This window comes from Salmo salar, chromosome ssa23 (genome assembly GCF_905237065.1).
Source record: "Salmo salar chromosome ssa23, Ssal_v3.1, whole genome shotgun sequence".
In the NCBI taxonomy this organism is placed as follows: domain Eukaryota; kingdom Metazoa; phylum Chordata; class Actinopteri; order Salmoniformes; family Salmonidae; genus Salmo; species Salmo salar.
Genome location: NC_059464.1, coordinates 563,428 through 707,606, shown reverse-complemented (window position 1 = coordinate 707,606; position 144,179 = coordinate 563,428). Strand labels below are relative to the sequence as shown.

At 42.0% G+C, this 144,179-nt stretch overlaps 4 protein-coding genes, 2 long non-coding RNA genes and 1 pseudogene across 12 annotated transcripts; 4 read left to right on the top strand and 3 right to left on the bottom strand.

Annotated features, from left to right (window-relative positions):
• Positions 1–114: 114 nt before the first annotated feature.
• On the bottom strand, positions 115–6,166 carry LOC106583869 (dual specificity protein phosphatase 3). Its single transcript, XM_014168486.2, has 3 exons — positions 6,029–6,166; positions 849–1,081; positions 115–323 (listed from the first exon to the last, which is right to left on the bottom strand). The coding sequence occupies exons 1-3, from the start codon at positions 6,148–6,150 to the stop codon at positions 115–117; spliced, it is 564 nt and encodes a 187-aa protein (XP_014023961.1). The 5' UTR covers positions 6,151–6,166.
• Positions 6,167–7,062: 896 nt separating this feature from the next.
• On the bottom strand, positions 7,063–9,630 carry LOC106583868 (prolactin-2-like; annotated as a pseudogene).
• Positions 9,631–26,319: 16,689 nt separating this feature from the next.
• LOC106583878 (uncharacterized) lies at positions 26,320–33,436 on the top strand. The gene is made up of 3 exons (XR_001323639.2): positions 26,320–26,522; positions 32,753–32,854; positions 33,135–33,436. It is a non-coding gene; the product is annotated as an uncharacterized lncRNA (long non-coding RNA).
• Positions 33,437–40,178: 6,742 nt separating this feature from the next.
• On the top strand, positions 40,179–66,311 carry LOC106583876 (serine/threonine-protein kinase BRSK2). Of its 3 annotated transcripts, none has more exons than XM_014168498.2 (19): positions 40,179–41,609; positions 42,930–43,024; positions 43,601–43,686; positions 46,728–46,868; positions 48,560–48,676; positions 48,785–48,818; positions 48,956–49,024; positions 49,106–49,252; positions 49,539–49,570; positions 50,036–50,200; positions 50,869–50,966; positions 51,292–51,442; positions 55,516–55,576; positions 56,563–56,845; positions 59,245–59,293; positions 59,534–59,657; positions 59,922–60,132; positions 61,723–61,812; positions 61,898–66,311. In XM_014168498.2, the coding sequence occupies exons 1-19, from the start codon at positions 41,522–41,524 to the stop codon at positions 62,104–62,106; spliced, it is 2,250 nt and encodes a 749-aa protein (XP_014023973.1). In that variant the 5' UTR covers positions 40,179–41,521; the 3' UTR covers positions 62,107–66,311. The 3 variants fall into 3 exon arrangements, with proteins under 3 accessions (XP_014023973.1, XP_014023972.1, XP_014023971.1); XM_014168497.2 differs by having other exon boundaries at positions 51,289–51,442; XM_014168496.2 differs by having other exon boundaries at positions 51,280–51,442.
• A 313-nt stretch (positions 66,312–66,624) lies between these two features.
• LOC123729819 (uncharacterized) lies at positions 66,625–88,628 on the top strand. The gene is made up of 3 exons (XR_006761478.1): positions 66,625–66,788; positions 71,231–71,417; positions 88,561–88,628. It is a non-coding gene; the product is annotated as an uncharacterized lncRNA (long non-coding RNA).
• A 687-nt stretch (positions 88,629–89,315) lies between these two features.
• LOC106583873 (uncharacterized) lies at positions 89,316–119,303 on the bottom strand. 5 transcript variants are annotated; one of them, XM_045706079.1, is made up of 8 exons: positions 119,122–119,138; positions 118,771–118,824; positions 118,254–118,353; positions 117,220–117,282; positions 94,108–94,253; positions 93,786–93,915; positions 93,456–93,668; positions 89,316–93,356 (listed from the first exon to the last, which is right to left on the bottom strand). In XM_045706079.1, the coding sequence occupies exon 8, from the start codon at positions 91,218–91,220 to the stop codon at positions 89,490–89,492; it is 1,731 nt and encodes a 576-aa protein (XP_045562035.1). In that variant the 5' UTR covers positions 91,221–93,356; positions 93,456–93,668; positions 93,786–93,915; positions 94,108–94,253; positions 117,220–117,282; positions 118,254–118,353; positions 118,771–118,824; positions 119,122–119,138; the 3' UTR covers positions 89,316–89,489. The 5 variants fall into 5 exon arrangements, with proteins under 5 accessions (XP_045562035.1, XP_014023965.1, XP_014023966.1 ...); XM_014168490.2 differs by lacking the exon at positions 117,220–117,282 and having other exon boundaries at positions 119,122–119,303; XM_014168491.2 differs by lacking the exon at positions 117,220–117,282 and having other exon boundaries at positions 93,786–93,895; positions 119,122–119,196.
• Positions 95,023–108,544, top strand: LOC106583874 (carnitine O-palmitoyltransferase 1, liver isoform-like; the record flags this gene model as incomplete). Its single annotated transcript, XM_045705886.1, has 5 exons — positions 95,023–95,121; positions 96,703–96,861; positions 105,628–105,741; positions 106,583–106,675; positions 107,019–108,544. Coding segments are annotated over 5 exons (576 nt in total), but the record flags the coding sequence as incomplete, so codon positions are not given.
• Positions 119,304–144,179: the final 24,876 nt, after the last annotated feature.

The following is a 144,179-nucleotide window of genomic DNA, read 5'->3' as shown; positions in this document are numbered from 1 at the left end:
TTTGTGTACATTTACAGGTACATACTTTCCAGGTGTCCTGAATACCTACACACGTTCACGTGTGTGTTTATCTGTACATACTTGTAAGGTACGAGTACAGGGGAAAGAAAACCGTCATTGGTTCCAGAACTTTCCTTCGACCGCCAGCGTTTCGTTGAGGCGACACAGCTGGCGCAGGAAGCCGTCGTTAGGGCCGATCTCTCTCTTCTGTCGTACCATGGACAGGGCGGACCGAATGTCCATCCTGTGGCGCAGCATCAGGTAGGCGATGACCAGTGTTGGGGAGCGACTGTAGCCCTCTCTGCAGTGAACGTACACTTTACCTGAGGGACATGGAGAAGGGTTTTAGGTCAGAGAAAACGGGACACAATATTGCAACAAATAAGGATAAAATATTACATAAAATAATGGGAAAAATGTTGCGTCAAAATGTATTTCATTTAATATTTCTAAATTGAGACAATTCTGTATTTGAATTCAACTCAATTTCCAGTTTCTACATGCACGATGGCAAAAATCTATTAAAATAGTATTGATTCTTCTGAAGTCGACTCTGCATCCATCCCTGGTGTGACTGTGTTGAAACTGAGTCATCCCATTAGACCACAAAAGCCCATTTTCATAATCTTAGCGCGATGAGGTCATGTACTGTAATGTATTATATTCCACTGATCTCATGCAGAGGCTCACACCAAAACAATTAACTGTTACCTTACTCTTCCCATCTTTGTTTTACCTTAAAAGAAAAAGGGGTGGCTAACTATCGCTCTAAGTGTTTTGCTCCGTCGGCCTGCACCTCTCTAACTCAGGTGTGCATTTTCCCTTGTCTCAGAAAGGTTTTATCTTACCCTTCCCATCTTTGTGTGCCAAGGCCTTCTCGATGAAGTTCGCCCCCTCCTCAAAGTAGATGCTGAGGTCAAAGTGGTCTGTGTCACTGGCGCCCATGCCGTGGTATGTGATGCCTGTGCCAGCGTAGAACTCCGCGTTGGTGTTGACGTGCATGAAGGAGTTGCCTTCCGCTGCATTCAGAATGTGGGTGATGCCTAGCTTCTTCAGACGCATCGTGTTCATGGCCACAATACTAAAAAATAAAGTGCTGTAGATGTCATAACCATTACAAACCTAGAGTGGTACTATATACAGGCATATACAATGCCTTCAGAAAGTATTCATACCCCTTGACTTATTTCACATTTTTACATCCTGAATTCAAAATGGCTTAAATAAAAAAAATCACCCATCTACACAGAATATCCCATAATGACAAAGTGAAAACATGTTTCTAAATGTTTGGTAATTTATTTGAAATGAAATACAGAAATATCTCATTTACATAAGTATGCACTCCCCTGAGTCAACACTTTGTAGATCACCCTTGGCAACCATTACAGCTGTGAGTCTTTCTGGATAAGTCTCTAAGAACTTTCCACACCTGGATTGTGTAACATTTACATTACATTTACATTTAAGTCATTTAGCAGACGCTCTTATCCAGAGCGACTTACAAATTGGTGCATTCACCTTATGATATCCAGTGGAACAACCACTTTACAATAGTGCATCTAAATCTTTTAAGGGGGGGGGTTAGAAGGATTACTTTATCCTATCCTAGGTATTCCTTAAACAACAACATTTGCCCTTTTTTTTAATGCTTCAAGCTCTGTCAAATTGGTTGTTGATCATTGCTAGACAACCATTTTCAGGTCTTACTATAGATTTTCAAGTAAATTTGCCCACTCAGGAACATCCACTGTCTTCTTGGTAAGCAAGTCCAGTGAAGATTTGGCCTTGTGAAAGGTGAATTAATCTCCCAGTGTCTGGTGGAAAGCAAACTGAACCAGCTTTTCTTCTAGGATTTTGCCTGTACTTAGCTCCATTCCGTTTCTTGTTATCCTGAAAAACTCCTTAATGATTACAAGCATACCCATAACATGATGCGGCCACCACTATGCTTCAAAATATGGAGAGTGGTACTCAGTAATGTGCTCTATTAGATTTGCCCCAAACATAACACTTTGTATTCAAGTTAATTGCTTTGTCACATTTTTTGCAGTATTACTTTAGTGCCTTTTGCAAACAGGATGCATGTTTTAGAATATTTCTATTCTGTACAGGCTTCCTTATTTTCACTCTGTCAATTAGGTTAGTATTGTGGACTGACTAAAATGTTGTTGATGCATCTTCAGTTTTCTACTATCACAGACATTGAACTCTGTAACTGTTTTATCATTGGCCTCATGGTGAAATCCCTGAGCAGTTTCCTTCCTCCCCGGCAACTGAGTTAGGAAGGACGCCTGTATTTTTCTAGTGACTGGGTGTATTAATACACCATCCAAAGTGTAATTAATAACTTCACCATGCTCAAGGGGATATTTTTTTTTTACCCATCTACCATCAACGTTCTTTGCAAGGTATTGGAAAGTCTCCCTGGTCTTTTTGGTTGAATCTGTGTTTGAAATTCACTGCCCCAACTGAGAAACATTACAGATAATTGTGTGTGGGTTACAGAGATGAAGTACTCCTTCAAAAATCATGCTAAACACTATATTATTGCACACAGAGTGAGTCTATACAACGTATTATGTGATTACTTATTTCAGCTTTTCATTTTTTATTAAATTGTATACTTTTTTTCAAAAAACATAATTCCTCTTTGATATTATGGGTTATTGTGTGAATGATAGTGACCAAAAATCTAAATTGAATCTATTTTTAAAAAATCAGGCTGTAACACAAAATATGGAAATGTCAGTGGTGTGAATACTTTCTTAAGGCACTGTACATGTGTAGTGGTATAACGTTGTACAGGGGTGTGTTATTAGCTGTGCCATTACCAGTGTCCATTTTAGCATGTAAATCTTGGTTGGGCATGCATCTTGGTTTTGGTGAATGCCAGCAAAGCCAATACACAACACAACACTAAACAATACATTAATTGCACTATAACGGTGACAAACGGTACCCTCAAACCCTCAAAGGCCTACATAAAGCTGACCCAAGAGAAAATATTTATTTTCAGCAACATGGAGTGAATCCTTACCACCGCTACACCTGGCTATCAGCGGAGCCTTGTCTGGCAGCGTAACAGTTAATTCAGCCTCATTTACTGCCTTTAAAAAAACATAGCTGATATGGCTAACTTGCTTAGACAAATGTGGTGTCTACTGACAATTGAGATGTACAATCTATGGCATAAGAGGACGGCGAGCAGATAAGAGGCAGTCCGTAATTTCGATTAAGACATTAATGAGCGAGCTAGGACGGATGTTGTTAATAACTATTTGTTCAGCACTTTTGAAATGTACAGCGACAGAATTCAGAACATGGGCCGTTCTTACAGTATTCTCCCTGTACACCAAGTCAGAACCGTAGGACAAATAAAGGGGGTATATAAGCAGACATTGAAAGCTCTTACAATATTTGATGATTACATTTCTCTAGAACAGGCTATAGGCTTCATGTGCACCACCAACAGCTAACAGCTTACTACACAACATACACTTCGTATTACTTTCTTAACTACAGTATACATATCTCCCTGGCATATTACATAATTTATGCAGCAGCATACAATACCATTTTGGATCACGTTGTTGTGCTGGGCTCACTTGAACAGGAAGTGGGCGCAACGGTCTTTCATGGGAACATTTTGTCATCAAATTTTGTTATCAAAATCTGGCATTCTCTGGATTTATGGTGCTTTCAAGACAACTAGGTACTCTGGGGGGGGGGGACGACAAGGTCAGATCATGATGTAATTGACCTTCAGGTCAGAGCTCTAAAATGAGGCCAGAGTTCCCGACATGGAATTCCGAGTTGGATGACTGTTCAAAACGTATTTTCCCAGTCTGAGTTTTCTTTTTTTTTTCCAGAGTTCCCAGTTGTCTTGAACTCACTGAAGTCTGAGATTTCCAAGTTCCGAGTTTCCAGTTGTTTTGAACGCGGCAGAAGTCATGCTGGATTGATAGCATGGCCAATGTTGAATGTTTATCCTTTTAAGCTTGGAAAAGAGACCCTTATATACCCCCAACCCAAGTCTGGGTTGACTTGGACCGCACACCCACTCCACTGAAAAGCAGGCTTGTGATTGCTCAGCAGGCTAGTTTGCAGTTAGCCACTGATTTCTTCCAAACCACTCATTGTTGAATTTGCCATTTCTAAACTCAGCAATAAAAGAAACGTTCTCTCACTGTCAACTGCATTTATTTTCAGCAAACTTAACATGTTTAAATATTTGTATGAACATAAGATTCAACAACTGAGACAAACTGAACAAGTTCTACAGACATGTGACTAACAGAAATGGAATAATGTGTCCCTGAACAAAGGGGGGTCAAAATAAAAAAAAACAGTCAATACTGGTGTGGCCACCAGCTGCATTAAGTACTGCAGTGCATCTCCTCCTCGTGGACTGCACCAGATTTGCCAGTTCTTGCTGTGAGATGTTACCCACTCTTCCACCAAGGCACCTGCAAGTTCCCGGACATTTCTGGGGGGCATGGCCCTAGCCCTCACCCTTCGATCCAACAGGTCCAAGAGGTGCTCAATAGAATTGAGATCCGGGCTCTTCGCTGGCCATGGCAAACACTGGCAAACACTGACATTCCTGAAATCACGCACAGAACAAGTCTTATGGCTGGTGGCATTGTCATGCTGGAGGGTCATGTCAGGGTGAGCCTGCAGGAAGGGTACCACATGAGGGAGGAGGATGTCTTCCATGTAATGCACAGCGTTGAGATTGCCTGCAATGACAACAAGCTCAGTTCGATGATGCTGTGACACACCACCCCAGACCATGATGGGCCCTCCACCTCCAAATCGATCCTGCTCCAGAGTACAGGCCTCGGTGTAATGCTCATTCCTTCAACGATAAACGCGAATCCGACCATCACCCCTGGTGAGACAAAACTGCGACTCGTCAGTGAAGAGCACTTTTTTCCAGTACTGTCTGGTCCAGTGACGGTGGGTTTGCGCCCATAGGCGACATTGTTGCCGGTAATAACGTTTCAATCGGGGACATCACTCGCTTTGAGACCTTGAAGTAGTTGTTCCCCTTGCTCTGCAAGGGCCGCGGCTTTTGTGGAGCGATGGGTATCGATGCTTCGAGGGTGGCTGTTGTCTGTGTGCAGAGGGTCCCTGGTTCGAGCCCAGGTAGGGGCGAGGAGAGGGACGGAAGCTATACTGTTACATAATCAGTTTTGTTTCAGTATGGCTTTTGTCAATAAATGTTTAATTTAAAAATCAGGATGATAAAAGCAAACAAATAAAATGAAAACAAGTTATTTTCACAACATAGGCTGCTGTAGTCCTATTGGCTATCAGATGTAACTACACTGAGTGTACAAAACATTAGGAACACCTTTCTAATATTGAGTTGCTCCACCTTTTGCCCTCAGAACAGCCTCAATTCGTTGGGGCAAAGGTGTCGAAAGTGTTCCACAGGGATGCTGACCCATGTTTACTCCAATGCTTCCCACTGTGGTGTCAAGTTGGCTATTCAGTATGTCATTTGGGTGTGTCATTTGGGTGGTGGACCATTCTTGATACACACGGTAAACTGTCAAGCGTGAAAAACCCAGCAGCATTGCAGTTCTTGACACACAAACCGGTGCGCCTGGCACCTACTACCATAACCCGTTCAAAGGTACTTCAATCCTTTGTCTTGCCCATTCACCCTCTGAATGGCACACATACACAATCAATGTCTCAATTGTCTCAAGGCTTAAAAATCATTATTTGGGGATTTAACAAGTGACATCAATAAGGGATCATAGACTGACCAGGTTAATCCAGGTGAAGGCTATGTCATGGAAAGAGCAGGTGTTCCTAATGTTTTGTACAATCAGTGTATATGACTCAGTGGATGCACTTAGGCTATACTCCGTTTTAATATCATAATACTGCTACCTCATATTTAGCTTCAGATAAGTGTTGCCAAGACCAAAGTTGATCGAATAGCCTTATACCTGTCTATAAAGTTTAGAATGAACATTTCATTGACACATTAACTCAAGCAAATGAAACTCACGCATTTCCAACATATATCCTGGGGAACACTTCGTCGACATGGTGTGTTGGCATGCTGTAGTAACCGTCACCGTTGGCACACAGATCATTGAGCTGCTGCACTGACACTTCATAGTCTGACATGTCAACTCACGCTGACACGGTAGGCTGCTTGGTTGCGCTCTGATTTTGCTTCATCCCCTTCTTGACTAGAGCAGAGCTGTTAAATATGTCGAGCAGGTGTCAGTTTACAGAGCGACCAGGAGAGGAGTCAGGTTTTCACCCGGCTGTTGCATTGCTCTCTCATGGAAAGAGCCTCTGAGGGTCTATGTGTTTTGAAAGCCTGCTTGCGCACGGCCCTCTCTCTCTCTCTATATATATATATATATATATATATATATAGTACCTACAATATGTTACCATACAGTAATAACAATGTAATTGAGTACACACACAGTGCCTGCAGAAGGTTTGAACCCGGTTTCACATTTTAAAGTGATCTACAGTTCTGGTTGGACTGCAAGAATTCATGTTTTATAATGCAATAAAGATTTTATTTGGTATTTAGTGAAACAGTACATTGTGTATAGTATAAAGGAAGTTCTATAAGTGACTTGAGAAATCGTGTTCTAATGTGCAAATGTTATCATGATGGTCATTGGTCAACTATCAACATAGCCCTCTGTATCTATTAAGAATGACTTGGAGGGATGCTTTGTGTTATCTATATAAATCATTGAAGATGATTATTCAATGATTATAAGTGCCAATATTAGGTTGAATATTGTTGATGAAATACATTACAGAACATAAACCTCTTGAGTGTATATTACACTGGTAAAATGTGGGTCAGATGACAGGTGTTGAATATAATGTATAGTCTATGAATAGTCTAAAGGTAATGTAGATGACAGAGAGCATTAGTCATGATGTCACAAAATCAAACTTAACAAACCAATCCCCTGAATTCTCCTCCAAACGGCTACCCCATTTTGGCTCTGTCTGTATCAGTTTGAAAATAGAACAATCCCGAACCAAAATGGCTGATATTTTCTCCTAACATGTTTCTGGTCGCATTTTGGTAGCCCGGCATCTAAGGACCTTGAGGAAACTGTCGATTTTGCGGGAGTCCCTGCGGAAGCAGGACATAAGGAAGTGGAAGTTGATGAGGCGGGAGGTCTTGTCATTGCTGAGGTCTCCACCCTTGAAGGGGATTGAAGAAATGTACTGGGAGGAGGGGCCCATATATATATATATATATATATATATATAGATAGATAGATAGATAGATTTTTTTTTAAAGCAGAAGAGAGTGCAAAAAGGTTGTCACCTTGCACACAGTGTTCAATTGCTGAACTAAAACCACTAGTACATGTACAGTTTGGAATGATTCACATGAAAACACACATACAGATAAACAGCATCAGTCACCCACCTTGTTGACCAGCATGTCTAGTCCGTCTCCCAGGCTCTTGGAGTAGTCCTGCTGATCTTACTGCTGATGTCACCATTGGAGGGGTGTGACAGAGTGGGCGCCTCAGAGGAGAGCAGCAGCAGGTGATCATTCCAGGCCAGCAGGAGGGAGCGAGCCAGGGAGATCAGCTCATTCTCCTGAGGAACACAATGGATAACGTCATGAAGGAAAGGTTGATCGATCCTGCACACTGTAGAATGCTCCTGCAGTTTTACTGAGTGCAATGCTCCAACCCAAAGGTCCAAATCAGGCGTGACAAAAGGGGAGTAGGGATTGGGGGTTTTGTCATCGAAGGCCTTGTGCAGGTTGTTAAATGCACTGCTTTTTTTAGAACGGGGAAAATACTAACATATATATACCACAGGGAGGAGACAAACCCAGAGAGAGAGGAGAGGAAGGGTACATCTGAGTTAGGGGCTTCCTCTCCTTGTCTTCTTTCCTTCATCTCCAAGACTCCACTAATCTAAGACTGCTGGATGCATATTGCTCACAGCTCTCCAATCCTCTCAGATCTGTGCCTAAGGGCTAGAGGTTGTTGCAGGACAGGGCTGTAGATTTGATCAATGAAGTGCTCACGCAGGTAGACTGGGAAAAGAGAGAAGGGGGAGAGTTTATAACTAATAGTGAGATGAAAGAGATGAGTGAGGAGAGCACAGAGCTTTACTGACCGATACTCTGAGCGCTTGCTCTTTGTCCTTGGGTGTCTGGAGTGAGGAGGTGTGACACATAGACGGACGTGGCATCATCACTCGTCCCATTGGTGGGAAGTGAGAGTCCTGAGAGAGAGAGGTGGAACAGCACAAAAGTGGTTAAAATAAGGTTAACTCAAGTTGAACATACTCTGACACATAATACTCTGAACATATTCATTTAACAAACAATACATACATCTTGAACACAAACAGACCAGGTATACACACAGATACACATACGCACACAGACCCACGTGGTTGTCCTATGGTTATTAACCTTCCTACAACTTTCTGGGAATGGTGCAGGATAGTTGTTTGGCTTTGGAACATTCTCAGCACATTTATGGAACAGAATGTTTCCTAAAAGTTCCAACATGGTTACATTTAATAAAATGTTTTGTAATGTTCTATCATTCTTCAACCGGTTTGGCATTGAGAATATTCTCAAATAGTTCAGAGAATGTTAATTTCAGTTCTTCAGTATAACGTTTCCTACAGGTTTCCTCATGGTTCTATTTAAAATCATGTTCAGGTGGGTTGGCTGCATGCACTAATTGGCCACACCGGATCTTAATGAGTGCTTGTTTCCTTTAGAAATGGACTCCGTTTGAATAGAAAAAATGAACAGCTTTGTATGTGTAAAAAAAACAAAAAACATGGCATATTAGCTCCATCCTGGTGGCGCAGTGGACTAATTCCATGGATAGAGGACGGAAGGTTATAGGTTTGAACCGCACTGATACCATGTCAAATAAATAAATAAAAAATGTTGCATGATGAATGCCAAAGGAAATGCATTTCCATCTGTGCTTAGAGTTCAATAAAGTTTACCCAAAATAATCTGAAAGTGTTATTGAAATATTCAGTGAAAGTTAAGGAAGTTATTCAAAAACCTCCAAATAACATATCATTTCCGTTCTTAGAGCTTTAATAAAACCTCAGAGGAAAACGTTCAATAAACCAGAGTAAAATATTCTAAAGATAAACATTCCCAGAACAGGCAACATTTTCACTTCTGTTCTCAGAACGTTTAAAAAAACGCTCAGTTTTACCAGTCAGGACACACATGGCTTCGTTCCCACAAACAATGTGAAACCAAAAACATACATTCCCACAACTTCCAAGCAACCAAATGTGCTAGCTGGGATGGTTGTTACTGACCAGGTCCTTGTTGAGGGAAGTGCTGAGTGAGTGAAGCTTGTCTGATCGCTGGGAAGCTCTCTCCATTAGGTCACTAAGGCCAATGGCATGACAGGACACAACTAGACACAGAACTAGAGGTGAGAGAGAGAGAGGTTTGGCTTTAGTCAACTTGCCTCCATCAAAAACTCTCACACATGGACTAAACACACACGTTTCATCTCACCTGCTAAGTGGAGTTTGGTACCCTGGGATCGGTGAGCCATCTTTCTTTCTTTTCTCTTCTCTCCTTATCTTCTTGTCCTTCCTCTCCTGCTTTTTGGCTGTCGTTCCTTCTCGTCCCCCTTATATAGTGCCCTTGTCTTTTTCATTTGTGAATACATAAGTCTGGTGACTTGTGACTTGTTCAGAACTAGTTTTCTCCTGATCACTAATGAGAAACATTTGGGATGTCTGTCCCTTAGGTATGTACTCATCAATACCCATGGTATTTCTTAAGGTGAGATAGTGAGGTGGACAAAAGCTGTCGGAAAAAAGAGAGGGGCGCTGGGGGGTGGTTGAATGGCAATTAGATTCCATTAATATGATTTTTGAATGAAATCATTTATTCGTCCTACAAGGTGGGATCTACAGTACACTATGGAAGTTTAGTTACTAATTGTTTCTGTCAAAAATTCTGTACAGCCTCTTTAACTGTCATGTGTTATTCCCAGATTTGAGCGAACACCATGTCTTGTCTTTTTCCTGTTGTTAGATGTTTATTTGATAGTGTTGTTAGTGTGCTGTTGGCTCTTTCTTCCTTTTAGTTTGGCCACTGTGACCAATGTTCACAGCATTTGCTAAATGACCATCTTTCTTATCATACCATTATTACACTGTACCATTCTCTCTCACTTAATCCACTTTCAATGGGCTTCTCGAGTGGCGTAGTGGTCTAAAGCGCAGTGCTTGAGGCGTCACTACAGACCCGGGTTTGATCCCAAGCTGTGTCACAACCGGCCGTGACCGGGAGTCCTACTGTATAGGGTGGCGCACAATTGGCCCGGGTTAGGGGAGGGTTTACTTGGCTCATTGCGCTCTAGCGACATCTTGGGGAGGGGCGGGCTCCTGCAGGCTGACTTTGAACGGTGTTCCTCTGACACATTAGTGCAGCTGGCTTCCGGGTTAAGCGGACGGGTGTTAAGGAGCGTGGTTTAGCGGGTCATGTTTCGAAGGACACATGACTCGACCTTTGCCTCTCCCGAGCCCGTTGGGGAGTTGCAGTAATGAGACAAGATCGTAATTGGATCGCAATTGGATATAACGAAATTGGGGAGAAAAAGGGGGTAAAATACAAACCAAAAAATTATAATAAAAAAAATACAAAATTAAACACTTTCAATGAGCCTTGGGTAGGCCACACTGCCACCCAGTTGGTATTCCACACAAGTCATCTTTCCACATGGCCTGGACTGAGGAATGGAAAGAAAAACTTCCCACAACTTCCAAGGATCCAAATGTGCTAGCTGGGACTGTAACTGAAACCATACACCACCTATCACCATCTATGTGTACCAGTGCAGAATCCTAACTGGAGGACCTTGCGTGTGTCTAGAATCTTCATCCCAATCACTCATTGACATCAATACATTATCTTCATACATCATCTACATGTGGCCTGAGCTGGTCTAGCGATTCGGGCTGCTGCCTTCAACGCACACATATACTGTGTTGTGTGGGTTCGAATCCGACCTACTGGCACAAATTCTATTTCTTTTTTTCTCTTTCCCTGAAAAAAATATGTCAAAAGAAGTCAGAATGCGGCCACATGCATTGGGCTTGAGTTATTCAGGACTGTTATACCTTGTTGAGCCAACAGAGGCTGCTCTTCTCTCCAGATAGAGAGCGAACCAGGCTAGAATTTAAATGTTTGATATTAGGCCTACAATTCACCTAAGGGCTCCTGTATCCTCAAGAAATGGTCTCTTGTCTCCCTGGGTAACCATAGCACTGCCTTTATTGGGGAATAAATGAGAACTCCTAGAAAGCCGGCAAGCCAGAGTGTTGCTCCTTATGAATCTGTAGCAGTGTGTGTGCATGTGTGTGTGTGTGTTTGAATGAGTGTTTTGTGTGTGTGTGTGTGTGTGTGTGTGTGTGTGTGTGTGTGTGTGTGTGTGTGTGTGTGTGTGTGTGTGTGTGTGTGTGTGTGTGTGTGTGTGTGCGTGCGCAGGTGTCTATATGGTGTGCGTGGAGTTTAGACTATTCAGTGTATCATTTACATGTTGGTCACACACACACACACGCACACATGAAACACTCCTCCTATCCCCCCTCGTATTACCTATACATCTGACTTTAAATGTAAGTTCCTTCCCTTTAGAGGTGCCACTGGAGTCTAGCAACTCCCACTGGCTCTCTCTCCTTACCAACCCTTTCTTTACCAACCCCTACTTGAACACAGAACTACTCCCAAACGTTTCTCTCTCTGTCTTTCTCTTTCTTATCACTCTTAACAAACCTTTCCTTACCAACTGCTGTAACACAAAATACAAAACCTCCAAATCTCTCTCTCTCTCTTTCTATCTCTCTTGTCTTTTTCTCTCCAAATGTTCCACTGCTTACTGCTACAAAAACAAGAATTGTAGTGGCTATATTTGTGCTGTGCTGGCTTGATGTGATTTGCAGTAGAGGAATGGGGATGTGGCTATGGATGATAGACTCAGGTACAGTAGATGTGATCTCTGTAGGAGCCTGAGGAATAGTTGGTCTGCCTGATCTTTTGCAAACCAGTGATGAAACCTCAAATATGACAAAAACAAAAGGAGAAGAGGGAGTGAAGAGACAACAAAGAGAGAGAGTGAGGGGTAAAGAGAGAAAGAACAATGAGGCAACAAAAAATTCCGGCCCTTTTAGACAACTTCCTGGACAAAACATTTCACTGTAATAACTTGGCAGTAGAAAACCAAAATAGTATATTTGACCTCTCAGCTTCCCTATCAAATAAAAAAAATTCAAGCAGAAAACCTAAGAAAATTAACAACAATGACAAATGGTTTGATGAAGAATGTAAAAACCTAAGAAAGAAATTGAGAAACCTATCCAACCAAAGACATAGAGACCCAGAAAACCTGAGCATACGCCTTCACTATGGTCAATCACTAAAACAATACAGAAATACACTACGGACAAAGAATGAACAGGAAGTCAGAAATCAGCTCAATGTAATTAAAGAATTCATAGACTCTAACCACTTTTGGGAAAATTGGAAAACACTAAACAAACAACAACACGAAGAGTTATCTATCCAAAATGGAGATGTATGGATAAACCACTTCTCTAATCTTTTTGGCCCTATAACAAAGAACAGACAGCAAAAACATATACATGATCAAATACAAATCTTAGAATCAACTATTAAAGACTACCAGAAGCCACTGGATTCTCCAAGTACATTGAATGAACTACAGCACAAAATACAAACTCTCCAACCCAAAAAGGCCTGTGGTGTTGATGGTATCCTAAATGAAATGATACAATTATACAGACCAAAAATTCCAATAGGCTATACTTAAATTCTTTAACATCATCCTTAGCTCTGGCATCTTTCCCAATATTTGGAACCAAGGACTGATCAACCCAATCCACAAAAGTGGAGACAAATTTGACCCCAATAACTACCGTGGGATATGTGTCAACAGCAACCTTGGGAAAATCCTCTGCATTATCATTAACAACAGACACGTACATTTCCCTGTTTAGGTTTTCAGTGAAACAATGTACTGAGCCAATGTCAAATTGGCTTATTACAAAATTACCGTACAACAGACCACGTATTCATCCTGCACAACCTAATTGACAAAGAAACAGACCAAAACAAAGGCAAAGTCTTCTCATGCTTTGTTGACTTCAAAAAAGCTTTTGACTCAATTTGGCATTAGGGTCTGCTATACAAATTGATGGAAAAACATACAACATTGTCAAATCCATGTACACAAACAACAAGTGTGTGGTTAAAATTGGCAAAAAACACATATTTATTTCCACAGGGCTGTTGGGTGAGACTTGGAAACAGCTTAAGCCCCACCCTCTTCAACATATATATCAACAAATTGGCGAGAGCACTAGAACAGCACCCGGTCTCACCCTACTAGAATCTGAAGTCAAATGTCTACTGTTTGCTGATGATCTGGTGCTTCTGTCCCCAACCAAGGAGAGACTACAGCAGCATCTAGATCTTTTGCACAGATTCTGTCTCTCCCTCCTTTTCTTTCTCAAAGACTTGTCTATAGTATGCTTTTTTTCTTCTCCCTTGCTATTCACTCATTTCCCCCAACTCTCTCTTACCTAAAATGGTTGGCAGAGCCTCTATCAATTCAATTTCAATTTATGGGCTTTATTGGCAAGGAAAATGTATGTTTACATTGCCAAAGCAATGCCAAAGCAATGTAAACATCTCCCTCCTCTGCTCTCTCCCACTCTTTCTAAAAGGGGTTGGTGTAACCTCTCTCTCTCTCCAGTGAAAGGGGTTGGCTCTGCTAAGTTTGTGTAAAGGCAATTCCACTACCTCCTTTATGGCACTCTACACGTTCTGTAGTGCGCGTGCGCGTGCGCACACACACACACACACACACACACACACACACACACACACACACACACACACACACACACACACACACACACACACACACACACACACACACACACACACACACACACACACACACACACACACACACACACAAACAGAGAGAGACTCAAACGCAACACACACCCCTCTGTCCATCACATTCACTATAACTTTAGGAAACCTTTGAACGTTTTTGGAGGCCTCAGCATAGTGATTCCTCTACACACTCACTTGGATATAATACTTTATATTTGGAATAAAGCTGTTCTGGGGTCAGTTTTAGCACAATGGATACTTTTATTGTGTGCCACAATGATCTCTTTGTCTCTGGCCTATATCATGCTTTTGCTATGTTGCTCATTGTGGCATGCAGAAGGCTTTTGATGTATAGATGAAGTTCATTATAGGGAAACATGAGATAGAATAGCTATAGCCTGATGCAAAAGAAAAGATGCCCTGGGCATACACTTTAACAGCCATGTGCTAACTCTACCAAGTTTTTGTATATTGATTCAAACATAGGCTATGTACATGTAACGCTCATGTCAAGAGGGTCTGGCACGAATACTGCTGCTATGTGTAGTGTAAGCCTAATGCTTTTTGTACATTTGTGTTCCAGTTATGAATTGAACAGAAGTCCCAGTTCATTCCGGTGAAATCCAGTCCCACTGCAGGACAGCGTAATTGGGTGGCATTTAATGGTAATTTAATTAGAACTAGAGTTAAGCCTCTCGTGGTGTTTTCTCATGAATGTGAATCTATAGGAGCTATTAATGGACATCTGATGCTTCTCTAGGGGAGACAGAGGGAAGGGGGTTGGGTGAAGGGGGCATTGGCAAAGATGGTATAAGAACACTGGTGGGCTATCTCACAAAGGTTGTAAGGTTTTCTCTTCAGTATCCCACTTTTTTGCATGTATGCATCATCACTTATTGGGAGTTTGGACTTAAATGTCCATGCTTTCTTGAAAAGTACGAAACATGGTATAGTAGTAGGCCTATGGCTGTAGGCCATGTCCAAAAGACTACGTTTACCAGACTCGAGTCATAGACCCCTTGTAATACGGTTGGGAAATGTTTGGGTTTTGAGCTGCTTTACTGAAATATGCACAAGTAGGCCCTAAAGATTTATTCGGCATTCCTCTTTTTTGAGTCGCGAATGTTTCGCATTTCTGACTATATTCGGTTTAAAAAATGCTGTTAAATGGGCTGTTGCAAAAATAGTTACCTGTGCTGCACGTGGGCCTATTCATTTATCCATATTCCACATTCCTGTGATTAGTCTTTTGTTTGATGTGACCAGTCGCAATGACAGCTGGCAAAATGCCAATGCTTGACAGTAAATGTATTAAATATGCGTTTCGAATTGAGTAGTAGCCTACATGGAGCCAATGCAATTAGCCTGTGTATTGTTAAAACGATTGTGGTTTTGGCTAAGCAGAATGTGCACGCACATCCCGTGTAAAAATGGTCTTTCTAGCTGTATTTCCTCCTTAGTGTAACATTTAAGTAGCGTGTTTGAATTATTTGCCTTCGAGCCACAGTTTTATTAAACAAAGTCTACTACCGAGTTTGAACACAAATGGAATTTCCATCACCCCCCCACATATGTAGTCTACTTTGATATAGGCTACTCATCTGGATTTATTGCGCAACCTTGGCCAGGTTCGAGTAGTATTAAATAAGTGTTCGTAACCGTTTATGGTTAGGGAGATAATGGCTTGGTTACTTTACTGTACTATAAAAAAAATATTGTTACTGAACGTTTGTTATTAAACTATGGCAATGACTTCTGCCGGTAGCCTTTGAAGGTAATGACTTTTGTATGTCCACAGAGGTAAGTTGGTTTTATATTCACACATTCGGACATTCAACAGACATTCAACAGACATTCGCCAAAAGCCATTTAAAAATGTAAAAATCAATAACTAATTCACTGTTTCTCACAGAATCATCAAACTAGATATGATTTATTCTATAAATGTCTAGCATACTTTTACAACCTTTGTTTTGAGTATAAATTCCAGTTTTGACTTGATAGAAATACATACAATCAATAAAATGCCATTTAAAGCGGTATAAATCAATAACCAATTCACCGTTTGTCACAGAAACATCAAACTAGGTATGATCTATTCTATAAATGTCTAGCATACTTTTACAAGCCTGTTTTGAGGACAAATTCCAGTTTTGATTTTATAGAAATACATCAAATCTATAAAATGAGATTTAAAGCAAAACACCAGTCTCAACGTCAACAGTGAAGAGGCGACTCCGGGATGCTGGCCTTCTAGGCAGAGTTGCAAAGAAAAAGCCATATCTCAGACTGGCCAATAAAAAGAAAAGATTAAGATGGGCCAAAGAACACGGACACTGGACAGAGGAACTCTGCCTAGAAGGCCAGCATCCCGGAGTCGCCTCTTCACTGTTGACGTTGAGACTGGTGTTTGCGGTAACTATTTAATGAAGCTGCCAGTTGTGGACATGTGAGGCGTCTGTTTCTCAAACTAGACACTCTAATGTACTTGTCCTCTTGCTCAGTTGTGCACCAGGGCCGTGTCCAGCTACTATTGTCATTTACAACATTAACAATGTCTACAATGTGTTTCGGATCAAATTGATGTTATTTTAAAGGACAAAAATTTGCTTTTCTTCAAAGACAAGGACATTTCTAAGTGACCCCAAACTTTTGAACGATAGTGTACGAATATACTGCTCAAAAAAATAAAGGGAACACTTAAACAACACAATGTAACTCCAAGTCAATCACACTTCTGTGAAATCAAACTGTCCACTTAGGAAGCAACACTGATTGACAATAAACTTCACATGCTGTTGTGCAAATGGAATAGACAACAGGTGGAAATTATAGGCAATTAGCAAGACACCCCCAATAAAGGAGTGGTTCTGCAGGTGGTGACCACAGACCACTTCTCAGTTCCTATGCTTCCTGGCTGATGTTTAGGTCACTTTTGAATGCTGGCGGTGCTTTCACGCTAGTGGTTGCATGAGACGGAGTCTACAACCCACACAAGTGGCTCAGGTAGTGCAGCTCATCCAGGATGGCACATCAATGCGAGCTGTGGCAAGAAGGTTTGCTGTGTCTGTCAGCGTAGTGTCCAGAGCATGGAGGCGCTACCAGGAGACAGGCCAGTACACCAGGAGACGTGGAGGAAGCCGTAGGAGGGCAACAACCCAGCAGCAGGACCGCTACTTCCGCCTTTGTGCAAGGAGGAGCAGGAGGAGCACTGCCAGAGCCCTGCAAAATGACCTCCAGCAGGCCACAAATGTGCATGTGTCTGCTCAAATGGTCAGAAACAGACTCCATGAGGGTGGTATGAGGGCCCGACGTCCACAGGTGGGGGTTGTGCTTACAGCCCAACACCATGCAGGACGTTTGGCATTTGCCAGAGAACACCAAGATTGGCAAATTCACCACTGGCGCCCTGTGCTATGAAAGCAGGTTCACACTGAGCACATGTGACAGACGTGACAGAGTCTGGAGACGCCGTGGAGAATGTTTTGCTGCCTGCAACATCCTCCAGCATGACCGGTTTGGCGGTGGGTCAGTCATGGTGTGGGGTGGCATTTCTTTGGGGGGCCGCACAGCCCTCCATGTGCTCGCCAGAGGTAGCCTGACTGCCATTAGGTACCGAGATGAGATCCTCAGACCCCTTGTGAGACCATATGCTGGTGCGGTTGGCCCTGGGTTCCTCCTAATGCAAGACAATGCTAGACCTCATGTGGCTGGAGTGTGTCAGCAGTTCCTGCAAGAGGAAGGCATTGATGCTATGGACTGCCCCGCCCGTTCCCCAGACCTGAATCCAATTGAGCACATCTGGGACATCATGTCTCGCTCCATCCACCAACGCCACGTTGCACCACAGACTGTCCAGGAGTTGGCGGATGCTTTAGTCCAGGTCTGGGAGGAGATCCCTCAGGTGACCATCCGCCACCTCATCAGGAGCATGCCCAGGCGTTGTAGGGAGGTCATACAGGCACGTGGAGGCCACACACACTACTGAGCCTCATTTTGACTTGTTTTAAGGACATTACATCAAAGTTGGATTAGCCTGTAGTGTGGTTTTCCACTTTTATTTTGAGTGTGACTCCAAATCCAGACCTCCATGGGTTGATAAATTGGATTTGCATTGATTATTTTTGTGTGATTTTGTTGTCAGCACATTCAACTATGTAAAGAAAAAAGTATTTAATAAGATTATTTCATTCATTCAGATCTGGGATGTGTTGTTTAAGTGTTCCCTTTATTTTTTTGAGCAGTATATATATAGCATGGGTATTGAAAGATACCAGAGGGTAGATAACAAAAAAGCACTAATATAAGAAGTAGACGGTACATGTTTGGTTTTTGGGCTAAATGTATACATTATGATTTGCCTCTGAACTGTATGTGAACCCCTTTGCAATCTACTGGCACTGACCATTAAAAACTAGGACTTCAACCAGGCTGTCCCTATGCAATTTGCTCTCTTTCTTTCTTAAACTGCTAGCACAAAGCCTACGTGAAAATGTGTTTTTTCACAAAAGATAATGAAAAAAATAATATCACCTGGCTCAAATCAGCTATACATAATTTAGCAGGGAGGTGTGCAACTACCACACATTATACACACATTTTTACCACCAACTCTATATATCCAAGTGAGCCTATGAGGACCTTGGGGGATCAGATTTACCATTACACCCATTGATCAAACGTATAACAGACAGACACTGCTCAAAAGGAGTTGTTTGTAATATCTACACTCAGTTGCCACTTTATTAGGTTCACCACCCTATTCACGAAAATAAATTGCTCCTACATACACCAAGTCCAGTGGTCTTGGCTTGCTAGACACTAAAGTATGCAGAGAAGTATTCAGGTATTCTGTTACTGTTTGTTTGAACTTTAGAATGTGCAAAATGACAGCACAGTCTGTGATGGTCTTTCATAACTCAGAAAAGTTCCAAAACTGTTTTTTTACTAATTCCAACACTCAGCTGGTACTTACTGTAATAAACTCCAACTGGACTTAAACATTTGAACAGTCTATCTCCTTTCCCAGTTTCATCAACTGTTTTGAATTCACGCTGTTCCAGATGCAAAGGGGGTTGTACCTAATAAAGTGACCACTGTATCTATAGACTTTCCTGAATGTGTTCTGGGAATACCCGGTGTATTAATAAACATTTGGCTGTAAGTGTTGAACAGTTGAATCTATTACCTCAGGAAGAAAGCCTGAAAAAGGAAATACTGATACTGGAAAATACGTTTTGGGAGGTTTAATGTACTTTGATGTAAACTCATCAAAAAAAGAAAGAACCCAGGGCCAACCGCACCAGCATATGGTCTCACAAGGGGTCTGAGGATCTCATCTCGGTACCTAATGGCAGTCAGGCTACCTCTGGCGAGCACATGGAGGGCTGTGCGGCCCCCCAAAGAAATGCCACCCCACACCATGACTGACCCACCGCCAAACCGGTCAGGCTGGAGGATGTTGCAGGCAGCAGAACTTTCTCCACGGCGTCTCCAGACTCTGTCACGTCTGTCACATGTGCTCAGTGTGAACCTGCTTTCATCTGTGAAGAGCACATGTCTTTCAAAGATAATTCGTAAAAATCCAATGTGTACTTTGCATCATCCAGAGAAAACTGAAGCTCATCTGACCAACTGGGTTTGTCTTTGTGTCATATAACAGTAGGCTATGAAAACTTATGTAGCTTCATCCTTCAAGACATTTAGAAATATGAAACTTTGTCTTGAAACGTTTTTATCAGGGTTGTCCTTGTGTTATTGCTAGGGTTGAACATTTTGGGGAATATTCAGAGGTGGAAACTTTCCGTGGGAATTATTGGGAATATATGGGAATTAACAGGAATATATGGAAATTAATGGAAATAAATGCAAATTAATATTAATACCATTTAAATGTAGATGTTTTTTGCATTGGATATATTTACCATAGCATATGGAGACAGAAACATAAACCTTTTACCTTATCATAAGTAGACAAATTGCAAATTATAAAATCCTTCCAATAGAAAGAAAAACATTTTTTCTTACGAATTGAACTTTAATTCAATTAGTTGACTGTTCACATGGGATGATTTCACTGAACAACAAAAGAAAGGGAATATTGAATGATCCCCAATGATCCATCGCATCTCCCAAAAACGTTTTCAACATACATCTGTAAAATTATAGACTAGAAACTAAAGCTTTGGTTGTCTTCCTCTCAGGCTTCCATGTCTTCTCCCTGTACCTCCTCAATGTACACCTCTGGAGCATCTGATTCTGAGGCCTCATCTTCACTGTCACTTTCCAACCTTGTTGAGGATGGCTTGTTGTCAGGCTCAAAAAGCCTCAAATTGACCTGGATGGCCACCAATAATTCAACCCTTGTATTGGTCAACCTGTTGCGTGCTTTGGTGTGTGTTCCCAGACAAAGACCAGTTGCACTCTGAGGTGGCTGATGTTGGTGGGATTTGGAGGATGATGGAGGCAACAGGGGAAAGAGCCTCAGATCCACAAAGTCCCTTCCACCAGGTGGCTGATGAGATATGTTGGCACGACTGCCATATTGCATCTCCATCCCAAAGCCCTTGCTTGGAAGTGTACTTCGCCAGACTGCCAAGAACCTTGCCCTCATCCAGGCCAAGGTGGCGAGACATGGTAGTGATAACACTATAGGCCTTGTTGATCTCTGCACCAGACAGGATGCTCTTGCCAACATACTTGGTGTCCAACATGTATACTGCGGCATGTATGGGCTACAGGCAGAAGTCTTCACGCTTTTTGATGTATTTCAGAACTGCAGTTTCCTCTGATTGGAGCAACAGTGAAGTGGGCAGGGCAGTACAGATTTCTTCTCTTACATCTGTAAGCAGAGTCTGAACACCAGACAGGATGCCATTGTCTCCCTCAATCCGTGCAATGGCTACTGCTATAGGTTTCAGGAGTTTCAGGCTGCTTACCACTCTCTCCCAAAATACATCATCCAGGAGGATCCTCTTGATGGGGCTGTCCATATAAGCAGACTGATATGGCCATTTCTTGGAGAGACTCCTTCCCCTCCAGGAGACTGTCAAACATGATGACAACACCACCACCACGGGTGTTGCTGGGCGTCTTCAATGTGGTGCTCTTATTCTTCTCACTTTGCTTGGTGAGGTAGATTGCTGCTATTACTTGATTACCCTTCACATACCTAACCATTTCCTTGGCTCTCTTGTAGAGTGTTTCCATTGTTTTCAGTGTCATGATGTCCTTGAGAAACAGATTCAATGCATGAGCAGCACAGCCAATGGGTATGATTTGAGGCTAGGATTCCTCCACTTTTGACCAAGCAGCCTTCAGGTTTGCAGCATTGTCTGTCACCAGTGCAAATACCTTCTATGGTCCAAGGTCATTGATGACTACCTTCAGCTCATCTGCAATGTAGAGACCGGTGTGTCTGTCCCTGATGTCTGTGCTCTTGTAGAATACTGGTCGAGAGGTGGAGATGATGTACTTAATTATTCCTTGCCCACGAACATTCGACCACCCATCAGAGATGATTGCAATACAGTCTGCTTGGCCTTCACTTGAACTCTGTTGAACTCTGCATCCAACAAATGAGTAGATAAAGCATGTCTGGTTGGAGGGGTCTACGCTGGGCGAAAAACATTCAGAAATCTCTTCCAATACACATTGCCTGTGAGCATCAGAGGTGAACTAGTTGCATACACAGCTCGAGCAAGACATTCATCAGCATTTCTCTGACTACGTTCCTCCGTTGAGTAAAAAAAAAACTGATTCCAGGAGGACCATGAACTGTTGCTATCGATAAGGTGTCTGATTCATAATTTTCACCTTGAATAGAAGTAGATGGACTTTTGTCAGAGGTTGCTTGTTGTGAGCGCTGAGGGAACTTTATGCACTTGGCCAGATGATTCTGCATCTTTGTTGCATTCTTCACATATGATTTGGCACAGTATTTGCAAATGTACACAGCTTTTCTTTCTACATAGCTGCAGTGAAATGTCTCCACACATCAGATAGTGCCTGTGGCACTTTCCTGTAAAGATTCGAAAAAATTATTAAAAATACAAAATACAATTCAATATACAGATAAATAGTTAAGCAGATAGATTAAACAACTCGTTTGTAAGATAAATGTTTTGAAATGAAATATGTACGGAAACAGGTGAATTAACCCTTCTCAGTTAACAGGCTCAAGCAAGCTAACCCCCACATTGGAACAAAAACCAACTAGCAGAAATTGATGGCAAGTTAGAAATGATTTAAACACACTTTGGTGTAGGCTACTATTTACTAGTTAACAAAAAATCATGTATGTCATATAAAATATATTCACCCCACCCAGTATTGTAATCAAAACTCACCAGAAAGCATGTAGTCCTTAGCTCAAACAGTGTAGTTGTGTGGGCCCAATAGCATCTCATTAGTGTGCAAGATTTTGAGAATCAGCTGTAATTGTGATGGAAGAATGTACTGTGCATGCAGAGGATTGCAATTCCATTGAATTGGGGATAGTTTGGGGTGGCAGGGTAGCCTAGTGGTTAGAGCGTTGGGCTAGTAACCGAAAGGTTGCAAGTTCAAATCCCCGAGCTGACAAGGTACAAATCTGTCGTTCTGCCCTTGTTCCTAGGCCGTCATTGAAAATTAGAATTTGTTCATAACTGACTTGCCTAGTTAAATAAAGGTAAAATAAAAATAGTTTAACCAAAATATGCCCCAAGACCTCGAATTGCCTTATGTGTATCCCACAAAAAAAAGCAAACTTTTTAAAAATGAATTTAAGCTAAATTTCACAAATTCCGGGCTTAACTTCCCATGGAAATTTTCCGGAATAATTCCAGCCCTTCGCAACCCTAGTTATTGCTCTAATGTTCTAAAATCATTTGTCTATTTTATTATTCTACTATGAGATACTAGAGATACTAGAGATACTAGATACATACTATGACAGCAATTCACTGTAATAGGTACACACGTTATATCTGGCACAAGTGACAATAAAACTGATTTGGATTTCAAAGACTGCCATTATTGTAATGTTAGATATTACAACATTGATGTGTGATGCCTTTTATATCAATGCATATGTTTTTTTGCAAATGTATGCCTTTATTACAATATGATTTATATTGCCTGAATACTCAACGATGATTAACACCAGAGTTATGTGTGCTTCAATTTAGCAATTGAACAACAATCCCAATTCAATTTAAAAATGTTTCTAATTGCAAAAGCATGCAACAGAATTTGGGTTTTCCAGAACTGTAATTTACATGTAAATAAACATAACCCTGTTTTATGTTTTTAATACTGAAGATAGAATGCTCTGTGTGCCAGAGATGGTACCATTCAGCTTGTCTGGGGATGACAAAGAAGGACTTCAACAAAGCCAAAATAGAAAATGATTGTGTTACGGATACAGGTATCCTGTGTATGTATCCGGTGTGTGCTTCTTTTCTCTCCTTCTCCTCCTCACAGGTGACAATCATCACTCCCCAATCAGTCATCAATCAGTCCCCAATCAGAAGACACCTGTTCCTTTTCCCTCAACCTATCACAGCCCCTTTCCCTTGGTTTAAAAACCCAGTCAGTTGTTTTCTCCCCAGATCAATCTTTGTGTTCATTCTCTCAATCTCTCTCTCTCTCTCTCTCTCTCTCTCTCTCTCTCTCTCTCTCTCTCTCTCTCTCTCTCTCTCTCTCTCTCTCTCTCTCTCTCTCTCTCTCTCTCTCTCTCTCTCTCTCTCTCTCTCTCTCTCTCTCTCTGTGGCACCATCTCTGTATTGATCTCTTTTGTTTTTGCAACTACATGTCATATTTGTCCAGTAATCCTGTGAGTATTGTTTTGTTGTTTGATGGTTTGTTTGTTTGGTGGGAAAAGGGGGTACCAAGACAAGTCGCCAATGGGCATACATTACCCGTAGGAATACTGTGTTTAAGTACCCTAGTTAGAACTGGGCGGACCACCCTCTGTATTTTTGGTTAGTTAGTTAGCTAGCTGTTGTGGAAATAGGCTAGTCTAGCTTAGGGGTGTTTTTGGCTTATTGTTTCTTTGCTTGGGTCCAGCTCAGCCCCTTTTCTCACACCCCTTTACCGTGTGTTTTAAAATAAACCTTTTGAGTTTGATGGTAGATTTCAGTTGTCTGTGGTTTTTGGTTCTCACTGTTCTTTATCACTTATAATTTGCATGATTTATGTTACGGGTCTCGTGTCCATTTCCCCCCCCTAGACTGCTGGGCCAAAGGGATTCGTAACAGATTGGAAGGGGCCTCTTAGCTGTTAAATTAGAAACGTAGAAATAAATGACTGTGCCTTGTAACCACTTTAAAATGTGGAACTGTTGCACAAAAAATGCAAACATTGATTTGGCGTACAATTTAATATTGTAAACATTGTACAACTTCATAAAGAAGAAATTGCACTTGAAACTAACATTTCTTTAAAGTTATTGCAAATAAATGCATATTTTCTCTTTCTGAGACAATCACTGAATTAGATTTCAAATGCAATATTTGAGATTTTATATATTTCTATCAACTGGAATTTCTACTCAAAGCAAAGGTTGTAAAAGTATTCTAGACATTTATAGAATAAATCATACCCGGTTTGATGTTTCTGTGGCAAACTGTATTAGTTATAGATTTACACTGCTTTAAATGGCATTTTATAGATTTGATGTATTTCTATAAAATCGACACTGAAATTTTTCCTCAAAACAATTGTGGTAAAAGTATGCTAGGCATTTTATAGAATAAATCATACCTAGTTTGATGTTTATTTGACAAACAGCGAATTAGTTATTGATTTATACCGCTTTAAATGGCATTTTATAGATTTTATGTATTTCTATCAAGTCAAAACTGGAATTTCTAGTCAACAAAGGTTGTAAAAGTATGCTAGACATTTATAGATAAATCATATCTAGTTTGATGATTCTGTGACAAATGGTTAATTAGTTATTGATTTTGGGGAATGTCTGAATGTCCGACTGTGAATATAAAACCAACTTCGCCTTGGTTGTATGTCCATGCCCTTGAGAATCCTATATTTCTGTTCATGCAAGGGTGCTTAAGGGACCTCACTGACTCCTGCCTTTGCCGAGTAAATGGGCGTGTTCGAGAGGATCGCTTTTGTCTGGTCTGGGACCATAGTTGGTCACTGCCTTTAAGTGCGTTGCATTATGGGGTTAAAATATTTCCGATTTGCGCCTACATGTGGACTGAATAAAATACATAAATCATGTGATCAAAGGTCATGAAGATTTAAGTGCATGTTTTTGCAGTTGCTCTTGCAATCTTCATCCTGCAGCCATCGACTGCATTGTGGGATGCTCTATTTTCAACCAATCATTAGGATGTTTGTTTGACCAATGCAAATGTGACCAAAGACATGACTGAAACAGGAGCCAACTTCATGTAGGCTATACAGTTGATAGCCTATATACAAATTGTGATATTTTAGGCTTTCTGTCTGTCATTGATTGTACAAGGACCACGCATATGAGTTTAGTTTGAGTGTGTGTGATATGTGGGTTGGAGCCATGTTAATTTTGACATTATAAAGAAAAACTTATAAACAATGGCAAAACTGGCATGTTGATCTGAGCCTTGCTGTTCGAAAACCACATTGGTGTCTGACTTTCGGATGCACCTCCCCCGACTTCACTCCTCGACTTTCGTCTACGGTAGGTTGCTTTCGCCTTACCAGTCAAACACTCCCATTATGTTCCATAGACTAAACACGCTTCTGGTGTTTAACACCTGTATGGCCTACTGAATAGTAGTTAAAATATACTTGTTTTGTAATAATTGCTTTAAGTTTATCTATTGGCTAGTTGTAGGACTCGTGCTTTGCTTTCCAACTGATGCATGCGTATTCCGTCATTATTTGGGGCAATTAATAATGACGGCAATTAATAATGACAGTGGATGCGTGCGTCATTTCTTGAACAGGCCGGTAGGTGGCACTCGTCCATAGGGGTGCGGGGATCCTTTTGCTTTGCTGGCTTGACAATTGTTTTTTTTTTTTTTTTTTTCAGCGCTCAGTGCTCCATCTTCATGTGTGCGCACGGGCCCCGACACGTGCACATCTATAGCGAAGTGAGTGTAAAAATTAGTTTTGCATAGTTGCTTGTATAGACGGTTGTTGGTATGGGTTGACACATTCAGTTGGTGAATGAGTTGTAGGCCTACATGAACATTAAGGGTATCCATCTGGCTTTTCATGGTATTTGAAGTGTAATTTTTTGTCTTCTCCACTCTACTTCATCTTTCCACTTGATTTATTTTCCCACTGAACTTTGTCTGGGTCACTGAGCTGACCCTTATTTTCACATGTGTTCTGCCCTGTCACATTTTCTCCCCTCCCTCCCCTCATGTGTGTTCACTTGCCCCTCCCACTAACACGCTCCTCTGCACTCTTCTCACGCTCTTCCTCTCTCTGGCACACGCAACCCATAGGCGTACAGAGGAGAAACTGACACACACAGCAACTCTACAGACATGTCGGACTCTGAGACCGCCGTTCCTACTGAGGCCCCCGTCCCTGCCACATGTGCAAGCATCAAGGCAGACCTGGACAAATGGTGAGTGTCTGTACGGACGGATGTGGTTTTCTCTGTTTTTGTCCGCCATTGCCACCGGGACCAACGTCTCCAGGATGCCCATCCATGGCTTCCAACTCATTGGATGGACATGGCAAAGCCGCAGTGCTTCTAGTGCTTTTCACTTGGAAGTTCCCAGTGTCTCCAAGTGGATTTCAGTGTTGTGTTTTAATTGAAGCGACTACCCTCCCCCCGTCGCTTGGAGGAAGGCTATAACAGTGCATGATGAGTTGATGTTGTTTGGAATCCTTGGGTTGCGCCATGATAAAATGGTGGAGCAGTTGAGTAGGGCAGTGTATGATGATACAATAATCCAAATTCCAATTTTCTAAATGTAACTGAATATAAACTGTCTTGGCAGGTTGTGGGGGGTTACTATTGTAGTGTATTGGGGGTACGCACGTAGGGGTCTTCGGGTCAAAGCACGGCAGTCTCTCGCACACGCCTGATCGAAGGCAGGGAATTTGCCTACATCATGTTCTCTCCTACTTGCTCCTCACCCCCCCACAACCACCCACCCCTGTCCCCACTCAGCTTTTCTGGCCTTGCTGTGTCGACAGCGCTGAGTGAGCGTTAGCCAGCGCTAAGTCGCTAACTCACTGCTTCATTGTCCTGATCTATGTGCACCTTTCCCCCCCCCTGTCCTCCCTCTGCAAAATTAGTGCAGAGTGAGATTGTTGTGGGTTTTATCTCTAGAAATGCGTAGAAACAGGAAACCAGGATGGTTGTGTGTGTGTGAGGGCTCAATGACAGTCAAAGCCCGGTTCAATGGCTGATGTAACGCGTCTACTTGAGCCGTAGACAGAGTTGAAAACCGCCTATCTTCATTGACATTTCACCAAAACCTAGATGCATGTTGACCCTTGGTGCTGTATTTTGATGTGTTGTTGCAGGGTTTGGAGCTAGGCTAGGGCCTGGAGTGTCCCAGGCTGTATAGGTCAGATAAGTCCAGACGGGTGTGAGGGATGAGATAAGGATGCCGGGTTTAGGGGGTGGTAGGTTGCAGGGCATGCTAGGGATGGGCTAGGTTGGCTGCTGGTTGTAAAGTTTTTAGTAAAATTCAGGGTGCCTATAGCGGTCTTGAGCCATGGTGAATTGAATGTCATCGAATTGTTGTATGCCACCTTTTAATGAATGGACTGTAGTGTTGATACTCGTTGTAGGCCTCTTATAGTTCACTTTGCATTAGATGCCCTTTACCTCAGTATTTATACTTTTAGAATTTGTCAATGTTGCATTAGAAACTAGATGAAGGCTTTCTCAACATTTGGGTCAAGCACAATTGTTTTGTACAATGTACAGCTCTTTGGTCTATGCCACAGTAAATAACATCTACTTTGAGGTTTAGTCAAGGGCCTTGTGCTGTTATGGTGAAACTTTTCAGGACACTTTTAACCTTACAGTCAAGGGTTGTACCGTTAACCCTCAGGCCAGGGTTCTACTGTTAACCTCATGGTTCTTGGGGTTTGTCATTGATGGGCCCAAATGATACTGTATCCTGTAACATGGTCCACGTGACGGCAGTGGACTTGCTGAAGGCAGCGTAGCTAGCTGTACCAGAGGGCTGACTGAGTAATGTATACCAGGACGATGTATTTATAGCTCCACTCTTGAATCCTAAATAGTCATGCATGGGTTGGTGTGTAAACGTCCAGGATACCATGTCCTGTCCCATGGCTATAGTTCATGATCATGTTTTTGACTTGCCGTTGAACCTGAAAAGGTATATATTTTTAAACGGCCTTACACGATGCACAGCTGACTGCACTGCGGCCATCTTGGCTGGCTTGGCCTGCCCTAACATGTCACCTAGAAATACATGGATTAGTTGGAGTCACCACCTTGACGCCTTCAAACGCAAACACATTTCATATTGTTAATTACACCTGTCTTATCCTCGGATATCCACAAGTACACATGCCTTAGGGTCTAGGGGTCATTTTGGTAATGGGCCAAACAACTCCTCTGGAAAGTACTTTGAGCTTGTGGACCTGGCCTAAACATTCTAGAACATGCGTTGACTGACATTTGAACCTGTGACAAGGTGTTTGTGTGTGCTTTGTAGGTGCCTTACAGATGCCCCTGTTATCTGCAGTGCGTAGCGTATCCCCTAGTCAGGACATTGAGACGTATAGATTATACATGCCAATGTATGACTTGGATACCTAACTGCCGCTTTAAATATTATTATTATTAACCATGTTACAGATGTCTACTACCTGTGGGTCCTGCTGTGTACTTTGAAATTTGGTTCTGTAGTAACTTTGGTAGTCTAACTTGTAAGCCAACACCCTAGCCTTCCACACAGGCCCTGGCCCCTGGCTTGTATGTAGACGTGTGTGCTTGCTCTGCTTGACTGACAATGTGGTTAACTTGGATGGAATGCAGTGTTACTGCAATTTGAGACCCCTTAGCTACAACAGGGCTCCAACTGGAAACCAACCAAGTCATTCGCAGTAATTTTCTTTATTTTTATCATAGCTTTGATCTTCTCCTCCTGCTCCATAGATAATTATTCTGTCACAAATTACACACTATTCCCTATTTGGTGCACTTCTTTTGACCAGAGCCCAGTGAGCACACAATATAGGGAATCAGGGTGCCATTTGAGACTCAGACAATGTTTGTATTGGTCCTAGAACGATATCCCTATCATTGTAGGCCTGCCCTTAGTTCCCTCTATAGTTCACTCGCAGGTGTCCCAATGCCATTGAACTCTTCAGCGTAGTGACTTTAGGTCGCTCTTAGTTCCCTACTCAGACAGGCCCAGTAACCAACTTCAAAGCTGTTCACAAGCTAGATGATATTGGCTCCGTGTCCTTACTCTCTTTTCTTTAGTATACTGGTCTGGATGGTTCCCCCCTCTTTGGTGCCCTTTTCTAAGGATCCCTTATTTTCCATTAGGACAGCCTAGTTATACACATTCTATACAGTTTGCACTCACTATTGAAGCTCAATTCAGATTATACTGTTGACCATATTATATTTAATACTCCAAACCAATGCTTTCTTTTAGTCTGAGTTTTGCAAACTTTATTGATAGTCAGAATTGAGCAGGAGTTCCTTTTAAGGCACTGACAAGGGAAAGATTTGGTGAAGTGGTAAAAGCGGATGCTGTTTGATTGTGAGGCGCTATATAAATTTGACAGTCATAAGATGGGGACTTCAAATAGGCCTATGGCATGTCAAGGGAACTGAAGCCTACTGTTCAGATGGGTTAAATGGAAACTGAAATCTGGACTATAACCTCTCTCATAGCCTTAATATTAACTCATGCAGAATTAAGCATTTCTTGCAGTAAAATGATACACCAAATGTAGTCAACATTTTGACTCGGGTACAGGAGTGGAGAAATATGGTTTATTTATTTTAGCATCTTGAGAGAATGTGTTAGATACCGTCTGTAGAGATGCTGTCTTTATCAGCATCATAAAAGCTGATTTAGTACTTCAAACACAAAATATGCATCCAAGCCAAACTGAAATCTTATCAGAAACATGTTGGGTTGTTTTCACATCTTTCTACACTGAACAAAAATACAAACACAACATGTAAATTGTTGGTGTTGGTACCAAGAAGCTGATTTAAACAGCATGATCAGGTGCAGGTGCACCATGCGCTGGGGACAATAAAAGGCCACTCTAAAATGTGCAGTTTTGTCACACAATGACAGATGTCTCAAGTTTTGAGGGAGCGTGCAATTGGTATACTGACTGCAGAAATGTCCACCAATGTCCTACCATAATCCCCCTTCAACTACGTTTTTGTGAATTTGGCAGTACGTCCACCACAGCGAGTGGTTTGCTGATGTCAACATTGTGAACAGAGTGCCCCATGGTGGCGGTGGGGTTATGGTATGGGCAGGCATAAGCTGCAGACAACTAACACAATTTGCATTTTATCGATTGGCAATTTGAATGCACAAAAATACCACAATGAGATCCTGAGGCCTGTTGTGAGGCCCATTTAAAAAATAAATAAATTGGTATCTGTAACCAACAGATGCATATCTGTATTCCCAGTCATGTGAAATCCATAAATTAGGGCCTAATGGATTTCAATTGACTGATTTCCTCATATGAACTGTAATTCTGTAAAATCTTTGAAGTTGTTGCGTTTATATTTTGGTTCAGTATATTTCCTTGAAACCAATCAAACTGTGGTTATGGCATGTTCTTCCCACTCCCTAAACGTATTTGCTCTGCAAAAGATGCAGAGATTACAGAACTTTACCAATGTCAACTAGAGTGAAGCATTCATTTTATTGATTTATGACATTCTGGTGAGCAAGGATTTATTTAGTCTTCTAGGGCAGCATATAATGACAGAAGAGAAGCTGCATGTATCTAATTACAGGCAAGTTGACTAACAAATAGCCTACCAAAATGTTGGAAATTATAAGCAGAAACGTATCTAAATCGGGCAAAAACAAATGTTCACTTTATCACATAGTTGGGCGGTTACAGGTGGGTTATTAGCAATTGTGGTTAAACAAACCACTGACCTGTGCACAACTAGTGGCCGGCCGACAGCCCTAAATAATTCACATCTTAATTTCCTGATTGTAAAGGCAGTGTTTCCACCAGTCCAACCACCCAATCGGTCATCCTCCTCCCATACAAACCCAACACTTGCCACCCTACCCTCTTTCATTTGCTCTGTGATGTGCCCTAAAGTGGTCGTGGCCCATTGCCATGCCAACATGGTGGTGGTGCTGTAACGTGACTGATGCCCCCCACCCCCTGGGTGATGTCACCAGTTCGCTGCCCCTGCAACCTCTGACATCCAGAGGTAACACTCTGCAGCAGATTGCAGCAGATTACTCTTGTATGTTGATCACTCAATCCTAATATGTTAACTTGACACTAATATTTCTTATGTACAGTATATTCAAACCCCCAAAGTTCTCCCCTTGGTTCATTCACAAAGGATTCCCCCGTTTGTGTGGAGCTGAAGATGGAGAGACAGGGGAGTTCTGTTCTGTTCTGTTCAGGCAGCATTACATAACGAAGCCTAATTGGTTTGGTTGGTTGACGAGGCCCCGGGCTACAGTTGTGGGGCACCCAGACCCAGTGTCGCTCTTATAGTGGCAGAATGAATGTGTTTCTATCCATCCCTCTTTCCCTTCCCTCCCTCCATTACAGTTCAATGTAATTTGATTATTAAAATGGCTGTCTGTTTTGGGTTTATCTCCCCTGCTTCTCATAGTAGGTTTGGTCCAGTCTTTAAGCACTTTCTCTCAGTGGTAAAGCAGGGGATGTTTATGGTGGATGGATTATCTGGCCACACAGCCTCAGGGCCAGGTCCTCTGTGCTGCTTTTGGGCATCTCTGCTGCCTCGCATCACTGCCCCACCACCCTCTCCATGCCTCTTCCTACCATACACACGTACACTCTTATGCGTTTCAGTGACTCACTCGACACACACTACACAAATGACCCTTCTTCAAACCTGTAGCAATCGGCTGCATAAACCTTTTTAATCTGCAGAGACCAGCTGTGAGTTACATCATAGAGATCAGCCCAGCGACAAGGGGATGTGGGGGGAAGAGGCGCGGAACCAATGGGAGAATGGTGAGGTAGTGTGGAGTTGCAGACAGTCATGTCAGTCAAGCCATCCCCTCCTGCCGTCTCTGACCATCACCCTCCTACCCGGCCTTTTCGTCATCTGTTTTGCGTTGTCACGCAATCGCTCTCCCTGATGCCCACCTTCCCTCACAGATGGGTTTATCCCCATCCCTCTCTCCCCGCCGTCCTCTCTTCCCTCGCTCCCTTTCGCCGTATCACCCTAATGCGTTGTGTCAGTGTCTGCCCGCTGTTTGGTGCCGAGTTCCTGAAATAATCTCCCTCAACACTCTCCCTGTCCTCTCTAGTGACCAGTCTGCCAACACTTTCTACCTATGTAACCAGTTCACTCCTTTAGTGAGGGCAGTGTCTGTCTGTAGGACCAGTCTGACTTGGTTCAATCTGAGGAATGCCAACATTGTTTAGAAAAGCTCATACTAAGACAGGGTAAGCCTAGGACACTTCCAGGCTGACAGCTTGACACCAAAACATCTTTAGTTGAGTTGACCAGGATCATTTGGTGCTGAGCTCGATGGCCAACCTATCTAAAGGCTTCAAAGATCACTATTTGCTCCATGACTGTCAAACTGTTGGAGAGGATCCAAGGTCCCTCCCTCAGAGGTCCTAACCATGTTGTTCTCTCTACAGTGTGAAGGAGGGGGGTGACTGTAAGGATCTGATGGAGGCATTTGCAGCCTGTCTGAAGAGTGCAGCGGAGGCGCCGTGAGGAGAGCTAGACTCACACAAAATGTAAGTTCACATGCAGGGGCGATGTGTTCTGATAAGGCTCCTAACTACTAAAGCCAACATTTCTTTGTCCAGTAATGGACTCTCTGTAATGCCAAAGGAAATGCTTAGCTGACTATTGGGGCTCAATCATGGAATGTGAATTGAATAGCCTGCAGGATCTGGCTTATGGTGTAAACAACCCAATGTTGTGCCAGTCTATCCACTCTAGCCAGGGAGGCAGATGTTAAGCCAATACGACCGAAACTAATTCTGCACACTTTCTCTTGTTCACTCTCTCCAGGTCCAATGCACAGGGTCCTCCATGTTTCCCAGCATTCCCTTCTGCACATCAAGCACTGGGCTGAATGATACTGGTGGTGTTCAGCGCCTGGCAGAAACCATCCACCTCTTTACCTCCCTCCCCAACCCACCTTGAAGCTTAAATGGTGTCTTCTGATTTATACCCCTGCGCTGCTCCCACCGTGGCTGAGTACATCCAATTGGTAGACAATTCTGGAGAGCCTATGGGTTTTATGCAAATTGTCCACTTGAGATGCATACATTTAAATGGAATAATAAAGTCTAAAAGAAATTGGTATAACATTTTGCCTCTTGCTTTGCTTCTCTTTTTGAATGTGATGTGAAATGTCATTCTTGGCTCTTTGAACAGTTTTGTAACCTTAATAGACGGGTTGGTTGTTTAGCAACAAAACCAACGCGTGCGAAACTATGGGGCAAAACAGACTGGGTTGGCATAGAATGTTCACAACATGTAAACACTTTCATCTCATGTTTATTGAAAACATAAATGTGCACTTGTATCAAATATATTGTTACAATTGTTGGTTAGCTAGCAAGCAAATTCTTGCAATATTAGCATAGATGTGAAATCAGTTAACTCCTCAAAACAAGACCATGGTATCAAGAACTAGCTGAAACGAGCCCCTGACGATTCTCCACATGGAAGCTTATTGTCATAGTTATTGGCTATCTGACCATCCAGAGTCACAACCCACAGACTTCTGCCCCATTGAAGCGTGCTCATTGTTTTCCTGACGTTGTCAGCTAGCCCATCTCTACAGTTTCATATTCTGAATTGGGTTATGGCTTTGGGTTTTTACATCTGTGATACTTTAATGACCTGTTGCAGACCAGGACCCCTATTTTTAAAGCTCAGGAGTGCTGATCTAGGATTAGTTTAGCGTTTTAGAGCCTAATGAATGAGATTGGGGGGACATGATGCTACATCAGAACTCCTACTCTGAGGTGCTTTATGAATACGGGCTCAGACCATCAAAAGCTGGTGAATGTGTCTAATTTTATGATGTCTTTGCACTTTTTAAGATTCAACTCATTAATCCAAAAGCGTTTGAACCTGGGACTATTCTGTCTCTTTGTAATAGGTTTAAAGGACCAGGAGATGGGATATAAACCCTTAATTTGACTAATGCAGTTAACCCTTAATCTGTAAAATGCAACTGATACACTTAATTCTGACTGATTCCATGAACGCAGTCTGAATTAGGCACTGGACACAGCCTGCATCCCCATTTTCCACCCTTCTACCAAACTGTACCCTTGCTCTTTCTCATATGGATTGAACAATGGTGTAAACTGACTCCAGCTAATGCTTACACCAATCATATGCTTTTAAAAACATGATGGGAAAAGTGCAAGTACACTTCTGGAAAAGGGTGTAGAACTAAGTGGGGTTCAGGGAGGTATGACACACCCACTTTCTACGGTGTGAGTAGACTCCAAGGCCAATCAGGATGCCTGAGTACATGAAAGTTTCAATCTACCTCCTGGGGCTCTGGAATCAGACAGCTGACGGGAGAGAGAGAGATGGGACTGCATGCAAGGACAATGTGTGCATGTAAGGAGGTTATGTGTGTGAAGGGGGCTGGGCAGTGGGACATAGCAAATCAAAGTTTATTTGTCACATACGCCGAATACAACAGGTTGTAGACCTTACAGTGAAATGCTTACTTACAGGCTCTAACCAACAGTGCAATTGTTAAGTAAAAAAAAAAAGGTATTAGGTGAACAATAGATAAGTAAAGAAATAAAAACAGTAAAAAAAGTCAGTGAAAAATAACAGTAGCGAGGCTATATACAGGCACCGGTTAGTCGGGCTGATTGAGGTAGTATGTACATGTAGGTATGGTTAAGGTGACTATGCATATATGATAAACAGAGAGTAGCAGTAGCGTAAAACATAACAGAACTAGGAGTGGCACATAAGTGGACGCCAGCCCATGAAGTCTTACGCTTCAAACACACCAACAGCGTCATTGCATTTTGATACACCAGAATTACATTCATTTCCAATGAAACACTGCGTTTGCCTTGTAGCATTGCGTTGCAGAGGCAGTTGCAGTGTGTTCGGTGTGGTGCATACATTGGATTTATCAAACGTATGCATCAAACTGTATGGGTCGACGGCTTGACAGAAATGGTAGCAGATGTTGAATGTTGAACTTTTGTTGCATACATATCCAGATGATGCTGAGTATTATTGTGCGCAAGGACGCTGTCGGTGTGTTCGAAACGTTAGCCTACCTCTTGTAGTTGATTTGATATTTGTAAATGTGAGTTAAATGCTTTGTGAACTGAGTGTGTGAGAGAGGAGATACACTAACTATGCATTATGGTCAGTATGCGTGTGTGAACTGTGAATGAGAGAGCAAATGGCGAGAGGAGATCCCACGGGGGGCCAGCACAGGAAAAAAAAATGTATGAAATGTATGCATTCACTACTGTAAGTCGCTCTGGATAAGAGCGTCTGCTAAATGACTAAAATGTAAATGTAAATGTAAAATGAGATATGGCAATATAGGTGGTGGTACTGTACATGCATGTGGGAGATAGAGGGTGTGTGTGCATGTGTGTACGTGTGTGTGCGTAACAACTGTGGCCTGCTCTCACTGTGTTCCCAGGAATGTTCCATGTGAAAGAACATACCTTTATCCCATCCTCCCCACCCTTCTCCTGACACACAAACCACTCACCAGAGGGGTATCCTACAAAGCAGGTTTAAGGAGTTAGCGAGGCAACATTGGTCAACTTGGGATAACCGGTCATACAAAAGTGGCTCACCTTTTAAGCACATCAAAGTTAGCATTAATGATTGTCACGCCCTGACCGTGGCGAGCCCTCGGGGTTCTCTGTGGTGTAATAGGTCAGAGTGTGACTAGGGGGGTTTCTAGATAGTATATTTCTATGTTGGTGTATGTGTATGGTTCCCAATTGGAGGCAGCTGATAATCATTGCCTCTAATTGGGGATCATACTTAGTGTGCTCCTTTTCCCACCTGCGATGTGGGATATTGTTTTGTATGTGTGCTTATGTGCGTGACGTATTTCACATTGTTATATCTTTGTTGTTTTGAGAAGTTTCACTATTATTAAAATGTGGAACTCTACTCACGCTGCGCCTTGGTCCAATTATTTATATGACGATCGTGACAATGATAAGTAATAAAATAAAGATGGCACTAATAAAAGCATATTTCTCACCATAGCTTGCTGAATTTGCTAGAAAACTTTTCTTTCATTTTAATTAAGGCACAAATTAAAATGTGGCACTGACTCGCCTATGAATTGATGTTTTAGCATTGTCTCAATGAAGAGTTCGGCGCGCAATATACACCGTCGTAGTACAGATGAAGCCTGAACTGGAATGTGAAGCTAACTGAAGCTGGTTAGCTTTAGAAAACCCTGAGTAGGTCTAGCTTGCTTCGTATACCCCGCAGGACAGTGCTCATTCCAGACATATTTACTCTAACTTCACTGTACCCCTGGTTGGACCCCTGGATCTTCAGTGGGACTCCTACGCCTGAGTTGAATTTTGCTGAGGGAGGAGATATTTCGGTTCATCCCAGAGTTATGTGTCAGGGGGATAAGGACGAGGGGCGGGACGTTACTGTGAGGCATATGGAAAGGGGGTGTTGAGAAGGGGTGGGGTAGTCTTTGTGGAGGGTTGGATGGGGGTACATACCGTTTTAAACTGCCCGCTGGTAAACTTTCACACGGGACTTTAAAAAGGATAGAGGATGGTATTAGGGTAAATAGTAGTACACCAGACTAGTACACCTGCTTGACTTGACTAGGGATAAAGACGAGGAGCGCCCACGTTACTGGGAGGCATATGGAAAGGGAGTGGTGAGAAGGGGAGGGGGTAGTGTACTAAATGTGGAGGGGCGGGGGTACATACAATTTAAACCCCCACTGGTCTATTAGGGCACATAGGGTATTAGGGTACATAGTAGTACAACATAGTACTATACCTGTTTGACCTGACTGGTGAAGAGTCTAAACTCTATCTGTTGTTGAGAAGGATTACTAGTAAAGACACTAACAGGATTGACTTTACTGTCTGTGGGTACACACGGGATAAAAAGACTTCAATCAATTACCCCAGTGGTCACCAACCTTTTCTGAGTAAAGATTACTTTCGCAGTCAAAAAGCAAGCCAAGCTCTACCACTCAGATTTTTTTTTAAAACATGTCTTACATTTTTTTAAACATTATCCTAATAAAAACAGTTCTGTAGGAATGAGGTTTGTGCAGTAGACCTATTACATTAACACAGCATACTGGCTATATATACCAGCGATATTGTTCTTCTCAGACCATATTATATTTCAAACACAAGCTTTGATAATAAAATATATAATTTGGTGAAGCTAGCACTTGCGAGGCACAGCTGAGCATAAATTGAAATAATTGCTTTTTTATTTTACTGGACTGATGTACCTTGCATCATGGTCATGGTGCTTTCAAGACAACTGGGAACTCTGTAGAAAAACGAGGTCAAATCATGACATCAGTGATATTCAGGTCGGAAAGTCAGAGCTCTAGAAAAGATGCCTGAGTTTCCGACTTGAATTTCCGAGTTGAATGACCATTCAAAACTATTTCTTCCCAGTCTGATCTGTTTTTTTCCCCGAGTTCCCAGGTGTCTTGAACGCACTTAAGTCGGATGTATGAGATTTACGAGTTCCCAGTTTTGAACACGACATTAGTTTCAGTGGAGGTAGGGTCTCTGCTCTCTCCTACCTTTCCTCCGGTGAGACTGACCATAGAGAGGGTACACCATCTTCACCTGATGGCGAAACTTGAGCCGCACCTCATCTGCCTCAAGCACAAATTCATGTTGTTCCTATGACCAGAGAAAGTTAAATATTCCTCGATATTAAAATAGACGCAACGAGCTGCTAATAATAATAAAAATGCAAGGCTATCAATACACTTGGCTACTCATTCATTGCAACTGCAGTGCGAGTGGACGTAGGGAGAAGCCGTTTTATATTTTGTAATAGTGTTGAATAAAAACAGTGTTGACAGTGCTGAATCAAAAGTTGCTCATAAAAACAGCAGCTATTTGCTGTATTCTTTGACAGTCTCTCTCTGGTCATGGTTTTAAAAGTCATGAAATCTCAAATTGGCTAATATCAAACTTTGCCGGGTCTTCGAAGCTGTTGGCACGGTGATTTGAGCTATCCGATTGGCCAGCATAGTAGGCACACTCGGTCGCAGATCTCCACAGATCTCCTGGTCCGCTGGAGTTTGTGTTTTCAGACAAATTAAATGGTTCCAAAAGATACACTTTGTCTACCTGGTGAGCAGGGATCACGATCAACCGGTTGGTAACCATGAATTACACCTTCATGTCATCTGCCTGTTCATATAGTCTGACCCCTGGTGGTTATGAAGAGAACTGCAGTAAAAAACATGTTTGCGCCTACTGCCCAGACACTCAAATGTATACAGGCCCTAGTCTAGGAAGGCATTTTAAGAAGTCAGTCCGCGTCTTTCTTTTTCCCAACGCAGTTAAGCCAAAACCACGTCCCGTTATTCAGAGGGGCGTTCTACAACGCTTTGAGTGCTCTCCAAGTCTCCAAATCCGGAAGTGAATATCACGTAGCACGAAATTTCAGTCACTGATTAATAACATTTGCCCTTGTTTTTTAAGATTGAAAAATATAATAACATAACGTCGTGGACCGAGCTAGCCATTAATGTGCCTTAACGCTCAAAGACAGATTCAATGGCTGTAGCATAGCGTATTTGACTGAATGATTAGCTAATAAATATTTGAGAAATTATTAATAATAAGCATATGCTTTTACCTGATAATTGACTACTAATGATAATATAACAACTTCAAATACCGAGCTAATAATGATAAGTAGCCTAGGTTAACTTAGCTGACCTTCAATTTGAGGGAATTCAGCAGAGTTCTCTGAGACAATTTTACAACTCACTGAAACTCTGAAAATAAATACATGGGCAAATGTTACCAAACATGATAATAATAGGCCTGCATTACGGTAGGCAGCTAATTGTTAAATTACACTTTCCATCCTTACTTTGGAAGGTCACTGTCTCTGTGCTGATCGCCAGTGAGTGAGACAACGCTAGCTAGCCAATGGGAGCGTAGTAGAGCGCCCCTCTCTGAATAACGGGGTGTGGTTTTGGCTTAACTGCCTCGGGAAAAAGGAAGACGCAGGCAGTCCATGTAATGTATTTCACGCAAAGTACCATTATATTCACACACTGTAAACGATACACTGAATAAGCTTAGTGTCGAAAATAAGCCCATATATGGACTGGGCATCTGGATGACGCAAGACACTGTAATAATAAATCCATCATATCAAATAATAATAATTGTCCCAATAAATCAATCAAAAATAATCTAATTAAATCATGCAATTAAATTCATGTTGTATGTTACTTTCTGCCAAGTCAGGACCATGAACAAGTACTGCCGCCCTTTGTACAAGTGCGGAACTGCATGATGGTGTGACAACATGCTAGGCCTATTATTAATGGATACTGGTATCCATCCATTCGCTACGACTGTTGTTGCATCTAATGAGAGAAACTAGACACGTCATAGAAATGACGTGAGATTAATAATATCTGTCTGATTTTACCAATCAATAGGCTAGCTCAAGGGAAACATACTTTTAGTTAAACACTTGTAAAGGCGTGTATTATATGTTGTGTTGCCTGGGATGAAATAAGAAAGACGTGGAAATGGATCAAAGATGGACGTACAAATACTATTAAAAGGAAGTAAATTAATCGGTTTGTTATTCTATACTATACTATTCTATTCTACAAGAACATTCAACATCAAGTGTATCTTCTTTTCTTTATACCATTAGATGATGGAAAGGGCATTTTCATGCGTTTACCCCTCAGCCCTTCAAAAGTTGGTATGTTTGAAAAGAGAAGTAGGTGAGCGGATAGGAGGCGACGGAGAGAATATTTTAAGGAGAGGCAGACAGGGAAAGGATGGGGTGGAGGAGAGAGCGGGGGGCGGAACCCGGATGCTGATGCTGCCGTATCGGATGAGGAGAGGAAGAGGGGAGAGAGAAAAAATAAAACGGGTTTGCGGCCAGAAGGGAGGCTATCCCGTGACGGATTGTGGATGCAAAGAACTTCGACAGACAAGCAGATATTTTTCGAATTGCTTCTGAAGCTACATCTTTCTGCACAAGGACGCAGGTGAAGGATGAATCTTGAAACCAGCGGCGGCAGGAGCGCGAGCGGGGATGCTGTGATATGTCCATAGACGGCGAGGGAGGGAGAGAGCAAGGGGAAGGAGAGGGAGGGAGGAGAGTACTATACCAGCTAAAGATTGTTATTTTTTGTAGAACCACGATTTATTACAGCCATCCAATCGAGCATTTTACATAATAGAGAAAACGATTATTTCTCGAAAGAAAAATATTATTTTGATCTGAACAGAAACGCAAGGTGAAATTGTTGACAGACGTTGACTGGAGAATACAGAATGAAGGAAGTGTAGCCTAGACCGAACGGGTGCGGATAGCAGGGTGGCTGTTTTGACGTTCTGTTCACCTCTATTTCCTGATACCAGGCCCTGGGATAATCCGAAGAGTGCACCGGATATTGGGAAAACCATCCCTCTGAGGCTATAACGGAATATTACTATTCATATAGCCTAAAGGACGGAGCAGAGATAGTCTACATACCAAAATGGGACAACAAGAGGTGGAGGGAGACTAAAATATGTTACGATAATACGATTCTTTACAAATGCCATTAGTATGTTATTATAAGGATCACTGATGACAGTAACGGATGTAGGCTATGAGGTGCAGAATTGTGTGCAATCTAGCCGTTACATGGAGCCTATCTGATTCAATCATTTTTGATAGGCTATTCCAGCTCCTTACATCTATCTGCCTGTACTAATATTAACAATAGGACACATTTATTCGTATATTGTTAATAATAATTGTAATTCATAATAACTGCCATCATTTTGGACTTCTCAAATATGCACCTGTCAAATTCTCCCTACGAATTTCTCTCTTCCACTTTCTAACATCCCATTATTTCATTCCTGCTTAGTTAATTCACGGTCGTTGATAATAAACTGGAGTTTACCGAATTTATATAACGGTAACCGCATAGAAAAAGGCAAGTGCATGGGAGTAGCCTAGCCGAGACGATAGGCCACGAAATAGTCATCACGACTACAACCGCTCTCTCCATTCCTCCCTGTGACAATATCGCTAGGCGTCTGTAATGCTATTACCGTGGAGCCGTTCAACCCCGAGGACCGATAGCTATAAATTCCTATTGAAAACAACAGTGATTTGATCTCCTTATCATCATATAATTTCGCCTTAAACGCACGGACATCATGACAAGCAAGGAGCTGTCCGTAAGCCAGTCGGCCCAATACGTCGGGCCTTACCGGTTGGAGAAAACCCTTGGGAAGGGGCAGACAGGTAAGCATACTTGCACCGCTCCCTTTAAACGCATCATCACGCGAAAAAGCTGCTAATATTAGTGCATGGTAGATGAAAATAGTCATATCTATAACTATTTATGTATATTAGGCCGAGAAATACAATTGGTCATCTGAAGAGTCCACTCTTTGTGCACCTGGACATTAGGTCCTCAGTATTGATATTTGTGTGTATTTGATTGTATGTCCCAGTAGTGGTAGCAACTGACATGAATGGGCCAATATGTCCAATATTATTGATATTGACAAATATCTGTGATCAGTAATGTGAAGCATGCTGTCACAGGTTTTACATGTGTATAATTTTGCATGTAATATTATTGTGGGAGTAGTTGTATGTATGTGTCTGCTTGTTTGTGTATGTGTGTATGTCCTTTATGAATGAATGAATCCATGTGTTCTGAGGTGTGGATCTCATTGACAATACAGTACAGTTGTGGACACAGTCAGGCAGATCTTGTTATCTTTCATCTCCTGGTGCTCTGAAGTCTAACTAACTCCAACATAAAGGGTGGTTTCCCGGTCCAGATTAAGGCTAGTCCAGGGCTTCATTCTCTATTGAAAGGGCTTTTTATTCCAGGATTAGGTTTAATTTGTGTCTGGGAAACCGGACCTTTATATTGGAGTTAAATGACCCTCCACCATAGTAAAGTAGGCTACTAGACTGTGGCGACTGGACTAGCAGATTGAACTGATCTATTAAGGGCCGATGTACCAGTCCCAGATTGTCTATTCTCTATTCCTGCACTAAACAATACTTTCTCCATTGAGCATGCTTTTTAATCTAGGAGTAGACTTAATCCTGGTCTGGGAGTCTGGCCCTCGGTAGACTTTTTTAGACCTGTGTAATGTGACCAGCTTACTTGAATTTAAATCGATAGAGAAGACTGAAATTGCTTGGTTTATTATAGAGGTTTTGGTGAGTAAGTGGTAGACTTGTCGTATCAGATGTCAGTGCTGGAAACAGGCTGGTGTAGCCTTAGTGGATTGAACTGGTTGAACTGTAAACAGATTGATGTAGACTGCAGTCGCTGAATTAGGCTATTAGGTTCTGCATAGTCAAGTCAATATGGTATGGGTGAGGTCATGCTCCACCTGTGTCTCCTGTATGGTCTGGTTCTGGTTCACTTGTTATGAATGAGAATTGAGCTGTGTTGAAAATAAAGGTAACTAAAACAAACAAGACAAACTCAAAGCTTTTCTTTCTTTCTGCTCTATTTCGCTCTCTCTATCTCGGTCTTTGTCTCTCTCTATTTCTCTCACTCTCCCCCCATCTCCTCCTCCACCCTCTCTCTCCTAGGTTTGGTGAAGCTGGGAGTCCACTGTATTACGGGACAGAAGGTGGCCATAAAGATTGTGAACCGAGAGAAGCTGTCTGAGTCTGTCCTTATGAAGGTATGAACCCAGAGAAGCTGCCTGCGTCCCAAATGGCACCCTATTCCCTACATCATATGTTACTTCTGACCAGAGCATGGGCGCTTGTCAAAAGTAGTGCACTTTATAGGGAGTAAGGTGCCAATTGGGACTCAGACGCTCTCTGAGTCTGTCCTTCTGAAGGTCCAGTAGCCTACAGAGAGAGCCATGAGCCTGCTAATATGCATTTGTAGAAGCACATTATATAGACAGCCAGCGTGCTGTCGTTAATAATTAAGGTATTGATATACAATATATCATCAGCTTTTACTTCCTCTTTGGTTCTTCTTTGTATTCTACTTTTGGGTTATTTGAGGTGTATAGGCTGTGCACCGTGTGTATACAAACTCTCTCTCACATTTGCTCACTGACACACTCTCGCTCGCTCTCTCTCTCCCTCACTCTCCCTCTCTCTATCTCTTGCTCTCTCACTCTCTCTTCCCCTCTTGCTCCTGCTATCTTTATCTCCTCGCTCTCTCTCTCTACCTCCTCTCTGTTCATACCTCCTCTCTCTCTCTCCCTCTCTCTCTATCTCTTGCTCTCTTTCTCTATCGCCAGGTGGAGAGGGAGATAGCTATTCTAAAACTAATAGAGCACCCTCATGTGCTGAAGCTGCATGATGTTTATGAGAATAACAAATACCTGTAAGTATATTATCCTCTTTTCTCACTCACACTCTTTCTCCCTCTCTTTCTGCCTGTCTCTTGTACTGTACTAAAACTCAATAATATACTGTGTGTATGTCTGTGTGTGTATGTGCGTAAGTGCGTGCTTGCATGTACAGTTGAAGTCGGAAGTTTACATACACTTAGGTTGAAGTCATTAAAACTCGTTTTTCAACCACTCCACAAATTTCTTGTTAACAAACTATAGTTTTGGCAAGTCGGTTAGGACATCTACTTTGTGCATGACACAAGTAATTTTACCAACAATTGTTTACAGACAGATTATTTCACTTATAATTCACTGTATCACAATTCCAGTGGTCAGAAGTTTACAGACACTAAGTTGACTGTGCCTTTAAACAGCTTGGAAAATTCCAGAAAAATATGTCATGGCTTTAGAAGCTTCTGATAGGCTAATTGACATCATTTGAGTCAATTGGAGGTGTACCTGTGGATATATTTCAAGGCCTACCTTCAAACTCAGTGCCTCTGCCTCTTTGCTTGACATCATGGGAAAATCAAAAGAAATCAGCCAAGACGTCAGAAAAAAAATTATAGACCTCCACAAGTCTGGTTCATCCTTGGGAGCAATTTCCAAACGCCTGAAGGTACCACGTTCATCTGTACAAACAATAGTACGCAAGTATAAACACCATGGGACCAAGCAGCCGTCATACTGCTCAGGAAGGAGACGCGTTCGGTCTCCTAGAGATTAACGTACTTTGGTGTGAAAAGTGCAAATCAATCCCAGAACAACAGCAAAGGACCTTGTGAAGATGCTGGAGGAAACGGGTACAAAGGTATCTACATACACAGTAAAACAAGTCCTATATCGACATAACCTCAAAGGCTGCTCAGCAAGAAAGAAGCCACTGCTCCAAAACCGCCATAAAAAAGCCAGACTACGGTTTGCAACTGCACATGGGGACAAAGACTGTACTTTTTGGAGAAATGTCCTCTGGTTTGATGAAACAAAAAAAGAACTGTTTGGCCATAATGACCATCGTTATGTTTGGAGGAAAAAGGGGGAGGCTTGCAAGCCAAAGAACACCATCCCAACCGTGAAGCACAGGGGGTGGCAGCATCATGTTGTGGGGGTGCTTTGCTGCAGGAGGGACTGGTGCATTTCACAAACTAGATGGCATCATGTGGAAGGAAAATGATGTGGATATATTGAAGCAACACCTCAAGGCATCAGTCAGGAAGTTAAAGCTTGGTCGCAAATGGGTCTTCCAAATGGACAATGACCCCTAGCATACTTCCAAAGTTGTAGCAAAATGGCTTAAGGTCAACAAAGTCAAGGTATTGGAGTGACCATCACAAAGCCATGACCTCAATCCTATAGAACATTTGTGGGCAGAACTGAAAAGGCATGTGCGAGCAAGGAGGCCTACAAACCTGACTCAGTTACACCAGCTCGGTCAGGAGGAATGAGCCAAAATTCACCCAACTTATTGTGAGAAGCTTGTGGAGGCTACCCGAACCATTTGACCCTTCTTATGGCTTGGGGACAGTATTTCGACGTCTGGATGAGAAGCGTGCCCAAAGTAAACTGTCTGTTACTCAGGCCCAGAAGCTAGGATATGCATATAAAGTTTCCAAAACTGTTAAAATAATGTCTGAGTATAACAGAACTGATATGGCAGGCGAAAACCTGAGGAAAATATATCCAGGAAGTGGGATTTTTTTTTATGTGGGTATTTTCAATTGAATGCCTATCGAGTATCTAATGGGTTAGGAACCAGATTGTTGACATCTAGTGGAAGCCATAGGAACTGCAGTCTTTAAACATTGTTTCAGGTTTGTTTTCTGAAAAATGAAGAAGAATAAGACCTTTCTCTCAGTGGACTGTAGAATCATGCAGTGCTGGTTTACCTTCGTTGTTTTTCCTTTCTATTGAATACGCTATTGTCCGGAGGAAATATTATAGATTATTTTGACAATTGACAACCTGAGGATTAATTATAAACATCGTTTGACATGTTTCGACGAACTTTACCGGTACTATTAGGATGTATTCATCTGCATGTTTTGACCGCCTTTGAGCCAGTGGATTACTGAACAAAACCCGCCATCAAAACAGAATTTTTAGGATATAAAGAGGGACTTTATCGAACAAAACAAACATTTATTGTGTAGCTGGGACTCTTGTGACTGCAACCAGATGAAGATCTTCAAAGGTAAGTGATTCATTTTATTGCTATTTCTGACTTTCGTGACTCCTACTTGGTTGGAAAATGTTTCTATGCTTTTGTAAGCGGGGCGCTGTCCTCAGATAATCGCATGGTATGCTTTCGCCGTAAAGCCTTTTTGAAATTTGAACAAAGTGGCTGGATTAACAAGAAGTTAACCTTTAACCCGATGTATAACACTTGTATTTTTATGAATGTTTATTATGACTATTTCTGTATTTTGAATTTGGCGCTCTGCAATTTCACCAGGTGTTGTCGAGGTGGGTCGCTAGCGGAACGCCTGCGCTAGAAATGTTAAACAATTTAAAGGCAATGCTACCAAATACTAATTGAGTGTATGTAAACTTCTGACCCACTGGGAATGTAATAAAAGAAATACAAGCTGAAATAAATAATTCTCTCTACTATTATTCTGACATTTCACATTCTTAAAATAAAGTGGTGATCCTAACGGACCTAAGACAGGGCATTTTTTACTAGGATTAAATGTCAGGAATTGTGAAAAACTGAGTTTAAATGTATTTGGCTAAGGTGTATGTAAACATCCGACTTCAACTGTATGTGTGTGTGCGCATGAATGTGTGTGAGTGATAATTGGTGCTGTACTGAAAGTGTGAGCATATGAACAGGCCTATACAGGCCTATGTTCAAGCATGTACACATCAGAATGTGAGAGTGCATGAGTGTGCATGAGTGTATGTATGAGCATGTACAGTGGGTATATAGTTTGTTATTATTATATGCTTGAACATACAGCATTTGATCCCTCCCACTTCCTTCAATCACCCCACCCTTTTTCTATCCTCCCTCCCTATCCCCCTCTCCCAGGTATCTGGTGTTGGAGCATGTCTCAGGAGGAGAGTTATTTGACTACCTGGTGAAGAAGGGCAGACTGACACCTAAAGAGGCCAGGAAGTTCTTCAGACAGATCATCTCAGCGCTGGACTTCTGCCACAGCCACTCTATATGGTTAGACACTACAGCAATATACTGTATTCAGCAATATATCCACAGCCACTCTATATGGTCAGACACTACAGCAATATACTGTATACAGCAATATATACACAGCCACTCTATATGGTCAGACACTACAGCAATATACTGTATACAGCAATATATAAAGTCACTCTATATGGTCAGACACTACAGCAATATACTGTATACAGCAATATATACACAATCACTCGATGGTCAGACACTACAGCAATATATACACAGCCACTCGATGGTCAGACACTACAGCAATATACTGTATACAGCAATCTATACACAGCCACTCTATATGGTCACACACTACAACAATACACTGTATACAGCAATATATACACAGCCACTCTATATGGTCACACACTACAGCAATATACTGTATACAGCAATATATACACAGCCACTCGATGGTCAGACACTACAGCAATATATACATAGTGACGTTATATGGTCAGTACAAACAACAACAAAAAAATGCATGAAATGTATGCATTCACTACTGTAAGTCGCTCTGGATAAGAGCGTTTGCTAAATGACTAAAATGTAAATGTAAATGTCAGACACTACAGCAATATACTGTATACAGCAATATATACACAGCCACTCTATATGGTCAGAAACTACAGTATATACTGTATACAGCAATATATACACAGCCACTCAATGGTCAGACACTACAGCAATGCAGTATATACAGCAATATACTGTATATAGCAATTAACAAACATTAGGAACAACTTCCTAATATTGAGTTGCACCTCCCTCAGAACAGCCTCAATTCGTAGGGGCATGGACTCTGCAAGGTGTCGAAAGCGTTCAACAGGGATGCTGGCCCATGTTGACTCCAATGCTTCCCACAGTTGCGTCAAGTTGGCTGGATGTCCTTTGGGTGGTGAACCATTCATGATTCACAGGGGGAACTGTTGAGCGTGAAAACCCCAGAAAGGCTTTCCAGGTCTTGAAACACTCAAACCAGGGCGCTTGGCACCTACTACCATACCCCATTCAAAATCGCTTAAATCTTTTGTCTTGCCCATTCACCCTCTGAATGGCACACCTACACAGTCCATGTCTCAGTTGTCTTAATACTTAAAAATCCTTCTTTAACCTGTCTCCCCATCTACACTGATTAAAGTGGGTTTAACAAGTGAGATCAATAAGGGATCATAGCTTTCACCTGGATTCAACTGATAAGTCAGTGTATACACAGCCACTCTATATGGTCAGAGCTATATATATATATGTATATATGTATATATGTATATATGTATATGTATATGTATGCAAATATATATATATATATATGCAAGTATATATATATGCAAGTATAAACACCATGGGACCAAGCAGCCGTCATACTGCTCAGGAAGGAGACGCATTCGGTCTCCTAGAGATGAATGTACTTTGGTGTGAAAAGTGCAAATCAATCCCAGAACAACAGCAAAGGACCTTGTGAAGATGCTGGAGGAAACAGGTACAAAAGTATCTGTATCCACAGTAAAACGAGTCCCATATCGACATTTGGCTAAGGTGTATGTAAACCTCCGACTTCAACTGTATACACAGCCACAATTTTAAATCAATCCATTTAAAACTAGAGAGATTGAGAGGTAAAAAAATAAGTGAAAGAAGAGAACAGACCTGTTTCTCTAACGTGTGTGTGTGTGTAGTCATAGAGACCTGAAGCCTGAGAACCTGCTCCTGGATGAGAAGAACAACATCCGCATCGCTGACTTTGGCATGGCCTCCCTACAGGTGGGGGACAGCCTGCTAGAGACCAGCTGTGGGTGAGTACTGTGTGGGCGTGCATGGAGAGGCGGGTGTCCTTAGTGATGTACAGTATGAATGTTTATGAATGTTAAGAACTTTATTTTCTTTCTTCTGAATGATTACAGATCTCCTCACTATGCATGTCCAGAAGTTATCAGGGTAAGTTCCCTTTCTCTCTGTATGTCTGTGGTTGTCAAGGTGCATGCACCTACAATATGTGTGTGTATATACTGTATGATTGAACAGTGAATATATTTTATTCTAAGTGAGTGTAGTGCCGTCTTCTTGTATTGCAGGGGGAGAAGTATGATGGTCGCAGGGCAGATGTATGGAGCTGTGGCGTTATCCTCTTTGCACTGCTGGTGGTAAGAGCCTCTTCCTCTCTCTCTCTCTTCTTCCCCTCTGTCTCTGCTCTGTAACTCCCCTCTCTCCTCTCCTGTGTGTAGGGAGCTCTACCCTTTGACCATGACAACCTGCGCCAGCTCCTTGAGAAGGTGAAGAGTGGGGTGTTCCACATGCCCCACTTCATCCCCCCAGACTGCCAGGCCCTGCTCAAAGGAATGATTGAGGTCAACCCTGACAAGAGACTCACGGTATGGGGGAGGAGAGGGGGATAGAGGGGGAGGATGGTGGAAGGGAGAGAGGAGAGGGAAGGGGATTATGGAGAGAGGGAGAATGATGATGGGGCGAAGGAGAGCCAGGCCCTGTTCAAAGGCATGATCGAGGTCAACCCTGACAGGAGACTCACGGTACAGGGGAGGAGAGGAGAGGGGGGGAAAAAAGGGTGGGGGAGAGAGATTCACGGTACTGATTAGATGTAGGAGTACTCTGTTCTGTTTAGGTAACTAACTAACTGACTGTGTCTGTGTTCTCTTACAGCTAGAAGCAATACAAAAACACTCCTGGTATCTGTAAGTACACTCATCCCATTCTACTCTATTTTCTCTACTTTCTCACCCACAGCTGGTTTTCTCTGCCACTAGGCAGGTAGCCTAGTGGTTAGCGCGTTGGGCCAGTAACCGCAAGGTTGCTAGATCAAATCCCTGAGCTGACAAGGTAAAAATCGGTTGTTCTGCCCCTGAACAAGGTGGATAACCCACTGTTCCTAGGCCGTCATTGTAAATACGAATTTGTTCTTAACTGACTTGCCTAGTTAAATAAAGGTTCAATTTAAAAAACCTATCATTTGTCTTCTCTCTGAATAGAAGAATAAAAGAAACAGTCAGTTGAGTTGCTTGTGTATGTGACCTTGTTCACGGAACTCTTCACTCATCTATACTCTTTCCCCTCCATTTGTCTTTCTATCTCGATCTCTGTCTCTCTCTTTTCACACTCACACGATCTCTTTCCCCCTTTCCATATTTCTCCCTTGTCAGTGGTGGTCGTAACGAGCCGTGTCCTGAGCAGCCTCCTCCCAGGCGTGTGTGTGTGAAGAGGATTGTGTCGCTGACAGAGCTGGACCCCGATGTACTGGACAGCATGCACTCTCTGGGCTGCTTCAGAGACCGGGGAAAACTGACTCAGGACCTGCAGTGTGAGGAGTGAGTACTGTCTGGGATGCTTTTAGACTGGGGAAAGCTGACCCGGGACCTGCGCTGAGTGTCCCTTGATGTGGCCCCTGTAGTGTCACCATTCACTGGTTGCTGTGGAAACGAACTCTTGATCTCTGTGTCTCTGGCACCTCTTTATTAGAAGTAGGAATAGGATAATTATTTTCTGTCTGCCTCTCTCGCTTTCTCTCTTTCTCTTGCTCTCTACTAGTGTTTTCCTGCCTCTCTATCCTAGTATTTTTCTCTGTCTCTCTCTGGAGAAGTAAAGGTAATCTGACCTATGGAAATAGGACTTTGTGGAGTATTTGGACAGGGTCCTTCCTCTTTCTGATCTCTCTCTCGACTGACTGACTGACTAATCTAATCTGCTTTTTTGGCACGTCAAATGTTACATCACTCTGGCAAAGCATAAACATGACCAAAGATATAAACAATGGCTCTTTCTCCTTCTACTGTTGTCCCTCCAACTCTCACATTCGAATTATGCTCTAGTTCTGAGTGAACTATTCAGGCTGTAACTATACTAAAACTGTTTCGTTATTGTTAATAAAACAATTATATTCTGGTCGGATATTAACCCCAGATATCACAACACTCTTTTTCAATCCCTGAATGTCTCTTACGATCTCTCGCTCTCTCTCTCTCTCTCGTTTTCCAAGAGACAACCAGGAGAAGATGATCTACTACCTCCTCTTGGACAGGAAAGAGCGTTACCCCAGCTGTGAGGACGAAGACCTACCGCCCAGGAACGATATAGGTTAGAAAGAAAACCTTTAGACAACATTAGAAAACCTTTAGACAACATATATTAGAAAGAAACAACATACTGATAGGTATCTGTGAAGCTAGCGACAATAAGCAACATCTGGCGATTCTGTTTCAAAATAAAAGAGCTACAATGAAACTTTTCAAAATAATTGTCCTGTGACAAAACAGTTTTTTTGGAAACATGTCCAACATGTCAGCATGTCAAAACCTCCCGACAAAGCACCAGTGCTTTAAATAACATACGTTAGAGGTGCTTTAACCTTTCTGTGTACCTCTGAGACCTGGATTCTAACCTTTCTAAGGTCTCCCAGCAGATCCCCCTAGGAAACGGGTGGACTCTCCCATGCTGACCCGTCATGGCCGGTGCCGGCCGGAGAGGAAGAGTCTGGAGGTGCTGAGTGTGACGGAGCAGGGCTCCCCCACACCCACGCGCAGGGCGCTAGACACTTCCACACACAGCCAGAGGTTAGACATAGATACACTACTGGTCAAAGTTTTAGAACACCTACTCATTCAAGGGTTTTTCTTTATTTTTTACTATTTTCTGTTGTAGAATAATAGTGAAGACATCAAAACTATTCTTCAAATAGCCACCCTTTGCCTTGATGACAGCTTTGCACATTCTTGGCATTCTCTCAACCAACTTCATGAGGAATGCATTTCAATTAAAAGGTGTGCCTTTATTAAAAGTTCATTTGTGGAATTTCTTTCCTTAATACATTTGAGCCAATCAGTTGTGTTGTGACAAGGTGTGTGGGGGGGGGGTAAACAGAAGAGAGCCCTATTTGGTAAAATACCAAGTCCATATTATGGAAAGAACAGCTCAAATAAGCAAAGAGAAACGACAGTACATCATTACTTTAAGACATGAAGGTCAGTCGATACGGAAATTTCCAAGATCTTTCAACCTTTCTTCAAGTGAAGTCGCAAAAACCATCAAGCGCTATGACGAAACTGGCTTCCATGAGGACCGCCACAGGAATGTAAGACCCAGAGTTACCTCTGCTGCAGGGGATAAATTCATGGGTTACCTGCCTCAGAAACTGCAGCCCAAATAAATGCCTCAGAGTTCAAGTAACAGACACATCTCAACATCAACTGTTCAGAGGAGACTGTGTGAATCAAGCCTTCATGGTCAAATTGCTGCAAAGAAATCACTACTAAAGGACACCATTAAGAAGAGACTTGATGGGCCAAGAAACGCGAGCAATGGACATTAGCAACGGACCGGTGAAAATTTGTCCTTTAGTCTGGAGTCCAAATTGGAGATTTTTGGTTCCAACCGCTGTGTCTTTGTGAGATGAGGTGTGGGTGACCGGATGATCTCCGCATGTGTATTTCACACCGTAAGCATGGAGGAGGTGTTATGGTGTGGAGGTGCTTTGCCGGAAACACTGTCTGTGATTTAATTTTGAATTCAAAGCACACTTAACCAGCATGGCTACCTCAGCATTCTGCAGCGATACGCCATCCCATCTGGTTTGTGCTTAGTGGGAGTATCATTTGTTTTTCAACAGGACAATGACCCAACACAGTGTAGGAAAAGCAGCCAACAAGTGCTCAGCATAGGTGGGAACTCCTTCAAAACTGCATGAAGCTGGTTGAGAGCATGCCAAGAGTGTGCAAAGCTGTCAAAGGCAAAGGGTGGCTATTTGAAGAACCTCACATACTCACCATATATACAGTGTTGTGAAAAAACATTTGCCCCCTTCCTGATTTTATATTTTTTTGCACATTTGTCGCACTTAAATGTTTCAGATCAAACAAATGTTAATATTACACAAAGATAACTGCATTTTGTGTTTGCTTGGGTTAAGTGATATCTTTTTTCCTTTAATAAAATTATCCGAACCTTCATGGCCCTATGTGACAAAGTAATTGCCCCCCCTTGTTAAATCACAAATTTACTGTGGTTAATCACATTTCTTGGAAAGCTGAGTTCAATTTCACTAGCCACACCCAGGCCTGATTACTACCAGACCTGTTGAATCAAGAAATCACTTCAATAGAACCTGTCTGACAAAGTGAAGTAGGCCAAAAGATCTCAAAAAGCAGGACATGCTGCGATCCAAAGAAATTCAGGAACAGATGAGAAACAAAGTAATTGACATCTATCAGTCTGGAAAGGGTTACAAAGCCATTTCTAAAGCTTTGGGACTCCAGGGAACCACGGTGAGAGCCATTATCCACAAATGGAGAAAATGGTGAACCTTCCCAGGAGTGGCCGGCCTGACAAAATTACCCCAAGAGCGCAGCGATGCCTCATCCAAGAGGTCACTTAAGAATCCACAACATCTAAAGAACTGCAGGCCTCACTTGCCTCAGTTAAGGTCAGTGTTCATGATTCAACCATAAGAAAGAGACTGGGCAAAAATGGCATCCATGGCAGAGTTCCAAGGCGAAAACCACTGCTGACCAAAAAGAACAAAGGCTCGTCTCACTTTTGGCAAAAAACATCTTGATGATCCCCAAGACTTTTGGAAAAATATTCTGTGGACTGACGAGACAAATGTTGAACTTTTTGGAAGGTGTGCGTTCGTTACATCTGGCGTAAAAGTAACACAGCATTTCAGAAAAAGAACATCATACCAACAGTCAAATGTGGTGGTGGTAGTGTGAATGTCTGGGGCTGCTTCAGGACCTGGATGACTTTCTTTGATAGAACCATGAATTCTGCTCTCTACCAAAAAATCCTGAATGAGAATGTCCGGCCATCAGTTCGTGACCTTAAGCTGAAGTGCACTTGGGTTCTGCAGCAGGACAATGATCCAAAACACACCAGCAAATCCACCTCTGAATGGCTTTAAAAAAAACAAAATGACGGTTTTGGAGTGGCCTAGTCAATGTCTGGACTTGAATCCGATTGAGATGCTGTGGCGTGACCTTAAAGGCGGTTCATGCTCAAACCCTCCAATGTGGCTGAATGAAAACAATTCTGCAAAGAAGAGTGGGCCAAAATTCCTCCACAGCGATGTGAAAGGCTCATTGCCAGTTATCGCAAACGCTTGATTGCAGTTGTTGCTGCTGAGGGTGGCACAACCAGTTATTAGGTTTTGGGGGCAATTACTTTTTCACATAGGGCCATGAAGGTTCGGATAGCGTTTTCCCTTAATAAATAAAATCATCACTTAACTGCATTTTCTGTTTACTTGGGTTATCTTTGTGTAATATTTAAACTTGTTTGATCTGAAACATTTAAGTGTGACAAATGTGCAAAGAAATCAGGAAGGGGGCAAATACTTTTTCACAGCTGTGTGTGTGTGTGTATATGCTTTGTGTTGTACTAGTGTAGTCAGGGGAAAAACATCATTTCACATGTGGAAAATCACATCCTTTCATATGTGAAAGTTCCACATGTTTTGCACCTGCAAAATTCTATTTCACATGTGAAACCATGTGGTTTTGGAACACTTCACGTGGTGATATCTCACGAAGTTTCACATGTGGATTTTCATGTGATCATATAACCTTTCACATGATGACCTGCAAACAAAGTTAATAGGATGTCACAAAATTGCTGCAGTGGTTTCCACACTTGATTACATTGTGTATGGTTATTTATAGAGTAATTATTTTTCAACAGGTCCTCAACTGGGATTTGTACTCCCGTGGGTCACAGTATTACAATCTTCCTGTTACACCACCATGTCTGTGTCAATGACTGATTTCACATGTATTCCTACACTTTGGACTTAAAAGTAAATCTCAGCTTTGCATAATACAGTCAAGAAAAACGATTATATTCAGGAGTAACATTAAAACAGAATAATATACCCACCAACATTAGACAACTATACAGACCCTCAAATTGCTGAAAAAAGTAAATTATATCAATGATGAGAGAATAATCAACTGATAACTAAAATAGCAGTGCAGATGACACTCGTTTTCTATGTGCAGAAATGTATTATAGGTAATGAATGTGTATGTGACTTCTTAGACTGTGGTGCAGCAGCAAGATCAGTGTAATCAAGAGGTTGTGAGTTCAAATCCAATCTGGGGTCATATTGAAAAGTCAGTACTAAGTGAATATGTCAAATGTAAGCATATTGTCATTGAAAGATTTGTACACCTTTTTTTTTATTACACATTTTAGCTCAACAGCGTACCACTTACCTTAAAACCCCCATACCATTTATTTACTTCCCTTTAAAAAAAAATGTGAAGCTGACATTTTTACATGGATAAAATAAGAGGCACATTAGGTCAGTTCTTCACATGTATTCAATATAGAGTTCACATGCTAACACCACCCTTTCACATGTGAGAAGAGTAAAATGTTTGCACTTTCATATGTAAACAGTGTTCACTTCTGAAAATCAAACTCTCATATGTGGAATTGCATTTTCACATGTGAAAATCGAATTTGCACTTTCACATGTGGAAAACTTTGAAATGTTGTGACGTGTAGTTTCATTTTATCACGTTGCCACATGTTATCACATTAACTTCACATAAGATCACGTGAAATTCATGTGGTTTTTCCATAAGGGAGACTATGCTATGTGTTGTCTGATACTAGGATTTTTGTCCTTCAGGTCTCGTTCAGTCAGTGGCGCTTCAACAGGGCTCTCATCAAGTCCTCTCAGCAGTCCCAGGGTAAGTCACGCTTGGCCAACTCTTATCTTACCATGCTTGACCAACTCTTTTACAAATGGACACACTTACACTACCTGATTATTATTGAGGTGGTTCTACTGAAGAATTTATAAAATACCATACCTGTAATATCAGTATATTTTTGTACAGACTACCTTTTGTTCATGGTGAAATATGCTACTGCACATCTACACTACTGTGATTTGATTGTGTTTCTCTGTACTGAAGTGTAACTGTTCTTCTGAGACTGTCCGTCACCCTCATAATGTCCCATTCTGAGCCATTACCCATAACATAGACACTCACACACACCAATAGTAAGGGCCTAGAGGAACACTAGAGACACACACACACACACACACACACATACACATTCCAAATAGAGGCACACAAGAGAAGAGGCACACACCGATAAGATCATATATTAGCCCTCAAATTGAAAGGGTCTCTGCACCTTTATTCAAAATGGACGCTAATAAATTTACATAATAAGATGAATAACAGAATATTCATTTGATAAATCCCTACAATTAGAAATGTAAGTACAATCAGAAGTCTTTAGTATATTCATAAATCATAACTCATGACCATTGCTCTCTTCATCTTTCCTTCTCTCCTTCCTTCCTCTCCATCCCTCTGTCCTTTCTCTTCCCACGCATCAGAGCCCAGTTTTCACTTTCAGCCAATCAGAAGTCACCTCCGCCTCCACCACCCACTCCAAAGACCCCAAACCAGGAAGTGCCACCACTCCCCGGCCGTCACAACGGACGACCGTGCCTGACCCCAAAACCCAGACTCTGCCCTCCAAAGGGCTCCCCGATCGCACTCACCTCCAGTCCATGAAGTCACTACCTCTCCAAGCTCCCCCCTCTCCGTCCCCCTCACCCATCCTCTCCCCCATCCCTCACTTCTTCTTTTTCCCCGCCCCCTCCGTCTTTAAGTCGGTCACTAAGAACGTCTATCCTAACTCTGCCCCTGTGCCACAGGTCACCCCTCAGGGGTCTCCACTCCCCACCCCCCTGGGCACCCCCGTCCACCACCCCCAGCACCCCCCGCCCACCCCTCCCTCGTCGTCGTCATCGTCCTCCTCCTCGCGGGCGGAGGGAGGCGGTGTGGGTGGAGGCGGATCCCTCTCCCTAACCCCACCCTCCAGCCCTGGAGGCAGCGGGGGGCTGGCCGCCAGTAGCTCCGCCCACTGGAGGACACGCCTCAACTCCTTTAAGAACAACCTGCTGGGATCGCCACGCTTCCACCGACGCAAACTGCAGGGTGAGAGAGAGGGGGGGGAAGTGTGTGCAAGCTGTAGTATGAGAGTGGGACGGATTATTGGCAAACGGCAGGGGGAGAGGGGTCAATTCTATTTCAATTCAGGAATTTGGCAATTCAATGTATTTCATTTCATTTGTAGTCAAAACAGATTTGGGCCAAACCTTGCTGTTTGGATATCTAAAGTAAATGATATGATATAAACAATTATATGCATTGTGATTCATATTTTCAATTAGTTAGTGCAGTATACCTAACAATACACACAAATCCCAAAAATAAAATCAGACATTTAGAACGAGCAATGAATATAAATATTTAAGTATATAATGGTGTTCTTCGAGCTCTGTCCAATTAATTGTTGATCATTGCTAGACAACCATTTTCAAGTCTTGCCATAGATTTTCAAGCAGATTTAAGTCAAAACTGTAACTCGCCCACTCAAGTACATTCACTGTCTTTTTGGTAAGCAACTCCAGTTTAGATTTGGCCTTGGGTTTTATGTTATTGTCCTTCTGAAAGGTGAATTCATCTCCCAGTGTCTGGTGGAAAGCAGACTGAACTAGGTTTTCACCTGTGCTTAGCGCCATTCCGTTTCTTTTTTTTATCCTGAAACTCTCCAGTCCTTAACGATTACAAGCATACCCATAACATGATGCAGCCACCACTATGCTTGAAAAAAATAGCGTGATACTCAGTAATGTGTTATATTGTATTTGCCCCAAACACTTTTTGTAGTATTACAAAAAGTTCCTTGTTGCAAATGTTTTGAAATATTTTTTTTAATTCTGTACAGGCTTCAATTAGGTTAGTATTGTGTAGTAACTACAACGTTGTTCATCCATCTCCAGTTTTCTCCTATCACAGCCATTAAACTGTAACTGTTTTAAAGTCACCATTGGCCTCATGGTGAAATCCCCTAAGCGATTTCCTTCATATCCGGCAATTGAGTAAGGAAGGATGCCTGTATCTTTGTAGTCAATCGGTGTATTGATACACCATCCAAAGTGTAATAACTTCACCATGCTCAAAGGGATATTCAATGTCTGCTTTTTTTTTAACCCATCTACCAATAGGTGCCCTTCTTTGCAAGGCTTTGGAAAACATCCCTGGTCTTTGTGGTTAAATCTGTGTTTGAAATTCACTGCTCGACTGAAGGACCTTACAATTATCTGTATGTGTAGGGTACAGAGATGAGGTAGTCATTCAAAAATCATGTTAAACACTATTGTTGCACACAGTGAGTCCATGCAACTTATGTGAGTTAAGCACATTTTTACTCCTGAACTTATTTATAACAGGTATGAAGGTGAGACCCAGATGCAGACAACGTCGAATTAACAATGGTTTAATAATCCAACAGGGGCAGGCAATAGACAGGTCAAGGCTGGCAGGGGTCAGTAAACCAGAGGTGGGGCAACGGTACCGGACGGCAGACAGGCTCAGGGTAGGCAGATCCAGAGGTGGGGCAAAGGTGCAGGCAGGCTCAGGGGCAGGCAAAGTGGTCAGGCAGGCGGGCTCAGAGTCAGGACAGGCAAGGGTCAAAACCAGGATGGTGAGAAAGAGAGACTGGGAAAAACAGGAGCTGAGAACAAACGCACTGGTTGACTTGACAAACAAGATGAACTGGCAACAGACAAACACAGGTATAAATACACAGTGGATTATGGGGAAGATGGGTGACACCTGGAGGGGGGTGGAGACAATCACAAAGACAGGTGAAACATCAGTGTGTGTGTGACAATTTAGGCTTGCCAAAACAAAGGGGTTGATTACAAGAGTCAAGACATTTCAGCTTTTAATTTTGTATTCATTTGTAAAAATGTCTAAACATAATTTCACTTTGACACTACGGGGTATTGTGTGTAGGCCAGTAAAGAAAATAGATATTTAATCCATTTTAAATTTTTTATTTTATTTTTTTATTTTTTTATTTCACCTTTATTTAACCAGGTAGGCAAGTTGAGAACAAGTTCTCATTTACAATTGCGACCTGGCCATTCAATTCAAGCTATAATACAACAAAATGTGGAAAAAGTCAAGGGGTGTGAATACTTTCTGAAAGCACTGTATATAGGATGAGCCATGACAGTAAATACACATGAATTGGGTAAAACAGTATGTAAACATTATTACCTGTATGTGCATATTCTGTTCTCAAAGTAGCCACAGTCTCTTCTACCATTGCAGAAGGACCGTAGTGTACTATACGGTGCTCAAATTAATTAGACAGATGGTAATTAAATCAATGAAACTGAACCTCATCAAGTGGTGTCATTAAGTTCTACTTCCCCCTCTCTTTCTCCTTATTTTTCTATCTTTCCCTCCATATATAACTCCCCCATCTCTCTCTTCTTTCTTTCTCTCTCTCTCTCCATCTCTCTCCTTTTGCTCTCCTGTAGTTCCAACACCGGAGGACATGTCCAGTCTAACTCCAGAATCAAGCCCAGAGTAAGTAGATAATCATAGACAGACTGTGTATCTATATCCATCAGAATGACTGTCCTGCCTGTCATGTAAAATGCTATCTGCTAGCCTGTAGCACGTTTCTATGCTGCATGTTAGGTAACACTTTAAATCAACTTCCTTGAATAAGCCATTATAAATGCTTATAAAAGCACCTCTCTTTAACATTTGAAATGTAGATTCTTAAAAAAATATTAATATATGACTGTTGCTTCTGACTGACAGGCTGGCCAAGAAGTCGTGGTTTGGGAACTTCATCAGCCTGGAAAAGGAGGAACAGATATTTGTTGTCATTAGAGACAAACCGCTTAGTTCCATCAAAGCTGATATTGTCCATGCCTTCTTGTCTGTGAGTAATCTCTGTCTATCCTCTATCATCACTCATTCTTCCCCTCTATCTCTCTCTGACAACTCTCTCCTCTTCTCTGTACCTTCCCCTACTCTCCTCTCCTCTGTACCTTCCCCTACTCTGTTTCAGTGAAAGGCCTGTACAGCCATGATACAAAGATACACAACCACATTCATAAAACATGGACACATAAACATAGATGGAAAGCTTGTAAAGCTGTTTCCAGCTCTGTTTCCAATGCTGTGTTACATTACATTTGTCCAGATCCCGTCCCTGAGTCACAGCGTCGTCTCCCAGACCAGCTTCAGAGCAGAGTATAAGTCCTCTGGTGGCCCCTCCGTCTTCCAGAAGCCTGTTAAGTTCCAGGTGGACATTGCCTTCTCTGAGGGAGAGAGGGACAGAGAAAGGGAACGAGCCGAGAGGGAAGGAAAGAGGGAAAATGGCATCTACAGTGTGACTTTCACCCTCATATCAGGTAGTGCATCCTATAATATATCCCCAACATATACCACAACTGTCAAGACAGTTAACTTCTATGGGCTACGTGGGACGCTAGCGTCCCACCTGCGGGACACACAGCCAGTGAAATATCAGGGCGGCAAATTCAAAAACAACAATGTCATAATTCAACTTTCTCAAACATACAACTATTTTACACCATTTTAAAGATACACTTCTCCTTGATGTAACCACATTGTCCGATTTCAAAAAGGCTTTACAGCGAAAGCAAAACATTAGATTATGTTAGGAGAGTACATAGACAAAAATAATCACACAGCCATTTTCCAAGCAAGGACATGTGTCAATAAAACCCAAAACACAGCTAAATGAAGCACTATCCTTTGACGATCTTCATCAGATGACACTCCTAGGACATTATGTTACACAATACATCTATGTTTTGTTCGATAAAGTTCATATTTATATCCAAAAACAGCATTTTACATTGGCGCGTGATGTTCAGAAAATGTATTCCCACCAAAACCTCCGGTGAATGTGCACATCAATTTACAAAAATACTCATCATAAACGTTGACAAAATATATAACAATTATTTAAAGAATTATAGATAGACTACTCCTGGATGCAACCGCTGTGTCAAATTTTATATTAGCTTTACAGAGAAAGCACATTTTTCAATATTCTGAGTACATAGCTCAGCCATCACAGCGAGCTATACAGACACCTGCCAAGTTCGGGGCAACCTAAACTCAGAATTAGTATTAGAAATATTGTCTTACCTTTGCTGATCTTTGTCAGAATGCACTCCGAGGACTGCTACTTCCACAAGAAATGTTGTTTTTTGTTCGAAATAATTCATATTTATGTCCAAATACCTCTGTTTTGTTCGTATGTTCAGGTCACTATCCAAAGGCATACCGCGCGGTACCAGAGACGAAAAGTCAAAATGTTCCATTAGCGTACTTAGAAGCATGTCAAACGCTGTTTAAAATAAATCTTTATGGTATTTTTAACTTACAATTGCGATAATATTCCAACCGGACAATAGCATATTCATTCAAGAAGAAAAAGAAGGAACGGCGTGCTCGCGTGACTGCGCATATCCAATCCCTTTGTCACCAGGCAGTCCACTCAGTAACTGAGCTCCTATTATCTGCCCAGTGACAGGAGAATGCTCAAACCACTTTCTGAAGGCTGTTGACAGCCAATGGAAGCCTTAGGAAGTGCAACGTCACCCCACAGACACTGTAGTTTCGATTAGAGAATCAAAAGAACTACAATTCTCAGACTTTCCACTTCCTGCTTGGATTTTTCTCAGGTTTTTGCCTGCCATATGAGTTCTGTTATACTCACAGACACCATTCAAACAGTTTTCGAAACTTCAGAGTATTTTCTATCCAAATCTACCAATAATATGCATATTCTAGTTTCTGGGCCAGAGTAGTAACCTGTTTAAATTGGGTACGTTTTTCATCCGGCTGTGAAAATACTGCCCCCTACACCCCAACAGGTTAACAGAACTCACTATACATGTAGGTAATTAATCTAAAATATTGATGCGGGGCAGTGTATACCTTGACTGAGTGTTTGTCTTTCTCCTTAGGTCCAAGTCGCAGGTTCAAGAGAGTGGTGGAAACGATTCAAGCCCAGCTACTTAGTACTCATGATCAGCCATCTGTGCAGGCACTGGCTGGTGGGTCCCCACACACACACACACACACAATATTTATATCTCTGTCTTCATCAAACTCATGTCTTTTTTATATTTTTTTCCCCAGATGAGAAGAATGGGCAGCTGACCTCGCGTCCGCCCAGCACCCCGACCCGGCAAAACTCCCGACGTTCGGAAGGAGGTGGGGACCGGGGCGAGAGGTGTGAGCGTGGTGACGCAGGGATAGGGGGCAGTGGGAGCGTGCTTCAGAGGAGGGGCTCGGGCAAAGACAAGACCAGACTCCTTTCCTCCAACGGGACACAGTCCCAGCCCTGAGGGAACATTCTGGAAACAGACATCAACAGGATAGGACAGATGGAGAGAGATGACCTAGAGAACAACACAGACAAACCCCCTCAGACTACCACCATCACCACTACCACCGTCACATCTACCAAACCACCTGACCCAGCAATCATCACAAACCACTGCTTCAACCTGAAATGGGCCCAACAAGATAGTTGGCCACCAAGATAGAAAAGAGAGGATGAGAGGAAAATGCAGTGTCACTTAGATTTGCTTCAGAACAGAAGCCAAGATCAGAAAAATGTCTAATTGTACGTTTGAAGTACAACACATCATGTAACTGTCAACAACAATATGTAGCCAGTAAAATAAGCGGGCAGACTTATGGGGAATGGTTAAAGGCAAAAACATTTTTTTTTAAGTTATCCGGTCTACAACCAATAAGATGAAAACCTTTGTGGAAATTCCGAAATAATATCAACAATTATAAGTGTTTCCCAGTTGATGTGGCTCCACTTAAGTTTAACCTAACATCGCTTTTTGGGTCAGTGAGAGTGAAATATTACGGGTCAAGTCAATTCAGTGGATATCAAGGAAACAAACAGGTTGGGTCCTTTCACTGGATTCTCATTAACGATAAGTTACGAGAACAGAAACATGGTAGAATTTAAGATAATGATGAGGAAGACTGCATCAAAATCAGAATGAAGTATCCAAATGCATCTTTGCATCCAAGTAGCTCCAAAGATGTCAATACAGCTATTTGAACAAAATAAAGACAAATATCTGTTTTCTCTAACTAAGCACCACAATTGTATGATTCCTAAAATGCAATTGAAACAAACTTATGAAAACCATCTTGCCTTTAAATGAGGATTAAGCAACAGATATCTCTACAGATATCACCCAAGTTGAAGAAAAATAACAGACAAGGCATGGAAGAAAGTCTCAACGCCCCCACTACAACTGACATCTGGAATATGTAGAGATTTCAAACAGATAATGGAACGATATAACTAGAATCATTAGAGTAATTCTGATACTATGAATGGAACCCTCAGCAGATCCTCTGAATGATGAGCTCAGTTCACTTCAGTCCAATGGAAGATGAAGAAGATGTAGTTCACAGGAAGTTATCTTCATCAGTTGTTTATTCCAGGAGGACTGAACCAAGCACTCCACATCCATTATTGTTTTCTACAGAAAACAACCAACCCTCCCTCCCTTACATTCCCAATATAGCCGACATGGGGCACTGAATGATGCGGCTTTTGAAAAGGCCCTATACACCTAAACTGACTTGTTCTGTTAATTAAGAGAGCAGAGGGAGGTGAGGAGGTGGAAAAGCTAATTTCAAGAAACAACAAAAGAGACTTTAACTTAAGGATGACAGAGAGAAAAACATTGTAACCGCTGCACACTCATTCCCAGGAGAGGAAAGGAACAGACCATACAAAAATAATGAAATCCATTTAGTTTTTTGTTTCCTTTCTCCTTTTGTTTGTGATTTGAGCACAAATGAGTTTGATGTTTGCCGCCAACAAAATGGAGATAACGCAAACCAAGTGAATGTCAAAAACAAACACTATTGTGACAGTATTTATTTATTTTATTTATGTCATAGATTTATTTTATATTTATTTATGTATTTATTTGTTGATTTATATATTGCAAAGAGGAAATGTAGTGGAAAGGGAAGATACTGACAAAAATAGAGGGGAAAGTTCTGTTGGAATATTGGCACAGCATTGAAACTGACAAAATGGCTGCTGTAGTTGAAACCAGATTGAACCCTCTTTTCCAGAGCGAGACAGAAAACAACCTCTTGTCCATTCATTCTTCAATGTTTTAGAAACCAATGCTGCAAAAATCCTTCCAGCTCCTTTTGATGTCTTTTTTGTTGATGTCTTTGTTTGGTATAATGAAGATTTCCCATTTAAAGCAACAAAACAAATTTTAAGAAATGAACCAAGGATAGATTTGATGCTTTGGGAATTTCTGGGATGGCAAAAAATATTAATCTTCCATGAAGTAAATAAAAGATTATCTCATAGACACTTGAAAAAGCAGAGGAGAGCAGGAAAGGGTGGGGGTAGTCCTTCTCTGTCATATTCTGCTAGAATGTTGTTACTTAAGTGTACAAAGATATGGACACACCACATGAAAACACTGACTGAGGGCCCAACACCACGTGCAGAACACAAGCAGTATTCACATACACATGAACCCTCCTGTTCTTTCAGAGAAAAAAAAAAACTGTTATAAACTGGACCTTAAAATTGGAATGCACTGTCCTAAAAGACACAAAACAAATAAAGTGGTTCCCTCTACCATCCCTTGGCCACTGCCTTGCCCCCCCCCCCCCCCCCCAACCCCTTCATTACGTCCCCCCTCATACTCCTATCCCCTTGCACAGAGCACCAAAAGAAAACACAGGTTTCGTTCTAGTCGCTCCCCTAGTCCCTCGCTAGTCCCTCGTAAGTCGACACCTTGTTTCATGCCACTGCCATTAAGCCCCTATTATCAGTCTCACCCTACCTCACCATTCCTTGGCTGTGACCACAGCACAGTAACTAAGACTCACCGCTGCACGTTATACCACGTCCCCATCAGCCATCATCACACTTCATATCAGTTGGAGTCAACACACGGCTACTGTAGCACACAACTGCTTGTACAGCAAACAGGGCGATTCTGTAGCCAGGAGACTTAGAACAGTAGGTTATTGTAACTCTTTATTTATCATACTGTCTATAACGGCTGTACTGTACACTTAATCGGTGTGAATCGGCCATTTACCATGAAATATGAAAAGAGTGGGTGGCAGTCTTCCTCGATTTCCTTACCTGGGGCTCATCTCGCTCCCCTTCCACACAGCAAAGAACATGATTATAGCTTGTTGACTTTAGTAGCTCACCTCTCATTGTAGCTCACACCCTTCACTCAAGGCCTTTTGGCAGGAATCATGTACCCATTTTCCTACTATCGTGTCGAACCGTACTGTGCTGTCTTGGATATTTTCCTTTCACATTGTCCTTTCCAGCATGGTTCCAGGAACTATTGTGAAGGTGTAACCAGGCTAGCCGAGCTAGTCGGCAATGAAATGCTGCATGATACTACTGGAAAGCAATGTGGCCCTGTAGGTGATGACAGTGAATGTTTTTTTACTGCATTAATATAGATGGCTTATGAATCCAGCACCGTCCTGCACAGAATAGTAGTAGTAAGAGTTTGCATAGCCAGGAATTAGTTTGAGCGCCTTAAGATGATGCGTACGGAGGGAGGTACTTGTCTGTTATATTTGCTCGACCTGTCAGTGTGTGTGTCCGGTGTCTGTGTGAGATTGTATGTGCACGACCTCTCAGAGCCCTCATCCTCCCCCCCGCCACATTCTAGGTCAGAGGTCAGGGTCATTTGAATGGGAGATAGATGTGAAACAAGACCCACGACCCCACAGTCTTTCATTTTCCATTACCTTGTGCTAAAAAACAGAGACAGTTAGTGGGAGACCGTGTTACCCTTACCTTTTGTATAGGTGGGGTAGGCCTCTCCCTGCCCAGCTCTGTTGCTTCACGTTTCAAAGAGTTTGGCTTCTATTGGTTTCAATTGGCGTTGTTGAGGCCAGAGGGCCTGGACGTTGCTGTTACTGAGAGCTTTGACGCCCCGCCTTTCCTCGCCTGAAAACAAAAACTAGGGGAAATACTGGCTGGAGACACAACTAGAGCGAAACCCTTAGACATTCTGTGTAAATAACCGTTCAAACCCCATTGTGGGTGAATCTTACAGCGAAAAGGCCGCTTCTCTCCAACCACCCCAACTCCCTCCTTGCACCCTTCCTACACCCTCATCTCTTCTTAAACCCCCCCACCCTCTCATCCAGATGAAAATACCTCAACCCAACCCCATCCTTATATAATCACACCCCTCCCCATGTCTCTGTCCATTGTATACAGTAAGTATGAAACCATATCTTGATTCTTTATTCACACTGTACTCACAATATGATTATTGTCATCATTATTGATCATTCCAAGATTGTAAAACTGTAATCCCCCCCCTTCATACACAGTAGATCAAAACAATTCTTAAATATTTAAAACAGTAATGTGGGGGGATGATTATACAACATGAGGAGGATGATTATATAAGAAATGTCTGTATTATATTTAAAAAAAAATGAAAGTGCACTATTATGATTATTATTGCCTGTGATAAATAAAGATCAATAAACTACATCAGAAGTTAAGAAACTGTGCCTCAATTCCTACTGTTCTATTAATTAGGATTACTGACCATAAATTGTGCTCAACATCAGCTGCATTTTGTTATGGTTGAACAGAATAATTATCTTTATCAAAAATAGTATTTCAAAATATACATACATCGCCAAATGTAAACTACACCGTGTAGCAAAACGACAGCTCCCGGGTCTGTTTTTTGGATGTGTAAATTGATTGATAATTTACTGTATTGACTCCATTAATAAATGCGCTCGCAAAGGGTGTTTACCGCGTGCCATGTGACAAAAAAAGAGGCGGGGTTGTGCGCGTTAAGTCTGCCATGTATGTTGCTCTCTGTTGACGCTGCCCACCTACACCAGTCTGTTTTCACTGGAAGTGAGAGGAGTGGTTGAAGGGAAAAAAAGAGATTCGGTGTTTGAATAACTTCTTATTTGGTGTGCTTTTACGACAAGACATTTCAGGATTAAACAGGTATTTCTATCAAATTTGTTGCTACTCGTTGTGGTTTTCCTTGGGCGTGGTTTTCAGTGCGCTTGGATACATGTTTTCCCATACACACATTTCATTGCTGCACCAGCAGTTGTGCTTTTGTGTGTAGCGAGCGATGAATGTGCGATATTGAATGAACCCACCATTCGTTCTAGGGACGTGGAACCAGGGTTGGGGAGTACCGGATTACTTGTAATCCGTAAAAAAAAAAAAACGGTAACTGTAATCCGTTAAATTACCAGCAAAAATATTGTAATCAGATTACAGATACTTTTGAAAAACTAGATGATTACTTTTAATTTCAGAAAGGATGTTTGCGAAACACTTCTGTTTTCTTAATGCCATTCAATTCAGCATTGAAAAAAGGCGCAAATGTAAATTTGTTCCACCTGGGCGAGTCTGGCCACAAATCAGAGACCACTATGAAACACACCAAATGTGTTTGATGGATCGTGGGAAAAGAGCAGGAATAGGCTTTTGTAGGTTACAGTCGATGTAAATCACAATGCTGCTGTCTCATTTAGTTATTTGCGCTTTACAGATTGTGATTATTGTGGATGGCTGTTCACACATCTAAATGTGTATTTGAATCAAATAATCGATGACGTCATTATGGGAAACAATTGTCAATCATAAAGGGTTCGTCCAAAATGGCACCCTATTCGCTAAATAGTCTGCTACTTTTGACCAGAGTAGGGAATAGGGTGCCATTTGGGACTCGTACTGTTACTGTATGTATCACATTCATATTGGGCGTCCATCCTGGATGAGTCAGTGGGGTAAAGGTCACAGAGAATATAGGCCATTGGAGAGGGTTATGTAAAAGAGAGAGCTCCCCATTCCAGGTGTGGTTACTTCTAGCCTGTGGCTAGTCAAACCAGATTCTGTCTAACTGTCATTTACAGCACTGTGTCAGTTTGTAGATGTGGGTGGGTGTTGTCAGAGAGGAGGAAAATCTCTGTCTCCCTCCAGCAGGTGGCGTTTTTTCATTGTTTCGCCCACCAAGTAAGGAATTTTTTTATGGAGGTCAATAAGAGTGTCGAATTTGGTCAACGAAAAAATCGTTGGCATATTTGCTACGTGCGGTTTATTAGATCTAATATGAGTTTTGGAATGATTAAGTTGTTACGAGTGTACTGATATAAGTAGGACATGTGACATCCCGGCAACTTTGAGAAAAAAATCACTTTATTCTGTATCTCGATGGCTATGCATGAGGCTAGTAGCATAACATCTCTCTCCATTGAATACAGGCGCTTGTCATCAACAACCCTCATTGAATATTCAAAAAAGGATTGCAATAATTAGATGTATCCACCAATCAAAAGAAAGGATAGACGGGAGTTAGAAAGCCCAGTGTGCCGCTTTGTGGATAACGACTCCCATTGTTCGGGTGGAGAGACATGTATCTTGTCAGTATATCCATAATCTTTGGTGTTGTTGACATCTGTGGCATGAATGCTACAGTGTCTTAACAAACTTGAGCACTGAGTTATGAGTTAGATAATAATAACAACAAATATATAAGAAGTCACGAAGAGGAAGAGAAGACGAGAAGGGTCTAAACATTTAAGGAAGAGCAAGCAAAATGGAAGTAGAGAACGAGAGGGGGAATGGAGAGATGGAAAAGAGAAATGGAGTGTGTTGGTTGAGAATGCATGGAGGGAAGGGAACTGAACTGAGGGAGAGGAAAGAGTGAGGCTAAAGGTGAGATGAAGTGAAAGAGGAGAGGAGGAACAGCAGTTAAAGGAATATAATAGAAAGAAGATGATAGAGTAGATGCTGGGGGGAAAAAAGGAATAAAGACGAGTTCGCATATAAGGACAATTCATAAAACTGTGTGTGTGTTAGATAAAACAACTAAAGCACAATCAGTTACTTCTCGGGTCAAACCCTGCTATACCTGGCCACTACTGCTCTCATTACACAAACACAACCATTATCCTAGGATAAAGTTCAATTATACTGTATGTAGTTAATGGGCTGTGTATACCAACAGAGATTTTCCGGGCTTTGATTGTAGTAAGTAGGAAAAATAATCATGAGTAGGACTCTCTCTCAAACACACTTAAATACAACACACACACACATGAAACGACTCTGTTCATGTAACAATTATTGGTACACCGTGGTACTCCTGTCTGTTTCTGTAGAACTTTACACATGGAGTAAAAACTCACATTCTTTCTTAATGATGTTGGTGTGGTTACCAGCACACCCTTCCTCTCGCCATTGTCTTTGTATCTCTAGTCAGTCTTCAGCTCGTCGTGGTGACTGCTAATAGGGTTCAGCTGTTGAGCAAGAAACAGTTACAACCACATGGTTGAATTAGTCTGATCATGGGATGTTTTATCCTGTTATTTCCCATGGGATCACTTTCACACTGCTGTTAAGTATTCTACAGTGTTCATTATCACTATACACACTGTTCTGCAGTGAGTGGGTTGCAGAAGGCAAACCTGTTCCCATATGTTCAGTAACAAAGGAGGATTCTTGTCAGTAGAGGTCGACCGATTAATCGGAATGGCCGATTAATTAGGGCTGATTTCAAGTTTACGTAACAATCAGAAATCGGTATTTTTGGACGCCGATTTTTATTTTTATTTACATTTTTTAATTTCTATTTTAATTTTGTAAAAAAAAATTGTATTATTATTTATTATTATTATTATTATTATTTATTATTATATAATTTTTTATACCTTTATTTAACTAGGCAAGTCAGTTAAGAACACATTCTTATTTTCAATGACGGCCTAGGAACGGTGGGTTAACTGCCTTGTTCAGGGGCAGAACGACAGATTTTTACCTTGTCAGCTCAGGGATTCAATCTTGCAACCTTATGGTTAACTAGTCCAACGCTCTAACCACCTGCTTTACATTGCACTCCACGAGGTTACGCGAATGCAGTAAGAAGCTAAGTAGCTAGCATTAAGCTAGCTAGCATTAAACCTATCTTGTAAAAAACAATAAATCAATCATAATCACTAGTTGATGGTTGATGATATTACTAGTTTATCTAGCCTGTCCTGCGTTGCATATAATCGCTTAGGTACACGTTGCTCCAACCATAAACATCAATGCCTTTCTTAAAATCAATACACAAGTATATATTTTTAAACCTGCATATTTAGCTAAAAGAAATCCAGGTTAGCAGGCAATATTAACCAGGTGAAATTGTGTCATTTTGCGTTCATTGCACGCAGAGTCAGTGTATATGCAACCATTTGGGTCGCCTGGCTCGTTGCGAACTAATTTGCCAGAATTGTACGTAATTATGACATAATTGTAAGTCGCTCTGGATAAGAGCGACTAAATGACTTAAATGTAAATAACATTGAAGATTGCGCAATGTGACAGGAATAACGTTTTGTTTTCGAGATGATAGTTTCCAGATTCGACCATATTAATGACCGAAGGCTAGTATTTCTGTGTGTTATAATTAAGTCTATGATTTGATAGAGCAGTCTGACTGAGCGATGGTAGGCAGCAGCAGGCTCGTAAGCATTCATTCAAAATAGCACTTTCGTGCGTTTTGCCAGCAGCTCTTCGCGATGCTTCAAGCATTGCGCTGTTTATGACTTCAAGCCTGTCAACTCCCGAGATTAGGCTGGTGTAACCGATGTGAAATGGCTAGCTAGTTAGCCGGGTGCGTGCTAATAGCGTTTCAAACGTCACTCGCTCTGAGACTTGGGAGTGGTTGTTTCCCTTCCTCTACGTGGGTAACGCTGCTTCGAGGGTGGCTGTTGTCAATGTGTTCCTGGTTCAAGCCCAGGTAGGAGCGAGGAGAGGGACGGAAGCTATACTGTTACACTGGCAAGACTAAAGTGCCTGTAAGAACATCCAATAGTCAAAGGTATATGAAATACAAATCGTATAGAGAGAAATAGTCCTATAATTCCTATAATATCTACAACCTAAAACTTCTTACCTGGGAATATTGAAGACTCATATTAAAAGGAACCACCAGCTTTCATATGTTCTCATGTTCTGAGCAAGGAACTTAAACGTTAGCTTTTTTACATGGCACATATTGCACTTTTACTTTCTTCTCCAACACTTTGTTTTTGCATTATTTCAACCAAATTGAACATGTTTCATTATTTATTTGAGGCTAAATTGATTTTATTGATGTATTATATTAAGTTAAAGTATGTGTTCATTCAGTATTGTTGTAATTGTCATTATTACAAATAAATAAATAAAATCGGCAGATTAATCGGTATCGTTTTTTTTTTTTGGGTCCCCCAATAATCGGTATCGGCGTTGAAAAATCATAATCGGTCGACCTCTACTTGTCAGTTTTGGTTGCTGTTGATATTGATGTCTTTCTGTAAGTAAGAAGTACAGTAGACTCTTGATGTCATCTTGTTGAGTATCTTTTTAAATAAAGTTTGGCGTGATTTGGATGTGTTTGGTCCCAGGGTGCCGTGGTGTACTGTAAGAAAGCAGTATTTCAGCTCAGGGGTGAACAAGTGCTCGCTGGACTGCATTGAGGGCCGCCACCTTTGTCACCCTGGACGATGAGAACCAAGGAATGATGGGAGAAGACCCAGTGGGAAACCTGAACCGCTACGCCAATTCCCTCCTCCACGGAAAATGTTATGACAGGTGTGTGACTGTGTGTGGTACATGCATATTAAGATCAGCTTTTAATTTGTAGAAATGTATTATCGTGGCAGAGCTTCCACCTTATTGCTAACACCTTACAGATCTGTGAACATTGACAGGATGGGGCAATGGGAAGGACTAGGGAGTGAATTAGGACCAGTTAATAGAGAGTGTCCAACTCTGCCTTTCCCAGTTACCATCTCACTCTTCTACAGGGGTGTCTGGTACTAGGGCTGTGTACCACATGGCACCCTATTCCTTATATACTGTAGTGCACTACTTTTGACCAGGGCCTGGGCCCATAGGGCTCTGATCAGAAGTAGTGCACCATATACGGTGCCATTTGGGATGAGGCCTAGGCACCCAGGGAAAAGCTCTTAATGAAGGACATCTCCTCTTCAACTCTATCATAGTTTACCGGTATCTAAATTGAGTTGAATTGTCAGTAATGAAGAGAGCAGGATGTCTTTGTTAACAGATGGTCTTCATCTGGTCCATTTTATCCTCTCCAAATCAAGTTCACATCTGTGTCTAAGTTCCAGTGGTTTCCTGTCTGTATGGCACTCTCATACAATACAATACAGTATTGATCTCTCAATGATCTAGTTCTCTCTCTTGACCCCCCCTTCTCTCTCTCTTGACCCCCCCTTCTCTCTCTCTTGACCCCCCCCTTCTCTCTCTCTTGACCCCCCCTTCTCTCTCTCTTGACCCCCCCTTCTCTCTCTCTCTTGACCCCCCCTTCTCTCTCTCTCTTGACCCCCCCTTCTCTCTCTCTCTTGACCCCCCTTCTCTCTCTCTCTTGACCCCCCCTTCTCTCTCTCTCGACCCCCCTTCTCTCTCTCTTGACCCCCCCTTCTCTCTCTTGACCCCCCCTTCTCTCTCTTGACCCCCCTTCTCGCTCTCTCTTGAGCCCCCCTTCTCGCTCTCTCTTGACCGCCCCTTCTCTCTCTCTCTTGACCCCCCTTCTCTCTCTCTCTTGACCCCCCCTTCTCTCTCTCTCGACCCCCCCTTCTCTCTCTCTCTTGACCCCCCCTTCTCTCTCTCTCTTGACCCCCTCCTTCACTCTCTCTCTCTCTCTCTCTCTCGTGACCCCCTCCTTTACTCTCTCTCTCTCTTGACCCCCTCCTTCTCTCTCTCTCTTGACCCCCTCCTTCTCTCTCTTGACCCCCCCTTCTCTCTCTCTCTCTTGACCCCCCCCTTCTCTCTCTCTCTTGACCCCCCCCTTTCTCTCTTTCTTGTGTGTGGTTTGAGTCCTTCTCTGTGGTGGTGTACAAGAATGGGCTGAATGCAGAGCACTCTTGGGCCGACAGTGTTTCTGTCAAACACAGGCATAATCAAGTGGAACTTTATGAATTTGCAAGATTTCGGCACAAATGAAAATGTGGCACTGACCGTGGATTAATGTTTCATCATTGTCTCAATGAAGAGATTGGCATTCGACTAGCCACGTGTGACATGCACGCTCAGTTTTAAACCTGCTAGACTTAGCGGCAAGTTGGACAAGCAATACTCTATCTATCCACCGTTGTGGATAGATAGAGTATTGAAGCCTGTGCTGGAATGTCAAGCTAACTGAAGATGACTAGCTTTAGAAAACCCTGAGTAACTGCTTTGTAAGATACTCCTCAGGCTGCCCACACTAGAAAAAGTGTCTGAGGAAAAATATTCTTAAATATAGTCCTCAAGTGGCTGATTTCATGGGTCCTAACAAGGTTATCTATGTCCTGTAGCAGCAGTGATAAGTTACCATCGGTGACAGTTTCTCTGGACCACTAACTAACCCTGGCCATCATTAAAACTATCATACTCTAACTATTACTAGCTCTGGGGGCAAGCAAAGCGGAAGGACGTTCTGTGCTTCTTCTCAAACTCAGAGGGGGTTTCCATTATCACACAGGCACACCGCTCACGTAACAGGTTTAGGCCAGGGTGTCGTGGGTGGTTTTTGTTGAACTACTTTCTTTCCTCTTCATAAATTAACTAGGCTATTTTTTATTTAAAAGTTTCAATTTGCTACTAAGAAAAGTCAGTCGAACCCTCTCCCGCTAGGATGAACGATATGCATCTTGTACCGATCTATTGATACGTATGCTGTATCTTTAATTTGAGCCAGTTTCACACAGCAGGAAAAATAATCCTGCAGCAACAGGAAATGTGAATTGTTATGTGGATTATAATTCATACTTTTTTGTAGGCGTTGATGCATTTTTCTTTACGGCAAAACAATTCTGACATTTTAAAGTGGAAATTAGAAACTTTTTAAACCTTGAATACAGTGCAAGTTTGCATTTCCTTCTGTGCAGGAAAATTCCTGCTATAACCGGATGATTAAATTAAGATACGGCATCTGTAGGACAGGCGGCTGTCAGTTACAAAGTGAGCGATGACGGGGAACACTGCTGGTTTGACAGTTTGCTGTCTGTGCCGCCTCCCAGTATATGTGTGATTTGTGTGTGCTGAGGTTGGTTGCAGTCAAATTTCTTTACACGGAGGAGAGAGCATGATGCTTCTTCATTGTCTCTCTGATTGAATTTGCACGTCCCATGTAATGTAAGTGGTAACGATGAGTCGAAATACACTAAACAATAATTAGGCTTTCTGGCACATTCATTTATTTTCTTTTGCGTGTTTCATATTCCCAGCCATGGAGTCGTGATGCGTAGGCCATTGACTGTGCTTTAATTGATGACGAAACAGCAAGTGTTGACTAGTTTATAAAAGGTGTCGAACTGACTGAATAAAGTCGCTCTTATATCCCTTTGCCATTAATAAATCATACAACGTAGTTATACACTGAGTGTACAAAACATTAGTAACACCTGTGCTCTCCATGACATACTGACCAGGTGAATCCAGGTGAAAGCTATAATCCCTTATTGATGTCACCTGTTAAATCCACTTCAATCAGAGTAGATTTTTTATATAAATATTTTTTTACCTTCTACTTAAACCTGTTGAGGACAGACGTTCCACTAGCGGAACCCCTAGCCAACAGCCAATGGCATCGCACGGCGCGAAATACAAAACCAACTAAAATACCACAATTCAATTTTATCAAACAATCAACTATTTTACACCATTTTAAAGATAAGACTCTCGTTAATCTAACCACATTGTCCGATTTCAAAAAGGCTTTACAGCGAAAGCAGAACATTAGATTATGTTAGAGTACATAGACCCAAATAATCACACAGCCATTTTCCAAGCAAGCATATATGTCACATAAACCCAAACCACAGCTAAATGCTGCACTAACCTTTGATCTTCATCAGATGACACTCCTAGGACATTATGTTATACAATACATGCATGTTTTGTTCAATCAAGTTCATATTTATATCAAAAACCAGCTTTTTACATTAGCATGTGATGTTCAGAACTAGCATACCCACCGAAAACTTCCGGTGAATTTACTAAATTACTCATGATAAACGTTCACAAAATACATAATTATTTTACGAATTATAGATACAGAACTCCTTTATGTAATCGCTATGTCCGATTTTATAATAGCTTTTCGGTGAAAGCACATTTTGCAATATTCTGAGTACATAGCTCGGCCATCACAGGCTAGCTAATTTCACACCCACCAAGTTTGGGGCTCACTAAACTCAGAATTACTATTAGAAAAATTGGATTACCTTTCTACCTTTGTACTTCAACAACAAATGTTGTTTTGGTTCCAAATAATCCATAGTTATATTCAAATAGCTCCGTTTTGTTTGTGCGTTTAGGTAACTATCCAAAGGGTGACGCGCGAGCACATTTCGTGACCAAAAAAAATCAAAATATTCCATTACTGTACTTAGAAGCATGTCGAATGCTGTTTAAAATCAATTTTTATGCTATTTTTCTCATAAAATAGCGATAATATTCCAACCGGGCAATGTTGTATTCATTCAAAGGCTGAAAGAAAAAAATGTAGAGGTCTCGTGACCGCGCATCTCCAGTCTCACTGTCCCCAGGCTGCCCAGAGACAGCAGACACCCCATTCCACTTTCTGGCGGCTTTAGAGAGCCAATGGGAGCCTTAGAAAGTGTCACGTTACAGCACAGATGCTGTATTTTTGATAGAGATGCAACAGAAGGACAACAAATTGTCAAACAGGGCACTTCCTGTATGGAATCTTCTCAGGTTTTGGCCTGCCATATGAGTTCTGTTATACTCAGACACCATTCAAACAGTTTTAGAAACTTTAGAGTGTTTTCTATCCAAATCTACTAATTATATGCATATTCCCGTTTCTGGGCAAGAGTAGTAACCAGTTTAAATCGGGTACGTGTTTTTTATCCGGCCGTGCAAATACTGCCCCCTAGCCCCAATAGGTTAAGCAATATTTTACTCCTGAACTTATTTAGGCTTGCCATAACAAGGGGGTTGAATACTTATTGACTCAAGACATTTCAGATTTTCTTTTTTTTTTTTTATTAATTTGTAAACATTTCTAAAAACACAATTCCACTTCGACATTATGGGATATTGTGTGTAGGCCAATACCAACTTTTTTGTGTGTTTTAATAAAATACACAATTTGAAGAACAACGTCGTTGTGGCAATTCACATGTTGCGGTAATACTGTAATTAAGACTTTAATCTCAAGAGAAGACCGGTTTAATGTCTTTAAGGTTTAAAAAAGAAAAAATCCTGATCATGTGATATCCATTATAACTAACAGTAAACTGAATTTGTGGACTACAGGAAAAGGAGGGCCAAACACGCCCCCATTCACAACGATGGGGCTGTAGTGAAGCGGGTCGAGAGTTTCAAGTTCCTTGGTGTCCACATCACCAACAAACTATCATGGTCCAAACAAACCAAGAAAGTTGTGAAGAGTGTTGGACTAGCGTTGGACTAGTAACTGAAAGGTTGCAAGTTTGAATCCCCGAGCTGACAAGGTACAGATCTGTCGTTCTGCCCCTGAACAAGGCAGTTCCTAGGCCATCATTGAAAATAAGAATTTGTTCTTAACTGACTTGCCTAGTTAAATAGAGGTAAAATAAAGAGGGCACGACAATGCCTTTTCCCCCTTAGAGACTGAAAAGATTTGGCATGGGTCCCCAGATCCTCAAAAAGTTTTACAGCTGCACCATTGAGAGCATCCTAACTGGTTGCATCACCGCCTGGTATGGCAACTGCTCGGCATCCGACCGTAAGGCGCTACAGAGGTTAGTACGTACAGCCCAGTATGCACTACCCTCCCGAGTGGCGCAGCGGTCTAAGACACTGCATCTCAGTGCTAGAGGCGTCACTCCCAATTAAACCCTAACAAGCCGTTACTGGGAGTCCCATAGGGTGGCGCACAATTGGCCCAGCGTTGTCTGGGTTAGGGTTTGGCCAGGGTAGGCCGTCATAAGAATTTGTTCTTAACTGACTTGCCTAGTTTAAATAAAGGTTCAATTAAAACATCTAAAATACAATCACCTGGGGGTAAGCGTCCTGCCATCCAGGACCTATATACTAGGCATGTCAGAGGAAGCCCCAAAAAATTGACAAAGACTCCAGTCACCCAAGTCATAGACTGTTCTCTCTGCTACCGCATGGCAAGCAGTACCGGTCCGCCACGTCTAGGTCCAAAAGGCTCTGTAACAGCTTCTACCCCTAATTAATCAAATGGCCACCCGGACACTGAGGGATGGCCAATCCTCTTCTGGCTGTGCTGGGTGGAGATTCTAAGAGTACATGGCCATTAACGCCAGATCATTCTTCAAGATGTTCAAATGTTCATAAATGTCCAGCAGGGTCAAATAATAATCTGTGGTTGTAGAGGGTACAACAGGTCAGCACCTGAGGAGTGGGGATGCATACTTAATACAGGAGAATTACACCAGATAGGACAGTCTGACCCTAGCCCACCAGCACATAGACTATTGCAGCATAGATACTGTAGACTGAGACAGGAGGGGTTGGGGGACAATGTGGCCCTGTCTGACGATACCCCCAGACAGGGCCAACCAGGCAGGATATAACCCCACCCACTTTGACAAAGCACAGCCCCCACACCACTAGAGGGATATCAACAGACCAACTTACTACACTGAGACAAGGATGAGGAAAGCCCACAAAGATGTCCCCCACCGCAAGAGCTCGAGGGGGCGCAAATCGGACAGGAAGATCACGTCAGTGACTCAAACCACTCAAGTATAGCGGAAAAAATGCCTGGCATGACGTGACACACCCCTCCTAGGGATGACATGGGAGAGCACTAGTAAGCCAGTGACTCAGCACCTGTAATAGGGTCAGAGGCAGAGAATCCCAGTGGAAGGAGGGGAGCCGGCCAGGCAGAGACGGCAAGGGTGGTTCGGCACTCCAGTGCCTTGCCGTTCACCTTCGCACCCGTGGGCCAGACTACACTCAATCATAGAACATGGATAAGCAGACTGTTCCATAAAAATTGAGCTCTATAGGAGAAAGCTTTGCCACCAGCTGTTTGCTTAGAAATTGTAGGAACACTAAGGAGGCTTGCGTCTTGTGTAGGTATGTACGACAGGACCAAATCAGAGAGATGGGTAGGAGCAAGTCCATGTAATGGTTTGTAGGTTAGCACTAAAACCTTGAAATCAGCCCTAGCCTTAAACAGGAAGCCAGCACTGGAGTAATATGATCAAATTTTGGGTTGTAGTCGATAGACGTAATATAAACTAGCCTTTAGTCTGGAAATCTTTGGTTGTTTAGTACACAGTACTCACTATGTTTAGCACATGGTCTCACATATGAATCCTTAAAGAGATGGGTGGGGCTAAGGCTTAAGAGGGTGTGAACGATGGTGAATGGGTGTAGACAAAGAAGATCTCTCCAGTAGGTGTACCAAAACATTCAAGGGGCATTTTCTCAAATGTGGGGTTTCAAGTTTATCAACTTTCAAAGCAGAACTACTTTCCCATTGTTCCTCAACTGCAGTGTATGATATACCATTTTCTAGCTTTGAGTCTCTACTTTTATCCAATTTAAAAAACACCATTTCAAATTTTTCTAAATAAGACCGAATCAAGCCAGTCCCTCACATATGATACATTTTTTGGGTTCAATCCAAGCTGTATTTAGCACTAACTGAAGTTTATTTAGTGCTCTATCCAGGCAGCCTGAGAAGTCTAATCTAGAAGTGACAAAAGCATGGCTTAGATTTTCTGGATCCTCTCCATCCTCTTTCTTTCTATCTTTCTTTATCTCTCGCTGTCTTTCTTTCTCTCTTCCTCTCTCTATCTCGGTCCTCTTTGGGGGATTTACTGAGTGACATGATAATCAATTCAAATTCTGAGCGTATCACACAACTATCGAGGCGGAAAAGTGTTTATGGTACACCACGGAAATAATTCCCCCTAACCCGAGGTAGTAGGAACATATGTCCGTTCATTGTAATAGCTAGCCAGCGTAACTCTGCTATCCGTCCTGTAACATGATATGCACTGTACACTGTCTTCAAATAGAAAAAGTAAGGACACGCCATCAAAGGCAGTTGATGTCGGGGTTGTACAGAACACTATCCCAGTAAAAAGTACAAGCACAGTCTTTTCCGTATCAATGGCAATGATGCAGAACGCTACGACTATTGTAAAGCACTAGAGGAGATTGTTGAACCCATCTCTGTGGGAGATGGCTAGCCAATGGCAGTTTGAGAAAAGTGTCAAACTCTTCTTAGACGATACTACAAAAGCGGCTGTGAATTGGAAAGAATAGGCAGTTTATTTTGAGAAAGAAAATATCTATGTTGCACGAGCTAACCAAGTTCTATTTGTTGCACACAAAAACAATACTGGCCCCGGATGTAGCACACTTATGGGGACGTTCTAAGGGTTGCGCTAGATGGTGATGGACAGAGATGAGCCAATTAAAACCAGCCATTGTTTCGTCCTCTCCTGCCATAGGCTTCCAGTCAAGTCCCGTTCTGAGGCTCTTGGAAACCAGACGGTTCGACAGAGCGAGATTAACTAGGAGAGAGAATAAAGGAGACGGCATCGGTCAAAATCGTGATTTATGACCCTATGCGTCTGATTTATGACCCTATGTCCGGCTGGTTCGTACATGCCCAAATAAGGGCATCCGGTCTGGACATCCTGGCGGGAAGGTGTCACGTGGTTAGGGTCATATAGTTTTATCCTGTTCTGTCACGTGTTAGAGTGTGTGTTATATCTATATTGCATCTCTTTGAAGTTGTCATGATGATTGATGTGTAGGGCCCTCATTGAACTGGGGGGGTTGTGTTTGAACATTTCAAAGAGGATGACCCCACACCCCCCTATTTTATTGCTCTTAGGGTTGTTGTCTATGAATTAGGAATGTCCGGGGGGTTATGTGTTGGAGGCAGACGTCTTATAAATACGCCCCAGACACACATGCGGCCCCAGAACACTAAACAAGATTTTAAAAATAAACATGGATTTTGGTAAAGCAGTGATGACCGTAACAACGGAAGCAGGACCTCGGTTGAAACAGAGAAAAGACCCAGTATAAAGCAACAATATACGACGCGCCAAAAAAGCGGTTTATATGTGTGTGTAGAACCCAAATACCTCCCGCAACTGCACTGAAAGATCAAGTGATGATGTCTAATGGACAGCACTGGGGGTATCAGTTTGATTACCCGGCCCGTAGAGTGAAACTCTATACTGTAGCCGAAGGTGGAGAATATACAGACCAGACTTTAGGAGTGGACTATGGGGTTGAAGACTGGGCGGTTTTTCGCAAGGTTTTGTGTCCCGAACTGAGAGTTATCACCAAGGGGTATAGCTTGTTCACGGGCTACGAGACCCGTTGGGAAGGTACCCCAGACTCCTCAGGAAGAGTATTTCACAGGGTGAAAATACAGAGAAAGAATGGACTTCCATGTGGCTGCGTGGAGTTCTATATCAGCAACGAGGAAACCCGCAACCAAAACATTCGTGATGGTGGCCTGACTGGGGATTTCAGGTTGCGCATGCTTATTCCTTTTAAAAGTTGGGATCTAATGGAATTGAGCATGTTAGAGTTGTTGGACGTTCTTTTTGTACAGAGCCAACAGTGGCAGAGCATTGTTCGGCTAAGGAAGTGCATAATATATACGAATCCTGAGGATTATGATTCAAAGGAATCCCAAGAAGGCTCATCCTCAGAAGGGTCAGCCCCGAAGAAAACTAAGTACGCGGCTGCGTTAACCACGCCCTGACCCCACCCAAAGGCCTGGTTCTACAATAAAAGGAGGTCCGTTAAAGCCTCCACTTCTTCATTTCAGCATATACCATGGATATTCCTACAACATACCTGGACTCTGATACGTCATGGGGGCCAGACCCTAAGGACTGTATGCCTCGCAGCCAACCATTCTACTCCCCCCAGCCAAGACCCTCGACACCCCCTACATGTCCACAGCCTGAGGATGTGTTTGATGGGGTGGTCAGTACTATTTTTTTGGATACCATCAATGCCTCTGTAGCCACACTTTTAAACATGGTGATTGGAGAGTATATACGTGAAAAATGCATCGGTTGTGAGATCAATCACCCCAGCCAGCGCCGGCATCCGTGTTTATACGAGCCCCCAAAATACTACTTCTTCAACCATTTTGAGGAGCTGGTGAAAAGACTGTGGTCCTGCAGGTTTATACCTGCGCTGGTCAGAGCCCTGGAGTCTATGGGTCTTGTGCCTTCTATTCCCAGAGTTTACGGGGTAACCGAGGCTTTCCTACATGAACTGAAGGAGGCGATCTACATCCACGAGAAACTCAAAGAAATCCGACACACCCTGGTGGACGACAACAAATACCGGGAAGCTGTGGTGGAGGACGTGATGACTTTCTGGCTCAACAAAACCCCAGAGACCGAGTGACAATACCTATTGGTTATTTAGATGTAAAGCAATGGGGAACTATATACATACGTTGTTAGAGAGAATAAATACGTTTTTTCTTTTGAGAGAACTTACAAATGTGATGCATCAAATTATTGAAAATAAAGTGAACAATGTAACATTCTACACAACCCATAATACCTGGGCTAATGTAGAGCGTGTGCTAAAAATGGAGCAAATCATGAATCATGTACGACATACGGGCGAGAGTATGCAATGGACACAACTGGTCTCCTGTCTTGTGGATGATTCTGAAGAACTAGAAACAAACTTGTCTAAGATTTTTGTTTATTTGTTTGAAACACCGTTTAATTGTAACATGTATCACATGTGTTGTTTATATACTTATATATCTGATGTGTGTGTTTTCAAAATTCAGTGACAAAAGCCTGTAAATCTAAACCAAATATACAGGGTGTTGCATGCTGGGATCATTGAGAAAACGGGGACAAGTATCCTGCAACGAATCCTAAATTGTCTGTATATGTAATACATGATGTTTGCAAAAATAAAAATACAAACTTTTTTTTTTTTTAAATGAAACTGAAATGTTGTCGTTATTTGAAAGTGGCTCATTAACGTTATTGTACCTCAGAGAGGCAGGAAGGATGGCGGAGCAGATGTTGAAAAACGTGTATTACACCCCCTCTAACCCTGGGTCTTATGGGGGTAAGGAGCGTTTACAGAGAGCTTTGGCCGAGGGAACAGGTAGCCGGTTAGGCGTTGCTCAAGTGGATGATTGGTTAGCCGTGCAGGATGCTTATACTCTGCATAAACCTGTACGAAAACAATTTCCAAGAAATAGAGTTTTTTTCGACTCATGCCCTGTCCCAGTTTCAGGCGGATCTATGTGACATGCAGGCCCATGCAGATAAAAATGATGGAAATCGATACATGCTAACGGTTATAGATATTTTCTCTAAAATGGCCTTTGTAAGGGTCTTAAGAAATAAGAGTGGGGCAGAGGTGACCAGGGCCTTTGAATCTATCTTGAAGGATGGAGGAGTCCCCAAGAAAGTGCAGACTGATGGCGGAAAATAATTTTTTAATAATACTTTTCAGAAACTCATGAAGAAGCATAATATAGTACATTTTGCTACTGGCTCGGATTTGAAAGCTTCAGTTGTCGAACGCTTTAACCGCACTCTGAAGGAGCGGATGTGGAGATATTTTACAGCTCACAACACGCATAGATATATCGATATAGTTCAAGATTTAGTAAAGAGTTACAACTACAGCTACCATAAGAGTATAAGGATGAAGCCCGCAGAGGTCTCTTCTGAAAACTCTTTTCAAGTCTTTAAAAATCTGTATGGTTTGTTCCCCCTTCGCCGTAAGAAAAAAATTGATTTTAAATTCATAGTGGTGGACATGGTATGTATATCAAAGTTGAGGGGTGTTTTCGACAAGAAATATGAGCAAGGTTATAGTGACGAAGTGTTCACCGTTACCGAATGTCTACCTCGCATACCCCCTGTCTACAAATTAAAAGATTATGACGGGGAGCTTATAGAGGGATCGTTTTACGAGAAGGAGCTACAGAAGGTACAGGTGGTTAAAGACAAAGTCTTTCACGTGGAGGAAATTCTAGATCATAAGAGAGAAAGGGGCAAAAAATGGGTCTTGGTCCGTTGGAAAAACTGGCCCCAAAAGTTTAACAGTTGGGTTTTAGAGCAAGATGTGGTGGAGGCAACGGGGGGTTAACTTAAACCCTCAGGCATGATAAATACATCGTCATTCGCGTGTACACAGGAGTGCATCATGGAACATAGCGGCTTCTACCTGACCCTCCCCAGTAATGCGTCTGCACACATATATAGTAAGAACCAAAGTTCTAATTATACAACCAACTTTCCAAAGCCTATAGAGTTATCCGAGGCCTGGGAAGTAGGTCTCAGCGAGATTACATACCCCCACAGCTGGTATAATATCAAAGAGAAGGACCGGGATTTTTATTGCAAAAGGATATCGGAACCTGTGAAACTTATAAAGATTAAAAAAGGGTTCTATAGAACCGTCGACAGGATCGTCTGAGTTGAATGAACTCCTAACCCAGAACAATACGGAAATACTCTTGAGCTACAACCCTATTCATAAACGTGTACAAATCTCAGGGACTGCGGATAGGGGTATAAAGACCACCGGTAATTTAGCCTACATGTTGGGGCTGGTTCCCAATAAATGGACGTATGTGAAAGATAAATTAACCCCATTCCCTGCGGATATACATGCAGGGTTTTACAACATATTTGTGTATACCGACATCATATCATATCAGAGGGTAGGAGACAGTTGTGTGCCCCTCCTGAGAACAGTTCATATAGAGGGAAAGGATGGAGGGATAGTCACTGTCATCTACGACAAGCCACACTACGTACCTGTAAGCAAGAAATATATTGAGAACATTCTGGTTGAGCTTAAAACGGATCAGAACGAAAACATCGAATTTACTTATGGTAAAACGATTGTAAAACTCCACTTTAGGCCCTCCAAAGCCTCTCTACATATATAATATCTTATTAGTATTATATATTATAATTTTTATATAGTTTTGGAATTTTTTTTATAAACATAATACAAAATAAATTAAAAATGGTTATGGAACAAAACCACCATCTCGACCCTAACCGCTACGTCTCATACTATGTTGATCAAGTGGGTAATGGGTTACCCGGCTATCATGGATCCCCGACCATGTACGGTTCGGGGATAGGCGGTATATTTCGTAACCTCTTTAGGATGGTTTTACCGTTTTATGAAGAGAGGCCTCAGCATAGCCAAACCGCATTTAAAATCAGCGGCTAAAAATATAGTAAGTGAGGTTGTAGCCAATGCTATGAACCGAAGGGCGTCACCAGATGCCGAGCATCAAGAAGGCTCGGGGCTTATGATGTTGTCTCGAAGACCAAAAAAGAGACCTCCAGGTATAAGGCGCAGGCCTGCCCCTAAAAAGCAGAGGTTAACCGTTAAAAGAAACTCAGTAAGTCAAAGACGTGGTAAAGTGAGGAGGTCTGGACCTAAAACGACAAAAAGAATACTCGGAAGTATTTTCTAAAAGAACCAAGAAACATGGCTCTTTTACACCGCATGTCCTCTGAAGCTATAAAGACTGAGCTCGATCTTTTCACGGCCCCCTTAACCCAACATTCAATAGATAGGTCCAGTTATGTGGAGATAGCCCCACTCTCTGCCATTACTGACAACGGTCCTATAGAATTTTTCATACCAGGCCACGGTGACAACTATCTGTACCTCAACAACACCTTGGTGCATTTACGTCTAAAAGTGACCAAAAGAGATGGTACTAATATTGCAAACGATGCCAAAGTGAGTCTCATTAATTACCCCTTGGCCACCATCTTCTCCCAAGTGGATGTGACTTTGGGTGAACGTCTAATCAGTCAAAGCAGTGCCACATACCCCTATAGGGCCATCATGGAGTGTTTACTCAACTACTCCGAAGACACTCTCAAGACACAATTCAGCGCCGGGCTGTTTAGCAAGGATACTGCAGGAGTCTCTATGGAATCGATAGACCCTTCCACCGGTGCAAACAAAGGACTGGAGGCACGCGCTCGCTACTGTGTCGAATCTCGAGAGTTTCATCTGCTAGGGCCTATACACTCTGACATTTTCTTTCAAGAACGTTTACTCTTAAATTCGGTTGATTTAAGACTCAAATTAACCAGGGCCAAGGATGAGTTTTGTCTGATGTCTGCCCAAGACGGGGACTTTAGTTTAAAAGTGTTGGGTGCAACGCTTTTTATTAAAAAAGTGTCTATCTCCGGCAGTTCGTCTGGGTCACAGACAGGCTTTGATGAAAGGAAATGCCCTATACCCTCTCCAAAGAATTACCATGAAAACCTTTAGCATACCTGTGGGCAGTAGAATCTGCAGTCAGGAAAACCTTTTTCTAGGCCCTTTACCCCGCTATGTGGTTATAGGTTTGGTTGATCACGCCTCTAATACGGGCAGCTTACATAAAAACCCATTTAATTTTCAACACTTCAATGCAGAGTATGTAGCTCTCTGTCAGGACGGACGTCAGGTCCCTGCTAAGGCTTTCCAACCGCAATTTAATAACATATCTGTGCGAGAATTTTACAATCTATTCCTGGCTACCGGGAGGCATCTAAAAGATCTCTCTTTACCCATTGACAGAAATGATTGTGCAGAGGGTTACACATTGTATGCTTTCAATTTATCCCCTGATGATGACACCTCTGGAAATCTGTCTGTGGTGTCCCAAGGCAACCTCAGGCTGGAAATGCGTTTCCGTACACCTTTAGCCTGTACAGTTAGCATGATTGTTTATGCGTGCTCTGATTCAATATTGGAAGTGAATGCCCGAAGACAGGTCTTAGTGGATTATTATTAAGGACTGTTGAGCAAAGACATGAATACCCAAGAGTTGGAAGGGCTCATGACCCGCTTGATTGGAAAACTATTTTATGGAGTGTGGGCTTGTGATGAATTACCTATTGAGAAATGGCCTGAGCGGCCTGCCATGTTTATTGTCAATACCCATCCTAAACACATGCCAGGTGAACACTGGCTAGCTGTGACACTAGAAGATGAAGGAGGAAGAAAAATCTCAACTTTTTTTGATTCCTACGGCTTTCCCCCTGGTTTTTCACATTTTCCCAAATCTATTAAAGATTTTTTGACCAAAAACGGATCAAAGATCTACTACAGCATCAAACAAGTGCAAGATAACCTTTCCACTAAATGTGGTCAACACTGTGTATTCTACCTGTGCCAAAGAGCCCGTGGAGTTTCTTTTGAAGATGTTATGTCTCTTTATAATGATGATTTAAGAAGTAATGATAGCGTCGTAGATTGTTTTGTTAGAAAATATCAAAAGTGTTCAAATATGTGTCCTTTAAGACCGTGTAATCAAGGCGTATGCTCACGTCAAATGTTTCAAGAATGCCACAAATGTTAAATTGCTTAATTTTTCTAATAAAACTTTATTGAATTTAATCATAGTCGTTCAAAAGTCATTCAAAATTCATTCAAAAGTCATTCAAAATTCCTTCAAAAGTCTAACCACCCTGAGAGATCGGGATTAGGAAAAGGTCCGGAGGCATTCATGGGGCTAAATGAGTCATCATCATCCCCTTCATAGGGGGGAGGGTTTGTTGGGACATCTTTAGGGGTGCTGTAGCTCGGTGAAGGGTTTTGTTTTAAAGCTTGAATCTGTTGACGAAGCTTATGGTTAGGTACCCCCCGAGAGGGGAATGTTGAGGATTGCCAGGGCCTTAAGAAACTGAGGCCACCCTGGTGGTCTTCTGTCATCAGCAACCTTGTGGGCTGTCGTGGTACTTTTAAGCAAGTCAAACATATGTGAACCCTTGACAACAGAGCCCTGAAGGATAAACTCTCCTTTGTCATTCCAAGTAGCGGTCCCCTTTGAGTCTTTTAGCTTGTTCATAATGTATCTAGCATTTTTCCTGTTACGTGCCGGAACATGTGTCAACATGTCATGCATAACATTATCTTCAACAGGCATATGATCTTCAGCCGGTAAGATCGCAGGTACAGGCATTACCGGGGGATGGCTCTCTCTAAGCGCGTCATCTTTTAAAGGTTCAGTTAGGGAAAGCGTTAAATGGTTGGTATCTCTCTCACCTTGTTTTACCAAGGTCAAATACCTTTGCAAGAGGTTTGTGTATTTTTTTACCTTATCATAGGGGTTCAATCCTTTTCGGTTCAAAACATCCTTCATGGCCGTATCCAAATCATTTTCCGCTGTTTGTCTGATATTTTCAGGACCCTGCATTTGTTTTTTAAGTCTATCCAACTCTTGTTGAGGCACCAAGTACATTTTATTTGCCATCACACTCTGTGTTCAACCCCCACGCCTGGCAGCAATAAGGCTGGTGATGAAGGGTACTGCTATAGTTAGCAGCGGCAGAAGAAAACCCCCAGACTGTTGTAGGCTATGTCTTTTCTTTCGAAGACTGGCTCTTTTATTGGCAAAGAGTTTGATCGCGGTTTTTTGTCTCTTTAATTTTTTTTATTGGGTCAGGGTGAGTGGAATGCGCCCTTTGAGAAGATTCAAAGCAATCTCACATAGGGATAATATGAGATCTGAAGAACAGTGATCCAAGATGGCCTTCCGTTCTTTAGCTGTAGCCCCAACTAGGCTTCTCAAGAGGGGCAGGTTTCTTTTTAAACGCAGAGACATAGCGGTTACTTTTTAGGAATGTACACCGCCGGCCACTCCCACGGGAACAGGCCTGTTCGGAGCCTCAGGTGTTCTGGAGTATTTGCTTTTAAAGCCACGATTAAATAAGAAAATGGCTCTTTGGTAGCGTCCTCATAGCTATCCATAAAGTAGGATTTCCTTCCCGGGTACATCTGCTGAGCTAGAGTGTTAATTTGTAGTTTGTCTCTAGGGTTTTTGAACAAAACCATGTAATTGGCGTTCAAACTGATGGTACGGCTGGTTTTACCTTGGTGAAACACATTTTGCACCAAGTAAAGCACAGACAGGTTTCTATGATGAGTAGATTGGGTAAATGCTCGTGCAATTTCAGGATGTTCGCTACCTGCAAATAGCATATCGTCCAAAACCAGCAGATTGTTTTTATGTGGAGGTAAAAGTTCATCATCAGACAGGGATTCAGGTATTCCTTCAACAAACTTGATTTTTATTTTCTTCAACAATTCATCATACATAGGTTGATAACATGAATAACACCACACAATATTGTCAGGCTTCTGAGATAACACATGTTCAGAATTCTCTAAAATACTTTTTACAAAACAAGTTTTACCACTGTTGGAGGGGCCTGCGATTAAGGCCGAAAATGGTAGTTGCAACCGGGGGTCAAAACCTTCTACAGCAGCCATTATATCTTAAGCTTTAAGACACACTGGGGCTTGTAGCATAAGTCAGTAGCCAAAGGGCAGTGTGGTCCCGTTAGGTAAAAGCATTCTCTTGTCATAGACTACCCTGAATCTTTTAGTAAGTGGGGCATTCCTGAGATGGAAGCCCTTTTTATCCCTAACAATTTTTTTGTAGGAGCTCAAAATCTCCAAGTCACTATTCCGATCGTTTATGAACCCCTCGACCAAGCGTGTGATTGATTCCAAGTTTACACGCGGGGCATTTTCGTAGTTTTGAGTCATGCCTTTGGCTTTCAACACCACGTGATTGTCTTTAGTCCTAAAAGCATAGCTTTTGGGCCCACAGGAGGACCATTCTGTGATATGCACCAAGTCACTTGGCTCTGTCATATCCTCACATGGTCTCTCCTATCATTGCTATGCAGACGACACACAATTAATCTTCTCCTTTCCCCCTTCTGATAACCAGGCGGCGAATCGCATCTCTGCATGTCTGTCAGACATATCAGTGTGGATGACGGATCACCAGCTCAAGCTGAACCTCGGCAAGACGGAGCTGCTCTTCCTCCCGGGTAAGGACTGCCCGTTCCATGATCTCGCCATCACGGTTGACAACTCCCTTGTGTCCTCCTCCCAGAGTGCTAAGAACCTTGGCGTGATCCTGGACAACACCCTGTCGTTCTCCACTAACATCAAGGCGGTGACCCGATCCTGTAGGTTCATGCTCTACAACATTCGCAGAGTACGACCCTGCCTCACACAGGAAGCGGCGCAGGTCCTAATCCAGGCACTTGTCATCTCCCGTCTGGATTACTGCAACTCGCTGTTGGCTGGGCTCCCTGCCTGTGCCATTAAACCCCTACAACTCATCCAGAACGCCGCAGCCCGTCTGGTGTTCAACCTTCCCAAGTTCTCTCACATCACCCCGCTCCTCCGCTCTCTCCACTGGCTTCCAGTTGAAGCTCGCATCCGCTACAAGACCATGGTGATTGCCTACGGATCTGTGAAGGGAACGGCACCTCCATACCTTCAGGCTCTGATCAGGCCCTACACCCAAACAAGGGCACTGCGTTCATCCACCACTGGCCTGCTGGCCCCCCTACCTCTGAGGAAGCACAGTTCCCGCTCAGCCCAGTCAAAACTGTTCGCTGCTCTGGCACCCCAATGGTGGAACAAGCTCCCTCACGACGCCAGGACAGCGGAGTTAATCACCACCTTCCGGAGACACCTGAAACCCCACCTCTTTAAGGAATACCTAGGATAGGATAAAGTAATCCTTCTAACCCCCCCCCTTAAAAGATTTAGATGCACTATTGTAAAGTGGTTGTTCCACTGGATATCATAAGGTGAATGCACCATTTTGTAAGTCGCTCTGGATAAGAGCGTCTGCTAAATGACTTAAATGTAAATGTAAATATGGTCGCCATATTTGAGTTCACTCGTTAAACCACCCAGATAGTTGCTAAGTGGGGGGCTCCAGTCACCCTGTTTGCTTACATAGACCACAGAGTCTGTGTCGTGGTAAAGAACCCTCCTCTGAAGCTGCTCCATGAGGGCGTACAATTCAAGTCGTCCATAGGCCGTGGTAAATGCTGCAAGAAACACATTTACATTACCTGGGGGTAGAACCCACTTTGTGTTACGTCTCCATTGCACCAGGGCAATGTCTTGACTCAAGAATGAAAAATGTGAAATTTCGTATTGGTCCGAAAAAACAAATTCCAAAAATTCTTCGGGGTCTTTAATGATCGTCGTTGTTAGCATATTGCATCTCTGCGAAAGCTTCCCCCAAAGCGAGTTTAAGTACAATTTCGACACATTTCGTTTGGTCTTGTTGACCTCTATTCTGTCAGGGTCAAGAAGAATGCCTTCTCTGTCGTGATAGTCTCGAATGTACTTGTCTTTGCTCTCTTGATCTGTGACCGATGAAGAATAGCCTGAGGCCATCTGCTTGCATCTCAAGAAGGTCTTGATGTACTCTTTAAAAAGAGTGTCTGATTTCCTGGAAAAGTTCCACACTTCAAAGATTTTGGCCACACGATATCCCTTCTCTAGAGCCTTTGTGAATTCAGGTGTAACCCAGACAGCTGTAAGGGCTCTTTCCTGATCTGAGTGATCACAAGGCTTTTCCTGGTTGTTGTTTTCACTGCAGGTGCGACATAGGGGAAAGAAAAGTTTTCCTTGAGGTCCCTTGTAAGGCAACACTGGTATAAACAAACCCCTAGGTGGGTAGACCGTTGCTTTGATCAGACCAAAATAGTTTTGGGGTAAGTCAAAGTCGCGGTGAATAATTTCAGGATGCCCCATAGGATAGCATGAGGAACTCATTACATGAGGATAAAGAGATGTAAAATCTACATAACCTATTGTCTCGTCTGGTTGCGCTACATACCGCAAGGTCAAAGCATTGGTACGGCCTCCATACAGGGCCTGTCGTGGCTCCAAGGGTTCGGGTGTGTCAAAGCTAGAAAGGAAAGCTCGAACATGAGGATCAGACTTTTTGAGTGCGGTCCACTCATGCTCCCACATAACATTCACTTTCAAACCATAAGTAGCCTGTAAAGATTCACATTTGTCTTGAAACTCTAGGTACATTTCACCAAAAGTCTTTTGGGTTAGGACACACAGGACCTGTGGCTCAAAGCAAGATTTACACCCGTGGAAGAAACAACCGTTGTACTCAAACACAGTCTCAACACCGTCAATCTGTGTGTATCCATCTAGATAAGGCCCAAACGCCTTCTCACCCCTATTCAAAGCATGTTGAATAAAAATGTCTTTATCCTGGGCCAAGTACTCCAACCACTGAATGGAGCCACTAGAGTATGACTTAAATTGGCGTCGGTAGTTGTCAGGCGAGGGGATAGCTATAGATGCAGGAGGTAGAAAGTGTGTACGATAGGTTTTCATGCATGCCGATGCAATAGTTGTACAACTCCAGGGGTCAATGCCTGCATCTTTGATGACCTCTGCTCTGAATCTGAGGCACCCCTCGCGAAGGATAACCACGTCGTTGTCACAGTATGACTCCATCTCTTTGTGGAAATCAAAAGTGCTGTGACATACTGTCTCGTACCATGTCATGAATCTCTCTCGCTCTTTGGGAGACATTTGATCACAACCGTACATTTCAGGTCTCGGATAAGATCCTATATAGTGTAAAAATGGGGAAACCAACCTTTCACAGAGTTCTCAAAACCCAAGGCCTCAGGCATTTGAGACAATCTCATGGGTAAGAAGCTTAAACTGTCAATGTATCTCTGGTTGAAAGCGGGGTCTACAAAACACAAGATTTTACTACCTTGAGCTATGACACTGGGCGCAACGCCTTGCTGTATCAGAGGGTTCAAAAGAAGGTACGAATCATATGCTCTAGAATTGTGCGCTATAAACGTAAAGTTTCTGTACTGGGGTTTTCTGAAGTGTTTTAGAAAGAGGAGTGCACAATTGGGTCCCTCAGCTGACCACTTATCCCCCTTGAAAGTCATGGTAGATACAAAAATAGGCAAATGAACCCTTGATTGTTGATTAGTCTCAAAATCATAAAAAACATATTTCTCTGAATGTTCATCTTCAGCCAAGGGTTGAATATAACACTCGTGGGGAACATCTTGAACAATTTCAGTCTCTCTGCTTTTCAAAGGCCCTTTACAGATTGGGCAATGAATGGCATGTCCTGTGACAATCGGCACAGGGTGTCAGGTTTAAGGGCTGCATCGGACATTTTTCATCCAGACATATACGGAACAGTTATAACGGCACGAGTGGCCACCCTTTCGGGTGTAGCCGGTATGACAGGCTTGACACACATATGGGGCGCCTAAAAACGCTCCGATGTTGGTAACTGTATAGTAATGGTCGTTTTGCCCATAAAAGTACAGGATCTGAGGATGAGGGGGTTGTTTTAGAATTTCAAGAGAGAAGCATTAGCTCTACTGTGGTACAAAAAAGCATTTTGAAGCTCTAGCCTTTTGCAACGCCTCTAGATCCGTACATCCTGGGTTTAGTAAATGTGCTAGGCCTATTGCAAAGCATAGCTTATTACCGTGATTGTGAACGTTTATGAGGCATGCCCTTTTATTGTTTATGATTTCTGATTGCATTAGGCTATCTAGCTTCCTTCTCTGCCCCCCACCACCCAGGGGTTGCCGTATTATTTGCACAACAAGCTCCAGCGACCTATCGGCTATGATGGATAAATTTGATTGAACAAGTCGTTCCAGCAGGGCTATAAATTGTTCAAGATCTGCTTCACCATTGGGTAAAATAAGAGATACAGTGTTTTGCATGCTATCTCCACAAATTTCCAACTGTAAGACATCACGAGGTTCGCCATAATCTCTTGCCCTCTCTAACAGTTCGTTCAGAGTATCCAAAATCATGACGTAAAAAACAGCATAATCGAGATTTTGATTCACCCATGTGAAATTGAAAAACTGTCTAATCTCTGTATTGCTGGATTTATTTCTGTACACAACCCTGACACTTCTATCAAGACCATCTCCCTCCTGATTTATTAGACCATTTTCCAATTCCTCAAAAACATCATATTCCGTTTCAGACTCTTCTGACTCGGGCATTAATAGCGGGCTGCTTGGAGGGTCTGGTGTAGAAGTTCTCAGGCTCTCGTTCATCTGGTTTATTAAAAAAACTAGGGCTGGCGGGATTTGAGATAATTGGTTTTCATATGTTGTTCCTGACTCGTTCATATGTTTAATTATTTCAATTAGGTCGGCGGGAATTTGGGAAAATAGATTTTCGTCTATCGGAATTATGTCTGATAACCCACCCTCGTTCATCCGTTCAATTAAAGCTAGTAGATCGGGGGGTATTTTCGCCAAAAGGCTTTCAACTGTCTTAATTATAGGCAGGTCCATTTCGGTAACTGGTTTTAGCGCCGGTATTTGCGTTTTAACAACCGGGGCATTGTTCGATGCCAGAAGGATATATCCTGACTGTATTGCCGCTCGAGTAAATCAACCATTCGTTGGTGTAGCAAGACATTTCTGGATTTTAGAGCCTTTGAAAAGGCCTTGATAAACTCCGCTTGGTCTATTTCAGGTTTGGGTGTTTCTACATAAGAATTGGAGGAATCAAGAAGATTGGCTGCGTTACAGAATAGCCAGTCGTCTACCTGTGAAATGTCATTTAAAACGTTGAAATCATCAGTTTTCCTTGTTTTATTGTGAATGTCAGACGCTCCGAAATCCTCCGCGGGTTTTCGGTGTGTATGTTCTTCTGTGCCGTTATACGCCGGGGAGGAGTCTGTAAAAACATTATTTGTCATTGTTTTAGCATTTTCAATCATAAAAATGTATAAATTATAATAAACTCTGTATTACTAATAACATAAGGGCTTCATACCTTGTCCGTGTAGGGCCGTTTCTTGAAGAAGTAACTTTTTGGGCCTGGGAGATTCTTCGCAATGCACTTGCGCCGATGTTTTGGGGCGGGAATATGTCGCTTGGTTCCTGGGTGGTGTTAGGGTAAACCCGTTCGAACAGAAAGGCAGAATAGCATCGATGTCCTCGTTCAGAGTACACGAAGCACCCGTGATCCTTCTTTTGGGTCTGTCCGCTGTAAACACAAAAAAATAGCTTTTAATATAGGGTTCACACTTTTTGTTTTTAATGTCTACATTTTCTTAGGGATTTTTTTTTTTTATTTTTTTTTTTTTTTTACTATTGAACTTACAATATACAATAGTGTGACGGAGACTGGCTGCTTTCAGCGCTGCACGCAGTTTGATTCTGAGAATCCCTCTCTGACAAATTCGGTTCCAAATCATCTAGCCCACGGAGCATCTGCGTAAAGGATTGCGAGCCTACAGACGTTAGATAATATTAACATATATACGAAATATACACATTTTTAAAATATGAGAATACGGGCATTTGACATATTACCTTAAAATCATTGTCCATCAGTTTTAGAATAGTGATATCACATTTTTAATATCCATACAATTCCCTGAAAATACCTCTCCAAATCTAATATATTATTTTCACTAACTCACCTTCAGAAAGCTCCATTAGGACCGATTCCGAGATTATCTGTTGGCCCGGCATCTTTTCGAGGTGCTATATAGGATGTCTTAACGTCTGGCTTCACTATCCTGCAATGAGTTTACAGAGCGGGGGTGCCGTTTTTTCGGGCGTCATCCTGTATGCAAAAAAAAGGGCCATATAAAGTACTCGAATGTCTAGAGACCCAAAACCATAGGCGGGTGTCTCGACATATTCGGTCTGCCGATATTGCACTTATGCTTCATAGCACAGCGTTGGGGTGTCCGTTGTAAATTTATATCCCGGGGTGGGGGACCGTTAGTATATGCGCTGATTAGAAAATAGCATATGTTTTAAACATTAGGAGTTCGTCTAGACCTGATGTCTTATGCCTGGGCTTTTTCACTTTTTTAGCCCCCACATGTTTGAAGGTGAGATAAATACGTATTTGAAAGGGCTTGGGGGGTAATAAAATGGAAACTGCCCAGACCAATTGAAGAGAAGCCGGCAATCCTAAACAAATTTACACACACCTTTTCTGATTTCAAAAGCACCCCCCCCCATGCAGAGACACCCCCCCACACACACACAATTACCCACCCTCACACGCACACACCCCCCTGCGCACGTGCCAGTCCTAAACAAACGTACACACACACACTTTTTCTGGTTTCAAAAGCACCCCATGCAGAGACACACACCCCCTTTTTTTTTTTTTTTAAACACACACACACAATTACCCTCTCTCACACGCACACACCCCCCTGCGCACGCACACGTCTTTCCGGAATTCCTTTTTTCTCAAGCGCTGCCCGGGATGGCTCGAAAATCCATAGCCCCTAACTTTAAAAGGTGAGATACAGCTTTAAAACCATTTATTTAATTCATAATATTTAGTACAGACCTTTGCATAATTAATACAATACATTTTTACTGTTCCTTTCTTACGGATAACGGGCCCGGCTATAGGGTTGTCACTGAACCCCAACCGCCGTCTGTGTCCAACTCCCCAGCGTCAAGACTCGGTAAGTTTTCACCCCAGGGATATATCCTACGTCTGGCCTGTAGACTCTCGCCCGTGTGTCTTAAGGATAGACGCGGCCATCGACGTAATTGTTCACGATTTTTGAAAAGATTGTCCAGCTTATTCATCAGGGTTATGAATATAGGGTAATCCCTCCATTTAAAGCTAAACACAGGCATAAAAAAATTCACATCCTTGCAAGCTTTCGATAATACATATGAATTTACAGACTTGGTAGCATTTGTACTATCAAATTGTTCACATGCTAAAATTGTCACTTTGGAGTCGGGGCTATTGAAGAGATCCTGATGGCTTGTAAATCATAGCGACCCTCCAACCTCTCTTCCATAGCATAACCTGGCACGGCTGTACCACTCAGGGCCTGTTCAATTTGACAGAGCGCTAGCCGTATCTTAAGCCATTCTCTCATACGCAGTGCAGGAGAAAAACTCCCGGCTTTTGCATGATAAAGGGGTCTGGGGCCGCTGTCTGTATATATGTCATGTGGCCATCACTAGTATCCAAAAACTCTTTAAAACATTCTGGGGCCTCACCCCAAAGATCCTCGATGCTTTTATCATTGGGTTCGCGACAAGAGACGCATAGTACCCCGAGAATTGGCCTAGGAGTCATAATTTTCTGTTTAATGTTCAGGGTTTTTATTTTTAAAATCTTGTTTAGTGTTCTGGGGCCGCATGTGTGTCTGGGGCGTATTTATAAGACGTCTGCCTCCAACACATAACCCCCCGGACATTCCTAATTCATAGACAACAACCCTAAGAGCAATAAAATAGGGGGGTGTGGGGTCATCCTCTTTGAAATGTTCAAACACAACCCCCCCAGTTCAATGAGGGCCCTACACATCAATCATCATGACAACTTCAAAGAGATGCAATATAGATATAACACACACTCTAACACGTGACAGAACAGGATAAAACTATATGACCCTAACCACGTGACACCTTCCCGCCAGGATGTCCAGACCGGATGCCCTTATTTGGGCATGTACACACCAGCCGGACATAGGGTCATAAATCAGACGCATAGGGTCATAAATCACGATTTTGACCGATGCCGTCTCCTTTATTCTCTCTACTAGGCACTAGATCTGAAAGGATTGTCTGGTCAGTGAGTGACCAAGATATATCTAGATAAAATGTAGTTATGAAGAGGTCTTCATGAAATAAACTCATCAAAATTAACAAACTTTGAAGTGCCCCCCCTCTCTCGCCCTCTCTCTCCCTCTGTCTTTCCTCCCCTGCTCTCCATCTTTCCTCCCCTGCTCTCTCTGTCTTTCCTCCCCTGCTCTCTCTGTCTTTCCTCCCCTCCTCTCTCCATGTCTTTCCTCCCCTCCTCTCTCCATGTCTTTCCTCCCCTCCTCTCTCCATGTCTTTCCTCCCCTCCTCTCTCCATGTCTTTCCTCCCCTCCTCTCTCCATGTCTTTCCTCCCCTCCTCTCTCCATGTCTTTCCTCCACCCTCTCTCCATGTCTTTCCTCCCCTCCTCTCTCCATGTCTTTCCTCCCCTCCTCTCTCCATCACTTTCCTCCCCTCATCTCTCCATCACTTTCCTCCCCTCAGGTTCTGGAGCAGGTGTCCATCTCTCTGTCTGTGGCACAGGCCCTAGCTGAGGATGTGGACTGTCATGTCTTCAGGGACTTTGGGAAGGGACACATCAAGAAGCTGAAGATCAGCCCAGATGCCTTCATTCAGTTGGCTCTGCAGCTAGCTTACTACAGGGTTAGTTAAAGGGAATGTCCTTCATTCAGTTGGCTCTGCAGCTAGCTTCAGGGCTGTGTTCAGACCTGGTGCTCTTGGGGGAGGGGGTATTTTCTGAGATTCAAGCTTATGAAATTAGTTAGTTAAAATGTGCCATTCATTAAATTTTAAAATGAAAACAAAAAATGTAAATGAGACTTTAAATAAAATGTAAAAGTATTTCATAAATTTGAAAAATCCACCAGGCTGCAAGGGCACTTTTTCATAGGAGGGCAAAAGGGCACTGCTTGGGCACTGGTTTAGCTATATTTTTATTTTACCTTTATTTAACTAGGCAAGTCAGTTAAGAACAAATTCTTATTTTCAATGACGGCCTAGGAACAGCGGGTTATCTGCCTTGCTCAGGGGCAGAACAACAGATTTTTACCTTGTCATTTCGGGGACTCGATCTTGCAACCTTTCGGTTACTAGTCCAACGCTCTAACCACTAGGCTACCTGCATGTGCCTGGCTAGCTTACTACAGGGGGAGTTAAAGGGGATCTCCTTCATTCAGCTGGCTCTGCAGCTATCTACAGGGTAAGCAGGACATCTACAGGGTAAGCAGGACATCCCTAGAACATATCTACAGCAGGACATTCCTAGAACATATATACAACATTTAGAATACCCTCTACCCTATGGCTGCCCCTATCATAGATTCCAAGTGACGTAACACAGCGTTGCAGCGCCATCTTTAGGACTCCATCGTTCATTGCAGTCCATTGCCTAAAACACACTGAATTAATCTAAGCTAAAACAATACATCTGAAAATAATATTGATATTTTTTGATGAGGAAATCTTGGTTGTACCATTTTACATCTAAGGTGTTTTGTGCACCAATGAGCAGTATTTATGAAGTTTGACTATCACGAAAGCTAGCATGATTTGTCCAACATTAGCTAACTAGCATTAGCTAAGCTAGCTAGCTAGCTGAGCCAGCCAGTCATACTTCATATGAAACAAAAGGGATGCTGCTAACCCAGTGCATCACACACAATGTTGAATTCTTCCAACAAAAGCTAGCTAGCTTCTGTTGCTAAGTTACTATCTAGCTGACATTATGAGTTTTCACAAAAGCAGCTGCTCACGGGACGCCACTGCAGTCGTGGCAACAGGCAGCTGCTTTGTGCACAGCTGATCAAAAGTAGCAATCGTGGAGAAACATGCTGATCTACAGGCTGATTTCTTATCATTTAATTTAGGGGCAGCATGTATACATTTTTAGGGTAAATGAAAAAAACTAACCTCTCTAGGGGAGGTGGGACGAAATCGTCCCACACTATTCAACAGCCAGTGACAAATCAGAGCGCCAAATTTAAAACCACAAAATGTCATAATTCAAAGTTCTCAAACATAGGACTATTTTACACCATTTTATAGATACACTTCTCCTGAATCGAACCACGCTGTCCGATTTCCAAAAGGCTTTACAGCGAAAGCAAAACATTAGATTATGTTAGGAGAGTACATAGACACAAAAAACCACACAGCCATTTCCAAGCAACTGGCATGCATCACAAATACCCAAAACACAGCTAAATGCAGCACTAACCTTTGATGATCTTCATCAGATGACACTCCTAGGACTTTATGTTATACAATACATGCATGTTTTGTTCAATCAAGTTCATATTTATATCAAAAAACAGCTTTTTACATTAGCATGTGATGTTCAGAACTAGCATACCCACCGAAAACTTCCGGTGAATTTACTAAATTACTCATGATAAACATTGACAAAATACATAACAATTATTTTAAGAATTATAGATACAGAACTCCTTTATGCAATCGCTATGTACGATTTTAAAATACCTTTTCGGCGAAAGCACATTTTGCAATATTCTGAGTACATAGCTCGGCCATCACGGCTAGCTAATTTGACACCCACCAAGTTTAGGACAACTTAAACTCAGAATTACTATCAGAAAAATTGGATTACCTTTGCTGTTCTTCGTCAGAATGCACTCCCAGGACTTCTACTTCAACAACAAATGTTGTTTTGGTTCCAAATAATCCATAGTTATATCCAAATACCGCCGTTTTGTTCGTGCGTTCAGGTCACTATCTGAAGGGTAACGCGCGAGCGCATTTCGTGACAAAAAAATTCAAAATATTCCATTACCGTACTTAGAAGCATGTCAAACGCTGTTTAAAATCAATTTTTATGCTACTTTTCTCGTAAAATAGCGATAATATTCCAACCGGGCAACGTTGTATTCATTCAAAGACTGAAAGAAAAAAATGGAGAAGTCTCGTGACCGCGCATCTCCAGTCTCACTGTCCCCAGGCTGACCACTTACAAACTCTGCTGCTGTACTTTGCCCAGAGACAGCAGACACCCCATTCCACTTTCTGGTGGCTTTAGAGAGCCAATGGAAGCCTTAGAAAGTGTCACGTTACAGCACAGATGCTGTAATGTCCATAGAGATGCAACAGAAGGACAACAAATTGTCAGACAGGGCACTTTCTGCATGGAATCTTCTCAGGTTTTGGCCTGCCATATAAGTTCTGTTATACTCAGACACCATTCAAAACAGTTTTAGAAACTTTAGAGTGTTTTCTATCCAAATCTACTAATTATATGCATATTCTAGTTTCTGGGCAGGAGTAGTAACCAGATTAAATCAGGTACGTTTTTTATCCGGCCGTGAAAATACTGCCCCCTATACCACAACAGGCTAAGCAGGCTGTTTATGTCGGAAAAGGTAGCGTTAGCTGGCTTAGTAGTAGCTAGTAGCTATGTCAGTAATGTCACACTGTTAGCTAGCTGCATCTATGGTATGGGTGGAGTGTTTTTTTTGTTGCTGATTTAAGTGCCAGGAGCAAGATCACAACCGAGTATTTCAATCTTGTCAAGATATCTTTTCCAGGCGCAGTTTGTTGGACGATCTTGGTGTTACTTGCCGTCTTTGTGACCACAATAGTTGCGCCAGAATGCTCGGTCCTAAAGACATTTAAAAAAACACCTTGTTACCTTGTTAGTTACTTTTGATGTTGAGTCGTTATACACAAATATTCCACATGAGGGCGGTATTGAAGCCATGGAACATTTTCTGCTGCAACGTGACCCTAATGAGCTACCTTCCAGTGCCTGCATTGTAACATTGGCTGAAATAGTACTCACACATAACTACTTCATGTTTCTAAATGATTTCTTTATTCAGACGAAGGGTACTGCTATGGGATCCCCCATGGCTCCTAACTATGCTAATTTGTATGTGGGTTACATGGAGAAACAATCCATTTTCAACCCTCTCAAAAATGTTTTCTTGCCTAACATCATTATTTGGAAACGGTATATTGACGATATTTTTGTTCTATGGAGGGGTGATGCAGAACTGCTCCAGGCGTTTTATGCTTTTCTTAACTCCTGTTCTGAACATTTGAGATTTACTATGCAATCTGATACACGTCAAATCAGTTTTCTTGATCTTCTGATCGTGTGTGAAGATAATGTTTTATACACTGATCTTTACAGGAAACCTACTGATCGTAACAGTTTGTTGAGGGCTGATAGTTGTCACCCACTGCCCTTGAAAAATAGTTTGCCCTACAGCCAATTCTGTCGAATCAAAAGAATTTGTATTAAACAATCAGATTTCGACAGAAATATGGCTGAGACTCAGGATAAGTTCAAGGAGAGGGGGTACAACAATGATCAGATTAATATTGCCATTGAGAAAATTCAAAACAAAACGAGACATGACCTTTTTCAAGGTCAGTCTCGCAAAAAGACGCATTCTTGCGTTCTCACTACCCGCTATTCAAAGTGCTCTGAACAAATTAAAGGAATCGTTCACAAACATTGGCACATTCTGAAATATGATGATAGTCTCGTTAATGTGTTTTCTGATCTTCCCCTGGTCGTATTCTCGCGGGGAAGAAATCTCAGAGACCAATTGGTACACTCTGATTTACCACCCCAAGATATTCCTGAACAACGTCTATTTGCGCCCATACTGGATGGAAATTACAAGTGTAATGGCTGTGCTCAATGCAATGGCACTTATAAATGTAGATCCTTCAAACACCCCCAAACAGGGAAATCTATCCCAATTAAAGGTGTTATTACGTGTTCCACTAAGGCAGTTATTTATCTTATAACTTGTCCTTGTGGTAAAAATTATGTGGGTAAAACAAAGCGTGAATTAAAAGTACGTATCTCAGAGCATCGTAGCACCATTAGGTGCAAAAACTTAACTTACCCAGTTGCGGCCCACTTTTTGGAAGCAAACCATCCGATTTCGTCTCTGCGTTATATTGGTATCGAACATGTCACCCTCCCGAGGAGAGGGGGTGACCTTGATAATTTATTGTTGAAACGAGAGGCTGCCTGGATCTTTAATTTAAAGACCCTTGCTCCCTTCGGTCTCAACATAGACTTTGATCTGAAGCCATTCTTGTGATAATTGTGATTTTGCCATTGTAATTGTTTGTTAGATACATTTTAGACTACAAATGCTATGATCGTATGCTATCCATTTGTTTGTCTTTTTGTATGTTCTTTGTATGCCATTTTTTTTAAATATTTGAGTTAACCAATGATATTAGGCCATACTTGGCCATGATTACAAACACCTGTGTGTGTCTTGACACTATATAAATGACTCATCTCGCAGTGTTTGATGATACCCTGATGAAGACAGCTTCGCTGTCGAAACGTTGGTGATTAAATTTTTGCATCTGAGCTCTTAGAGTGTGCGGCTTTCCTTTATTTTCTAGAGTCACCATTCCTAACAGAGGTAGGTGCTACTGTAACATGGCTAACATGCTAGCAAGAACAGTATCCCCATTTTCTGTAAACAAATCGTCGCACAAAGATGCAATTCGTTAACTTCAGTAGCAGTGCGTGGGTACATTTATTGTTGAAGAAAATAAATAAATACCCTTTATTATAAAGCCCTAATTGGCATTTTTAGAATTTCCACACATGGGGAAATGTTTTTAGCAGGGTCCACAAAAGAAATTAGCCTATGATAAACACATTTCATGCCATTCTACATAATTTACATGACAGAAGACATTATTAGCAGAATCTTTTTTTAATACCACACAAATTACCAAAATGAGTGGCTACTCTGACACTGACAAAATGAGATCAATACAAATGACCTGGTCTTGAATGCAAACAATAGCCCAGGCCAGGCCAATGAAGAGACACACCGATTGTACAATATCAGGATATATATATACATACACACACACAGTGTATTTGGAAAGTATTCAGACCCCTTGACTTTTTTCACATTTTGCTATGTTAGTCTTATTCTAAAATGGATTCAATTCTTTTTTTTCCCTCATCCAGAATACACACACAACCCCATAATGACAAAGCAAAAACATTTTTATTTAAATGTTTGCAAATGTATTAAAAGTACAAAACTTTATCACAAGTATTCAGACCCTTTACTCGGTACTTTGTTGAAGCACCTTTGGCAGCGATTACAGCCTTACAGCGTCATACCCAAGAAGACTCTTCTTGGGTATGACGCTACAAGCTTGGCACACCTGTATTTGGCGAGTTTCTCCCATTTTCTTCTTTGCAGATCCTCTCAAGCTCTGTCAGGTTGGATGGGGAGCGTCGCTGCACAGCCATTTTCAGGTCTCTCCAGAGATGTTACAGTAGATTGGGTTCAAGTCCGGGCTCTGGCTGGGCCACTCAAGGACATTGAGACTTGTCCCGAAGCCACTCCTGCGTTGTCTTGGCTGTGTGCTTAGGGTCGTTGTTCTGTTGGAAGGTGAACCTTCACCCCAGTCTGAGTTCCTGAGCACTCTGGAGCAGGTTTTCATCAAGGATCTCTCTGTACTTTGCTCCGTTTATCTGCAGAAATGTTTTGGTACCCTTCTCCAGATCTGTTCCTCAACACAATCCTCTCTCTGAGCTCTACGAACAATTCCTTCAACCTCATGGCTTGGTTTTTGCTCTGACATGCACTGCCAACTATGGGACCTTTATATAGACAGGTGTGTGCCTTTCCATACGCACATACATACACACGAATAGTAGGTGGGATGTATGCCTCCCCAGAGTCCTCACCACTGTTTATCACTACCCTGCGCTGTCTGTTCCATTCCCTCGAGATTAGAGGAACCTTGAGAAGTACTCCCTGTCCTATATGTTTCTCAGAGTTCTAGCTAGGTCGGGTCAACCACAGTTGAAATGTTCTCGGTATTTTCTTAGACATACACACATTTTTATCCCCCACATCTCTACCAAACCTTATTGGACTTACATTTAGTACTTTTAATCATTCATTATACGTGCTACATAAACTAATAATCACTAATAGTTAGGTTTCAGGGTGGAATTATTTAATCATTATCTTTAAACATATAGATTCCCTTATCACTAGGCTACTCACCGATGATGGCCTTTGCGCTCGTCGTGGCAATAGCCTATCTCAAGATAAGCTACTTTGAAAAATAATGCTTCTATTTGCTCAAAATTGGAAGTTGTTGAGAAAAAAAACAATTTCTATTGATTCTACAGACAAATTAATCTTCTCTTTTCAGCAGTAGGCATTTACTTTCCAAACTGTACGTTTTTCCCACGGTTGTATTTGCAAGTTTGAGAAAGGCAAACTTGACAGCTGCAAACAACCATAGAAATATAATCCATAGATGGCAGTTCCCATTCAAGTCAGTACTGGCAGTCATTGCTAGTGTACCCATGAGCTTAACGGTCAAATTGCGAAGTAAAGAGGTTCCAAAACTTCAGCCCCTGCATTAATTGGGCCCGTGTGTGTGTGTGTGTGTGTGTCAGGTTCTGTCAAGAGCCTGTAGTGTCTAATAAGATAGTGGGTTCGATTCCCGGACCACCCATACTTAGAAAAAAAATGTATACACGCATGACTTCGCTTTGGTTAAAAGTGTCTGCTAAATCAAATCAAATTTATTTATATAGCCCTTCTTACATCAGCTGATATCACAAAGTGCTGTACAGAAACCCAGCCTAAAACCCCAAACAGCAAGCAATATAGGTGTAGAAGCATGGTGGCAAGGAAAAACTCCCTAGAAAGGCCAAAACCTAGGAAGAAACCTAGAGAAGAACCAGGCTATAAATGGCATATATATATATACACTGCTCAAAAAAATAAAGGGAACACTTAAACAACACAATGTAACTCCAAGTCAATCACACTTCTGTGAAATCAAACTGTCCACTTAGGAAGCAACACTGATTGACAATAAATGTCACATGCTGTTGTGCAAATGGAATAGACAACAGGTGGAAATTATAGGCAATTAGCAAGACACCCCCAATAAAGGAGTGGTTCTGCAGGTGGGGACCACAGACCACTTCTCAGTTCCTATGCTTCCTGGCTGATGTTTTGGTCACTTTTGAATGCTGGCGGTGCTTTCACTCTAGTGGTAGCATGAGACGGAGTCTACAACCCACACAAGTGGCTCAGGTAGTGCAGCTCATCCAGGATGGCACATCAATGCGAGCTGTGGCAAGAAGGTTTGCTGTGTCTGTCAGCGTAGTGTCCAGAGCATGGAGGCGCTACCAGGAGACAGGCCAGTACATCAGGAGACGTGGAGGAGGCCGTAGGAGGGCAACAACCCAGCAGCAGGACCGCTACTTCCGCCTTTGTGCAAGGAGGAGCAGGAGGAGCACTGCCAGAGCCCTGCAAAATGACCTCCAGCAGGCCACAAATGTGCATGTGTCTGCTCAAACGGTCAGAAACAGACTCCATGAGGGTGGTATGAGGGCCCGACGTCCACAGGTGGGGGTTGTGCTTACAGCCCAACACCGTGCAGGACGTTTTGCATTTGCCAGAGAACACCAAGATTGGCAAATTCGCCACTGGCGCCCTGTGCTCTTCACAGATGAAAGCAGGTTCACACTGAGCACATGTGACAGACGTGACAGAGTCTGGAGACGCCGTGGAGAACGTTCTGCTGCCTGCAACATCCTCCAGCATGACCGGTTTGGTGGTGGGTCAGTCATGGTGTGGGGTGGCATTTCTTTGGGGGGCCGCACAGCCCTCCATGTGCTCGCCAGAGGTAGCCTGACTGCCATTAGGTACAGAGATGAGATCCTCAGACCCTTGTGAGACCATATGCTGGTGCGGTTGGCCCTGGGTTCCTCCTAATGCAAGACAATGCTAGACCTCATGTGGCTGGAGTGTGTCAGCAGTTCCTGCAAGAGGAAGGCATTGATGCTATGGACTGGCCCGCCCGTTCCCCAGACCTGAATCCAATTGAGCACATCTGGGACATCATGTCTCGCTCCATCCACCAACGCCACGTTGCACCACAGACTGTCCAGGAGTTGGCAGATGCTTTAGTCCAGGTCTGGGAGGAGATCCCTCAGGAGACCATCCCCCACCTCATCAGGAGCATACCCAGGCGTTGTAGGGAGGTCATACAGGCACGTGGAGGCCACACACACTACTGAGCCTCATTTTGACTTGTTTTAAGGACATTACATCAAAGTTGGATCAGCCTGTAGTGTGGTTTTCCACTTTAATTTTGAGTGTGACTCCAAATCCAGACCTCCATGGGTTGATAAATTGGATTTGCATTGATTATTTTTGTGTGATTTTGTTGTCAGCACATTCAACTATGTAAAGAAAAAAGTATTTCATAAGATTATTTCTTTTATTCAGATCTAGGATGTGTTGTTTAAGTGTTCCCTTTATTTTTTTGAGCAGTATATATATATATATATATCTCAGTAATACTAGAGGTGTAGTGTTGAGTTGTCTAACTGATCCTTCTGTGTGTCTGTCCATCTAGGTGTTGTCGGAGCCCTGGCGTCTCTCCACCTGTCAGATTCCGGTTCAGCAGTTGGAGCTGTTTGACATGAAGAACCACCCAGACTTTATATCCCTGGGTGGAGGTTTCAGCCCTGTGAGTAAACAAACACCTTGACCCAGACACACACACACACACACACACACACACACCTCTACCCAGACTTCAGCTACCTGGGGGAGGCTTTGGCCCTGTGAGTACACACACACACACACCCCTATGCAGACAGACAAAGTGCTACTTTTCCCACTTACCGTAAATTCCGGACTATAAGCCGCAACTTTTTTCTCACACTTTGAACCTCGCGGCTTAAACAATGACGCGGCTAATATATGGATTTTTCCCGCTTTAACATTTTTTTTTCTTCAAAAAAACACATTCTGTGACGTGCTCAGTTTTTTGGCGGCATGAAGCTTTCATTAGACCAATGAAATTGCCGAACAGGTTAAGGTCAAACAACTTTTTTGTTTACTGTTTAGATTAAATCGAGCGCTCTCAAACTAATTACGGTAGTCATTTTGTCACCCTCATCATGGCAAAGACACGGAGAAATGCATATGATGCAGCTTTCAAGTTGAAGGCGATTGATCTGGCTGTTGGAAAAGGAAATAGAGCTGCTGCACGGGAGCTTGGTCTTAATGAGTCGATGATAAGACGTTGGAAACAGCAGCGTGAGGAATTGACTCAGTGCAAAAAGACAACTAAAGCTTACTGCTAATTTTTTATTTTTTGTTACAAGCCGTGTTTCGTTAAAGCCTATTTATTTTTGTTACAAGCCGTGTTTCGTTAAGCCTGTGTAAAGTTAATTTGTTTCAATGTACCGGTAGGCATGTGCAGCTTATTTACGTTCAAAATAATATTTTTTTTTTAATTCAGTGGGTGCGGCTTATATTCAGGTGCGCTTAATAGTCCGGAAACTACGGTTACTCTGTTCCAGGTGGCAGACGATGGCTACGGAGTGTCGTACATTATCATAGGAGAGGACATGATCAACTACCATGTATCCTGCAAGCACTCTTTCTCTGAGACGGTTAGTGTGTATTATACACTCGCATGTATTGGTGACAGATGTTAACGTGAATATAGCAAATGGAAACTTTGACAAGTGGTACATTTAAACGGACACAAATCATGCATGCTGAACATTATGAATGCGCCTTTACAAAGAACCCCCCACTCTCACATCTCCCTTTCTCTATCTACTGTATCCATCCCCATCTCCCTCCCTACCTTCTATCTGTACAAGTCTTTAACCCCCACCCCCCCAAATAAGTCAAATCAAAATCTGTCTCTCTTCCTCTCTCTCTCCATCTTTTTAACTCTTCAGAAATAAACCAAGTCAAATCATTGTATCTCCTCTTTCTCTCTCTCAGGACTCACACTGGTTCGGGGCACAGATCAGTCGTGCTCTACTGGACCTCCTCTCTGTGCTTACCCCAGCTAAGACCAAGAACCCACAGGCCCAGGACAAGAAACGGCAGTGAACACTTACAGGGAGGAAGGGACCATAGGGCTAAGGGGTCGCTTTGTTTTTTCATAGTAGGATAATATTCTATTGAGCGTGGTTGTGTATAAAGAAAGCCCTAAGAGATTCAGTGTGATGGAATGATGAATTCTGAAAATGATATGTTCCCTCCTGCTCAGCGATGGAGGGGTGGATGGAGGGAGAGAGAGGTGAAGAGGTGGAGAAGTGCAATAGGGAGCAAGGGAACTAACAAGGGTGAGGCAGAGAGCAAGGGAAGGAGGGATGAGAAAGTGAGGGATAAATCTCCACAAAAAGAGAAGAGAAGGAGTGGAGGTTACCCCCATAGAGAGAACATAGGTCAGAGGTAGGCAATAACTTTTCTTGTTTTTCTTTTATGAACCCAACATTATGGCTTTTCTTTTTTATCATTTTGAATGTGAACTACTGTTGGAAAGAGTCATGTTTATTATTGTAATATTTTATTGAAAAGTCCTTTAAGTTTGCCTCAAAAAGACTTCCCTAGTTAAAAAATAAAGCTATAGGAGCAGCAGTGGAAGTTTAAAGAACTTGTAATTTTGGTTGAATTATTCTCGAGTCAATGTAGCTCTCTAACTGAATGGGTCGGCTGCAGTGAACATCATTAGGATGTGATATCAGGAGCAGGGTTGGGGTCAATTCCAATTCAGTCAATTCAGGAAGTAAATAAATATTCCAATTCAGTGATTAAAAGCAATTGCATTAGATTTTTCAATGATTTCTCAATACATAAGAGAAGAAGAAGAATGTTATTTAATTACATTTTCTCTTTTTGTATTTTAATAAATAAATCACTTTTGAATTGATCCAAACCCTGTCCAGGATATCTTATTATTATTTGGATTGGGATCATCTCCAGGCTCGTATTCATTAAGCATTTCAGATTAGTAGTGTTGATCTAGGGACAGTTTTGCCTTTTAGATCATAATTAATAAGAGTATATGGACATGGATGTACATGATCCTAGATCAGCACAACTACTCTTGATTACAGGCGAGGTTAATTTTTGTTCTTAAATACCTTCACCAGTAGAAATCCACTTTTTCGAGTTCAAATGGCCAGCGCTTACCCATGATGTTACACAACAATTTAAGTCAACAAGTCATCGTTATAGTCAAAGCATTATATATTTGGGCTTGAAGTGACAAATCTGAACTGTCCACTTCATGCAAATCCATGTAAATGCAATGTTTTTCCTATGATATAACATACTAATTATTTTCAGCCTACGTTTCATTTCAGGGCTGGGTTTTATTTAAATGTTATCACCCACCAGCATGGCATTGTTTATTCATCAGAACCCGCTGCAAAGTTATTCCTCTTCGTGACTGAGATGAGCCAAACAGCCTTGTGTCCACTTCGCCGCCTGATGAAGCAAATTAAAATGGGGGGTGCAAATGTATGTTTTTGTTTACCAGAAAATTATAATCGGATTGGATAATTTGTAAATGTTTACTTGTTTTTGTAGCTAGTCTGTATTTAAAATATATATTTGACCATTTTGTAAATGGTATAAATGCGTGATATGATGGCATTTTGCAAACCCGCTCCCCCCGTTTCTGAATGGTTTTGACCACTAAAGTTATGCTTTACTACACAGCTCCACTGCTTTGATTGGTGTAACGTTAGCTAGAAACCACAAGTGTCTATCCAGATAATGAAAAGGCACCAGCGAAAGAAAATTCAAGGAACTTACAGTTACATGTAATTTGTGGCGTACATGATCATAAGCAAAGTCATTGTAGCCTATCATTGCAATTCCCCTGTGAGAACCATAAGTATGTACTGACTTGGTTTTGCTGTACCCCTGCCAATACCTGCCAGCATCCTACCTACTGTACCAAAGGTTGCACTGTTTCCATTACAATGTAAAAAAATGCATATCAGCTATCTTTAAATAGTTATACATATTACCGTAACTTCATATTGTTCTCTGTAACTGTTTTTATGGCGGATTCTTGGCCGCAATTTGTGGAAGATGCCAAGACTTGAGGTAACGATAGATGGCGGTGTCAAAGATCAGTGGCGGAGTTTTCCCTAAATTAATGCTCATGACAAATCCAGCTCCAGCCATAAAGCTACAGTAACTGACTACTGGTGTAGTACAACAACAAAAAACAGCAACAGATAACATTAACTAGATAGATAAGGTTAGCAAGATAGCTAGCTGAATAATGTTAGCATGCTAGCTAGCTACAACAACTGCTGCTGTTCTTGCCCTAGCACTAACACACCTGATTCAACAAATCACTTGATGATTCGTTGAGTCCAGTGTGTCAGTGCTAGGGCAAAGAAACTAATCACCAGGAACAGGAATGGGAAACACTGGTAGCCTATGTGTTGCTCAGATCCTAGGTGGATGGAACGTAATCCATGTTTTTTGTTTGTTCTATGTATAGTAAGTAGGATGCTCATATTGTCTGTCATTTTGCATATTAAGAATTATTTAAATGTAAACGTGACTGTGAAAATGCCTTTAACCAATGGTAATGGTAGTATGAATTAAATACTTTTCATGGCCTAGTAGGTACTGTTTGTGACAAAGTTGACTGCTGTCTTGGCTGCTGATTTAAGAAAATCCAGAAATGATTGGTTGGGAGGCAATTTCAGCTCAGAAGAAGGGCTGAGTTTCAAGTCTTGGATTGGAGCAATGCCCTATCAGGGCTATTCAATGTTGTTCCTGGAGGGCCAAATCACTTCTGGGTTTCATCTTCTCCTTCTAATCGGGGACTGATTCAGACCTGGGACACCAGGTGAGTGCAATTAAAAACCAGAAGCATTTTGGCCCTCCTGGACCGGAATTGAACAGCCCAGTGGTCTAGTTGAATGACAGGTCTACATTTACCAACCAGATATAGGCCTGAATCAATTCCCTTGAATTGACAGCACTCACTGGTGGTGGTATTGTTAAGGGGGAATTGACCCTAAACTTTGCAGGTAAAAAAGAACGAGAACCTAGAGCCAGTTGCTGGTTTTGGCAGTAGCAATGGTGTATCCAAAAACACACTGCAGGAACATGCAGGCATTACATTTTTTTTTTTAATCTATGAATCAACATGTTGCCATCCTGCCTATAAACAAAAATGCAACAAATTAATTGGTTCTGTGTTGTGATTTTCCCTGTGAGTATGATTCTGTGTGTATATCATTCCTTGAGCGTGCATGAGCTGCCGTGGACACACAGCTGCTCCAAACTAAGATGATTTCGAAGTGATTGGGGTAGATGTTGTGATATCAAAAAGCACCCATGCATCTCCACTCCATATCTTCCTCTAGTATGAAGATATTTGTTAACTTTTGTCACCAGAGAAGTTGCTCCCCAGACAGATGTCATAATCAGTGGCGCCTCACAAGTCCTCAACTGGCAGCTTCATTAAATAGTACCCGCAAAACACCAGTCTCAACGTCAACAGTGAAGAGGCGACTCCGGGATGCTGGTCTTCTAGGCAGAGTTTCTCTGTCCAGTGTCTGTTCTTTTGCCCATCTTAATCTTTTCTTTTTATTGTCCACTTTGAGATATGGCTTTTTCTTTGCAACTCTGCCAAGAAAGCCAGCATCCCGGAGTCGCCACTTCACTGTTGATGTTGAGACTGGTGTTTTGTGGGTACTATTTAATGAAGCTGCCAGTTGAGGACTTAAGAGGTGTTTGTTTCTCAAACTAGACACTAATGTACTTGTCCTTTTGCTCAGTTGTGCACCGGGGCCACCCACTCCTCTTTCTTTTCTGGTTAGAGACAGTTTGCGCTGTTCTGTGAAGGGAGTAGTACACAGCATTGTACCAGATCTTCAGATTCTTGGCAATTTCTTGCATGGAATAGCCTTCATTTGTCAGAACAAGAATAGACTGAGTTTCAGAAGAAAGTTATTTGTTTCTGGCCATTTTGAGCCTGTAATTGAACCCACAAATGCTGGTGCTCCAGATACTCAACTATTTTATTTATTTAGTTATTTTACCAGGTAAGTTGACTGAGAACACACTCTCATTTACAGCAATGACCTGGGGAATAGTTTCAGGGGAGAGGAGGGGGATGAATGAGCCAATTGTAAGCTGGGGATGATTAGGTGGCCGTGATGGTATGAGGGCCAGATTGGGAATTTAGCCAGGACACCGAGGTTAACACCCCTACTCTTATGTTAAGTGCAATGGGATCTTTAATGACCTCAGAGAGTCAGGACACCCGTTTAACGTCCCATCCGAAAGACGGCACCCTACAACTAGTAGTAGAAGGCCAGTTTTATTGCTTCTATAATTTGTACAACAGTTTTCAGTTGTGCTAACATAATTGCAAATAATTTCTAATGATCAATTAGCCTTTTAAGATGATAAACTTGGATTAGCTAACACAACATGCCATTGGAACACAGGAGTGATGGTAGCTGATAATGGGCCTCTGTACGCCTCTATAGATATTCCATTCAAAATCAGCCGTTTCCAGCTACAATAGTCCTTTACAACGTTAACAATGTCTACACTGTATTTCTGATCAGTTTTATGTTATTTTAATATACTTTTTTTGTTGTTGCTTTTTTTCAAAAACAAGGACATTTCTAAGTGACCCCAAACTTTTGAATGGTAGTGTATATATATATTTTTTTTACATTGTTTGCAAACTGATATGTGACACGTATTAAATGCCAAAATAACATGCAAAATAACATTCAGAGACATTCAAAATAATAACATTGAAAGATTTCATAATTCCGTGTGGTTTTCATGCATTATTGACCCTTGCGGAAACTTACTAATGCTATCGAGGCCACCACGTGTAGCTTTTTCAGCTCTGAATTTACAGCCCCCTGCACGGACAGCAAAAGACCTGAACTGCGATTCTGCGAATGGCATTTAAGCAGGCGTCTTTAGCCGATTATTTTCACTAGTTGATATATTAGCGGGGAGGTTAGCAATGTCTACTTCGGTTTATAACGCTGGATTTGAACTCCAATAACATCATATTCCGTCTGCGATATGTGAATGTAGCCTAGTGGAGCTATTAGAGTCTGAGGTTTCAATGCAGACTGTCCGGGGGACATCATAAGTCCCTAGAATGTCCAAGTGGGACATTTAGGGGGAAGAGGAGGGCCGGGGCGGCAGCACAGGCTACAAAAACGCTGTAGTCTACAAAAGTGAAAGTAAGGTCAAAATGCGCGCTTGTACGACATCTAGATCAGACACAAAAAGGTAAGGTGTTGCTGATATTCGATCTATTTCTGTTTTTCCATGCCAATATCTGTGTAATTGTTATAGGCTAGTTAATAATATCATTTTCCACATATCATAAATGTAATTGTCTATTATACCAGGGGTAGGCTTTTATGTAACTAGATTAACGCGCAGATCGGTTTTTGTTGGAGCGAATGGTCGGGGGGCTGGAACCTAATTATAATAATGTGTAGGTAGGTCTACATTGCAAACTGACCAACCACATCTAAGCCCCCGATTGTATTAGAAAATAAAAATGTCATACCTTGATTACATTGAGACACAATGGCGTCTCTTTTCATTCATGGGAATACTTGAGAACAGATTTCCTAAATTAAACACATTTTTTTAGCTGAATTCCTGAATTCCTAGCTTTTTTGGGGGTCAAAATAATTACTTGCAGGACGGTTTTGGCCTGTAGGCCGCATGTTTTTTTGCAGGGGTTAAATTCCCATGTACAGAATAAAAAACAAAACTCTACTGATGTGAAAATGTTGCTTTAGATATCAAATGTATCCACTCTGGGATTGGCACATGCACTTCTAGCCTGTTTGGGACAGGGAGCAGTATTTTCACGTTCGGATGAAAAGCGTGCCCAGAGTAAACTGCCTGCTACTCAGGCCCAGAAGCTAATATATGCATATTATTAGTAGATTTGGATAGAAAACACTCTGAAGTTTCTAAAACTATTTGAATGATGTCTGTGAGTGTAACAGAACTCATATGGCAGGCAAAAACCTGAGAAGAAATCCAACCAGGAAGTGGGAAATCTGAGGTTTGTAGTTATTCAAGTGATTGCCTATCCAATATACAGTGTCTATTGCACTTTCTAAGGCTTCCACTAGATGTCAACAGTCTTTAAAACATTGTTTCAGGCGTCTACTGTGAATGGGGAGCGAATAAGGGCTATTGGAATCAGGTGTCTGGAAAAATGCAATGAACTCAGTCATACGCGCTGCCGTGAGAGTGAGCTGAGTTCCTTTTCATTTCTAAAGACAAAGGAATTGTCCGGTTTGAATATTATTGAAGATTTATGATAAAAACATGCTAAAGATTGATTCTATACATCGTTTGACATGTTTCTACGATCTATAATATAACTTTTTACTTTTCGTCTGCAAAATGTGTACTTTACAAGCAACACACCATTACCTAATTTAAAAGTGAAACAAATATGGTAATAGTTTACCGGTCCATTGCTCTCTTCACCCGGTCTGGGATGCCTTTCCCACCCAGCTTTGATATCTGAGATATCTGTGCATTACAATGCATTACAATATAATGTAACTTAACTCATACCAAGGAAACATTTAATTTCTCACCATGTATTTTCGAAAATCATTCTCCATAAACTGCTGTTCCATCTTTGAATGTATATTTTTGTCTCATGCTTTGTTTTCTCTTTTCCATATTATGTCTATCTCTGATAAGCTACCCAGGAAATAGCCCATATTCATATATGTAGCCTTAGAAATAAGGATTATGAAATAAATAACTTGCTAACATCAGATAACATGAATATCTTAGCCATTTCTGAGACTCACTTAGATAGTTCATTTGATGATACAGCAGTAGCAATACAATGATAAAACATCTATAGAAGAGACAGGAATGCTTATGGGGGCGGTATTGCTGTATACAGTGCATTCTGAAAGTATTCATACCCCTTGACCTTTTCCACATTTTGTTACATTACAGCCTTATTCTAAAATAGATTAAATAAAAAAAATGGTCATCAATCTACACATAATACCCCATAATGACAAAGTGAAAACAGGTTTGTTGAAATGTTTGTAAATGTATTAAAAATAAAAATAAAATAACTTATGTAAATAACTATTCAGACCCTTTGCTATGAGACTCGAAATTGAGCTCAGGTACATCCTTTCTCCATTGATCATCCTTGAGATGTTTCTACAACTTGATTGGAGTCCACCTGAGGTAAATTAAATTGATTGGTAATGATTTGGAAAGGCACACACCTGTCTATATAAGGTCCCAGAGTTGACAGTGCATGTCAAAGAAAAAAAGCAAGCCATGAGGTCAAAGGAATTGTCCGTAGAGCTCCGGGACAGATCTGGGGAAGGGTACCAAAACATTTCTGCAGCTTTGAAGGTCCCCAAGAACACTGTGGCCTCCATCATTCTTAAATGGAAAAAGTTTGGAACCACTAAGACTCTTCCTAGAGCTGGCTGCCCGGTCAAACTAAGCAATCGGGGGAGAAGGGCCTTGGTTAGGGAGGTGACCAAGAACCCGATGGTCACTCTGACAGAGCTCCAGAGTTCCTCTGTGGAGATGGGAGAATCTTCCAGAAGGACAACCATCTCTGCAGCATGCCACAAATCAGGCCTTTATGGTAGAGTGGCCAGACGGAAGCCACTCCTCAGTAAAAGGCACATGTTATCCCGCTTGGAGTCTGCCAAGCGGCACCTAAAGGACTCTCAGACCATGAGAAACAAGATTCTCTGGTCTGATGAAACCAAGATTGAACTCTTTGGCCTGAATACCAAGCGTCATGTCTGGAGGAAACCTGGCACCATCCCTACAGTGAAGCATGGTGGTGGCAGCATCATGTTGTGGGGATGTTTTTCAGCGGTAGGGACTGGGAGACGAGTCAGGACCGTGGGAAAGATGAACGGAGCAAGGTACAGAGAGATCCTTGATGAAAACCTGCTCCAGAGTGCTCATGTTCTCAGACTGGGGAGAAGGTTCACCTTCCAACAGGACATTGACCCAAAGCATACAACCAAGATAACGCAGGAGTGGCTTTGGGACAAGTGTCTGAATATCCTTGAGTGGCCCAGCCAGAGCCCGGACTTGAACCCGATCAAACATCTCTGGTGAGACCTGAAAATAGCTGTGCAGCAACGCTCCCCATCCAACCTGACAGAACTTGAGAGGATCTGCAGAGAAGAATGGGAGAAACTCCCTAGATACAGGTGTGCCAAGCTTGTAGCATCATACCCAAGAACACTCGAGGCTGTAATCGCTGCCAAAGGTGCTTCAACAAAGTACTGAGTAAAGGGTCTGAATGCTACTGAGGATGGTAGCTGACTCTATAGCCAGTCCTATCTGTCATATCTTTAATCTGAGCCTAGAGGAAAATCTTTTTCCTCAGGCCTTGAGGGAAGCCAAAGTTTTTCCGCAACCCAAGAGTGGTAAAGCGGCCTTTACTGATTCTAACATCAGACCTATCAGCTTGCTGCCAGCTCTTAGCAAACTGTTGGAAAAAACAGTGTTTGACTAAATACAATGCTATTTCTTTGTAAACAAATTAACAACAGACTTTCAGCATGCTTATAGAGAAGGGCACTCAACATGTACTGCACTGGCACAAATGTCTGATTATTGGTTGAAAGAAATTGTTAATATGAAGATTGTGGGAGCTGTACTGTTTGACTTCAGTGCTGCCTTTGAAATTATTGACCATAACCTGTTGTTCAGAAAACATATGTGTTATGGCTTTTCAACCTCTGCCATATCATGGATTCAGAGCTATCTATTAGAACTCAGAGTTTTCTTTAATGGAAGCTTCTCTAATGTCAAACATGTCAAGTGTGGTGTACCGCAGTGCAGCTCTCTAAGCCCTCTACTCTTTTCTATTTTTACCAATAACCTGCCACTGGCATTAAACAAAGCACGTGTGTCCATGTATGCTGATGATTCAACCATATACCCATCAGCAACCACAGCTAATGAAGTCATTGAAACCCTTAAAGAGTTGCAGTCTGTTTTGGAATGGGTGGCCATCACTAAAACTAAGAGCATTGTATTTGGTACAAATCATTCCATATGTTTTAGAACTCTTCTGAATCTGGTAATGATTGGTGTGGCTGTTGAATAAGTTGAGGAGACTAAATTACTTGGTGTTACATTAAATTGTAAACTGGCATGGTCAAAACATATAGATTCAATGGTTGCAAAGATGGGGAGAGGTCTGTCCGTAATAAAGAGATGCTCTGCTTTTATGACACCACTCTCGAAAAAGCCTACTGGCTCTAGCTTTGTCTTATCTTGAAGTATCTAGTTAAGCTGCAGCTGGCCCAGAACAGAGCGGCATGTCTTGCTCTTCATTGTAAATCAAATCTAATTTTATTGGTCACGTTCATTGGTTGCGTTAGCAGATGTTAATGCGAGTGTAGCGAAATGCTTGTGCTTCTAGTTCCGACCGTGCAGTAATATCTAACAAGTAGTCTAACAATCAGAGGGATAATGTAAATACTATGCATGTCAGTCTCTCTTGGCTAAGAGTTGAGGAGAGACTGACTGCATCACTTCTTCTTTTTATAATAAACATGAATGTGTTGAAAATTCTTAATTGTTTGCATAGTCAACTTACACACACACACAAACACACTTACCCCACCAGACATGCCACCAGGGGTCTTTTCACAGTCTACCAAATCCAGAACAAATTCAAGAAAGCGTACTGTATTACTTAGAGCCATTATTGCATGGAACTCCCTTCCAGTTCATATTGCTCAAATGAATAGCAAACCTGGTTTAAAAAACAAACAGATAAAGCAACACCTCACGGCACAACTCCTCTCCCCTATTTGAGCTATTTTTGTCTATTAATATTCCGCATTATGTCATGTTTCATGTTTTTGTGTGGACCCCAGTAAGAATAGCTGCTGCTTTCGTAACAGCTAATGGGGATCCTAATAAAATACCAAGTGCTTAGTACATCTTCCTCCATCTCGTTCAGGTTGAAGTCAAATTCCTCAACCAAACTAGAGTGACTGTACTTTAAAAGGTCACAGATCTCACAAAGGAGATCAAAATACTGTATATAGTTTTACATTTGTTCACTTCCAAATATAACAATTTAATTTCAATAGCATTAAAATAATTTTAAAAGAATGTGTCATACTTGCTTCCTGCAGAGGTAAAGGGTCTGAGCCTTTGCAGCACTTTGATGAGGGGGATCTCTCATCTGAAGATTCAGAAGAAGACCTCAGTCTCCCACATTACCTATCCCTGGAGCATGAAGGCTCAAGATTCTTTGCAGTAAAATATTGGACTACATTATGGCAATTCTTGATACAATTAGAAAACCTTTCCCAAATACATTGATCAAGAATGAGAATAAGGGGTTGCTTGGCTTATGTTGTGGAGGGTCCTCCTCACTATAATCACTTGGTGGCTTGCGCAGCATTTAGCATTTCTTAGTGGCACTGGCACAGGTTTTCTGGCGCCTCGGAGCAGATTTTAGTGGGGGCTTGCATAGGCTTACAAAATAACACATTCAAGTGTAAAATAACATCCAGCATTTTTCTTTACATTTGTAAGGCAACCTAAACACAATCACATTTTTACCAAACTATAAACGATAATTCTAAATGGAGAGTTTCATACTTCCGTCTGTTTGCAGCAATTTGGTGTGGGGAATCCCTCAATTAAGAAGGCAAAAGGAGACCTCGAGCCCTCATGCTCCAGGTGTCACGCCCTGACCTTAGAGACGTTTATTTTCCTCTAGTTTGGTTAGGTCAGGGTGTGATGTGGGGTGGGCAATCTAGTTTTTCTATTTCTTTGTTTTGGCTGAGTATGGTTTCCAATCAGAGGCAGCTGTCCATCGTTGTCTCTGATTGGGAACCATACTTAGGCAGCCCTTTTTCCCTCCTTGAGTTGTGGGATCTTGTTTATGTGTAGGTGCAGGTTATGCACTCCATGACTTCACGTTTCGTTTGTTCTGTATTGTTTTGGTGAGTTTCCTTTATTAAACATGTGGAACTCTACGCACGCTGCGCCTTGGTCTCCTCATTCTTACGACAAGCGTGACACCAGGGTTTAAGCCATATGAGAGACCAAGATGATTATTGCAATAAAAGATTGCCAATGCCAATTGTTTTTATAATTAGAATACCTTTCTAAAATACAATGATCAAGAATAAGTAGTTGGCTTACGCTGTGAAGGGTCGTCCTCACCGTCATTATTTGGTGGCTTGTGCTGCATTTTAGCCATTTGTTTCTTGGTAGCATTGGCCCAGGTTTTCTGGTCCTTTGCCTGAAAATAAACATGGAAGTGTAAAATAAGATCCAGCCTTTTTCTACTCACATTTGTCATGCGTTTAAGTTTTCTTGGTGTGGAAAAAGACAACCTAAACACATTACCAAACATTAAACTAAAATTCTACAACATGCCATAGTTAACCTCCCTAGCCCTAGCCTGGAAATCAATACTTATTTCAGCTCAGTTTCACGTTTGTTTCACTATTCTAACAATGGCGCAACATGGAGGGATTCTGTCTGGATTGAGGCTATCTTCCCATTACCCACACTCTTGTAGATTTGAAAGGATCAGTTAAAGTAATACGGTAATATGTCCTCCCAGTCTATCAAAAGACAAGGTGGTTGTTCAGTGGCTAGCGTTTAGGTACAAGGGGTCGATTTAATAATCAGCATTGCAGGTTAATATACTTACATAACTTGGAGGCAGTAGTGGCTGGAGGTGGCAGATTACATTCCTCATGCGATTCTAAACACACAACAATATACAGATTAAATACCATGCCAAGTAAATTGAATGTACACAAACTGTCAATGTGGGTTTAAACATACCAGTTGTAAATTATTTCGGTTTCTCTTGGAAATCTCCTCCACTCCTCAAAACAGCAATGTGAAGAAGTCAAAATCACGGAAAGGGCTTCCGTGATTTCGACGTCTTCACATTGCTGTTTTGATTCTGAATGGTGGGGTGAGGGTTTTAACAATTTAACAGTAATTTTAACAACCAGCAGTTGTTTTTACAAATTATAATGTATCTGCTATTTACCTGATGTCAGTTTGATTCTCAGAAGCTGAAATGACTTCAGAGTGGGTGTTGACCAATCCTTTATTGCGTTGTAATATTTATTTGGGAGCCACCACACAGTTTGATCTTTGATCCAGTGTTCTGGAATAACACCTACTTCCTTGTCATTTTCCATCCACACAACTCTGGCCCACATCCTCTGACATTAAAACCTGGGGAAATAGACATTATTAGACAGCATAATATAATCCATAATTGCAAACAAAACTATTCCAATAGATCTGATCTTACTTGGCAAAACTATACAACAGAGGGATCACTATGTAGCCTATGTTAGGGCAGACACAGCTTTGCTGATGAGGTCCTCGGGATAAATCAGTTTTATTTAGCATTTGTGGATATTTCAGCTACTTGCGATGTTGAGGTCTTTGGAGGCACATGGAAGAATAAAGAAGTTGTCAGTTTGAGTATGGCGAATGACATCACAGACAAGGGTTCCATCGTCTCTTATTTATTAGACAAATGCATATTTGTCCTGGAGGAGGAAGCAGCCATCTCACATGCTATTCTTGATATATGATTGGATGTTCTTGGAAGTATGTTTCACTTGGCTTTATTAAGACCGTCACATCGTGGGCTTTTGCTGGCACGTTTAAGCTGTCAGCAAGACAAAGGGTGGCTACTTTGAAGAATCTCAAATAGAAAATATATTTTGATTTGTTTAACACTTTTTTGGTTACTACATAATTCAATATGTGTTATTTCGTAGATGGGATGTCTTCACTATTATTCTACAATGTAGAAAATAGTGAAAATAAAGAAAACCCTTGAATGAGTAGGTGTGTCCAAGATTTTGACTGGTTTATCAACCAATGGTTTAACTTCAGATACATTACTTTACCCTCTCTTGAGTAAAACAGGTAAGAACATAAGTCAATTGATCTGACAAGGAATAACCAAGTGACTTCTGACAGTAATGTACAGCAGAAGCGTAGCCTAGTGGTTAGAGCATTGGACTAGTAACCGAAAGGTTGCAAGTTCGAATCCCTGAGCTGACAGGGATTCGAACCAAATCTGTCATTCTTCCCCTGAACAAGGCAGTTCAGGCCGTCATTTAAAATAAGAATTTCTTCTTAACTGACTTGCCTACTTAAATAAAGGTACAAAAAAATAATAATATGATCCTGAGTTTGGTCTTCAAGACAACTTTGTCATGCATGAATACACATTATGTTCAGTTGGTAAAATATTAACTGCTTGGTTTCACATTTAAAGTGAGAGAAATCCATGCCTACTGTTATGCCACTAGTAGGCCTATCCTATCATGAAATATCAAGAAATATCTACAGTATGATAATGACCAATACAACCTAGAAAATGTGCCTAACCTGACTTCCGGTTTGGAGCGAGCAGTCGCACCACGCTTCGCTCCACAGGTAATATTCCACTTCGCTACATTACAACGGCTTGATTTGTTTGATCTGAGCAATTCTTCTTAGCTAGCTACATAGCCGTCTTTGTATCAAAGATAATTGTGTAGTTTAGAGTAACTGAGTAATTATCGAGGCTAGCTATCTTCGTCCTCCTAACGTAGTCAACACTGCTAGCTGCTAGCTAGCTAGTCATCACTGTTAGCTAGCCAACTTCTACCGACTAGCAGCACCGCAGAAACTATTACATTACAACGCAACGACTTGATTAGTGTGGTGTTAGTGCTAGTTAGCCAGCTACATAGTTGTCTGTGCTGTCTCTGTATCTAAGATAATTGTGTAGTTTGAGTTTGAGTATTATCGAGGTGTGCTAGCCAGCCGCGACGCGGCGCCAGACTTACTCAACACACCTAGTCATCATTAACCCACTGCCAGCTAGCCATCCGTTACCGACTAGCAGCGCTGTAGTTACTAATACTAAACAACGGAACGATTTGACTAGTGCAGTGTTACCTAGCTAGCTACCTAGTTGTCTTTGTCATAACTTGATAATTGTTAATTGATAATTGTTAGCTAGCCAGCCATCGAGGTTAGCTAGCCAGCTATTTCCGTCCCCCGCGACGCCATTTTTCCTAACCTAGCCAACTATTACCGAAGAGCAGCATTGTTGAAACTAAATACACTACAAGGAACGTCTTGATTAGTGTTATGTTAGCTAGCTAGCTACAAAGTTGCTTTGTATCATGACAAGGTGTAGTACTGAAACTACCGAGGTTACTTAGCCAGCTACACGTTCAAAGTCAACAACGCAGCCACTGCTAGCTAGCCTACTCCACCAGCCAGCAGTACTGTATCATTTTAGTCAATAACATTTTTGCAACGTAAGCTTAACTTCCTGAACATTCGAGACGTGTAGTCCACTTGTCACTCCAATCTCATTTGCATTAGCGTAGCCTCTTCTGTAGCTTGTCTACTATGTGTCTGCCTATCCCTGTTCTCTCTCCTCTGCACAGGCCATACAAACGCTCCACACCGCGTGGCCGCTGCCACTCTAACCTGGTGGTCCCAGCGCGCACGACCCACGTGGAGTTCCAGGTCTCCGGCAGCCTCTGGAACTGCCGGTCTGCGGCCAACAAGGCTGAGTTCATCTCAGCCTATGCTACCCTCCAGTCCCTAGACTTCCTGGCGCTGACGGAAACATGGATCACCACAGATAACACTGCTACTCCTACTGCTCTCTCCTCGTCTGACTACGTGTTCTCGCATACCCCTAGAGCATCGAGCCAGCGGGGTGGTGGCACTGGAATCCTCATCTCTCCCAAGTGGACATTCTCTCTTTCTCCCCTGACCCATCTGTCTATCTCCTCATTTGAATTCCATGCTGTCACAGTTACCAGCCCTTTCAAGCTTAACATCCTTATCATTTATCGCCCTCCAGGTTCCCTTGGAGAGTTCATCAATGAGCTTGACGCCTTGATAAGTTCCTTTCCTGAGGATGGCTCACCTCTCACAGTTCTGGGTGACTTTAACCTCCCCACGTCTACCTTCGACTCATTCCTCTCTGCCTCCTTCTTTCCACTCCTCTCCTCTTTCGACCTCACCCTCTCACCTTCCCCCCCTACTCACAAGGCAGGCAATACGCTTGACCTCATCTTTACTAGATGCTGTTCTTCCACTAATCTCATTGCAACTCCCCTCCAAGTCTCCGACCACTACCTTGTATCCTTTTCCCTCTCGCTCTCATCCAACACTTCTCACTCTCCCCTACTCGGATGGTATTGCGCCGTCCCAACCTTCGCTCTCTCTCTCCCGCTACTCTCTCCTCTTCCATCCTATCATCTCTTCCCTCTGCTCAAACCTTCTCCAACCTATCTCCTGATTCTGCCTCCTCAACCCTCCTCTCCTCCCTCTCTGCATCCTTTGATTTCCTCTGTCCCCTATCCTCCAGGCCGGCTCGGTCCTCCCCTCCTGCTCCGTGGCTCGACGACTCACTGCGAGCTCACAGAACAGGGCTCCGGGCAGCCGAGCGGAAATGGAGGAAAACTCGCCTCCCTGCGGACCTGGCATCCTTTCACTCCCTCCTCTCTACATTTTCCTCTTCTGTCTCTGCTGCTAAAGCCACTTTCTACCACTCTAAACTCCAAGCATCTGCCTCTAACCCTAGGAAGCTCTTTGCTACCTTCTCCTCCCTCCTGAATCCTCCTCCCCCTCCCCCCCTCCTCCCTCTCTGCGGATGACTTCGTCAACCATTTTGAAAAGAAGGTTGACGACATCCGATCCTCGTTTGCTAAGTCAAACGACACTGCTGGTCCTGCTCACACTGCCCTACCCTGTGCTTTGACCTCTTTCTCCCCTCTCTCTCCAGATGAAATCTCGCGTCTTGTGACGGCCGGCCGCCCAACAACCTGCCCACTTGACCCTATCCCCTCCTCTCTTCTCCAGACCATTTCCGGAGACCTTCTCCCCTACCTCACCTCGCTCATCAACGCATCCTTGACCGCTGGCTACGTCCCTTCCGTCTTCAAGAGAGCGAGAGTTGCACCCCTTCTGAAAAAACCTACACTCGATCCCTCCGATGTCAACAACTACAGGCCAGTATCCCTTCTTTCCTTTCTCTCCAAAACTCTTGAACGCGCCGTGCTTGGCCAGCTCTCTTGCTATCTCTCTCAGAATGACCTTCTTGATCCTAATCAGTCAGGTTTCAAGACTGGGCATTCAACTGAGACTGCTCTTCTCTGTGTCACGGAGGCTCTCCGCACTGCTAAAGCTAACTCTCTCTCCTCTGCTCTCATCCTTCTAGACCTATCTGCTGCCTTTGATACCGTGAACCATCAGATCCTCCTCTCCATCCTCTCCGAGCTGGGCATCTCTGGCACCGCGCACGCTTGGATTGCGTCCTACCTGACAGGTCGCTCCTACCAGGTGGCGTGGCGAGAATCTGTCTCCGCACCACGTGCTCTCACCACTGGTGTCCCCCAGGGCTCTGTTCTTGGCCCACTCCTATTCTCGCTATACACCAAGTCACTTGGCTCTGTCATATCCTCACATGGTCTCTCATATCATTGCTATGCAGATGACACACAATTAATCTTCTCCTTTCCCCCTTCTGACAACCAGGTGGCGAATCGCATCTCTGCATGTCTGGCAGACATATCAGTGTGGATGACGGATCACCACCTCAAGCTGAACCTCGGCAAGACGGAGCTGCTCTTCCTCCCGGGGAAGGACTGCCCGTTCCATGATCTCGCCATCACGGTTGACAACTCCCTTGTGTCCTCCTCCCAGAGTGCTAAGAGCCTTGGCGTGACCCTGGACAACACCCTGTCGTTCTCCACCAACATCAAGGCGGTGACCCGATCCTGTAGGTTCATGCTCTACAACATTCGCAGAGTACGACCCTGCCTCACACAGGAAGCGGCGCAGGTCCTAATCCAGGCACTTGTCATCTCCCGTCTGGATTACTGCAACTCGCTGTTGGCTGGGCTCCCTGCCTGTGCCATTAAACCCCTACAACTCATCCAGAACGCCGCAGCCCGTCTGGTGTTCAACCTTCCCAAGTTCTCTCACGTCACCCCGCTCCTCCGCTCTCTCCACTGGCTTCCAGTCGAAGCTCGCATCCGCTACAAGACCATGGTGCTTGCCTACGGAGCTGTGAGGGGAACGGCACCTCCGTACCTTCAGGCTCTGATCAGGCCCTACACCCAAACAAGGGCACTCCGTTCATCCACCTCTGGCCTGCTCGCCTCCCTACCTCTGAGGAAGCACAGTTCCCGCTCAGCCCAGTCAAAACTGTTCGCTGCTCTGGCATCCCAATGGTGGAACAAGCTCCCTCACGACGCCAGGACAGCGGAGTCAATCACCACCTTCCGGAGACACCTGAAACCCCACCTCTTCAAGGAATACCTGGGATAGGATAAGGTAATCCTTCTAACCCCCCCCCTTAAAAGATTTAGATGCACTATTGTAAAGTGGTTGTTCCACTGGATATTATAGGTGAATGCACCAATTTGTAAGTCGCTCTGGATAAGAGCGTCTGCTAAATGACTAAAATGTAAAATGTAAAATGTAGACAACCACACTGATGACACACAGTAAGAATGGAGGAAATAAAATGTTATTTTATTCGGTGACACTTCAAAAACATTCTTTCCCTCAAATGGCAGTCAGGCAGTTACAATAAATTGTCTGTCATTAATGTTTCTGTCAGGATGAACCAGTACTTTGCCCTCAAACTAAAAGTTGAGGAAGTTTTGCAGGGAGAACTGTCAGTGTGGTATTTTCCTTTATCTTAAGGTTGAGGAAGGAAAAATATTTCTCTCTCATCTTAAAGTTGAAGGTAGAATATTTATTTCTCTCTCTTTCTCTCTCTCTTTCTGTCCAGGGGAAATCCTGATGGTTACCAAGGCAACATGACAAGTGGCTTGGCATGGATTATCAGAGCTTGTCTCTGTGAGTTCTAGAATCTATGCTGCCTCATCATCTCTCACTGATACTATTCAAGCTGTCACAGCACTGACAGTCAAACCTGTAGCTGGAGATATCATTACCCATCTGGATTTCGCTCAAATGTTATCATAAAAACGGTGGACCATGAATCTTTGATACCCTGAATTGACTCGATAAAGTTTCACCGCAACCCTGAAACACATACAGCACATACTACTTATGTGCAAGTTGTTTAGCTATATATGAATGAAATAAAGTTTGAATTCTATATGATGTGATTGTAGTGTAATTGCATATAATTGTTTCAGTAACAACATAAATTAGGTATTCATTATTATGTAATGATTATTTAAACATGCACGTTGCACTCTTCAGGTTTATTACAGATAGTATACTTGACTGATTCTTTCCTCTCCTTCCATCCTCTACACTCTCTCTCTCCTTTCCCTCCACAGCAGGTGTGCCTGTGGAGAGCTTGTCTGTGTGAAGAGCCTGTCTGCATGTACAACGAATTTTTGACAGAAATGGTAAATGATAGTCAGTAGTTTTACTCATCACAATGTTTCTCACTTTTGTGTGCATTTTCATACGTAATATGATGTTGAACCTTAATATGATGTTGAACTGGTTGCATTTTTACCTTCAAGGTAGAAAGTCTGCCAAGGGACTATTTGTTCAGAGTGAACAAAAGTGAGGTATGGGTTCCATTCCATTTCTGTACATTCTATCTGTAAAGCCTGACTCCTAACTTGAAATCTGCAAGTGTAAATTGATCTTAAATCCATTGACATACATGCAAAATGTTATGAAAAGGTCAATTTTATGCAAGCTTATCTCAAGCTATGATTTGGCCCTAAAGGATTAGAAACTTAATTTCTGTCAATTCCACGTTATTACAGGAAACGTTTGAAAGTGTTGCAAAAGCCCTTAGCAGGTTCTACAGGGAGAACTGTAAGAAGGACTTCAAATGCAAAGATTACACTGAAGACAAAAGAAATTCAGCAGTATGTTACTTACTGGAATGTCTGGATGGGGAGGTAGGTCTGTGTGTGTGTGTGTGTGTGTGTGTGTGTGTGTGTGTGTGTGTGTGTGTGTGTGTGTGTGTGTGTGTGTGTGTGTGTGTGTGTGTGTGTGTGTGTGTTCCTCCAGTACTGAGCCTCTTCTTTCTCCTCCCCCTCTATAACAGGAACCTGAGTGTGTCTCCAATGTCAGATACAGTCTAGCTGAGGTAGAGTTGGTCAGTTTGAAAGGCTTCAAGTGTCTGGTTAAAGATGCATTCAATCACAAATATAATTCATTACAACAAGTCAGAGAACAAGATAAAGGTATGTTTAAAATACCTTTGGTTCCATGACCTCTAGTGCATAAAATAATAATATTACATAAAGTACAGTGCCTTCGGAAAGTATTCAGACCCCATACATTTTTCCACATTTTGTTACGTTACAGCCTTATTCTAAAATGTATTAAATGAATAAAAATTCTCAGCGATCTACAAACAATACCCCATAATGTCAAAGCAAAAACAGGTTTCGATTTTTTGTCGCACATTTATAAATAATAAAAAACAGAAATACCTTATTTACATAAATATTCTGACCCAGACCCTTTGCTATGAGACTCAACATTGTTTCTACAACTTGATTGGAGTCAACCTTTGGTAAATTCAATTGATTGGACATGATTTGGAAAGGCACACATCTGTCTATATAAGGTCCCACAATTGACATTGCATTTAAGAGCAAAAACCAAGCCATGAGGTTGAAGGAATTGTCTGTAGAGCTCTGAGACAGGATTGTATCGAGGCACAGATCTGGGGAAGGGTACCAAAACATTTCTGCAGCATTGAAGGTCCCCAAGAACATAGTGGCCTCCATAATTCTTAAATGGAAGAAGTTTGGAACCACCAAACGGGCCAAACTGAGCAATCGGGGGAGGAGGGCCTTGGTCAGGGAGGTGACCAAGAACCCGATGGTCACTCTGACAGAGCTCTAGAGTTCCTCTGTGGATATGGGAGAACCTTCCAGAAGGACAACCATCTCTTCAGCACTCCACCAATCAGGCTTTTATGGTAGAGTGGTCAGACGGAAGCCACTCCTCAGTAAAAGGCATATGACAGCCCACTTGGAGTTTGCCAAAAGGCACCTAAAGACTCTCAGACCATGAGAAACAAGATTCTCTGGTCTGATGAAACCAAGATTGAACTCTGGCCTGAATGCCAAGCATCACGTCTGGAGGAAACCTGGCATCATCCCTACGGGGAAGCATGGTGGTGGCAGCATCATGCTGTGGGGATGTTTTTAAGCGGCAGGGACTGGGAGACTAGTCAGGGTTGAGGCAAAGAGGAACGGAGAAAAGTACAGAGAGATCCTTGATGAAAACTTGCTCCAGAGTGCTCAGGACCTCAGACTGGGTCGAAGGTTCACCTTCCAACAGGACAACAACCTTAAGCACACAGCCAAGACAAAGCAGGAGTGGCTTCAGGACAAGTCTCTGAATGGCCAGCCAGAGCCCGGACTTGAACCCGATTGAACATCTCTGGAGAGACCAGAAAATAACTGTGCAGCAACTCTCCCCATCCAACCTGACAGAGCTTGGGAGGATCTGCAGTGAAGAATGGGAGAAACTCCCCAAAAACAGGTGTGCTAAGCTTCTAGCGTCATGCCCAAGAAGACTCGAAGCTGTAATCGCTGCCGAAGGTGCTTCAACAAAGTATTGAGTAAAGGGACTCCATACTTATATAATTGTGTTTTTTTTTAACGTTTTGTTAAATATACGCTACCAGTCAAAAGTTTTAGAACACCTACTCATTCAAGGGTTTTTCTTTATTATTACTATTTTCTACATTGTAGAATAATAGTGAAGACATCAAAACTATGAAATAACAAATATGGAATCATGTAGTAACCAAAAAAGTCTTAAACAAATACAAATATATTTGAGTTTTGAGATTCTTCAAATAGCCACCCTTTGCCTTGATGACAGCTTTGCACACTCTTGGCATTCTCTCAACCAGCTTCACCTGGAATGCTTTTCCAACAGTCTTGAAGGAGGGTCCACATATGCTGCTTTTCCTTCACTCTGCGGTCCGATTCATCCCAAACCATCTCAATTTGGTTGAGGTCGGGGGATTATGGAGGCCAGGTAATCTGATGCAGCACTCCATCACTCTCCTTCTTGATAAAATAGCCCCTACACCGCCTGGAGGTGTGTTGGGTCATTGTCCTGTTGAAAAACAAATGATAGTCCCACTAAGCCCAAACCAGATGGGATGGCATATCGCTGCAGAATGCTGTGGTAGCCATGCTGGTTAACCTGTTGGGTCTAGGGGGCAGCATTTGCACGTCTGGATAAAAAAAATGTACCCGATTTAATCTGGTTACTAATCCTACCCAGTAACTAGAATATGCATATACTTATTATATATGGATAGAAAACACTCTAAAGTTTCCAAAACTGTTTGAATGGTGTCTGTGAGTATAACAGAACTCATTTGGCAGGCAAAACCCTGAGACATTTTCTGACAGGAAGTGGATACCTGATGTGTTGTATTGACTTTAAACCTATCCCATTGAAAAACACAGGGGTTTAGGAATATTTTGGCACTTCCTATTGCTTCCACTAGATGTCACCAGCCTTTACAAAGTGTTTTGAGTCTTCTGGAGGGAGATCTGACCGAACAAGAGCCATGGAACGGTGATGTCCCATTAGACACCTGGCGCGCTACTTCATGTTGGGTACCCTCGTTCCAATACGTTATAAAAGACTATGCATTCGTCCACCTTGAATATTATTCATGTTCTGGTTAAAAAGGCCCTAATGATTTATGCTATACAACGTTTGACATGTTTGAACGAACGGAAATATATTTTTTCCCCTCGTTCATGACGAGAAGTCCGGCTGGCTTACATCATGTGCTAACGAGACGGAGATTTTTGGACATAAATGATGAGCTTTTTTGAACAAAACTACATTCGTTATGGACCTGTGATACCTGGAAGTGACATCTGATGAAGAGAATCAAAGGTAATGGATTATTTACATAGTATTTTCGATTTTAGATCTCCCCAACATGACGTCTAGTCTGTATCGCAACGCGTATTTTTCTGGGCACAGTGCTCAGATTATTGCAAAGTGTGATTTCCCAGTAAGGTTATTTTTAAATCTGGCAAGTTGATTGCGTTCAAAAGATGTAAATCTATAATTCTTTAAATGACAATATAATATTTTACCAATGTTTTCTAATTTTAATTATTTAATTTGTGACGCTGACTTGACTGCCGGTTATTGGAGGGAAACGATTTCCTCAACATCAATGCCATAGTAAAACGCTGTTTTTGGATATAAATATCAACTTGATAGAACTAAAAATGCATGCATTGTCTAACATAATGTCCTAGGAGTGTCATCTGATGGAGATTGTAAAAGGTTAGTGTATCATTTTAGCTGGTTTTATGGTTTTGGTGACCCTGTCTTTGACTTGACAAAACATTACACACAACTCTTGTAAATGTACTGTCCTAACATACTCTAAATTTATGCTTTCGCCGTAAAACCTTTTTGAAATCGTAAAACGTGGTTAGATTAAGGAGATGTTTATCTTTCAAATGGTGTAACATAGTTGTATTTTTGAAAAATTTGAATTTTGACATTTATTTGGATTCAAATTTGCCGCTCTTGAAATGCACCTGCTGTTGATGGAGTGCACCACGGGTGGCACGCTAGCGTCCCACCTAGCCCCAAGAGGTTAAGTGTGCCTTGAATTATAAATAAATCACAGACAGTGTCACCGGCAAAGCACCCCCTACACCATAACACCTCCTCCTCCATGCTTTACGATGGGAAAAACACATGCGGAGATCATCCGTTCACCCACACTGCGTCTCACAAAGACACGGCGGTTGGAAACAGAAATTTCAAATTTGGACTCCAGACCAAGGGACAAATTTCCACCGGTCTAATGACCATTGCTCGTGTTTCTTGGCCCAAGCAAGTCTTCTTATTGGTGTCCTTTAGTAGTGGTTTCTTTGCAGCAATTCAATCATGAAGGCCTGATCCACACAGTCTCCTCTGAACAGTTGATGTGTTTGTTACTTAAACTCTGTGAAGCATTTATTTGGGCTGCAATTTCTGAGGCTGGTAACTCTAATGAACTTATCCTCTGCAGCAGAGGTAACTCTGGGTCTCCAATTCCTGTGGCGGTCCTCATGAGAGCCAGTTTCATTATAGCACTTGATGTTTTTTGAGACTGCACTTGAATAGACCCCCCCACCTTGTCACAACACAGCTGATTGGCTCAAATGCATTAAGAAGGAAAGAAATTCCACAAATGAACCTTTAAGAAGGCACACCTGTTAATTTAAATACATTCCAGGTGACTACCTCATGAATCTGGTTGAGAGAATGCGAAGAGTGTGCAAAGCTGTCATCAAGGCAAATGGTGGCTTTTTGAAGAATCTCACATTTAAAATATATTTGGATTTGTTAACCACTTTTTTGGTTTAACATGATTCCATATGTTTTATTTCATAGTTTTGATGTGTTCACTATAATTCTACAATGTAGAAAATTGTGAAAATAAAGAAAAACCCTTGAATGAGTAGGTGTTGTGTATATAACCGGTAGTGTATATAAATTAGCAACAATTTCAAAAACCCTGTTTTGCATTGTCATTATGAGGATATTCATGAGGGAAAATATATATTTAATCCATTTTAGAATAAGGCTGTAACCTACAAAATGTGGAAAAAGTCAAGGGGTCTGAATACTTTCCGAAGGCACTGCATGTTGTATATTGTCAACACATCTTCCTTCCTTACTATATGCCCTGTGTTTTTTTTTACAGAATGTGATGATGTTTTTGGTAAGTGTGTGTGTGTGTGTGTGTGTGTGTGTGTGTGTGTAATATGCTTATTAAAAATAACTAGTAGGGATGGTTTTAACCTTTCCTTCTCTATGTGATGCAGATAGATGGCCAAAATAAACTACGCCTGTTAAGTGTGTGTGTGTGTGCGTACGTACGTATGTGTGCTCTCTGTACATACTTGTCTGTGAAATATGCTTATTAACAATAACTAGCAGTTTTAACCCATTGTTCTTCACCTCTCTCTTTTCCTCTCTAGTTGATGCAGTGTGATGCCAAAAAGCAACTACACTTGGTAAGTGTGTGTGGGGTAACACTTTATTTGAATTGTCCATTTATAGATGCTCTACAGACGATCAATAACATTTCAACTGTTAGGTTCTTATTTTCGTGGCGGCAGGTAGCCTAGTGGTTAGAGCGTTGGACTAGTAACTGAAAGGTTGCAAGATCGAATCCCCGAACTGACAAGGTAAAAATCTGTTGTTCTGCCCCTGAACAAGGCAGTTAACCCACTGTTCCTTGGCTGTCATTGAAAATAAGAATTTGTTCTTAACTGACTTGCCTAGTTAAATAAAGCTAAAATAAAAAAATGTTCAGTGTAAATAACTCACGGATACTAGAGAAGCTTAACGAAGTTTAATTCTTCCCAAAGGGTCTATACAACTGTAATTCAGACAAAAACATGTTTCCACCACCTCAAGTACATATACTCCACTTTAGGCCCTCCTCCTTCTCTCCAATCCTTACGTCATATGGTTTGACAGGAAGAGGGTAGTAGGGTAATAAACCATAATTTCTCCCTTCAGGGGATCTGACCTGACCTTAACCCCTCCTTCGCCTAATCCACAGATGTCCATCCGCTTCCCCTATAGCAAAACTGTGACTTTCTCTCGTCCACCCAACACATTCCATAGCCATCTGCCTCCTACAGATAACCATTAACTTCTGATGTAAAAACCAGTCTCTTTCACTCCTTTATATACTATGCTTCTGCGTATAACAATGTTCCAAGTTTCACCCAGAATCTAACACAACTAACTATCTACTAACCCTAATCCTAGCCCCAGTGTTGGAAAAAGTACCCAATTGTCATACTTGAGTAAAAGTAATAATACGTTAATAGAAAATGACTCAAGTAAAAGTGTCACCCAGTCACCCAGTAAAATACTACTTGAGTAAAAGTCTAAAAAGTATTTGGTTTTAAATATAATTAAGTATTAAAAGTAAATGTAATTGATAAGATGTACTTAAACATTAAAAGTAAAAGTAAAATAATAAATAATTTCAAATTCCTTATATTAAGCAAACCAGAGGACACTATTTTCTTTTTTTTCTTTTTTTACGGATAGCCAGCGCACACTCCAACACTCAGACATAATTTACAAACAAAGCATTTGTGTTTAGTGAATCCGCCAGATCAGGTAGCAGGGATGACCAGGGATGTTCTTTTGATAAGTGTGTGAATTGGACCATTTTCCTGCCCTGCTAAGCATTCAAAATGTAACGAGTACTTTTGGGTGTCAGGGAAAATTAAAAATAGTAAAGTAAAGTACAGATACCAAAAACAACTACTTAAGTAGTGTGGTGGTTAATTTCTTTACTATCAAATGAGGAGAGACAAACTCATCACACAAGTCAGAGTTATACTTAAACTAAATCTTGAATCACTTATTAATAAGGGAGCAGGTCAACACACACATATAAAGTAAACCGATTGAGTGCTCTAAGATAATGATGGCTGGTCGACGAATAACGCTCAGATGATTTGTTGAGAGCCCGAGACAAAAGTACAAAGGTATTTTAAAGCCAAGACACACCCCTTTCAACCTACATGACGAACAACAGATGTATAGAATGGGTCACAAGGTTAAGATTTGTATGAAAGATAATTATAATTCACAGCAGACAGTATCTGCTGTCAACCGGTATCTTTCATTGTACAGACCAGGGTCTGGCCCTGGGGTCATCTCTCCTTGGTACCATATAGAACAGAAACATTAATTCATGCTCTGGAATGTGGTCTCTTTAGGTTTCATCACCCAAAAGACAGCATAAATCTCCTGTTAGTGTTATCTCCCAGAGGCCCATCCTCAGTAGAACACACACAGATGAGCGTTCTAACCACCCCTTATTCTGTTGCATAAAACAACCATTTGATGCAATAGTAGCATTATAACATAATCTTGCAATTTTCCACCATAGTAGTACTTGAAAGTATTTAACTTAAGTATTTACACCACTGCCTAACCCTTATCCTAAATGTAACCCTAACCTTAGCAAGCAGTTGCTTATCAACCATTAGGGCTGAGCGATTAGTGCTTTTGTTTGGTACTTTTTACCCCCTTTGTCGTGATATCCAATACAGTCTTGTCCCATCGCTGCAACTCCCGTACGGACTTGGTAGAGGCGAAGGTCGAGAGCCATGCGTCCTCCAAAACACAACCCTGCCAAGCTGCTCACTTAACCCAGAAGCCAGCTGCACCAATGTGTCTGAGGAAACACCGTACAACTGGCAACCGTGTCACAGGAGTCGCTAGAACGCGATGGGAGAGGGACATCCCGGCCGGCCAAACCGGACGACGCTGGGCCAATTGTGCACTGCCTCATTAGTCTCCCGGTCACATCCGGCTGCGACACAGCCTGGGATCGAACCAGGGTCTATAGTGACGCCTGCTAGCGGCCTTAGACCGCTGCGCCACTGGGGAGGCCCCATGATTATGGCTTTTTGAGGTCAGTTTCAGTTCGATTATTAGAAAATAATCACTTTTTTTGGTTTCGATTTTATTTTTTGACATTAAATGCACATGCATTATGTGGGTTGAATGCTGTAACAACACAGAATAAAACAATTAATACAAGTCTTATGATGGTAGTGACTACCCATTTTTGCTTATCACTTATGAACCATAATTTATTCACATTACTTTAATAAAGTATTTGATACTTTATTATTTAAATCCAAGACATCATCTCATCTCTATAGAGCTGCTGCCAATGCTGTCTGATTAAAAATCACAATTTGAATAGTTCTTTAAAGTAAATAAGGCATACTTTTATGATTGCTGAATACCAATTGTCAGTCACTTAGATCATGCATTTTCAGATAGAGATACCTTGCAAAGCACCTGCTTTCTATCCCTCTCGCACGTTCTCTCTTCTCTCCATCTCTGTTTGTAATTAATTACCAAGTTTTCTGCGCTATGTAGAATATTGGCATGTTGGAAACTACAACTCCTTAATACATCGCATAGTTTGGGCTTGATCTGATTTAACTCTACAGAAACGGAGCATCTACCTCACAGAAAAAAAACGGACGAAATGGAATGGAATTCAAATAATTGAACCGGCATCAGTCAACAACTTTTGCATTTCAAAGGTGAAACGTTTCCGAGGATGGACAGGCACATAGTAGGGTGTCCAATCAAAAATGCATCTTTTGACCAATGGGTAAAATGAAATGTCAATTGTGTAGATACCAATGTTCCAAACATCATGTCTATATCATAATCCGTTCAAAGGTTATTGGAGTTTTTACCCTTGTAGAATGGCCAAAATAATTCAATGGAGGCCAGAGAACAATACTGGTAAAACATCTGGAAATAGCATTGTGTTAGCTAGGCTGGATGCTGTTTGAAAATTAAAGCAAACTGACATGCTCACCGTTGAACTAGTCACCTTTCTTCTCAAATATGGAGGACATAAAACAATACTGGGGTAAGATATATATGACCTGTAGTATTTTCATGTTTTAGTATATGCTTTTCATATTAATGGGACATATCTCATATTTTTAGAAGATTTCTTACAAAAACAAGCTCTGTTAAGTTTCAACAGAGCACTGAGCGTATCGCAAGCTTTCTAACCTTTTACATTTAATTCAGCTCGTGTTATGTTAATTTTACTTTTTGCGACCCGTGGAAGCAACTTTGCAGACATCCAACACAACATGTAAAAAGCTCAAAAGTTGCTGCGAGAAAGCCGTGCTGTATGTCTGTATGTCAACAGAGCTCGGTGCTTATTATCGGATATATTAGGTTACGAAATCTGACTTTTGGGATATAATGTTAATGCTTTGTTAGAGAAAGACCCCACTGAACGATTCAGAACCTGTAGAATCATATTTGTCTTGGTAAAGTGAAATTGAATCACCAAAGGTGATGAGCAGAGTGGGTGGACACCCTACAGACAGCAGGTTTATATAAACCATTCATGTTGGGAATAAAATGCTAGGCTAGAATCATTAGGAAATAATGTGTTAAATAAACGTCTTATTTCTTATAACATTGGTTGCATGGTAGAGCTATGTGTTGGTCGCATGTATGTTTGTCCTTTAGCCCTTTGGAATACAGGTGTGAATCCTTAGCCCGGGCTAAGAACAATGCAGTGTGAAAAGGCCTATAGACTATACAAAAGTGTGACCGTGTGTGTGTGTGCCGCACTACAACTGAGACAAACAATGTTGATTTTCCCACATTTGAGCGCATTAGTCTGTCCAGGCGGCCCTTTCCATGATGACCGAGGGCCACACATTATCAAAGGACTGTTTTGTTAGCCATCATGACATCCTGACATCCATCCATACTGTCACATACATCTCTCTCTCTGCTCTCTCTCTCACACTCTCGCTCTCTCGCTTTCTCTCTATTTTGCTCTCTCTAACTCTCTGGTTAGTTACAGTATTGTCTTGGCTGGGCTGGGAATTCTTCACTGCTTTCGTTGCCAGAAGGCCCGCCACTATGTGTGTGTACTGTCAGTGTGTGTGTGTAACCGCTGTGTGTGTGTATGGAAGCCATGGGTGTGGAATCTGTGGACATGTGAGTGTGTAGAGGTCAATTGTTTGATATTTCCTGCTAAGTCTGATCTCAGTCTCAAAGGCAAAGGATTAGTGAATAATTATGTTAACTACACTGAACATAAATATGAATGCAACATGTAAAGTGTTGGTCCCATGTTTCATGAGCTGAAATAAAATGAGCAGTTTTGTCACACAACACAATGCCACAGATGTCTCAGGTTTTGAGGGAGCGTGCAATTGGCATGCTGACTCCAGGAATGTCCACCAGAGCTGTTGCCAGACAATTCAATGTTAATTTCTCTACCATAAGCCACTTCCAATGTCGTTTTAGAGAATTTGGCAGTATGTCCAATTGGCCTCACAACCGCAGACCACATATTTTGCGTTGTGTGGGGTTGTGGTATGGGCAGACATAAGCTACAGACAACGAACACAATTGCATTTTATCGATGGCAATTATAATGCACAAAAATACCATGATGACCAGTCATGTGAAATCTATAGATAAGGGCCTAACAAATTCATTTCAATTGACTGATTTCCTCATATGAACAGTAACTCATTAAAATCAATGAAAATTGTTACATGTTGCGTTTATATTTTTGTTCAGTATACTTACCTTTTTCTTTACATCTTTTTAGATAAAAAAACTCCAACAATATATATATAACCACGTTACCCACCATAAATTACAGTAAACATCTCTGTACATTTTGTCATACAATGATGTAACTTCTTTATTCAAAATCTGAATTCAAAATCTTGATAAGATAATATTTTAGGTGAAATCCAATATTTTTTCTGACATTTGTTTTAGAAACATCGATCCCACCCAAAATGTCATCATCAACAGCAACAACAACAACACCACCACCAGCATCATCATTAACATCGTCAACAATATCAAACAGCAGCAACATGGGTACCACACATTGTAATGTTTCCTTAATCCTTTAATGATTATTAGGACTCAGTTAGTGTGAAGAATGTCTGACATTGTGCCAGCCAAGTTAAAACCTCCTCTTACCTCTTCTCAGATGTTGAATCCAAATGAATAATGTGGTGCATCATGACATGATATTATCGCTTTCCTTTTTTTCTAGAGTCACAAAGAGCAGCGATTACAAAGTAAGCGTTTTAGCCAAGTTAATAGATACGCTACATGACCAAAAGCATGTGGACACCTGCTCGTCGAACATCCCCCCTTCGCTGCTATGGAACATTGCTGGGGGGGACTTGCTTCCATTCAGCCACATACTTTTGTATATATATATAAATATATATATAAAATAGATCAATAGAAGTGTCAAACACACAAACTTTGTGTGGGGATGGTGGAAGAACATCAAACATCATTTGATTTTCCCATTATATCATGGGAAAATCAAAAGAAATCAGCCAATCAGCCAGAATTGTAGACCTCCACAAGTCTGGTTCATTCTTGGGAGCAATTTGCTAATGCCTGAAGGTACCACGTTCATCTATACAAACAATAGTACGCAAGTATAAACACCTTGGGATCACGCAGCCGTCATACCGCTCAGGAAGGAGACGCGTTCTGTCTCCTAGAGATGAACGTACTTTGGTGCGAAAAGTGCAAATCAATCCCAGAACAACAGCAAAGGACCTTGTGAAGATGCTGGAGGAAACAGGTACAAAAGTATCTATATCCACTGTAAAACATGTCCTATATCGACATACCCTGAAAGGCCGCTCAGCAAGGAAGAAGCCACTGCTCCAAAACCGCCATAAAAAAGCCAGACTATGGTTTGCAACTGCACATGGGGACAAAGATTGTACTTTTTGGAGAAATGTCCTCTGGTCTGATGAAACAAAAATAGTACTGTTTGGCCATCGTTATGTTTGGAGAAAAAAGGGGGAGGCTTGCAAGGCGAAGAACACCATCCCAACCATGAAGCATGGGGGTGGCAGCATCATGTTGTGTCGGTGCTTTGCAGCAGGAGGGACTGGTGCACTTCACAAAATAGATGGCATCATAAGGTAGGAAAATTATGTGGATATTGTATCAAGGCATCAGTCAGGAAGTTAAAGCTTGGTCGCAAATGGGTCTTCCAAATGAACAATGACCCCAAGCATACTTCCAATGTTGTGGCAAAATGGCTTAAGGACAACTAAGTCAAGGTATTGGAGTGGCCATCACAAAGCCATGACCTCAATCCTATAGAAAATTTGTGGGCAGAACTGAAAAAGCATGTGCGAGCATGGAGGCCTACAAATCTGACTCATTTACACCAGCTCTGTCAAGAGGAATCGGCCAAAATTCACCCAACCTATTGTGGGAAGCTTGTGGAAGGCTACCCGAAACGTTTGACTGAAGTTAAACAATTTTAAGGCAACGCTACCAAATACAATGCTGCAGAAATGTTTTGGTACCCTTTCTGTCCCACTGGGAATGTGATGAAAGAAATAAAAGCTGAAAGACATAATTCTCTCAACTATTTTTCTGACATTTCACATTCTTAAAATAAAGTTGTGATCTTAACTGACCTAAGACAGGGAATTTGTACTAGGATTAAATGTCAGGAATTGTGAAAAACTGAGTTTAAATGTATTTGGCTAAGGTGTATGTAAACTTCCGACTTCAACTGTATATATAGTGTAGATAGATACTATAGATGGATACTAAGATACTATAGATAGATACTAAGATACTATAGATACAGTGCATTCGGAAAGTATTCAGACCCCTTGAATCTTTCCACATTTTGTTACGTTACAGTCTTATTCTAAAATGTATAAAATTATTTTCCTCATCAATCTACACACAATACCCCATGACAATGCAAAAACAGGTGTTTATACATTTTTGCAAATGTATTAAAAATAAAAAACCTGAAATCACATTTACATAAGTATTCAGACCATTTACTCAGTACTTTGTTGAAGCACTTTTGGCAGCAATTACAGCCTTTTGTCTTCTTGGGTATGACGCTACTAGCTTGGCACACCTGTATTTGGGGAGTTTCTCCCATTGTTCTCTGCAGATCCTCTCAAGCTCTGTCAGGTTGGATGGGGAGCGTCGCTGCACAGCTATTTTTCAGGTCTCTCCAGAGATGTTTGATCGGGTTCAAGTCCTTTGCCCCAGTCTGAGGTCCTGAGCGCTGTGGAGCAGGTTTTCATCAAGGATCTTTCTGTACTTTGCTCCGTTCATCTTTCCCTCGATCTTGACTAGTCTCCTATTCAGGCAAAAGAGTTCAATCTTGGATTCATCAGACCAGAGTATCTTATTTCTCATGGTCTGAGAGTCCTTTAAGTGCCTTTTGGCAAGCTCCAATCGGGCTGTCATGTGCCTTTTACTGAGAAGTGGCTTCCGTCTGGCCACTCTACCATAAAGGCCTGATTGGTGGAGTGCTGCAGAGATGGTTGTCCTTCTTGAAGGTTCTCCCATCTCCACAGAGGAAATCTGGAGCTCTGTCAGAGTCACCTCCCTGACCAAGGCCCTTCTCCCCCGATTGCTCATTTTGGCCAGGCGGCCAGCTCTAGGAAGAATCTTGGTGGTTTAAAACTTCTTCCATTTAAGAATGATGGAGGGCACTGTGTTCTTGGGGACCTTCAATGCTGCAGAAATGTTTTGGTACCCTTTCCCAGATCTGTGCCTCGAGACAATCCTGTCTCGGGGCTCTACGGACAATTGCTTCGACCTCATGGCTTGGTTTTTGCTCTGACATGCACTGTCATATGTGGGACTTAATATAGACAGGTGTGTGCTTTACCAAATCATGTCCAATCAATTGAATTTAGAAACATCTCAAGGATGATCAATGGAAACAGGATGCACCTGAGCTCATTTTCGAGTCTCATAGCAAAGGGTCTGAATACTTATGTAAATAAGGTATTTCAGTTTCTTATTTTTTTGCACCCAAAAAAATTAACTGTTTTCGCTCTGTCATTATGGGGTATTGTGTGTAGATTGATGAGTAAAAAAAATATTTAATACATTTTAGAATAAGGCTGTAACATAACAAAATGTGGAAAAAGTGAAGAGGTCTGAATACTTTCTGAATGCACTGTAGATACTAAGATAGATACTGTATACTCATCTCTCTCCTCTTTGCTCTTTCCTAGGGAAGGTCATATCAGTCAGTACGTTGTTAGCTATCTCTCTGATAGCTAATATCATCCTTCTCTTGGGTGTTGTCTACTTGTGGACCTGGGGGAAACGCCAGCATGAAGGCGTGGTGAGTGTGGTGTGTGTGTGTGTGTGTGTGTGTGTGTGTGTGTGTGTGCGTGCGTGCTCGTGCATGAGTGTGTGCTTTATGTGGCTAAAGTGCTTCTTGTATTTTTCAGTCCCCTGCAATTCCTGAACTGACAGTATTGAATGCAGTAGAGGTACATATTCTGATGCAGGTAATATTCTCAGAATGCCACGGCTTGGTGACTGATGACTTGGGGAACTATTCAATCAAACCCAAGAGCGTTTGGATTTGCATGTAGTCAACAATGTCTCTCTCTCTCTCTCTGTCTCTATGTCACTCTCTCTCTCTCTCTCAGAACGGCAACGGAGATGCTCTGCAGCACTGACCCCGTTCAGAGGAATAATCCATCTCTCTTCCATCTGCCGCCATTTTCCCCTCGCTTTCCCAGACAAAAATGGAGAAATATATATCCTGAGCCAGAGAAATGGAGCCAACAGTCCTACCTCTCTGTCGCTCTCTCTCTCGCACACGCTTCACACTTCCAGGGCTGAGGCCACAACTCTTCTTCTCCTGCCACTGGCATTCTGGAGATACTGTTGAATAAGAGACTTCAGAATAAAAGCATTTGGACGTCGTAATAAAAGCCTATGGACTACATAATAAAAGCTTATGGACATCATAATAAAAGCTCCCCTCCTTGTGTTTTAATGAGGAGAATGGGAGAACTAATAAATATCAGTCTGTCAAGAGTTGGATTAAGGGAACAACGGTGGTCTTGAATGACCACCCCCTGCCTTCAGCTGTCCTTTCAGGCCAAAGATAATATATTTATGTGAATTGGAAGAAAACAGTGTGATGAACAACAAGATGAACCCTTTAGGGGCGTACATTGGAACTGAGATGGTCTGAAATTGAGTGTTATTATACTTTGCTGAAGTGCAGTACTTTACGAACAAAACCTGCATCCATTCCTGACTGTGTTTGGATGATGTGGCTGTGTTACCTGTTGAAAGGGGATTGTATGATGCAGAGGGACATCAGAAAAATATCAAAGGAGTAAATCAGTGGAAAAAAGGATGAAAGAAATAAAGTGAAGACCGTTTGATGTAGAAAGTGTGTATATATACAGTACAAGTCAAACGTTTGGACACACCTACTGATTCCAGGGTTTTTCTTTATTTTTACTATTTTCAACATTGTAGAATGTAGGGAAGACATCAAAACTATGAAATAACAAATATGGAATCATGTAGCAACCAAAGAAGTGAAGATTCTTCAAAGTAGCCACCCTTTGCCTTGATGACAACTCTGCACACTCTTGGCATTCTCTCAACCAGCTTCATGAGGAATGCTTTTCCAACAGTCTTGAAGGAGATGCCACATTTGCTGAGCACTTGTTCGCTACTTTTCCTTCACTCTGCGGTCCAACACATGCCAAACCATCTCAATAGGGTTGAGGTCGGGTGATTGTGGAGGCCAGGTCATCTGATGCAATACTCCATCACTCTCCTTGGCCAAATAGCCTAGAGGTGTGTTTTGGGTCATTGTCCTGTTGAAAAACAAATGATAGTCCCACTAAGAGCAAACCAGATGGGATGGCGTATCGCTACAGAATGCTGTGGGTGCCTTGAATTCTAAATAAATCACTGACAGTGACAGCAAAGCACCATACCACCTCCTCCATGCTTCATGGTGGAAAACACACATGCGGAGATCATCCGTTCACTTACTCTGCATCTCACAAAGACACGGCGGTTGGAACCAAAAATCTCAAATTTGGACTCATCAAACCAAAAGACAGATTTCCACCGGTCTAATGTCCATTGCTCGTGTTCCTTGGCCCAAGCAAGTCTCTTTTAATTATTGGTGTCCTTTAGTAGTGTTTTTTTTGCAGCAATTCGACCATGAAGGCTTGATTCACACAGTCTCCTCTGAACAGTTGATGTTGAGATGTGTCTGTTACTTGAACTCTGTGAAGCATTTATTTGGCTGTAATTTCTGAGGCTGATAACTCTAATGAACTTATCCTCTACAGCAGAGGTAACTGGGTCTTCCTTTCCTGTGGCAGTCCTCATGAGAGCCAGTTTCATCATAGCGCTTGATGGTTTTTGCACTGCACTTGAAGAAACTTTCAAAGATCTTGAAATTTTCTGCATTGACTGACCTTCATGTCTTAAAGTAATGATTGATTGTCATTTCTCTTTGCTTATTTGAGCTGTTCTTTCCATAATATGGACTTGGTCTTTTACAAAATAGGGATATCTTCTGTATACCACCCCTACCTTGTGACAACACAACTGATTGTCTCAAACGTACTAAGAAGGAAATAAATTCCACAAATTAACTTTTAAGAAGGCACACCTTTTAATTGAAATGCATTCCAGGTGACTACCTCATGAAGCTGGTTGTGAGAGAATGCCAAGTGTGCAAAGCTGTCATCAAGGCAAAGGGTGGCTACTATGAAGAATCTCAAATATAAAATATATTTTGACTTGTTTAACACTTTTTTGGTTACTACCTGATTCCATATGTGTTATTTCATGGTTTTGATGTCTTCAGTATTTCTACAACGTATATATATATATATATATATATATACACTGCTCAAAAAAAGCAAAAAAAAGAGCCACTTGTGGGTTGTAGACTCCGTCTCATGCTACCACTAGAGTGAAAGCACCGCCAGCATTCAAAAGTGACCAAAACATCAGCCAGGAAGCATAGGAACTGAGAAGTGGTCTGCGGTCCCCACCTGCAGAACCACTCCTTTATTTGGGGTGTCTTGCTAATTGCCTATAATTTCCACCTGTTGTCTATTCCATTTGCACAACAGCATGTGAAATTTATTGTCAATCAGTGTTGCTTCCTAAGTGGACAGTTTGATTTCACAGAAGTGTGATTGACTTGGAGTTACATTGTGTTGTTTAAGTGTTCCCTTTATTTTTTTGAGCAGTGTATTTAGAGCAATATCCCTGTAATGCTTAGAGAAGATCTTTTGTCAAGTGTTGAAGAGTTGTGGTTGCAGGTTCACTTAGCACACCTAAAGCCTTTTCTTTCGGGGTGTTGCTATTAGGCCACCAAGTGCTAACAGTCAGTATCTAAATAATATGTGTAAAATGCTTGATAGTGTATGTGATGTGAACAGAGAGGTCTACTTTCTTGGGGACCTGAATATTGACTGGTTTTCATCAAGCTGTCCGCTCAAGAGTAAGCTTCTTACTGTAACCAGTGCCTGTAATCTGGTTCAGATTATTAATCAACCTACCAGGGTGTTTACAAACACTACAGGAACAAGATCATCCACATGTATCAAACACATCTTTACTAATGTTGTAGAACTTTGTTCTAAAGCTGTATCCGTACCCTTTGGATGCAGTGATCACAATATAGTGGCTATATCCAGGAAAGCCAACAGCTGGGCCTAAAATAGTGTATAAGAGATCATACAAAAGATTTTGCTGTGACTCTTATGTGGATGATGTTAAATATATTTGTTGGTCTGATGTGATTAATGAGGAGCATCTAGACGGTGCACTTGATGAATTTATGAAATTGCTTCTTCCAATTATTGATAAACGTGCACCTGTTAAGAAACTGACTGTTAGAACTGTTAAGGCTCCATGTATTGATGAGGAATTGAAAAACTGTATGGTTGAAAGAGAGGAGTGGCTAATAAGTCTCTCTGCACATCTGACTGGCTTACTGCAAATTGAGAAATTATGTGACTAAACTCAACAAAAAGAAGAAACTTTATTATGAAGCCAAGATCAATGATTTAACCTCTTGGGGCTAGGTGGGACGCTAGCGTGCCACCTGTGGTGCACTCCATCAACAGCAGGTGCATTTCAAGAGCGGCAAATTTGAATCCAAATAAATGTCAAAATTCAAATTTTTCAAAAATACAACTATGTTACACCATTTGAAAGATAAACATCTCCTTAATCTAACCACGTTTTACGATTTCAAAAAGGTTTTACGGCGAAAGCATAAATTTAGAGTATGTTAGGACAGTACATTTACAAGAGTTGTGTGTAATGTTTTGTCAAGTCAAAGACAGGGTCACCAAAACCATAAAACCAGCTAAAATGATACACTAACCTTTTACAATCTCCATCAGATGACACTCCTAGGACATTATGTTAGACAATGCATGCATTTTTAGTTCTATCAAGTTCATATTTATATACAAAAACAGCGTTTTACTATGGCATTGATGTTGAGGAAATCGTTTCCCTCCAATAACCGGCAGTCAAGTCAGCGTCACAAATTAAATAATTAAAATTAGAAAACATTGGTAAAATATTATATTGTCATTTAAAGAATTATAGATTTACATCTTTTGAACGCAATCAACTTGCCAGATTTAAAAATAACCTTACTGGGAAATCACA

Bases quoted from the DNA above. Each gene is read 5' to 3' on its own strand.
- LOC106583869 (XM_014168486.2), bottom strand. From the start codon at position 6,150: ATGTCAGACTATGAAGTGTCAGTGCAGCAGCTCAATGATCTGTGTGCC. The intron at 1,082-6,028 runs GTGAGTTTCATT...TTTATTTTTTAG, and splicing joins AGGATATATGTTGGAAATGC to TATTGTGGCCATGAACACGA. The intron at 324-848 runs GTAAGATAAAAC...CATGTCCCTCAG, and splicing joins GGCACACAAAGATGGGAAGG to GTAAAGTGTACGTTCACTGC.
- LOC106583876 (XM_014168496.2), top strand. From the start codon at position 41,522: ATGACAAGCAAGGAGCTGTCCGTAAGCCAGTCGGCCCAATACGTCGGG. The intron at 48,677-48,784 runs GTGAGTACTGTG...GAATGATTACAG, and splicing joins CTGCTAGAGACCAGCTGTGG to ATCTCCTCACTATGCATGTC. The intron at 48,819-48,955 runs GTAAGTTCCCTT...CTTGTATTGCAG, and splicing joins CATGTCCAGAAGTTATCAGG to GGGGAGAAGTATGATGGTCG.
- LOC106583873 (XM_014168490.2), bottom strand. From the start codon at position 91,220: ATGTACGGTTGTGATCAAATGTCTCCCAAAGAGCGAGAGAGATTCATG.